The following is a 144179-nucleotide window of genomic DNA, read 5'->3' as shown; positions in this document are numbered from 1 at the left end:
GCTAAGGCGATAATATGCAGTTAGGTTACATGTCAACCAGGATCTCACTGAATTGCGCATAAGGCTTGAGGGGCGAAATAGTATACTTTTGTTCTTCAGTTCCTCATTGTTACAGAATGATCCTGCATTGTATCGGGAATCGAACCAAGGTCTCCAGCGTAACAAGTAAGAATTCGACCCCTGCACAACCAATGCGCGCGTTTGTAACAGCAGCATGTGTCCATTTGGAATCCGATCTGAATGAACATGCCGTTTACAGCTGCGGTGGCCGAGTGTTTAAAGCGTTGGACTCAAAATTCAATTGAGGTTTTCCTGCCCAGGTTTGAATTCTGCTCGCAGAGCTACTGTTTAAAGATCCCTTCAGTGCTGAAATAGATTAATTGGAGTTAATTGACCGCGTTTCTCTCTCTCCCAGAATGAGAGATTCTCCAGCGAGGCCGGTGCTTTTAACTTGTGTCCAATCTTCTCTTGCAAGATTTCAAGACCCAAGAAGGAATCTCTCCCAATCTGTAACATAAATTCTGCTAGTTTGCAAAACCTGACATTTATACTCTTTATTTTCTTTGCCTGCATCTCTCTATCTCTCCATGTCTCCGTCTCTTGTCTCTCTGTATTGTCCACAATGGACTTCTCAGGATTCCTTGAACGGCGATGGCTGATCTAACCGGCAACAATAGCAGAGAAGGGTAAAGAATAAAAAGACTGAGGAAGTAGGAAAAGGAAAGGTGCAACCCAGCTGATAAATTCGTAGCTAATGTTTCCACATTCGTGGCTCTTCGTTCTCATGGTGAATGAAAGCAGCAATTTGAGTAAAGTGTACTTATGGTGGAGTGTAAACTATGACGATGCCGAGACAGACGACAATGTCGTTTCAGAGTAATTCATTCTGTAAAGTGTTACTTGATAATACAAGTCGTACATTCAAAACAAATTTGATAAAGAGAGAGTAATATTGTTGATCTGAAATAATTAGTTTAGAACCTGATATTGCTCTACATCGTATATCGTACAAGAAAGCGAGTTTGGATGGCCATGGTATTCTGAAAGAATGGCGGATCGGCTGCGTAGCAGCGAAATTTTACAGTGGCTGCACGGCTCTGTTGCCAGTTGGACTTTGGATCTGATTCTCGCTCAGGGAGTTTCACTGGTTCAAATCAATCCCAGTATGAGCCCCCTTGCGTCCCCATTTTTCGTCAAAAACCACCAATTGGCTTCTCACATCTTTGAAGCAAGTGCAGGAGGCAGGTTTGACTTATCTCCAGCCGAGCATGTTTGAACACCAGAGGACAGAATGCAGAGGGTATGTCCACGAAAGACACGTCGGCGAAATGAAGATCATCTTTCAAGAAGTTGTACAGATTGAAGCCGGCTCATGAATTTATCCCAATTCAGGCGATCTCATGGGTGCAGATACAAAACGTCAAGGAAGCTGCATTGGCCTGGAACCAAACCCCTGGTTTCGCCGTCGGCAGGCGAGAGTTCGACCCTGAACCACCAATCCACACACGGCTGCAGGCTGCACGTGTAGCGTTGGATCCAAGTCTGGAACATGCAGTCTGGCAGAGTTCCTGTGATTATCCTGCGCAGTCTCCAACCGCGTGCTATCTGTGGGTGACCAAACGAGTGGGTCAAGCATGGTCTTGAAATTCACTGAGATTCGAAATCACTTCAAACCGCCACTGTAAAATGGTCAAATAAATAAGAGCTGTCGTTACCAGGCAGTGTTTACTTTTTTCAGAAATAATGTAAGAATCCAGCCCTATGTACACGTCTAAGATTTCACGGCATGCGACGAATTTCCTTTAAGCTGCCACCTAAATTCTGCTCAATGACAGAATTGGAGATTTATACTATTTTTCTTTGCATGTATCTATCTATCTCTGTCTGCGTTTCTTCACTTTCGCTGTTGATCCCGAATGGACTTATCAGGCTGCCTTCAACAGCCAGGTCTGGAAACCCGGGATGGGAAAAGGCTGTCGGTTCTTCGTCCAATTGTTGGATTTCGACGGGTTGAGTTTTGCTATTTTCCGTCTCCGTTTTCGGAAAATATAAACCGAGATGGGATTTCCCCTGCTCGGGTCCCGTCACCTGCGGATAATGGGAATGAACCCGATCTATCATCCGGTCCTAATATCTGTATTCTCATTGTTTAACAATAAAATTACGGGGTTACAGTTATTTTCAGGATACATTTTAGAAATTCAGACTTATTCGAAAACTAGAAGCACGTGGGATTAAAGGGCCGGTGGTAACGTGGGCAAGTAATAGGCTGGGGGATAGGAGGCAGAGAGTAGTGGTGAACGGATGTTTTTCTGACTGGGGAGAAATATGCAGTGGAATCCCCCAGGGGTCGGTATTAGGACTATTGCTTTTCTTGTTATATATAAATGTCTTGGATGTGGGAATAGGGAATACAATTTCGAAGTTTGCGGATGATACAGAACTTGGCAACGTTGTAAATAGTGAGCATGATGATAGCAGACTTCAGGAGGACATGGAGAGACTGGTGAAATGGGAGGTCACGTGACAGATTTAACGCCGATCAGTGTGAAGTGATGCACTTTTAGAAGAAGAACATGGAGAGGCAGTATAATCTAAATGGAACAATTTATGGGGGGTTCCAAGAGCAGAGGAACCTGGGGGGTTCATATTCAGAAAACAGGGCAAGTTGATAAGGCGGTTAAGAAAGCATATGGGATACTTCGCTTTGTAAATAGGGGCATTGAATACAAAAAATGGAAATCATACTAATCCTTACAAATCAGTGTTCAGGTCTCATCTGGAGTATATTGTACAGATCTGGGCACCACACTTTAGGATGAAAAGGGATTGAAGAGGATTCAGAGCAGGTTGACCTGGATGATACCAGGGATGAGGCACTTCAGTTATTTGGAGAGATTGGAGAAGCTGGGATTATTCTCCTTGCAGCAGAGATGGTTAACGGGAGACCTAATAGAGGTATTCAAAATAATGAGAGGTTTTGAAAGAGCAAGTAGGGAGAAACTGTTTCCTCTGGCATGTGGGTTGGTAACCAAAGATCATAGATTTAAAATAATTGGGAAAAGAACTAGAGGGGAATTGAGGAGAATTTTTTTCACACAGAGGGTTGTTAAGATCAGGAACACACTTCCTGAAAGGGTGGTGGAAGCCGATTCCATGGGATCATTCAAAAGGCAATTGGACATAATTGAAGAGGATTAATTTGCAGTGTTATGGGGAAAAATCTGGGGTGTGGGTCTAATTTGGACAGGTCTTCGAAAAGGCCGACACTGGCACGACGGCCGAATGGCCTCCTTCTGTGCTGTAAGATTCTATGATTCTACGATTACCTTCTGAATCATTACAATTGAAGCTATTCAGTGTTGAGCAACCAAGAAAATTATAACCGTGATATTCTGCTTCTCCATTCCCTTATGAATATCGCAGATTATACTGTCCAGGCGGGGGTGGGTCTGAATGGGGGATAGAGTGCGGAGCTTGGAATGGAAGCCCAGCAGAATGAACTTGGTCTCATCAGTTTTTGTTATTTTTCCGACCAGTTGCCCGAAGCAGGCGGTGAACCTTTTTCTCGAGAGAGGATCGTCATTTCAGTTCAGAAGGAAAAAGGTATCAAGAAAATCGCGTAAAACGCACACAGAATGATCCGGGACTTACAGCACATCCCTTTTAAACAGACACAGACACGGAATGATCCGGACATAAATCATAATTATGGGACATAAGTTTCTCTTACGTTGACCATAAGATTTACTCATTTTACAATGACACCAATGTGCACTCTGATATTTCACGATCTCACAATCTCACAATCTCAACACCTTCCTGGAAGGAACTGTTGCTGATTTCAGCAAACAATGCAAAACCCTCCGTCTGCCGTTTCGAGAAGGATGGGACTTTGACCAGACCTTCTGGGTGGACTGAATGGGAGAAACAAAACTTAAACGCAATAACGACGAAGATGGGATTCGAACCTACGCGTGCAGAGCACAATGGATTAGCAGTCCATCGCCTTAACCTCTCGGCCACCTCGTCGCATACGGAAACATGCGAAACCCCCTTTATTCAAAATTAAAATTCTGGCGATGTTGCCAATCTGAAATAAAAACTGTCAATGTGTATATCCTCAGCAGGTCAGGCAGAATCTTTCGACACAGAAACAGAGTTAACGTTTCAGGTCCATGACCATCACATGAGTATTCCAACTCACTCAACTTGCGCCTTGTAAATGGGTGAACGGCTTTAGGGAGTTAGAAGGTGAGTCTCTTGGCGCAGAATATCCAGCCTCTGACCTGCTCTTGTCGCCACAATATTTATGTAGCTGGTCCAGTTATGTTTCTGGTTAATGGTGACCACCAGTATGTTGATAGTGGGGGATTCGGCGATGTTACTAACGAATCCCCACAGAAGAGATTTACTGTAATGATTCCAGGGATGAGGGGTATAAGTTTCATGAATAGATTGGAGAAGCTGGGGTTGTTCTGCTTGGAACAGAGACGGTTACGAGGAGATTTGATGGAGGTATTCAAAATCATGAAGGATCTAGACAGAGGAGATAGAGAGAAACTGTTCCAATTGGCGGAAGGTTCAAGGACCAGAGAACATAGATTTAAGGTGTTTGGCAAAAGAACCAAAGGTGACATGAGGAAAAACTTTTCGACACAGCGAGTGTTTCGGGTCTGGAATACACCGCCCGAGGGGGTGGTGGAGGCAGATTCAATCATGGTGTTCAATAAAGAACTGGATAAGTATTTGAAACGAAAGAGAATACAGGTCTACAGGGATAGGGTGGGGGAGTGGGTCTGTCTGGATTGCACTTGCAGAGAGCCGGCACGGACTCGATGTGCCGAATGGCCTCTTTTCGTGCTGTGACCTTTCTATGATTCTATTCTATTTGTGGGAGGCGATGCGAAGCGACCGGAGCGTGACGTAAATCGACCTGCTCATGTCCATTCCCTGATAATAAATCCTTGTGTGATGCAAAGAAGAAATTCATAATTATGGTGCATATCTTTTATATTATACTGACTATAAGAGGTACTCGGTTCACCAGGGCGCCATTGTGCACATTGATTGATGCTTCACCTCGATCACCACTTGAAGTCCCAACACCTCCGTCCAAGAAACAGTTGGGTGGCAATCCAGACTTTGCTGAATTTTGCAAACAGGTTTAAACCAGCAATGCGGAAAAGCACTTCTTATCAAAGAAGGGTTTTTGGTGAGGCGGCGAAAATGGAAGGGTGCACACATTCTGGCAGAAGTGAGATTCGAACCCTCATAATTCAGAGATGGAAACCAACATCTCAGACAGCGCAGTTATTCACGCAATTGGTAAGCCATTTAGATCGGATGACAAAGCTCATACAGCTGAAACGTTTCCTCTGGTTCTTTCACCACAGGTGCTGCCTGACCTGCTCAGCGTTTTCAGCATTTTCTGTTTTCATTTTTGTGATTTCACAATGGCTGTTTGCCTGAAAACACCCAATTTGACCCAAGGACGCAGCTCGCACTTTACTTTCCTCACGCGCTTAAAGTCTGCCGTTTCCGAACTAAATCTCCTCCACGCCGAGCTTTCAAAGGACCTTTCGCTCACGGCCAACCTCCTGTAATCGACACCTTTTCACCATTGCCGCTCTTTTCATTTCTCCTCATTCCTTTTCAATCGGACATTTCCACAGACCTATTAAGATCAAGCGGAACATTTCCGACTTTCCTGCACCGCCCAGATTGCCAAAAATGCACATTTCAGCCGTCTTTCGCAGCAATGTCGCGCCGCCCGTCTCTCCCGCACATCAACTGTTCGGGGAAAAGCGCCAACGACCATGAAAACAAAACCCAGTTCTTCAGTGAACATCCCCCGTGTCACAAGATACCCCATGGAAATTTCACGGAAAAGTATGCGCTGTCCTTCCGAATGCCAGCCCTGCTTTCTTAGAGCTTGTCTCTGGAGCAGATCGAAATGTATCGACTGGTTTCAAGGCACAAATGAACATTGATGCGAACGGGACATGTGCCCCCGAGAAACAGCGGTCGATGGAGAGCAAACTTAAAGCCGGAAGAATGTGAAAGTGAATGTTAGATTCGGCAAGGCCGCAGGAAAGTCTCAATGAAATAGACCATGATCGTCGAAGGAAGGAAAAGCTGGAAGAAGCGGCAGGTCTGAATTGTGGATCATCCAGCAGAGACACATGGAGAACAAAAACAGGATAAAGACAAAGGTGCTGGGGCAGAAAGAAAAAGCACGAAATAAGAGGAATGAAAAGAGAGTGAAAGAAAGAATGGGAGAGAGGGAGGTGAAAGAAAGAAAGAGAGAAAGAAAGATAGAAGGGAGAGAGAAAATCAAGCGTGCAATACTCACCCCGCAAACGGGCGCTGCTCCCAATCGGCTACACTTGGCCCCACAGACCCTCATCCCATTCACACCATCCTTCAATACACTGTCAATGTTGTGCAGTGAAACAGAGAGTTTAAAGGTATAAAGACACACACACCATCCTAAAATACACTTTCAATACCTGTGCAGAGAGACAGAGAGTTTAAAGATGCAGAGATACTTACATACTATCCTACGGTACACATTAAACATCCGTGCAGTGAGTCAGAGAGTTTACAGGTACAGAGACACACAGCGTCCCACAATACACTTCAAATCACGTGCAGTGAGTCAGAGCGTTTCAGGATCTCGAGAAATTCACTTTCTTTTTTCAAAAGTGGTACATCCCAGAAGCAAGAGAGAGCGTGGGTCAGTCTCCCTCTCCTGATAGAGCTGAGGCTTGTCAGTCAAGAGTCCTCTCCTCCGTGTATTGGCCGTGGAGGAAGTGCAGAGTAGATTTAATAGAATACCTTCAGCCTGACCGAGGTTAGGCTGACTGGCCTGTAATTACTTGATCTATCCTTTTCTCCCTGTTTATACAACAGTACAACTTTAGCAGTCCTCCAATCCTTCGGCATATCACCTGTAACCAGGGAGGATTGGAAAATGATGACCAGAGCCTCCGTTATTTCCTTCCTTGCTTCTGTTAACAGCCTGGGATATATTTCATCGGGGTCGGGAGATTCAGGTGGAGTGATCTGCGGACTTCATTTTCCTCTTTGCAAAGATTTTCACCGCAGGTCAAGATCACAAGTCTCGGTCCAAATTAGGACTACTTCCGGGTTTGAACCTCAAATCGTGAATTATACCCTGACCTCAACGAGCCCAAAAACGAGAACGTGTCTTTAAGTTAACCCGTTGCTGACACATTCTATGAGAGGTCTGACTGTACACTGAAAGGGCGTTTTCGAAGAGTCAATCCAATATCAGTTTCCTCCTCAAACCTGAACAAATACCAAATCCAAAGTGCCATTTTGTCGCTTAATTCCACAAATTATGTAAAAATAATTAGTTATGCAAGGCACTGCTGGGAGTTGAACCTAGGATCTCCTGTTTACAAGACAGATGCTTTAACCAACTAAGCCACAGCGCCCATTCATGATCGCTCAGCCCCACCTCCTCTCACTAATATCTATCAGCGATACGTCACTGTCTGTTTGGGGTTCAGACCGTTTCATCTTTGTCTGTTTGGTTTGTCCGTTCACCTGTGCATCCCGATGCTGCCTGCATATTTCGTTTTGTTTATCTTTGTGTCTCCATCAATGCTTTGATATACGGATGAGTATGTGTACTTATTTATGTTACATTAAATAAATTACCGGTTTAGACAATTCTCGCTCTGAAAGTGAAGAACTATTGAGACGCACTTTACAGCAAAGTATTGTTTATTTTGGTGCTGAAAATAAAAAACCGTAAGAGGTCCAAACAGGGAAAAGGAGATAAACCTGTTAGGGAAAAAGAGGACAACAGTCAAGATTTTTACCAGCATATTAAGTGAAAGAAGGGAGGCTTAGAGTAATGTGGGCCGCTTAAAGACAGATGGAGGTGATATTGTAATTGAAAATCATGAAATGTAGAGTTGCTAATTATTTACTTTGCTTCGTTCGTCACAGAAATAAATGAGGCTATCATATCAGAGATATGAGGAAAACTGTAAATAAATCAAGGGGTTTCAGTATAAGTAAAATAATGGCAATGGAGAAAATAATTAGATTAAAGATAGACAAATCTCCAGGACCTGATGGTTGCCATCCCAGGGGACTGAGAGGACGAGGTGAGGAAATTGTACATGCTTTAGTCATGATCGTTCAAAATCTCTTGATTCAGGAATTGTTCCTTTGATGGAAACAATTTCAATGTCACTCCATTATTTGGGATGGGTAGCAGAGATGATGTTGGAAATTATAGACCCATTAGTCTGACATCCGTTGTGGGGAAGTTGCCAGTATCCGTTATTAGGGAAAGAAAGATTGAGCACTTGGATAAACAGGGTAAGTCAAGTCTAACAAAACTAGTTGAACTTTATGAAGATGTAACTAACGTGGTATTTCATGGAGTATCCATGGTTGTTAAATGATATTGACTTCCAGAGGTATTCGATAAGGTACCATATAAGAGACTGTTAACGACAATGACAGTGCGGAGAATTTGAGGCAACCTAATGAAATTGGTAGGGAGTTGGTTTTCAGGTGGGAGACAGAGTCCCGGTATATAAATGACATAGACGAAGGAATAGAGTGCCGTGTATCCACGTGTGTCGCTGACACCAAGATAGGTGTTGCAGTGAGTCGTGTCGATGGAAGCATAAAGTTACAAAGGGAAATTGATAAATTAAGAGAGTTGGCAAAACTGTGGCAGATGGAGCAACATAGAATTACATAGAATGTACATCACGGAAACAGGCAATTCGGCCCAACTAGACAATGCCGGTGTTTATTCTACAAACAAGCCTCCGCCAACCCCATTTAATCAAACCCTATGAGCAAACCCTTAGATTCCTTTCTCCTCCATTTGTTTTTCTAGCTTCGCTGTAAACGAATCCATGCTATTCGCCTAAACGACTCCTTGTGGGAGCGAATTGAACATTCTAACCACTCTCTGGGTGAATGTGTTCCTCTTGAATGCCATATTGAATTAAATAGTGACTACCTTATATTCATTGCCTCAATGATTTGGAGTCCCCACCTCCACAAATGCAAACACCTTATCGACGTCTAACCTATCAAACCCTTGCATAATCTTGAAGTCCTATATCAGGTCACCCCTCAGCCTTCTCTTTTCTATACAGAAGAGTTCCAGTCTGTTCAAACTTTCAATATGGAGAAGTGTGAGTTCATCTACTTTGGACTGAAGCAAGATAGATCAGAGTATTTTCTGAAAGGTGAGAAGCTAGTAACTGTGGAGGAGCAGAGAGATTTAGGAGTCCAAGTACAGAAATCGCTAAAAGCCAGTGGAATGGTCGAAAAATTTATTTAAATGTCTCATGGGATGTTGGCCTTTATCTCAAAGAAGCTGGTATTCAAAGGGGGAGAATGTTACAGATAGAAATATCTGCTGAGACCCCATTTAAAGTACTGCATTCAGCTCTGGGCACCACACATCAGGAAGGAAATATTGGCCTTGGAGGGGCTGCAGCGCAGATTCACCAGAATGATACCGGGGCTAAAATGGTTAAATTATGAAGACAGGTTATGCGGAGGTCGGTCCTCATTTTTCTCTTATGGATCCGGCCCCATCCGTTTACTGTGGACGGGAGCGCGTCTGATACTAAGACAGTCAGAATCGGATGCAAATCACATCACGGGCACAGCGGGTCTGGGACTGGCGACTGGTTTTACATTGAGTCTTTTTTATGGGATAGGCTGTACATTGTTTGTATAATAAAAATAAGTTTGATACAATGAAGGTTTTTTCAGTTATTTCCCATTTCCACCCACACCAGTTTTACATAGCAAAAGGTAACAATATTTAAGGGATGTGATGTACAGTGTTGGTGGAATCAATGTAATTTAACTTGATATATTGTAGAATCTCTTGTCTATCCCAGGCTCTTACCTCAGGCTTAGATCCTCACCTAGTTTAAAATCAGTCACTCACTGATATAAATAAACCAGTAACAACCCCGAAACCTCAGCGGGTATATTTGTTCCGATACTAAGTGACGGTCCCAATTTCCACTGAAATTCTCGATCAGCAAATACCAGAGGCTGTTTTGGGTTTGACAAACTGTGAAACAGATTGTTTTAAAAGCCGGAAAGAGGGAAAAACTGGTGGTTGATATTAAGTGTTTTACATTAACGCTTTCTGTTTCAGATTTACAATTTATCTTTGTGTGTGACTGACAGGAGCGGCTATAACGGAGCCCAGTGACTGGGTAACGAGCTGCACTGAATCATTGTCCTGTGTTACAGACCGGCTCGTTAGACCTGTTCATTTCGTCTCATCTCATTGTCAGCAAACAGGAAATTACTAAAGTTAAGGCTGGTGAATAACAGCTCGAAATATCAATCCTCTCCACCACTGGGGACTGAGTCTTCCGAAAAACAGGGATTTTCACTCGTGCAAATTTCATCCACATTTTCTGCTCTTCATTTCCCTGATCTGTTTGATGCGGCTTTCCCTTCAATTCACGACCTACAGGAAAAACCCGATTTTATCGTCGATTTTCCGGTCAAGAGGTATGGTGAGATATCAAATAATTGAAATCGACCCTTATTAACGCCAATATCGTCACCGACACGTTTGACAAATGCAAAGCGGCTTCACTCACGGTTTTGCTGCACAACTCGTTCAAAGAAACTGTCGGTAATTGGAGGGTCTTTGAAGTCATGACAAGATCATAACAGTTCGCGCTGCCGTTTTTTTCAAGACGCTTCAGATTCATGTGGAATGATTTCGGTCTGGCGGTTAAATCCGTTCCCTCTTCACAAATCCGCCTTTGAACCTGTATCGTTTAGTATTTTTGATAACCGATACCACATCGGTTTGCCCTGTACTGTACATTACGTTTTTAAATATTACAGATAAGCAGAGCACTTGAGCTGTCACAGCTGTGACTTTGACTTTTCTCCCTCTCCTCTAGATCTCCCCGGTAACTGCCACTAACCACAATCGTCTGTCACACTTCTCCATCAGAAAGTTCCGAGCCTCGGTTTTCAAATGAAATAACGCCCATCTCTTCAATCAACGACAGCCCAGAGAGAGTTTCTCAGTTTCATTTCACACTTTATCCAAATCCTCCTTAAAGCACCATCAAAAGTTGTCCTTTAGTTAATAATAAGATCAATAAAAGTTCTTATCTTCTGGGGTTTTGTTTCAGATTCCAGGGTTTTTAAAGTTCACTGCGGATATTTATCGAAGCGCATCTTGATTGGAGGCTTCTTGGAGAAATCGGAAAAAGATCACAAAGCGATAATTCAGAGACGATAAATGAAGCTGTTTGACGGGAGCACTGATAGAACCGAATGTGCGCTGCTCTTGTGGCGCAAGCGCTCAGCGTGCGGTATTTTTATGAACTCCAGAAATGCCCAGGTTGTGAGTTTGAGCCTCATCTGGAACAATCGAACATTTTGAGTTCAAGGTCCAACTGGTATGTTCCATAACGCATCTACTTCTTAGTGTTCCCATGTGAGCACTTGGGTTCCTCTGGCCTACCGTCTTAAGAACATAAGAAATTGGAGCAGGAGTAGGCCAATCGGCCCCTCGAGCCTGCTCCGCCATTCAATAAGATCATGGCTGATCTGATCCCAACCACAAATCTAAAGAACACAAGAAGTCGGAGCAGGACCCGGCCACATAGCCCCTGGGCCCTCTCCGCCACCCACAGGGCATTGACCGATCCGAACTCAGCTTCATGTCCAATTTCCTGCCCGCTCCCCATAACCCCTAATTCCCTTTACTTCTAGGAAACTGTCTATTTCTGTTTTAAATTTATCTAATGATGTAGCTTCCACAGCTTCCTGGGGCAGCAAATTCCACAGGCCGACCACCCTCTGAGTGAAGAAGTTTCTCCTCATCTCAGTTTTGAAAGAGCAGCCCCTTATTCTAAGATTATGCCCCCTAGTTCTAGTTTCACCCATCTTTGGGAACATCCTTACTGCATCCACCCGATCAAGACCCTTCACAATCTTATATGTTTCAATAAGATCGCCTCTCATTCTTCTGAACTCCAATGAGTAGAGTCCCAATCTACTCAACCTCTCCTCATATGTCCGCCCCCTCATCCCCGGGATTAACCGAGTGAACCTTCTTTGTACTGCCTCGAGAGCAAGTATGTCTTTTCTTAAGTATGGAGACCAAAACTGTATGCAGTATTCCAGGTGCGGTCTCACCAATACCTTATATAACTGCAGCAATACCTCCTTGTTTTTATATTCTATCCCCCTAGCAATAAAAGCCAACATTCCGTTGGCTTTCTTGATCACCTGCTGCACCTGCATACCAACTTTTTGATTTTCTTGCACGAGGTCCCCCAGATCCCTTTGTACTGCAGTACTTTCCAGTCTCTCGTCATTAAGAAAATAACTTGCTCTCTGATTTTTCCTGCCAAAGTGCATAACCTCACATTTTCCAATATTATATTGCATCTGCCAAATCTCCGCCCACTCACCCAGCCTGTCTATATCCCCTTGCAGGTTTTTTATGTCCTCCTCAATCTCTACTTTCCCTCCCATCTTTGTATCATCTGCAAATTTTGATATGTTGCACTCGGTCCCCTCCTCCAAATCGTTAATATAGATTGTAAAGAGTTGGGGACCCAGCACCGACCCCTGTGGAACACCACTGGTTACGGGTTGCCAGTCCGAAAATGAACCATTTATCCCAACTCTCTGCTTCCTGTTTGATAACCAATCCTCCACCCATGCCAGAATATTACCCCCAATCCTCTTGCAATAGTAGGTGTGAATTTATTTGTTTATAGGGGGAGAGGGAGCTATTAGCGGCAGCTGATATGGCAAAGGGGCCAGTATGAGAACTTTCAATCTAAAGAACTTAACATACAATTCTTCTTTTCGTTTAGCGGATATTCATCAGTTGGAAGTTTCGTGTGGGGAAAATCTGGATGGGAAATATTCTCCCTGGTGTCACTGTGTCACGGGTGAAATTATTCAGCTTACAGATGTTCATACGCTGAAAGGTCGAGAGGCCTTTTCCAGCTGCCGTGTGGGACAAGTTCAGCTTTTGAGCCACTGGGTGAAGTGTTATTTTAATTGCTGCTAACGAATGACAAGATATTGTTAAATAATAGCTGCATCTTGAAATAAATTTAAAACAGAAATAGATAGTTTCCTAGAATTAAAGGGAATTCGGGGTTACGGGGAGCGGGCAGGAAATTGGACATGAATTTAGATTTGAGGTTAGGATCAGATCAGCCATGATCTTATTGAATGGAGGAGCAGGATCGAGGGGCCGATTGGCCTACTCCTGCTCCTATTTCTTATGTTCTTATGTTTTTATTTGGCACAAACACGAGAATTGTAAACTCACGAGTTCACTGTCCATGTTTCTTACATCATGTTCAACAGAAACAAGGATTGTCCTCAACACGTTGCTGATATTTTATAACAGGGACCCTCACCCAATTTCGACATCTACGATGGATAATTCAGAGTCCTACAATGAATAAGTACGATAGGAACTTAACAAATTGCGAGCCTGCGTCGCTCCGGAGATAGAGTAACAGACTTTTAAAACGGATAGTGATCTGAGGATCCAGTTTTCTGGTTGTAAATTTTGAAACAGCTGGCAAGTTCTGTCTTCGCAGCGGAGCAACAACTACGGGACAGACGATGCCTGCGATGTGTTGTCAAAGCTTCGGTGTTATCTTGTTTCCCAGGGATGGGCAGTAATGCGCTGCCTGAAGCGGCAATTGCAGCTTCCCGCCAGCAACGTGTGATCGGACAGGCGGCCTGAATGTTGTTGCTCTCGTGGCCTCACTCAATGCGGGAGCTGGGGAACATCGAACATCGAAAATCTGATCTGTTTGTTGCCGCGGCTGCAATGCTGTTTATAACTGTATTTATAAACCGAGGCAGCGCTGCAGGATCCTTCAATGACCTCTCACAAATCAACTGAAAACAATCGCAATGTGCAGCTTTGAGAGGGGCTTCCTGCTCAGTCGGGGCATGAAACGTGAATGAGGGCGAGACACATGTGTAGTGTTTGAATGTGTATTGAACTATACAGAGAATGGAAAACATATCGGTTCTGTGAGGTGTGGTATTTTATTCACATTTAACCACAGAATGAATTCTTGCTTTTTTTCAGACGTATTGATTTTTAGTGGGGAACTTTTTCAAAATGATTCTGCCCGGTTTCGAACCGGGGACTTTTCGCGTGTTAGGCGAACGTGATAACCACTACACTACAGAAACTCGGCTGGATATATTGTTATAGGAAACCCTCAGAAGATAGCTGCCGTCTGCAAATGCTCTCAGTGTGGGAGACGGGTCCCTTTCCTGTTCAGGGAATGAACGACGACAAAATAGTTTGCTGTATTAATTTCGCAATACTCATCAAACTCTGAAAAAAGACGAATAGTTGTTCAAATCGCCAATAATCAACTCATAACTTTCTGTTTCAGGCTGACGGAAATCCTAACTTTTTTTTTATTCATTCACCAGGCAGAATATCGAAAGTTCAGAGGGGAACTGATAGGGGAAATAAGAGGGGCAAAGAGAGGGTATGAGAATAGACTGGCGGCCAACATAAAAGGCAATCCAAAAGTCTTCCACAGGCATGCAAACATTAAACGGGTCGTAAGAACCCGACTGTGATTGGGGAGCATGAAGGAGATTTGACTCATGGAGGCAGCCCAAAATTTTTTTTGCCTGGTTTTGAACCGGGGACTTTTCGCGTGTGCAGTGGACGTGATAACCACTACACTACAGAAACTCTGCTGCGCACGTTATTTAAGGAAACCCTCAGAAGACAGCTGCCGTCTGCCAATGCTCTCAGTGTGGGAGGCGGGTCCCTTTCCCGTTCAGGGAATGAACTAAGGCAAAATAGTTTACTGTATTAATTTTGCAATACTCATTAAACTCTGAAAAAAGACGAATATTTGTTCAAATCGCCATTAATCAACTAATAACTTTCTGTTTCAGGCTGACGGAAATCCTAACTTTTTTTTCATTCATTCACCAGGCAGAATATCGAATGTTCAGAGGGGAACTGAAAAGGGAAATACGGGGGGCAAAGAGAGGGTATGAGAATTGACTGGCGGCCAAAAGACTTCCACAGGCATGTAAACATAAAACGGGTCGTGAGAACCCGACTATGATTCGGGACCATGAAGGAGATCGACTCATGGAGGCAGAGGGGGTGGCCCAAAAATGTTTTTGTACGGTTTTGAACGTGCTGCACACGTTGTTTTAGGAAACCCTCAGAAGATAGCTGCCGTCTGCAAATGCTCTCAGTGTGGGAGACGGGTCCCTTTCTCGTTCAGGGAATTAACTTCTACAAAATAGTTTACTGTATTAATTTCGCAATACTCATTGAACTCTGAAAAAAGACGAATAGTTGTTCAAATCGCGAATAATCAACTAATAACTTCCTGTTTCAGGCTGGCGGAAATCCTAACTTTTTTAAAATTCAATCACCAGGCAGTATATGGAAAGTTCAGAGGGGAAATGAAAGGGGAAATAAGAGGGGCAAAGAGAGGGTATGAGAATAGACCGGTGGCCAACATAAAAGGCAAACCAAAAGTCTTCCACAGGCATGTAAACATTAAACGGGTAGTGAGAACCCGACACTAATTTGGGAGCATCAAGGAGATCGACTCATGGAGGTAGAGGGTTTGGCCCAAAAGACTGTGGGCCAAACTCTGGAAAGTGGGTTGAGGCTCGATACCTCTTTTTCGGACGGCTCGGACACGAAGGGCCGAATAGCCTCCTTCTGTGGGGTAACTTTCTATGATTGTATGATTCCATAATATTATTGCCGTCTGTCTCGGAATGGTGTTAATATACAATCTACTATAGGTATACTTTAATCAAATTGGTGCCTCTGTTTCACTGCGAGAGAGAAGAGGCATTAATGTGTGGACATTGGCTGCAGCAGCTGGGTTGCCCCTTTACTTTTCCTCCTGTCCCAATCTTTCTTTAACCTCCTCTGCTGGTGTTGCAGGTTAGATCAGCCATCGCCGTTCAAGGAAGCCTGAGAAGTCCATCAGGGGATAACACAAGAGACAGAGACAGGGAGAGATAGAGAAATGCATGCAATGAAAATAAACTGTATAAATAGAATTATACAGTCATTATTTTTTGAGTTCGTTCATGGGATGTGGGCGTCGCTGGCGAGGCCAGCATTTATTGCCCATCCCTCATTGCCCTTGAGGTATGGTTACAGTACAGAAGGAAGTTATTCAGCCAATCAAGCCCGTGCAGGCTCATTGTAAGAGCAATCCAGTCAGTCCCATTCCCCCGCTCCTTTCCGGTAGCACTGCATTTTTTCCCTTCAAGTACTTATCAAATTCCTTTTTGAAAGCCACGATTGGATCTGCTTCCACCATCCTTTCAGGCTGCGCGTTCCAGTTTACAACTACTCGTTGGTAAAGAAGTGTTTCCCCATGTCGCCTTTGGGTCTTTTGCCAATCACCTTCAATCTGTGTCCTCTGCTTTTCGACCCTTCCGCCAATGGGAACAGTTTCTATTTATTTACTTTATCTAAACCCTCCATTATTTTGAACACTTCTATCAAATCTCCTCGAAATGTTCTCTGCTCCAAGGAGAACAACCCCAGCACGGGGTAAATGCGGTCAATTAGCTTCAATTCATTTATTTGAGCATTAAACAGCTCTTTAAACATTACTGTGACATTATGGTAGCGTGCCCTCGCGGTCTCAGGTGTTCCATCAAATTTCGACGGAGGCGTGGGTTTGAATCCCACTGCTGTTAGAATTTCTGCCAATGTTCATTTTGGCTTGTTCGCAGAAAACCCGATTGTCGTGCGATGGAGCAGAGGATGTGAAAGAAGCTGAAAGTGAAAGTGCAGATATTATTTTCATCACAATGACTGGACACGTTTCCACAGGTAAGTGCCTCTCACCTTAAGGTTCTTTCCAGCAGAGTGGGACAGGTGATCAAAGTGACTGGGCTCCAGCGGCGCAACCAGTCAGTGCGCGGTCCTTATATGACAGTCCAGGGCCGGGAAATGGCGAGGTTGTTAGTCGAGGCCCACCGAAACCAACCAATCCTTTTCCTTGTGAAAATGTCGGCCGGAGTTGAAGGTACAATTGGTGTGTTCCAAAATGCATCTAGTTATTTGCATAGCCGTGTGGTTCCTCTGGCGTATGCTGTTGCAATAGCAGATGAGAACATTTCGGACTGAGATGAGGAGAAATTTCTTCACTCAGAGGGTGGTGAACCTATGGAATTCTCTACCACTGAAGACTGTGGAGGCCAAGTCAATGAATATATGTAAGAAGGAGCTGGATAGATTTCTAGACACAAAAGGCATCAAGTGGTATGGGGAGAGAGCGGGAATATGGTATTGAGGTCCAGGATCAGCCATGATCGTATTGAATGGCGGAGCAGGCTCGAACGGCCGAATGTCCGACTCCTGCTCCAATTTTCTAAGTTTCTATTTACAATTGGTGTGTTTCGTAATGCATCCAGTTATTTGTTCAGCCATGTGGTTCCTCCAGCCTACTCTGTCGCAATCGCAGATGAGATGGTTAGTCTTCTTAGTTTACAGAGGGAGGCTTCGGAATTGGAGCCACAAACTATGATTTTGATCCATCTCCAAATTATGGGATTTAGATTGAGCTTTAAACCAGCGCGTTCGACCGCTCAGCCACGATACTTTCCATCTTGCGATCTTCACGTGCTACTTTTACAGGAATAGAATTACTCGAAGCAAGAATTCTACCGCTCAAGCACCAATGCTCGCAGGCAGCAGGATGAATGTGTCCAGTTAGAAACCTGTCTGAAGGAACATCCCGTCTGACAGAGCTGGAAGTCCAGCATATTGTCTTCCGCGGTAAGCAGATGATGAGCCTCCTTCTTGAGAGTGTTTCGCCAATCCAGCTCAGAGTGGATTAAGCATTATAAATTCGGGTGGGACTGGAGCCACTAGTATAAGAGAAAGTGGATGGGGGCTGTTTCCCTTCCTTGACAGATATTAATGATCCTGTTCCGGTTTTGCTGCAAAATTTCACTTCCCAGCTCCGAAATCAACGAACTAAAATTTAACGGTGGTGCGATGCGAACACACAATTTCTGAGCGAAAACTCCGATGTGTTACCCATTGCGCGACTAAACCGGTTATGAATTATATGATTTCACATTACCCATATGCTGCTTATGATCTTTTGATGCGGTAGAGCAAGTGGTTCGAAAGCTCAGTGGGGTTTCAAATGAACTCCTGAGAAAGTTTGTCCAATGCATAGTGCTCTCTCTCCCTCTTTCTTTTGCTCTCTCCCGCTTTCTCTCTTGAGCTCTCACTCTCCCCGTTTATCTATAGAGGGTTCGAATACAAAGAGGTGGAAGTTATGTTACAGCTGCACAGAGCTCTGGTGAGACGCCATCTGGAGGACTGCATTCAGTTCTGAGCACCCCACCTCAAGAAGTATGTATTAACCTGGAGCCTGGAGGGGCTGAATGGCCTATTCCTGTTCCTATTTTGCAATGAATGAAACAATAATTCAAGAATCGAGACGCTAATGTATCAGGATGAGTGAGTGAAGAATGTTTTCTGTTTGAAGTACTGATTTCATTAATTGAATATCCTCAGTGACTCAGCTCAGTGCAGTCCAGTCCAAACACCTGCTCGCACAAAGTGGCATTTTCTCTGAGAACACGAAAGACGTGTTCTGGCCATGACAGTACCGAATGGGGATAGTCCTGTGCATGAAATGGAAAAGTGAGGTGAAATACTCCCACAAGCAGCGGATGTCTCTGTTTCCATTTCCAAAATGCACGCACGCACGGGCCGAATCGATGCAGCTCCTGGGAAAGCTGCGAGGCGAGGCAGGGCTGCAGTGGATCATTTGAAGCAACTGAAACACACAAGATTCCGCCCGTTTCACGTTGCAACTCCTGTTTCTGACTTTTCTTCCCCTCCCGCTTCCTCTACTCCTCCAGCTGCCAGGTGAATTAGATGCTTGATGAAAACACAGGGCAATTCATGAATCACATCCTGACCTGGACAGCATGGAGAGAGAGGGAAAGAACGGTGCTGGCCATTGAGAAGGAATTTTGCACATGCCGGGAAAAATAAACACAAAGATCTCATCTCCCTGCTTCTTTGGTATGTGGGATATCTTAATGCTCAGGTGATGATATCACTGCCCCCGCCGCCCCCCCCCCCCCCAACCCCACCCCGGCCCATGATATCCACTCACACTCTCCTTCCAATCTCGCACACCTTTGCTTAGGTTTGAAATCGTGTAAGTTTTCACACTGGGATTCAATTTGAAGAAAGCGATGCTGTGATAACCTGGGGCTATTGAGGAGTTGCAGTGCAAGAAGGCTAATGATAACAGTGACAGTTCTGACACTGTGAGCGACAGTTAAAGGTGAACAACATTTAAAGTCTCATGCAGCAGTCTGGGTCCAAATCTTTCACGTGGCATGTCCTTCTGCTGCTGTCACTCATTTACCTCCACGGAGAGTTCATTTGGAATTCCTGTGCTGCTGCCTTGCGCATTTTCCAGTTCTGCTTCGAACAATCGGGACTTTAAAGGCACCTCTGTGACCTGCACTTTCTTTAAATGTGTTTAGTTCGCTTTGCATTCGACTGTGAAATCGCTTTCGGATTTCATCTCAATGAACCAGACTGTGACCGCATTGTATCTGTCAGCGAGTAAGTGGCGAGGTTGGGGTCAGCACGGGTCGTTATCAACTTTTGAAACCTCACCAATTACAAGAAAAAGAGACATTGAATCAGTGATGAATTGAATGAATATCGCTCCAAGCAGATCTGGACAATGCGCAGTGCAGCCGCACAGGAGTTCTAAATCCACCCTCTCACCACTCGGCAATCGCATTAACTGAACGTTACTCTGACCCAGTGTCACCGCGCTGAAATCGAATGTTTGTCGGCCACATTTTTTCTTAACATCATAGTTACTGGTTTAATGGTGAAAACTGCCGTCCGCTGCACTGTAAGTACAAGAGACAACTTTGTAGACACCGTGTCGTGCCACAGACCTGCTCGTTGGACCTGCTCGTTTCATCTCCTCTCATTTTCACCACACCTGAATATTACTGGAACAGAGAATGGAGAATCACAGCTCGAAAAATCAATCCTCTCTGCCACGATGCGACTAAGACTTCCAACAGACAGATGTTTAATGGCAAGGTGAGTTTAATGTTTAGAAAAAATAGAGCACAGATTTTCACTCATGCAAGCTTCACACCCTTTATTTTGGAAAAGTAAACTGATGGTGGAGAGATGTTATATTGATCGCGGCAACCTGAATTTTTAGCTCGTTGAATCAATGGCTCAAAAACAAACGTGTCGTGTCTCTGTGGCGCCATCGGTTAGCGCGTTCGGCAATGAACTGAAAGGTTGGTGGTTCGAACCCACCCTGGGACGGGAGGGAAAATTTTACCTTAAGTTTCATGGTCTCGTATTTCCTGCTTTCAAATATATGTTTTGTCTGCAAAAAAATGCACGGTTTCGATGGCCAGCTGAGCACGGCCGATCTTCCACCATTTAACCTGAGATTGCCTTCACGGAAATCAGAATTCTTCTTGACAGACAAGGTCGAAAGATTTCAGGAGAGCCGCTTCACGCTGACATGGATGTTTCTGCAGTGAGCGACACCAGACTGTTGCCACAATAAATGTCAGTCCTTTTGTTTTGGAAACGCAAAATTGTTTTCGCATTCCGGAGGGTTTCAGTTCATTTGTGAACTCCACCACTGACACTGCTGAAGGTTGTAGGCTCAGGGAGTGGGACCTCCAGGAGTGGACTGTAAGAAAGCTGGGTTTCGGCATCCTGACAAATATATGCCGAGGAACCAGAGGAAACCTTACGAAGGAACCGTCTGGGGTTTTACCTGTTAGTTTAGGTCTCAGGGTGAATGATTCCTGACTCCCCGAACTGTCTTACATTAAACTCAGGTCAGATCAGGATGAATTCAGTTTACAGGAGGACAGTGTCAAATATCACCCACAATCGAGGGGGACAAAAGCAGCCATTAGAGAAGCTACGAGATCATTGGAAAAGAAGATGGTGCACAATTGTGGGAATAAAAGCAAACGCCTTTTCAACTGCGTCGGGAGTCAGAAGACCATTAAAGATAGTTTAGGTCCACTGAAAGGCAGTTCAGGACAGATTCCCAGGCTAAGGCAGAGCTGTTAAATGACTATTTCTCATCAGCCTACACTCCTGTGATTGATGCTGAGATTCCAGCTATGGGATGCGCTGTCGACAATAACATCATAAATATTAAAATAGAAAGTGATGTCATCTTGGATAAAATACGAAATCTCAAAATAGATTGTGCTCCAGGTCCAGATGATATTCACCCACGGGTGTTTTAAGAGATGGGACGGGTGGTCTGTGAGCCCCTTGCCTGTATCTTCAACAGCTCAATAGAGTCAGGGATTGTCCCCTGAGATTGGAAGGTAGCTCACGTAGTTCCCATTTTCATTAAAGGGGACAAATCAGAGACAGGGGATGACGGGTCCATCAGTGTGACCTCGATCAGAGGGAAGATGCTTGAATGGATCCTAAGCGATGCTGTTTTGACCACGGGGAAAAAGAAGGAGCCATTAGAGATACTCAACGCGGCTTCCGAAAAACAAGGTCGTGTCTTACAAACTTGCTTGAGTTTTTTGAAGAAGTTGCTCGGTTAGTGGATGAGGGTAATCCGGGTTCACATTGTCCATCTCAGCGGTGTCAAACTCATTTTCGATGGTGAGCCTGATCTGATATCATGGCACTTGGCCTGGGCCACATTCCGCAAAAGTTATTAAACTGGAAATAGATGAAGCTTAACTATATTGGTACTTACTTACGTTTAGATTTTATTTATTGCTGCTGCTGCTCCCGATACCTGGCACCTCTTAGCTTGAACCATTGCATCAACATTTGGAGTAAATGACTGGGCTGTGTGATGTCTTGGATAAAAACATGAGGAGAACTTGTCATTAAAGAACTTTGGAAGTGATTTCCATAATTTCACAACACCCTGTGTAATGAGATTTCTCTTGATCACTGCACTAAAGCAGAAAGTAGGGGTTAAGGGTCGCTACTCAGACTGGTAAAAGGTGGAAAGTGGTGTTCCAAAATGATCGGTGCTGGGACGACTGTTCACAATTTATATAAACGATTTGGACTCGGGAATCGGATGGACAATTTCAAAATTTACGGATGACACCAGTTTGGGGCGGGGTAAAGCTGATACTGATCAAGACTACAAAAATATACAAGAAGACATTAATAAACTTGCAGAATGGGAGTGTAATTGGCAAATTAATTTTAATAAAGATGAGGATGAAGTGGAGCATCTTGGTAGCAAGAACAAGGAGGCCTCATAATGCTTGGATAATAAGAGTCTATATGGGGTAGAGGAGTAGAGAGATCTGGGGACACAGATCCACAAATCACTAAAATTAGTGATGCAGGTTAAAATGGCCATTTAAAAGCAAACCAAACACTAGGGTTCTATTCTGGAGGGATAGAATTGGAAAGCTATGTTAAACTTGTATAGAACCTTGATTAGACTACACTTGGAGTACTGTGAACCGTTCTGGTCTCCATATTATATGAAGGATATAGAGATACTGGAGAAGGTGCAAAAAGGATGTCACCATTTTAGTGGTCGCTGGATTTGGTGTCTCTGTGTAACTGATCCCTGTATTTGGTGTCCAAATGTAAATGATCCCTGGACTTGGCGTCTCACTGCAAGTGGTCCCTGGATTTGGTGTCTCTGTGTAAGTGGTCTCGAGATTTCGTATCCCTGTGTACGTGTCCTTGGATTTGGTGTCTCAGTGTTCGTGTTTCCTGGATTTGGTGTCCCAGTGTAAGTGGTCCCTGGATTTGGTGTCCCAGTGTAAGTGGTCCCTGGATTTGGTGTCCCAGTGCAAGTGGTCCCTGGATTTGGTGTCTCTGTGTAAGTGGTCTCGAGATTTCGTATCCCTGTGTCCGTGTCCTTGGATTTGGTGTCTCAGTGTTCGTGTTTCCTGGATTTGGTGTCCCAGTGTAATTGGTCCCTGGATTTGGTGTCTCGGTGTAAGTTGTTCCCGGATTTGGTGTCCCGTGTAAGTTGCCCTCGATTTGGTGTCACAGTGCACGTGGTCCCTTGTGTGTTGAGGCATCGCTCGTGGAATTTTTCACCTCCTTCCACTTTTGCAAAAGTTGTTGACAGCTTATTAAAGCCACTAACTGGCTCTCGGGTCGGGCACAGAAAAAATGAGACATCGTCAGTTTCCCTGAGAATGACAGGTCTGAATTCGAGTGAGAGAACATTTAGCAATTAAACCAGACTGGGCGGGTCGGGCCTGAGTTTTTTTTTATTCGTTCACGGGATGTGGGCGTCGCTGGCAAGGCCGGCATTTATTGCCCATCCCTAATTGCCCTCGAGAAGGTGGTGGTGAGCCGCCTTCTTGAACCGCTGCAGTCCGTGTGGTGACGGTTCTCCCACAGTGCTGTTAGGAAGGGAGTTCCAGGATTTTGACCCAGCGACAATGAAGGAACGGCGATATATTTCCAAGTCGGGATGGTGTGTGACTTGGAGGGGAACGTGCAGGTGGTGTTGTTCCCATGCGCCTGCTGCCCTTGTACTTCTAGGTGGTTGAGGTCGCGGGTTTGGGAGGTGCTGTCGAAGAAGCCTTGGCGAGTTGCTGCAGTGCATCCTGTGGATGGTGCACACTGCAGCCACAGTGCGCCGGTGGTGAAGGGAGTGAATGTTTAGGGTGGTGGATGGGGTGCCAATCAAGTGGGCTGCTTTATCTTGGATGGTGTCGAGCTTCTTGAGTGTTGTTGGAGCTGCACTCATCTAGGCAAGTGGAGAGTATTCCATCACACTCCTGACTTGTGCCTTGTAGATGGTGGAAAGGCTTTGGGGAGTCAGGAGGTGAGTCACTCGCCACAGAATACCCAGCCTCTGACCTGCTCTCGTAGCCACAGTATTTATATGGCTGGTCCAGTTAAGTTTCTGGTCAATGGTGACCCCCAGGATGTTGATGGTGGGGGATTCGGCGATGGTAATGCCGTTGAATTTCAAGGGGAGGTGGTTAGACTCTCTCTTGTTGGAGATGGTCATTGCCTGGCACTTATCTGGCGCGAATGTTACTTGCCACTTATCAGCCCAAGCCTGGATGTTGTCCAGGTCTTGCTGCATGCAGGCTCGGACTGCTTCATTATCTGAGGGGTTGCGAATGGAACTGAACACTGTGCAGTCATCAGCGAACATCCCCATTTCTGACCTTATGATGGAGGGAAGGTCATTGATGAAGTAGCTGAAGATGGTTGGGCCTCGGACACTGCCCTGAGGAACTCCTGCAGCAGAGTTGCGACTTACTAACGGAAAAGCAGCGGCCAGTTTACTTCGCACCATGGGGAAGGTCTGAGCACTCGGGTTTCTGTATAATTTATTTATTTATTATGTTTGTTGCTTCCCTGGCACCAACCTCGATGGGATGACAATAATTAATTTTCTGTTCACCAATTCCGGCTTTCAATGGCGGGGCATTTCCCCACAGTCCCCCGCGCTTCAGAATGTGCCCTATCAATGAATACAGGAGTCCAGTGCGCGGTGCCAGGACCGGGCTGTGCTCTGAGCATGCGCAGTGCGAGTGGCGGCGAAGGACTGAGGAGGAACAGGCGTGTCGGAGGCCGGGAGAAGACGGGGGAGTAATTGGACCTATGGTTGGGCGGAGAAGCATCACAAGCACCTGATGGCGTCTTGAGGCCACAAATCCGAGTCCACAGGCCCAGTGTTTGCACCTCGGTGACAGGCCCGACCAGCAGCCGTCCGAAAATCAGTGTGACTGGCCGCCATCTTGCGAGCGGAAGTCATGGTAGAATCTTGGCGCATGCGCGGCCATCTTGGCGCTGGAACAGCGAGTGGGCGGGGTTTCAGGGTCCCAGTGAGAGGGAACAAAGAGTGGGCGGGGCTTCTGGGTCCCAGTGACCAGGAACAAAGAGTGGGCGGGGCTTCTGGGTCCCAGTGACCAGGAACAAAGAGTGGGCGGGGCTTCTGGGTCCCAGTGACCAGGAACAAAGAGTGGGCGGGGCTTCTGGGTCCCAGTGACCAGGAGAGAAAACCATTGCCTCATTTATTTTATCCTCACTCTGCCCACAGCGGGTGTGGAACTGAACCCAATCAGTGGAGAGGGAGGGAGAAAACTGGGAGTGGAGGTAAGAAATATTGGAGATGGTGGGATGGGTTTGGATTTCAGCACAGGGAGGAGGGAGAGTGTGTGGGACGGGGATTTACGGCTTTGGCGGAAAAGAGAGGATAGAAAGTTCCATAGAAACTAGAATTGTCTGTTCCAAATTTCGATCCTGTATTTAGAGTGATGACTTTTAAAAACTTTTACAGGGTATTAGAAGGGGAGGATTTGCAGACGGGAAATTCAAACCAAAGATCACGTCAAGATCTGACAGAGTCACTCGATTCATCAGGACTTGAATATCATCGACCTATGAATGTGGAAGGAGAAATGTTTGTCTTTTCTGTCTGTGGAAGAAGATTTCAAACATCAGTGTGACTGGAAAAGCACCGAGACACACACACCCGAGTGAGAGTGTTCCAGTGCACTGACTGTGGAAAGAGCTTTCACCGGTTACACAGCCTGAAAAAACACTGCACCATTCACAGCGGGGAGAAACCGTCCACGTGTCCTGTGTGTGGACGAGGCTTCAACTGATCATCCAACCTGGAGAGACACAAGGACACCCGCACCACGGAGATACCGTGGAAATGTGGGGACTGTGGGAAGGGATTCAATTACCCATCAGAGCTGGAAACTCATCGACGTAGTCACACTGGGCAGAGGCAGTTCACCTGCTCCACACAAAACAGGAAAACCACAGTTTCCGGTCTGGGGTGCGTTTCCTGATCTCACCCGGAGTGGTACTGAGCCCCACAGAGCAGGAAACGCCCAGGCACAGTCCCAGGCCTGTGCCAGACAGTCGAACTTGGGATGGAGCCGATACAGCTCAGTTGAGAATGCAAAAATTTGAAAGTCCCGAGTTCAATTCCGAATTTCAGCAAAATTTGGTTGTTTGGATCTCATTCTTTGAGTCGAATCTCGCATTAATTTACACTGAAATATTAACCGGCGCTGGAGGCTTGGGGAAGGAGCAGAGAAGCATCAAGGATGAGAAATATTGATAGCATCTTTATTTAGCTTTATTTATTTCTGCATTTTTCTCTTTTTTTTGCCTCTCTCAGCGCCGGCGAACATTTGATTTGAAGCATTTGATTCCTAAACTGATGCCTTTTCCTCATCTCCGCTCTGTCTGTTTCTAACTGCTTGTGACCGTTGAAGGGAACAGGCCCCGAGTTAAACGTTTTTCAGCAAACCGACAGAGAGATATCACAGCGGGAATAAAACTCGTTGCTTCACATTGTTAGATACTCAGTGACTCAGTTTGTAATGTGTGTCAGTAAACATACCCTGATACTGAGTGACACAGATTGTAATGTGTGTCAGTAAACATACCCGGATACTGCGTGACACGGATTGTAATGTGTGTCAGTAAACACACCCTGATACTGAGTGTCACAGATTGCAATGTGTGTCAGTAAACATACCCGGACACTGAGTGACACAGGTTGTAATGTTTGTCAGTAAGCATACCTGGAAGAATGGTCCCGGAAATGGAAAGAAATGGAGAGATAGGAAAAGAGACAGTCAGAAAGAGATGGAGACACGGAAAGGTGAGTGAGAAATGAAGGATAAATGAAAAATGAGCGGAAAGATTTTTTTTCTCCGCCCCAGGGGCAAAGGTATATCAAACATTGTAATGAATGCTCTTCCAAAAACGATTCCTTCTGAATTTTGCATGAACTTCCTTGTTCGTGAAGTCTGGATTTTCAAAGTCACTCAAATAATGTCATAAATTACTGATGGCCCGGAAGGGGATCGAACCCGCGACCTTGGCGTTATTAGCACCACGCTCTACCCAACTGAGCTAACCGGCCATTTTTTTTTTCTTACGGCAATCGGTTTGGGGCACTCATTGGGTGGTCTGTGTTTTACTTCTTGCACTGCGTTGTTCGGTTATTGCACGAACATTGAACACACCACATCCCTTAAACATTGTTACTTGTTTCTGCATAAAACTGGCAAGGGTGTAAATCGAAATTAACAGATAAGGAGCACTTTAATGCGACAAATTTAATTCTGGTAAAAATTATGTTCTGAACATTGAAAGCCCACCCCTGAAACACTGCCCCGCTGTGAAAACAGTGGGCAGGACACTGAGGGACTGCGAAAATTGTGTGCTGAGTTTTCCGCAGTGCAATGCTTGTCATGTTCGCCTTTTACGTGAAAAAGCTCTATTTCAGTTCCCGCATAAAAACATAGTTTTGAGGAACTTGCTTCGGGTAAACCTCCAGTCGTCAACTTGTGCTTCGAGAAGGGACAATTATTGTTCCTTCATGTTAACTTTAACAACGGCTGTACCAAATTCCAAGTGTCATAAACTATCAATATTTGAAACCAGACCCTGAAATGCAGTCTGGAAAGTGGAAAACGGTGAAAGTGCATCACATACAAAACACAAAAACTTATTTAAGGTTTCACTATCCATGTTAGTATTTCCGTGATTCTGCAGCACAAAGTTATCGGTTCCAACAATTATTCATCTTTCACAGAATTTCATTAGTTTCATCAATTAATTTAATAACGTTCTTTGGTTACTGCAACCACAAGCTTTAGCTCGGTGAAAAATTAATGTTGTTCATCATGCGATGTGATGTTTTTCTCTGGCACAATCATTTAGCGCGTTCGGCTCTTAACCCAAAATTTGATGGTCCAATGACTCCCAAGGGACGATACAATATCCTGGATTTCAATGCGTGTTTTCACTGTAAGAAAATGCACCATAAATGAATTTGATGAAAAGTGACTAATATTGTTGACTTGAAATAGTTAGTGTCCAACTTGACATTGCACCACATCGGAATCGAAATTCAGATTCGGGGCCAGAAAAGCAGATGATGCACGGAGGCAGAGGGCAAGGCTGAAGTATTAAATGAGTACTTTGCATCTGTCTTCACCAAGGAAGAAGAAGCTGCCAGAGTCAGTAAAAGAGGAGGTCGTGGAGATACTGGATGGGATAAAAATTGATAAAGAAAAGGTACGAGAAAGGCTGGCTGTACTGAAAGTGGGTAAGTCACACGGTCCGGATCGGATGCATCCTTGGTTTCTGAGGGAAGTAAGGGTGAAAATTTCAGAGTTGCTGGCCATAATCTCCAATCGTCCTGAGATATGGGGGTGGTGCCAGACGACTGGAAAATCTCAAATGTTACTCCCTTTTTAAAAACGTGTGCAAGGATAAACCCAGCAACTACAGGACAGTCAGTTAAAACTCGGTGGCAGGGAAGCTTCTGGAAACGATAAATACGGGATAACAATAACAGCCAGTTCGACAAGTGTAGATTAATAAAGGAAAGCCATCACGAATTTGTTAAAGGCAAATCATGTTGAACTAACTTCATTGAGTTTTTCGATGAAGTAAAGTGCCACATAATATGCTTCTCAGCAAAATCGAAGCACATGGAATAAAAGCATGGATACTAAATTGGATAAATGACAGGAAACAAACAGTCGTGGTGAAGGTATTTTTTTTCGGACTGGTGGAAGGTAGTCAGTGTTGTTTCACAGGGGTCGGGACTAGGACCACAGCTTTTTGATATATATTAATAAATTGGACTTGTCCGGACAGGAACAATTTCAAAATTCGCGGATAACACAAAACTAGTAATTGTAGTAAACAGTGAAGAGGATAATAATAGTCTTCAAGAGTACACAGACGGGCTGGTGGAATGGGCGGACACATGGCAGATAACATTTAATGCAGAGAAATGCGAAGTGATATATTTTGGCAGGAAGAATGGGGAGAGGCAATATAAACTAAATGATACAATTCTCAATGAAATGCTGGAATATAGAGTCCTGGGGGCATATGTGCACACATCTTTGAAGGTGGCAGGACAGGCTGAGAAAGTGGTTCTGGGCTTTATCAATAGAGGCATGGAGTACAAAATCAAGAAAGTTATGTTGAACCTTTATAAAACACTGGTTCGGCTACAACCAGAGTATTGTGTCCAATTCTGGGCACCGCATTTTAGGAAGGATGTGAAGGCCTCCGGGAGCATGCAGAAAAGATTTACTGGAATGGTTCCAGGGATGAGGGACTTCAGTTAGGTGGACAGACTGGAGAAGTTAGGATTGTTCTTAGAGCAGAGTCGGTTGAGAGGAGATTTGATAGAAGTGATCAAAATCATGAAGGGTGTTGAAAAAGTAAATAAAGAGAAGCTGTTCCCATTGGCAGAAAGGTCGAGAACCAGACGACACAGATTTAAGGTGATTGGCAAAAGAAACCAAAGGCGAAATGAGTAAAACTTTTTTACGCAGAGACTTGTTATGATCTGGAACGTGCTGCCTGAAACGGTGGAAGCAGAATCAATCGTGGCTATCAAAAAGGAATGGGATAAATACTTGAAGGGAAAAAATTGCAGGGCCACGTGGAAAGAGCGGGGGAATGAGACGAACTGGATTGCTCTGACAAAGAGATAGCACGGTCTGGATGGGCCGAATTGACTTCCTTCTGTGCTGTAATCATTCTATGATTCGATGATTGGATGGACAGAGCGGTCTAATAGGATAGGCGATCGGTTGTGGGGAGCAGGGAAACTTTCGACTGGTTGCACGGCTGTGTTACTGACGGCTCGTTGGTCTCGGATTATGGTTTTCACTTTGGGCGTTTCACTAATTGATATGTGAGAGGTCCGGGGTTCAAATTCCTGGACGAGCACTCCTGTTTCACTATTTTCAGTGGAAATTCATTCATTTATTTTTCACATCTTTTCAGCCTTGCAGAATACAGGATTGACTTAATTCTAGAGCATGTTTGACGTTTCGTGGCTGGAATGCAGAGGGTTTGTCGACGCAACACCACATAGGGAAAGGAAAATGTCTCAACGTGGTGTGCAGATTGAAGCTGAATGTGAATCTATCTCTTTTCAGGGGTGCAGAAAGAAAATGCTCCTTCATCGGCCGGGAACCAATCCCCGTCTCCTCGGGTGGCAGGTGAGAATTCTACCAGTGAAACAGCAACGTCCAGACGGTCGCGGCTGCATGTGTCCAGTTGGAAACCTGTCTGAAAGAACATATTGTCTCACAAATCTCCTGTGAGTACCCTGTTCATTCTGATTTACAGCCGTGCATCAAAGGCGCTCGCAGCTGCGGTAGTCGCGTGGTTCAGACGTTAGATCTGAAACCCAATGGGGTATTCCGGCAGAAGTTGGAATCGTGCTATCGGCGCTATTTTGTAAAGTTTTGTTCAATGCTCAAATAAATATGAACTGGAGATAACGGGCTGCAATTCCTTCCCTCAGAGAGATACTCCACCGCGGCAGATCATTTTAACTGGGAGCCCAGTGGTCACTTGCAAAATATCAAGATACGTGAAGGGAACTTCACAATGTTCCACAACTGTCCAAAACTGGGCACCGCACTTTATAAAGGATGTGAAGGCGTCAGAGAGGGTGCAGAAACATTGACTGGAATGGTTCCAGGGATGAGGTCATCAGTTACGTGGGTAGACTGGAGAAGCTGGAGTTGTTCCCTTCGAGCAGAGAAAGTTGAGTGGAGATTTGATAGAAGTGTTCAAATCATGACGGCTTTAGATAAAGTAAATAAAAAAAAACTGCTCCCGTTGGCGGAAGGGTCGAGAACCAGAGGACGCAGATTTCCGGTGGTTGACAAAAGAACCAAAGGCGATAAAAGGAAAAACTTCTTAAACTAGCGAGTGGATATAATCTGGAATGCATCGCCTGAAAGGGTGGTGGAAGCAGATTTAATCATTGTTTCTAAGAGGAATTGGATAAGTATTTGAAGGGAAAATATTTGCAGGTATACGGGGAAAGAACGGGGGAATGGGACGATCTGGATTGCACTTAAAGAGAGCTGGCACAGGCTCGATGGGCCGAATGGCCTCCTTCTGTGCAGTGACGATTCTATGATTCTATATCTCCCAATCTCCATCGTAAATGCTGCTAACTTGACGTTAGGTTTTTTCGATACTTTTATCTCTCTGTCTCTCTCTGTCTCTCTGTGTTTCCCCCTGATGGACTTCTCAGGCAGCCTTGAACGGCCAAAGCTGATCGAAACTGCGACACCAGCAGAGAAGGGTAAAGATAGAAAGACTGAGACGGGAGGAAAACTAAAAATCCAACCCAGATGATGAACTCGCAGATAATATCTACAAATTAATGTCTCTTCGTCCTCATAGTGAAAACATCAGTAATTTTATTCCAGTATAAAAAGAAAGAAAGTCTTGTCTTAAAAAGCGCTTTTCACGACCTCAAGAGCTCCCAAAGCGCTTTTCAGCCAATGAGGTATTTTTGAAGTGTCGTCACTGTGAAACTTGTGGTTGAGTGGATAATCTGCGGATCCCGAGGGAGACAACAATGTAACTTTCGAGAAATTAATTCTGAAAAGTCTCACTTGGCATGACAAGTCGCACATTCAAAACGAATGTGGTAAAGAGAGGCTAATATTGTTGATATGAAATAGTTAGTGTACAACTTCACATTGCTGTACATCGGAATAGAAAAAGTGATTGGATGGATCGCAGGATGGCCGATCGGCGATGGGTTGCACCGAATTCTGCACTGGTTGCACCCTTTTGGTAGCAGTAGCTGCTCTGTTTTTGCATAGCTGCGATGGCCGAGTGGTTAAGGCGTTGGACTCGAAATCTAATGGGGTTTTCCTGCGCAGGTTCGAATCCTGCTCGTAGCGCTATTTCTTATAGATTTGTTCAATGATCAAACAAATAAGGACTGGAGTTGACTGACCGTGTTCCCTCCCTCAGAGAGATGATCCAGCGTGGCAAATACTTTTAATTCGGAGCCAATGGTCTCTTCAAGAGTTGCACGGCACGTGAAAGAATCTCTACCAAGCTCCATCTTAAATTCTGCTCGTTCGCAAAGCTTGATATTTATCCGATTTGTTTCTATACTTTAATCTCTCCCTGTCCCTGTCTCTTGACTCTCTGAATTTTCCCCTGATGGACTTCTCAGGTTTTCTTGAACGGCCAAGGATGATCGAACCTGCAACACCAGCAGAGAAGGGGAAAGATGGAAAGACTGAGACGGGGGGAGAAGCAAAGGTGCAACCCAGTTGATGTATTCGGATCTATTGTCCACACATTTATGTCTCTTCGACCTCACAGTGAAAAAAATCAGCAATTTGAATACAGTGCACTTATGGTAGAGTGTTTAAATGCGAGTGTTGAGACATACAACAATCGAACCGTTGCCATGGTGATGATCGAATCTAAACACTAGACCACAAAGAAACGCTGAAAATTCTTTGGTGCGAACAAGCAGCCCAACGCGGCCTTTCCCACTTGCCTCTTTGTAATTCAGGTCATTATCGTGCGAGACAAGCTGCTCGCAAAAAAATGGCATTTTCTGTTCAAACTACTATCGCGACAGAAGGTGATGTTCAGACAATGACAGCACCAAGTGCAACTAGGCATGTACATGAAATGGAAAGTGAGGTAAAATACTCCCACAAGCTGCTGATGGACATGTTTCCATTTCCAAAATTCACGAACCTGAATGCAGCTCCTGGGAAAACTGCAAGGCCACGCAGGTCCATCATAAATCATTTCAAGCAACTGGCAGTTTAAAGTGGCATCTCCTCCTGCTTCTGTCGGGGGTGAAGGAGAGACACCGTCGTTCTAAACGTACAGTTTGATTTTGTACAGAACTGTACAGAGAAGGAGCACATATACTGGGGCTGTGAGATATTCTATATTATTCATATTTAACCACAAGAATATCCGCAGTCAGAAGCTGAAAAGAAGGGAGAGATAAGAGGCCGGAAAATAAACACAGAGCTGAATGAATCACGCAAGAGTGAAAGAAAAGTAAATCTTACCAGTTCTGCTGTGTTCCGTGCGCAATCTTGGGCGCTCCCCGATGGACTGATGGTGAGAATTTAATGCTCCCACCAACGCATGAGTTCGATTCCAAGTCAGCGAATTAACTTTAGCAAAAGTTATTAAATTAATTACATGAAACTAATTAAACCCTGTTGGTAGATGAATGACTGTTTTATTCACCATTAATCAAACGATAACTTTCGATTTCATACTGAAGGAGATGTTGACGTGGTTACCGAGAGACAGTCAAAACTTTAATCAGATTTTTATGCTTTGCAGGTGATCAAATTTCATCATTTTATAGACTGTATCTTAAGGGTATGATTAAAAGCTCAGTGCAGCTGTTGTTAAATTTAAAATGAATAGGAAATTGTCGCCTTTTATTACAAGAACGCCCGAACCGGTTCTACGATCAAGATGAAAGTAACGCAACGAGCAACATGTGAAACAAAAATCCCCACCGTTTTGCTTTTCCAACATAAAGGGTGTGACATTTATTTTCTGAACATAGAAACAGTCTGGTCTCGCTCACGACAGAAATCTCCATGTCACAGCGAAACAGCTCTCCTGCAGCTAGTGCGGCCTCCCTTCGGGCCTTTCCGGGGCTTGTCTGCCAAGGAGAATTGTAATTTTCTTGCTTCCAAAACATACATTGAAACCCTGGAACTTTGAGGCGAAGAATCCTGAGAAAAATCAAATAAGAGCTCGAACCATCAAACTTCCGTGCAAACCGACAGCACCAACGAGACAGGCGAAGAGGTCACCTGCTAAACCAATAATTAATTGGGCTAAACTTTGAGTTTGCAGCGACCAATATAACAACTGTCTACAGTCAGTCCAAAATGAATGATTGAAGCTTGTCGGAGTGAAAATCCAAACAGCCGGTCTTCACTCTTAAACCAGCAACTCTGAAGAAAAACATGCCGGACAAATACTCGCTTTCAGTGCGGTGACACTGGGCCAGAGTAAAGCTCAGTTAATATGATTGGTGAGTGGCTGGAGGGTGGATTTCGAACTCCTGACCGATTGCACTGTGCATTTTCCAGATCTGCTTGGAGCACCAATCCCTTCAATTCATCACATACAGGGACAATTCGATTCTCGGTTTCATTTCGCTGACGCTTGGTGAAATTTTACAAATTGGAAGCGATCAGTGTCAAAGCTAACCACGTCACCGACATGCTCGCAGATATAAAGCGGCCACACTCTGCTTCAGCTGGATGAAAGCCGAGAGCGATTTCACGGTCAAATATAATGGCGAACAAAACTTATTCAAAGAAAGTGCAGGTCGTTGAGTTGCCTTTAAATTCCTGATTGTTTGCATTGAACTTCTTCCCATTGCGTTTGAGAGCCACGTGGGGCGATTTGGGGACTTCATTTCATTTTATGCAGAAGTTTCAAATGCAGTTCAAGGTCAAAAGTCCTGGGACCATTGTTGTTCACAATTTATCGGTGCTGGGACCATTGTTGTTCACAATTTATCGGTGCTGGGACCATTGTTGTTCGCAATTTATCGGTTCTGGGATCACTGCTGTTCACAATTTATCGGTGCTGGGACCATTGTTGTTCACAATTTATCGGTGCTGGGACCATTGTTGTTCACAATTTATCGGTTCTGGGATCACTGCTGTTCACAATTTATCGGTGCTGGGACCACTGTTGTTCACAATTTATCGGTGCTGCGACCATTGTTGTTCACAATTTATCGGTGCTGGGATTACTGTTGTTCACAATTTATCGGTGCTGGGTTCACGGTTGTTCACAATTTATCGGTGCTGGCGCCACTGTTGTTCACAGTTTATCGGTGCTGGCGCCATTGTTGTTCACAATTTTGTCAGTGCTGCGACCACTGTTGTTCACAATATATCGGTGCTGGGACCACTGTGTTCAAAGTTTATCGGTGCTGGGGCCACTGTTGTTCACAATTTATCGGTGCTGGGACCACTGTTGTTCACAATTTATCAGTGCTGGGACCACTGTTGTTCACAATTTATCAGTGCAGGGACAACTGTTGTTCACAATTTATCGGTGATGGGACCACTGTTGTTCACAATTTACATTAATGATTTAGTCACAGGAATCGGAAATACAATTTCAAAATTGACAGACAGCACATAATTGGGAGCTGTAGTTAATGCAAAGGAAAAATGCGAAAAATACAGGAAGACGTCAGTAAACTTGCAAAACGGGCGTGTAAATGGCAAATTAGTTTCAATATTTATTGTGTATTCCCTTGCCTTGTTTGCCCTCCCTAAATGCATTACCTCATTCTCCAGATTGAATTGCATTTGCTACTATTCTATCCACCTGTCCATTCCACTGATATCTTCCTGCAGTCCACAGCTTCCCTCCTCACCATCAACCACACGACCAATTTTTGCATCTTCTGCAAAATTGTTAATAATACCCCGTACATTTAAATCCAAATCAATGATCTGTGCTACGAAAAGCAGCGACCTAGTACGGATCCCTGCGGAACCCCACTCGAGACAGCCTTGCAGTCACAAAAACACCCGTCGACCATTGCTTCCTACCACTCAGTCAATTTTGGATCAACTTGCCAATTTTCCTTGGATCCAATGGACTTTTACACTTTTGACCAATCTGCCATGTAGGAATTTGTCAAAAGCCTCGCGAAAATCTATGTAGACTACAAAAAACGCACTACCCTCATCCACCTTCCTTGATACCTCCAAAAAAATTCAATTCAAACGACCTTCCCTTAACAAATCCATGCTGACTGCCCTTCATTAATCCGTCCCTTTCTAAATGAAGATTAATACCGAGGTTAGGCTGACTGGGCTGCAATAATTCGATCTATTCCTTTCTCCCTTTTTAAACAACGGTGCAACTTCAGCAGTCCTCCAATCCTCCGGCATCACACCTGCAGCCAGGGAGGATTGGAAAATGATGGTCAGAGCCTCCGATATTTCCTTCCTTGCTTCTGTTAACAGCCTGGGATGTATTTCATCCGGGCCTGGCGATTCAGGTGGAGTGATTTGGGGACTTCCTTTCCCTCTTTGCAAACGTTTGCACCGCAGGTCAAGATCACAAGTCTTGAACCAAATTAGGACTACTTCCGGGTTTGAACCTCAAATCGCGAAATATACCACGACCCCAACGAGCCCAGAAACAAGAACGTGTCTTGAAATTAACGTGTTGCAGACACATTCTGTGAGAGGTCTGTCTGTGCAATGAAAGGGCGTTTTTGAACAGTCATTCGGTTCTCCGTTTCCTCCTGAACAAACACCACAGTGTTATTTTGTCGCTCAATTCCACAAATTAGGTAAAATAACCAGCTGCACAAGGCACTGCTGGGAGTTGCACCCAGGATCTGCTGTTTACTGGACAGACGCTTTAACCAACTAAGCCACAGCACCAATTGATGACACTTTGTCTCCACCTCCTCTCATTAATATCTATCAGCGACACTTCACTGTTGGGGGTTCAGGCCGTTTTATCTTTGTCTGTTTCGCTTGTCCGTTCACCTGTGCATTCCGACACTGACTGGATTTCTCGCTGTGTTTATCTTTGTGTATCCATCAGTGCGTTGATACACGGATGATTATGTGTGATTGTATTTGTTACATTAAATAAATTCGGGGATCAGACAATTCTCGCTCTGACATTGGAGAACTATTGAGCCGAACTTTACAGCGAAGTGTTGTTTATTGTGGTGCTGAAACTAAAAAAAAGCGTAAGAGGAGCAAGAAGGGAAAAGGAGAAAAACTTGTGAGGGAAAATGAGGACAACTCTCAAGGTTTTTCCAAATATATTAAGAGAACGAAGGGAGGCTTGGAGTAATGTGGGCCGCTTGAAGACAGATGGAGGTGATATTGTAATTGAAAATCAGGAAATGGCAGAGTTGCTAAATTTTTACTTTGCATCGGTCGTCACAGAAATGGATGAGGCTAACATAGCAGAGACACGAGGAAAACTGTTAATAAATCAAGGGGTTTCGTTTTAGTAAAATAATGGCAATGGAGAAAATAATTAGGCGAAAGATAGACAAATCTCCACGACCTGATGTTTGCCATCCCAGGGGATTGAAAGGAACAAGTGAGGAAATTGTACATACTTTAGTCATGATCGATCAAAACTCTCTTGATTTAAGAATTGTTATTTAATGAAGCGCATCTTGATTGGAGGCTTCTGTTTGAGAAAGATCTCGAAGTGATAATTGAGAGACCGAAAATGAAACTGTTTGTCAGGAGCGCTGATGTTGTCGGTTGTTCGCTGCTCTCGTGTTGCACAATTATTGAGCGTGCGTTACTTATTTATAGCAGTATGGACTCCAGAAATGACCAGATTGTGAGTTCGAGCGTCTTCTAAAACAATCAAACCTTTTACTCCGAACATTTTGACTGGAGTTCAAGGTACAACTGGTATGTTCAATAACGCATCTACTTCTTAGTGTTCCCATGGGAGCTCTTGGGTTCCTCCGGCCTGCCGTCTTGCAATAGCAGGTGCCAGTTTACTTGTTCACAGGGGGAGAGGGGACTTTTAGCGGCAGCTCATATGGCAAAGGGGCCGGTACGAGATCTTTAAATCTAAAGAACCAAACAAACAATTCTTCTTTTCGTTAAGCCGATATTCATCCGTTGGAAGTTTCGTGTTGGCAAAATTTGGAAGGGAAATATTCTGCCTGGTGTCACTGTGTGACGGGAGAAATTATTCAGCTTACAGATGTTAATACGCTGAAAGGTCGAGAGGCCTTTTCCAGCTCCCGTGTGGGACAAGTTCAGCTTTTGTGCCGCTGGGTAAAGTGTTATTTTAATTGGTGCTAACGAATGACAAGACATTTGGCACAAACAAGAAGAATTGTAAACTCACGAGTTCACTGTCCATGTTTCTTACATCATGTTCAACAGGAACAAGGATTCTCCTCAACACGTTGCTGAGAATTTTATAAAACGGACCTCACCCTTGCTCGCCGGCTTCAGGGATGATTCAGAGGCCTCCCATGAATATGCACGATGGGAGCTTATGTTGTATCGAGCCTGGGTAGCTCAGTCGGTAGAGTATCAGACTTTTAAAGTGGGCAGTGAGCTGAAGGTCCAGCGTTTAACTCCCTGTCCAGGCTCCAAATTTCGGAATAGCTGGCAAGCTGTCACTTTGCAGCGGGACCTGCTATGTGTTGTCAAAGTTTCGGAAGTATCCTTTTTCCCAGTGTGGGCAGTAATGTGTTATCTGAAGCGGTTCCCCATCAGGAATTCTAGTTCACTATATTAATTTCGCAACACTCATTAAACTCTGTAAAAAAGACGAATGCTTGTTCAAATCGCCATTAATCAACCAGTAACTTTCTGTTTCCGGCTGAATGAAATGCTAACTTTTTTATGCTCTCATTCACCAGGCCGAAATTAGGGAGTTCAGAGGGGAAGAGAAAAAGGAAATGAGAGGCAAAGAGAAATATGACTATGGACTGACGGCCAACATAAAAGGGAATCCAAAAGTCTTCTGCAGGCATGTAAACAGTAAACGGGTCGTAAGCGTAGGCGAGAGGCGGATTCGGCCCGATCAAGGAGATCTACTCATGGAGGCAGAGGGGATGGCCGAGGTACCAAATGAGTACTTTGCATCTGTCTTTACCAAGGAAGAAGATGCTGCCAGAGTCTCAGCAAAGGAACTTATAGTTGAGATACTGGATGGTCTAAAAATTGATAAAGAAGAGGCACTTGAACGGCTGGCTGTACTTAAAGTAGGTAAATCACCTGTTCCGGATGGGATACATGCTAGGTTGCTGAGGGAAGTAAGGGTGGAAATTGCAGAGGTACTGGCCATAATCTATCAACATCCTTAGATATGTGGGTGGTGCCAGAGGACTGGAGAATTTCAAAGGTTGCACCCTTGTTCAGAAATGGGTACACGGATAAACCCAGCAAATATAGGCCAGTCAGTTTAAGCTCAGTGGTGGGGAAACTTTTAGAAACGATAATGCGGGACAGAATTAACAGTCACTTGGTCGAGGGTGAATTGATTCGGGAAAGCAAGCACGGATTTGTTAAAAACAAATCGTGCTTAACTAACCTGTAAGAGTTTTTGATGAGGTAACAGAGAGGATAGATGAAGGCAATTCAGTTGATGCGGTGTATATAGACTTTCCAAAGGTGTTGAATAAGTGCTGCATGGTAGGCTTATCATCAAGAAAGGGACAGGAAACAGAGATTACTGGGGAACGGTTCTTTTTCGAACTGGAGAGAGTTGTACTGTGGTGTTCCCCAGGGATCAGTGCTCGGACCACTGCTTTTCTTGATATATATCAATGACTTGGACTTTAGTGCACAGGGCACAATTTCAAAATTTGCAGATGAAACAAACCTTGGAAGGGTAGTAAACAGTGTTAAGGACAGTGATAGACTTCAAATGACATAGACAGGCTGGTGGCATTGGCGGAGACGTGGCAGATGAAATTTAACGCTGAAAAATGCGAAGTGATACATTTCGGTTGGAAGAACGAGGAGAGGCAATATAAACTCCAGGGCACAAATGTGAAAGCGGTACAGGAACAAAGAGAGGTTCATGTGTTCAAATAGTTGAATGTGGCAGGGCAGGTTGAGAAAGCGGTTAAAAAGCATTCGGGGTCCTGGGCTTTATAAATAGATGTATAGAGTGCAAAAGTATAGAAGTCAGGATGAAACATTATAACACACTGGTTCGAACACAACTGAAGTATTGTGTCCGGTTCGGGACACCGCACTTCAGGAAAGATGTGAAGGCCTTGGAGGGGGAGCAGAAAAAAATTACCAGCATAATTGCAGGGATGAGGGACTTTAGTTACGTGGATAGACTGGAGAATCTGAGGTTGTTCTCCTCGGAAAAGAAACGGTTTTGTGGAGATTTGATAGAGGTATTCAAAATCATGAAGGATCTCGACATAGAAGATGGAGAGAAACTGTTCCCATTGGCGGAAGGGTCAAGAACCAGAGGACATCGGTTTCAGGTGATTGGCAAAATAACCAAAGGTGACATGAGGAAAAACTTTTTCACACAACAAGAGGTTCGGATCTGGAATGCACTGCCCGAGCGTGTGATGGAGGCAGATTCAATCATGGCCTTCAAAAGGGAACTGGGTAAGTACTTGAAAGGAAAAAAAAATGCAGGGCTTCGGGGAAAGGCGGGGGAGTGTTTCTAGCTGGATTGCTCTTGCAGAGAGCGAGCACGGACTCGATGGGCCGAATGGCCACTTTCCGTGCTGTAGCCTTTCCATGATTCAACTCATTGTGCATGAGGCGATGCAAAGGGAACAGAGCGTGCCGCAAATCGACACACCTCTCAGTATCCTCCCAAGCAATGTAGTTTAAGAGCAAATAATTCTGAAACGTCTCACTTGACAACTCAAGTCGTACACTCGAAACCAATTTGGTAAAGGGAGACTAATATTGGTGATTGGAAATATTTGGTGTGCAACTTGATATTGCTGGACACCGGAGCAGAAAACGAGATTGGATGCACAGACCTGGTCTGAAAGGATGGCCGATCGGCTGTGGGAGGCAACGAACTTTTACACTGGCTGCAAAGCTGAAGTAACAGCGGCTCGTTGGTCTAGGGGTATGATTCTCGCTTAGGGCGTTTCATTGAGTGATATGCGAGAGGTCCCGGGTTCAAATCCCGGACGAGCCCGCCTTTTAGTGAAAAGTCACCAATTGGCTTCTGACATGTTTTCAGTGTTGCTGTTGGTGGAACTGAATTCGATCCAGAGGATGTTTGAGCTCCAGTGGACTCAATGCCGGAGTATCGTCGGCGCAACACACGTGAAAGAAATAAAATGTCTCAAGATGATGAGGAGTTTGAAGCTAAATTTGGATTTTTTCCAATTCTGGCGGATATTAGATGACGGGATAGAAAGCCACATATCCAAGTTTGCCGATGACACCAAGATGGGCAGCATTTTCAGCAGTGCAGATGGAAACATAAAATTACAGAGAGGTATTAATATAATAAATGAATGGGTAAAATTGTGGCAAATCGATATGAATTTCGTCAAGTGTGAGGTCATCCACTTTGGACCAAAAAGGATAGATCAGAATACTTAGTAAATGGTGAAAAGCTCGAAACAGTGGAGGTCCAAAAAGACTGATGTGTCCATCTACATACATCATTAAAATGTCATTGACAGGTACAAAAAATAATCAAAAATGTTAATGGAATGTTGGTCTTTATATCTAGAGGACGAGAATACAAGGGGATAGGCATTATGCGACAGCTATACAAAGCCCTGCTTGGACCACACCTGAAGAACTGTATTCAGTTCTGGGCAACGCACCTTAGGAAGGATATATCGGCTGTGGAGCGAGTGCAGCTTCGGTTTACTGGAATGTTACCTGGACCCCAAGGGTTAAATTACGCGGAGAGATTACATAAACTCGGGTTTACCTCGAATTTAGTCGATTAAGAGCTGATTTGATCGAACTTTTCGAAATATTAAGGGGAACTGATGGAGTAGATAGAGAAAAACAATTTCCGCCGGTTGGGATGTCTAGGACTCGGGAACATCACCTAAACATTCGGGTCAGGACTTTCAGGAGTGAAGTTGGGAAACACCTCTGCAAGCAAAGGGAGTTAGAAGTTTGGAACTCTCTTCCGCAAACGGCAGTTGATGCGAGCTGAATTGTTAATTTTATACCTGAGATTGATCGATTTTTGTTAACTGAAGTTATTAAGCGATACGGAGCGAAGGCGATTATCTGGAGTTTGGTCACATATCAGCCATGATCTGTTTGAATTGCGGAACAGGCTCGAGGGGTGAAATGGCATACTTATATTCCTCAGCTCCTCATTGGTGAGAATGATTCTGCATTGGCCGGAAATCGAACCAAAGTCTCCCGCATAAGAGGTGAGAATTCGACCCCTGCACAACCAATGCGCGCGTTCTTAATAGCGGCAAGTGTCCATTTGGAATCCGATCTGAACGAACATGCCGTTTACAGCTGCGGTGGCCGAGTGTTTGAAGCGTTGGACTCAAAATTCAATTGAGGTTTTCCTGCCCAGGTTTGAATTCTGCTCGCAGAGCAACTGTTTAAAGATCACTTCAGTGCTGAAATAGATTAATTGGAGTTAATTGATCGCATTTATCTCTCTCCCAGAATGAGAGATTCGACAGCGTGGCCGGTGCTTTTAATTAGTGTCAGATCTTCTCTTGCAAGATTTCAAGACCCGAGAAGGAATCTCTCCCAATCAGGAACTTAAATTCTGCTCGTTTGCAAAACCTGACATTTCCACTCTTCATTTTCTTTGCCTGCATCTCTCTATCTCTCCCTGTCTCTGTCTTTTGTCTCTCTGTGTTGTCCCCGATGGACTTCTCAGGCTTCGTTGAACGGCGAGAGCTGATCTAACCGGCAATAATATCAGAGAATGTGAAAGAAAAAAAAGACGGAGACAGTAGGAAAAGTAAAGGTGCAACCCAGCTGATAAATTCGTAGCTAATGTTTCCACATTCATGGATCTTCGCTCTCATAGTGAATGAAAGCAGCAATTTGAGTAAAGTGTACTTATGGTGGAGTGTAAACTATGACGATGCCGAGACAGACGACAATGTAGTTTCAGAGTAATTCATTCTGTAAAGTGTTACTTGATAATACAAGTCGTACATTCAAAACAAATTTGATATTGTTGAAATGATATAATTAGTGCAGAACCTGACATTGTTCTACATCGTATATCGTACAAGAAAGCGGAATTGTATGGACAGAGAGCTCTGAAAGGATGGCGGATCGGCTGCGTCGCAGCGAAATTTTACAGTGACTGCACGGCTCTGTTGCGAGTTGATCTTTGGGTCTGATTTTCTCTCAGGGAGTTTCATTGGTTCAAATCCCGGATGAGCCCAGTTGTGTCCCCATTTTTAGTCAAAGATCACCAATTGGCTTCTCATTTCCTTTCAGCGGTGCAGAAGGCAGATTTGACTTATCTCCAGCAGAGCATGTTTGAGCACCAGAGGACAGAATGCAGAGGGTTTGTCCACGAAAGACACGTGGATGAAATGAAGATAATCTTTCAAGAAGTTGTACAGATTGAAGCCGGCACATGAATTTATCCCAATTCAGGCGATTTCATGGGTACAGATACAAAAGGTAAAGGAAGCTGCATTGGACTGCAACCAAACCCCTGGTTTCCCACCGGCAGGCGAGGGTTCTACACTGAACCACCAATGCACGCATGGCTGCAGTTTGCACGTGTAGCGTTGGATAAAAGTCTGGAACATGCAGTCTGCTCGAGTTCCTGTGATAAGCCTGCGCAGTCTGCTCTGCAGCCGCGTGCAATCCGTGGGTGACCAAACGAGTGGATCAAGCATGGTCTTGAAATTGACTGAGATTCGAAATCACTTCACACCGCCACTGTAAAATGGTCAAATAAATAACAGCTGTAGTTTCCAAGCAATGTTTACTTCTCTCAGAAATAAAGTTAGAATCCAGCCCTATGTGCATCTCACGACATGAGACGAATTTCCTTTAAGCTGCAGCTTAAATTCTGCTCAATCACAGAATTGGAAATTTAGACTATTTTTCTTTGCATGTATCTCTCTATCTCTGTCTGCGTTTCTTCACTTTCGGTGTTGCTCCCTAATGGACTTATCAGGCTTCCTTCAACGGCCAGGTCTGGAAACCAGGGATGGGAAAAGGCTGTCGGTTCTTCGTCCAATTGTTGGATTTCGATGGGATGAGTTTTGCTATTTTCAGTCTCCGTTTTCGCGAAATATAAACCCAGATGGGTTTTCACCTCCTCGGGTCCCGACACCTTCGGGTAATGGGAATGAACCCGATCTATCGTTCGGTCGTAATATCTGTATTCTCATTGTTTAACAACAAAATTACGGGGTTACAGTTATTTTCAGGACACATTTTAGAAATTAACACATAACAGACTTATTCGAAAACTAGAAGCACGTGGGATTAAAGGGCCGGTGGTCACGTGGGCAAGTGATTTGCTGAGGGATCGGAGGCAGAGATTCGTGGTGAACGGATGTTTTTCTGACTGGTGAGAAATATGCAGTGGGATCCCCCAGGGGTCGGTATTCGGGCTATTGCTTTTCTTGTTATATATAAATGACTGGGATGTGGGAATAGGGAGTACAATTTCGAAGTTTGCGGATGATACATAACTTGGCAACGTTGTAAATCGTGAGCAAGATAATAGCAGACTTCAGGATGAGATGGACAGACTGGTGAAATTGGCGGTCACGTGACAGATTTAACGCCGATCAGTGTGAAGTGATGCACATTTGGAAGAAGAACATGGAGAGGCAGTATAATCTAAATGGAACAAATTATGGGGGGTTCCAAGAGCAGAGGGACCTGGGGGTTCATATTCATAAAACAAGGCAAGTTGATAAGGTGGTGAAGAAAGCATATGGGATACTTGGCTTTGTAAACAGGGGCATTGAATACAAAAAAAAAGTAAATTATACTAATCCTTACAATCAGTGGTTAGGCCTCAGCTGGAGTATATTGTATAGATCTGGGTACCACACTTTAGGATAAAAAGGCATTGAAGAGGATTCAGAGCAGGTTGACCTGGATGTTACCATGAATGAGGGACTTCAGTTACATGGAGAGATTGGAGAATCTGGGATTATTCTCCTTACAACAGAGATGGTTAACGGGAGACCTAACAGAGATATTCAAAATAATGAGGGGTTTTGAAAGAGCAAGTTGGGAGAAACTGTTTCCTCTGGCAAGTGGGTCGGTAAACAAAGGTCACAGATTTAAAATAATTGGCAAAAGAACTAGAGGGGAATTGAGGAGAATTATTTTCACACAGAGGGTTTGTTAAGATCAGAAACGCACTTCCTGAAAGGGCGGTGGAAGCCGATTCCATAGGGTCATTCAAAAGGCAATTGGACATAATTGAAGAGGACGAATTTGCAGGGTTATTGGGAAAAATGTGGGGTGTGAGTTTAATTTGGACAGGTCTTCGAAAAAGCCGGCACTGGCACGACGGCCGAATGGCCTCCTTCTGTGCTGTAAGATTCTATGATTCTATGATTACCTTCTGAATCATTGCAATTGAAGCTATTCAGTGTTGAGCAACGAAGAAAATTATAACCGTGATATTCTGCTTCTCCATTCCCTTATGAATATCGCAGATTATAATATCCAGGCGGGGGTGGGACTGAATGGGGGATAGAGTGCGCAGCTTGGAATGGAAGCCCAGCAGAATGAACTTGGTCTCATCAGTTTTTGTTATTTTTCCGACCAGTTGCCCGAAGCAGGTGGTGAACCGTTTTCTCGAGAGAGGATCGTCATTTCAGTTCAGAAGGAAAAAGGTATCAAGAAAATCGGGTAAAACGCACAGAGAATGATCCGGGACTTACAGCACATCCATTTTTAACAGACACAGACACGCAATGATCCGGACATAAATCATAATTATGGTACATACGTTTCTCTTACGATGACCATAAGATTTACTCTTTTTACAATTACACCAATCTTCAATCTGATACTTCGCGACCATACAATCTCAACACCTTCCTGGAAGGAACTGTAGCTGATTTCAGCAAACAATGCACAACACTCCGTCTGCCGTTTCGAGAAGGATGGGACTTTCACCAGACATTCTTTCACGAATGAGAGGAACAGAACTTAAACACAATAACGACGAAGATGGGACTTGAACCCACGCTTGCAGAGCACAACAGATTAACAGGTCATCGCCTTAACCTCTCTACCACCTCGTCGCATGGAGAAATGCGTGAAAGCCCCTTTATTCAAAATGAAAATACTGACTCTGTTGCCAACCTGAAACAGAAACTGGAAATGTGCGTATCCTCAGCAGGTCAGGCAGAATCTTTAGACATAGAAACCGAATTAACGTTTCAGGTCGATGACCATCACATGAGTATTCGAACTCACTCAACTTGCGCCTTGTAGATGGTTGAACGGCTTTAGCGAATTCGAAGGTGAGTCACTTGGCGCAGAATATCCAGCCTCTGTGGCTGGTCCAGATATGTTTCTGGTTAATGGTGACCACCAGTATGTTGATGGTGGGGGATTCGGCGATGTTAATACCGAATCCCCACAGAAGAGATTTACTGTAAAGATTCCAGGGATGAGGGGCATAAGTTTCATGGATAGATTGGAGAAGCTGGGGTTGTTCTGCTTGGAACAGAGACGGTTACGAGGAGATTTAATAGAGGTATTCAAAATCATGAAGGATCGAGACAGAGTAGATAGAGAGAAACTGTTCCTATCAAAAACCAAAGAACATAGATTTAAGGTGTTTGGCAAAAGAACCAAAGGTGACATGAGGAAAATCTTTTCTGCACAGCGAGTGTTTCGGATCTGGAATACACCGCCCGAGGGGGTGGTGGAGGCAGATTCAATCATGGTCTTCAATAAGGAACTGGATAAGTATTTGAAACGAAAGAAAATACAGGGCTACACGGATAGGGTGGGGGAGTGGGTCTATCTGGATTGCACTGGCAGATTGTCGGCACGGACTCGATGTGCCGAATGGCCTCTTTTCGTGCTGTGACCTTTCTATGATTCTATTCTATGTGTCGGGGGCGATGCAAAGCGACCGGAGCGTGACGTAAATCGACCTGCTCATGTCCATTCCCTGATAATAAATCCTAGTGTGATGTAAAGAAGAAATTCATAATTATGTTACATATCTTTGATATTATACTGACGATAAGAGGTACTCGTTTCACCAGGGCGCCATTGTGCACATTGATTGATACTTCACCGAGATCACACCTCACAGTCCCAACACCTCCGTCTAAGAAACAGTTGGGTGGCAATCCAGACTTTGCTGAATTTTACAAACAGGTGTAAACCAGCAATGCGGAAAAACACTTCTTATTAAAGAAGGGTTTTTGGTGTGGCGGCCAAAATGAAAAACTCTACAAATTCTGGCAGCAGTAAGATTCGAACCCAAATAATTCATAGTTGGAAGCTCGCATCTTCGACAGTCAAGTTGCTCAAACACATGACAAACCTTTTAGTTCTGATTGCAAAGGTCATGCAGCTGGAACGTTCCCTCTGGTTCTTTCTCCACAGGTGCTGCCTGACCTGCTCAGCGTTTTCAGCATTTTCTGTTTTCATTTTCGTGATTTCACAATGGCTGTTTGCCTGAAAACACCCAATTTGACCCAAGAACGCAGCTCGCACTTCACTTTCCTCACGCGCTTAAAGTCTGCCGTTTCCGAACAAAATTCCCCTCTTCGCCGAGCTTTCAAAGGACCTTTCGCTCACGGCCAATCTCCTGTAATCGATACCTTTTCACCATTGCCGCTCTTTTCATTTCTCCTCCTTCCTTTTGAATCAGATATTTCCACAGACCTATTAAGATCAAGCGGAACATTTCCAACTTTACTGCACCGCCCAGATTGCCAAAAGTGCACCTTTCAGCCGTCATTCGTAGCAATGCAGTGCCGCCCGTCTCTCCCGCACATCAACTGCTCGGGGAAAAGCTCCAACGACCATGAAAACAAATCCCAGTTCTTCAGTTAACATCCCCCGTGTCACAAGATACCCCATGGAAATTCCACGGAAAACTATGCCGCTGTCCTTCGGAATGCCAGACCTGCTTTCTTTGTGCTTGTCTCTGGAACAGTCACGCAGGTGGAAATGTTTCAAGGCACAAATGAACGGGCCATGTGCCCCCGAGGAACAGCGGTCGATAGAGAGCAAACATAAAGGCGTAAGAATGTGAAGGTGAATGTTAGAGTAGCAAGGCCGCAGTAAAGTCTCAATGAAATGGACCATTATTGTGGAAGGAAGAAAAAGCTGGAATAAGCGGCGGGTCTGAATTTTGGATCATCCAGCAGAGACACATGAGGGAACAAAAACAGGATACAGATAAAGGTGCTGGAGGCAGAAAGAAAAAGAACGAAATAAGAGGAATGAAAAGAGAGTGACTTAATTGAGAGCGAAGAGACATTAATGTGTAGACATTGGCTGCAGCAGCTGGGTTGCCCCTTTACTTTTCCTCCTGTCTCAATCTTTCTTTAACCTTCTCTGCTGGTGTTGCAGGATCGATCAGCCAACGCCGTTCAAGGAAGCCTGAGAAGTCCATCAGGGAACAACACAAGAGACAGAGACAGGGAGAGATAGAGAAATACATGCAAAGAAAATAAGGATTATCAATAGAATCATACAATCATAAAATGGTTACAGCATAGGAGGCTATTCGGTCCATCGAGCCCGCGCTGGCTCATTGTAAGACCGATCCAGTTAGTCCCATTCCCCCGCCACTTCCCGGTAGCCCTGCATTTATTTCCCTTCAATATTTATCCAATTCCTTTTTGAAAGTCAAGATTGAATCTGCTTCCACCAACCTTTCAGGCAGCGCATTCCAGATTATAAATACTCACTGGGTAAAAAAAGTGTTTCCTCATGTCGCCTTTGGTTCTTTTGCCAATCACCTTAAATCTGTGTCCTCTGGTTCTCGATCCTTCAGCCAATCGGAACAGTTTCTCTTTATTTACTTTATCTAAACCCTTCATGATTTTGAACACTTCTATCAAATCTCCTCTTAACGTTCTCTGCTCGAAGGAGAACAGCCCCAGCACGGGGTAAATGCCGTCAATTAGCTTCAATTCATATATTTGTGCATTAAACAGCTCTTTAAACATTACTGTGACATTATGGTAGCGCGGCCACGCGGTCTAAGGTGTTACATTTAATTTCTATGGAGGCGTGGGTTTGAATCCCAATGCTCTTAGAATTTCTGCCAATGTTTATTTTGACCTGTTCACAGAAAACCCGAATGCAGTGCGATGGAGCAGAGGATGTGAAAGGAGCTGAAAGTGAAAGTGCAGATATTATTTTCATCACGGGGACAGGACACGTTCCCACAGGTGAGGGCCGCTCACCTTAATATTCCTTCCAGCAGAGAGGGACGGGTGATCAAAGTGACCGGGCTCTTGCGGCGCGATCAGTCAGTGGGCGGTCCTTATATGACAGTCCAGGGTCGGGAAATGGCGAGGTTGTTAGTTGACTCTCATCGAGATCAACCAATCCTTTTCTTTGTGAACATTTCGAACGGAGTAGAATGTGCAATTGGTGTGTTACAAAATGCATCTAGTTATTTGTTCAGCCATGTGGTTCCTCCGGCCTACGCTGTTGTAAAAACAGATGAGATGTTTAGTTTTATTAGTTTACAGGAAGGAGGCTGCGGAATTGGAGCCACAAACCATGATTTTGATCCATCTACAAATTATGGGGTTTAACTGGAGCTTTAAACCAGCGTGTTAGACCGCTCAGTCACGATACTTGAATTCTTGCGATTTTCAGGTTGTTTCCCTTCTTTGATGAACATTCGTGATCCTGTTGTGGTTTTGCTGCAAAGTTCTAATTCCCACCACCAAAATTGAGCCCTCAACTTCAACGGTAGTCAAATTGGAATCCACAACTTTGGAGCTGGTGATTTGAAGTCCAACGTGCGACCCATTGCGCCACAAATCGGCTGTCGATTATGTGATTTCACATTACCCATTTGCTGCTTATGACTTTTTGCTGCGGTGGAGCAAGTGGTTCGAAAGCTCAGTGGGGATTCACAGCAGCTCCTGAGAAATCTACACAGCGACGGTTTCTCCAATGCCTCGTGATCTGTCTGTCTGTCTCTCTCTCTCTATTCGTCTTGCTCTCTCTCGCTTTCATTCTTGAGCTCTTACTCTCCCCGTTTATTTCAAGAAGGCTGGAATAAAAAGGGGTGGAAGCTATGTTACAGCTGCACAGAGCTCTGGTGAGACCTCATCTGGAGGACATCATTCAGTTCTGGGCACTCCACCTCAAGAAGGATGTGTTAACCTGGAGGCTCGAGGGGCTGAATGGCCGATTCCTGTTCCTATGCTCCAATAAATGAAAACATAATTCAAGTATAGAGACCATAATGTATAAGGGTATCCGTTCACCACTACTCTCTGCCTCCCATTCCTGAGCCAATTAGGTGCCCACGTTACCACAGGTCCTTTAATTCCACGTGCTTCTAGTTTTCGCATAAGTCTGTTACGTGTTAATTTCTAAAATGCGTCCTGAATATAGCTGTAACCCCGTAATTTTATACTTAAGCAATAAGAATACGGATGTTCCGACCGAGCGATAGATTGGGTTCATGCCCATTACCCGGAGGTGACGGGACTGAGGAGGTGAAATCCCATCTGGGTTTATATTTTCCGAAAACGGAGACGGAAAATAGCAAAGCTCATCCCGTCGAAATCCAACAATTGGACTGAAGATCCGACAGTCGTTTCCATCCCCGGTTTCCAGACCTGGCCGTTCAAGGAAGCCTGATAAGAGAGAGAAGAAACGTAGACAGCGATAGAGAGATGCATGCAAAGAAATAAAATAGTATAAATCTCCAAATTCTGTGATTGAGCAGAATTTAAGGTACAGTTTTTTTGAAATTCTGTCTCAAGTCGTGAAATCTTAAAGGTGAACATTGGGCTGGATTATCCCTTAACCTCTGAGAGAAGTAAACACTGCCTGGTAATTACAGCTCTTATTTATTTGACTGTTTCACAATCGTCGTGTAAGCTGGTTTCGAACCCCCAGTGAATTTCACGACCATGCTTAATCTATAAGTTAACACAAAGGCATCGCGCGGCTGTGGAGTCGATTGCGCAGGGTAATCACAGGAACTCTGCCAGAGTGCAAGTTCTAGACATGTATCCAAAGCTACACGTGCTGCCTGCAGCCGTGTGTCCATTGGTGGTTCAGTGGTGGAACCCTCGCCTGCTGGTGGGAAACCTGGGGTTTGTTTCCAGGCCAATGCAGCATCCTTTACCTTTTTTGTTCTGTACCCATGAGATTGTCTGAATTGGGATAAATTCATGTGCCGGCTTCAATCTACAACTTCTTGAAAGATGATCTTCATTTCGTCTACTTGTGTTGCATGGACAAACCCTTTGCTTTCTTTCCTCTGGTGCTCAAACATGCTCTGCTGGAGATAAGTCAAAACTGCCTTCCACACCGCTGAAAAGATGTAAGAAGCCAATTGGTGATTTTTGACTAAAAATGGGGACATAACAGGGCTCATTCGGAATTTTGAACGATTCGAACTTCCTGAGCGACATTCAGACCCAAAGACCAACAAGCAACAGAGCCGTGCAGCCGCTGTAAAATTTCGCTGCCATGCAGCCGTTCCGCCATCCTTTCAGAAGGCTCTGTCCATACAATCCCGCTTTCTTCTACGATGCACGATGTGGAGCAATATCAGGTTCCACACTGATCATTTCATATCAACAATATTTCTCGCTCATTATCAAATTTGCTTTGAATGTAAGACTTGCATTTTCAAGAAACACTATGCAAAATGAATTGCTCTGAAACAACATAATCGTCTGTCTCGACATCGTCATAGTTTACATTCTACCATAAGTATAGTTTACTCAAATTGCTGCTTTCAATCACTATGAGAGTAACATAAATGTACATATGCAGTGCGTGTACGTACGAGTATTGGTGGCTCTGGGATAAATTTCTGGCCTCTGACACGGATTCGATTCGCGGACAATGCATGAACGTTTCATGTTTTGCACCAATTAGGAAGATGAGTTTAGCCACTCGAGCCGGTTCCGCAAATCTATCAGTCTCAGGTTTAAAATCAACAATTAAGCTGACACTGTCGCTTGCAGAAGTGAGATCCAAACTTCTACCCCCCTTTGCTTGTCGAAGTGTTAACTAATTTCACTCCTGAAATTCCTGACTCCAATTTTTAGGCCAGGTTCCCGAGTCCTAGACATCCGAACGAGCGGGAAGAGTTTCTCTCCATCAACACCAACAGTTCCCCGTAATATCTTGAAAACTTCAATCAAATCAGCCCTTATTCTACTAAATTCCAGGGAATACAACCCTAGTTTGTGTAATCTCCCCTCGTAATTTAACCCTTGGATTCCAGGTATCAATCTAGCAAAATTACACTGCACTACCTCCACGGCCAAAATATCCTTCCTAAGGTGCGGTGCCCAGAATTGAACACAGTACTCCAGGTGTGGTCTAACCAGAGCTTTGTATAGCTGCAGCATAATGTCTATCACCTTGTATTCTGGTCCTTTAGATATAAAAGCTCGTTTTCCATTAGCCTTTTTGATTATTTTCTGTACCTGTCCATGACATTTTAATGATCTATGTATATGGACCGCTAAGTCCCTTTGGAACTCCACGGTTTCGAGCATTTCACCAGTTAGAACGTATTCTGATCAATGCTCTATAGGTCCAAGTTGGATGACCTCACACTTACCTAAATTGAAATCCATTTGCCACAGTTTTGCCCATTCATTTATTATATGAAATACTCTCTGTAATGTTCTGCTTCCATCTACTTTGCTTACAGTGCTGCCCATCTTGGCGTCATCTGCACATGTCGCTCTCTATCCCGTCATCTTATATCAATGAGACCGACTGCACTGGGGTAAATTCACATTCAGCTTCAATCTCCTCATCATATTGAGACATTTATTTTTTCACCTGTGTTGTGCCTTGGAAATTTCCGCACTCTGTCCTCTGGAGCTCAAATATTCTCTGGATATAATTCAATTCCACCAACAGCAACATTGAAAAGATATCGGAAGCTAATTGGTGACTTTTCACAAAAAGCACAGAAAGAGGAGGGGTCATGCGGGATTTGAAACTGAGATCGCGCGCGTATCACATAACACAACCCTCCAAGCGAAAATCACACCCCTCGACCAACAAACCGCTGATGCTGCAGCCGTGGAGTCAGTTGAAAGGTGCGCTGCCTCCCACAGCCGATCGGCCATCCTTTCAGACCTCTTCTGTCCATCCAATCTCGTTTTCTGTTCCGGTGCACAGCAATATCAAGTTGTACATTAACTATTTCCAGTCACCAATATTAGTCTCCGTTTAACAAATTGGTTTCGACTGTACGACTTGAATTATGAAGTAAGACGTTTCAGAATTAGTTGCTCTGAAACTACATTGCTTGGGAGGAGACTGAGAGATGTAGATAAACAGCAATACCTTGGAGTGTATGTCCACAGATCCCAGAAGGTAGCAGAACAGCTAGATAAGGTGGTTAAGAAGCCATAAAGAATATTCTCCTTTATTAGCCGAGGCATAGAATATAAGAGCAGGGGAGGTTCTGGTAGAAATTTATAAAACAATAGTTAGGCCACAGCAAGAATACTGCATACAGTTGTGGTCACCACATTACAGGAAAGATGTGATTGCACGAGAGATGGTACAGAGAAGATTTAAGATAATGTTGCCAGAACTTGAGAATTTTAGCTATGAGATTAGATTGGATAAGCTGGGGTTGTTTGCTTTGGAACTGAGGAGGCTGTTGGGAGATTTAATTGAGGTGTATAACATTATGACGGGCCTCGATCGAGTGTATATTAAGGACCTATTTCCCTTCGTAGGGAGGTCAATAATCAGGATACATCAATCTTAGGTAATCGGTAGAATGATTAGAGGGGAGTGAATTTTTTTTTCCATCCAGAGGGTGGTGGGTGTGGGGGTCGGAAAATCACTGCCAGAAAGGGTGGGAGAGGCGGAAACCCTCATCGCATTGAAAAATAAAAACTTCAATATGCACGTGAAGATCCATAACCGACAAGATTAGGGACTAAACGCTGGAAAGTGAGATGAGGCTCGGTACCGATTTTTCGGCCGGCACAGGCACGATGTGCAGAATGGCTTCCTTCTTTGGCATAACTTTCTCGGATTCTATGATATAATTGCCGTCTGTCTCGGCATCGCGATAATATACACTCGACCAGAAGTATACTTTAATCAAATTGATGCTTTGTTTCACTGTGAGATTGAAGAGACATAAGTGTGTAGACATTAGCTGCAGCAGCTGGGTTGCACCTTTACTTTTCCAACCGTCTCAGTGCCATTTTTTTACCTTTCTCTGCTTGTGTTGCAGGTGAGATCAGCCTTCGCCGTTCAAGGAAGCCTGAGAAGCCCGTCGGGCACAACAGAGAGAGAAGAGACAGAGACAGGGAAAGATAGAGAGATGCATGCAAAGAAAATAAAGAGTATAAATGTCAGGTTTTGCAAACGATCAGAATTTCAGTTTCAGATTGGGAGAGATTCCTTCTCGGGTCTTGAAATCTTGCAAGAGAAGATTGGACGCTCAATTAAAAGTATCTCTGATGCTGGGAGAGAGGTAAATGCGGTCAATTAACTCCAATTAATCTATTTGAGCATTGAAGAGATCTTGAAACAGTTGGGGGTTGCGAGCAGAATTCAAACCTCGGCAGGAAAACCCAAATGGGGTTTTGAGACCAACGCTTGAACCACTCGGCCATCGCAGCTGCAAACGGCATGTTCGTTTAGACAGCATTCCATATAGGAGCATGTAACTTCTATAAAAGCAAGCATTGGTGGTTCAGGGGTAGAATTCTCGCCTGCCACGCGGGAGACCCGGGTTCGATTCCCGGCCAATGCAAGATCGTTTTGCATTCTGCACCAATGAGGAACTTCGGAACAGGATTGTGGTATTTGGTCCGTCGAGCCTGTTCCGCAACTCAATACGATCATGGCTGAGTTGTGACCGAAATCCCTGTATCCGCCTTCGTCCCATATCTCTAAATATCTTTGGTTAACAAAAATCGATAAATCACGGGTTTGAAATAAACAATTGAGCTCGCATCAACTGCTGTTTATGGAAGAGAGTTCCAAACTTCTCCAACACTTTGCTTGCAGAAGTGTTTCCTAACTTCACTCCTGAAAGTCTGACTCTAATGTTTAGCCTATGTCCCCAAGTCCTAGACACCCCAACGAGCGGAAATAGTTTCTATCCATCTACCACATCAGTTCCTCTTAATATCTTGAACATTTCGATCACATCAACCCTTAATCTACTAAATTGAAGGGAATACAACTATAGTTTGTGTAATCTCTCCTCGTAATTTATCGCTTAGAGTCCAGTTATCTTTCTAGTAAATCACACTGCACTCCCTCCAAGGCCAATATATCCTTCCTAAGGTGCGGTGCCCAAAACTGAACACAGTACTCCAGGTGTGGTCCAACCAGAGCTTTGTGCAGCTGTAGCATAATGTCTATTCTCATTCTCTAAACATATAGGCCACCATTCCATTCGCCTTTTGGATTATATTCTGTTCGTGTCCATGACCTGTTATTGATCTATGTACATGGACACCGAAGTTCCTTTGGAACTCCACAGTTTCGAATTTTTCACCTTTTATAAAGTATTCTGATCTATCCTTTTGAGGTCCAAAGTGGATGACCTCACACTTGCCTAAATTGAAATCCATTTGCCACAGTTTTGCCCATTCATTAATTATATTAATGTCTCTCTGGAATTTACCAGAATGATACCCGGACTTCAAGGGTTAAGTTACGAAGAGAGATTACGCAAATTGGGGTTGCATTCTCCAGAGTTTCGAAGGTTAAGGGGTGATCGGATCGAAGTTTATAAGATATTAAGGGGAACAGATAGGGTGGATAGAGAGAAACTATTTCCGCTGGTTGGGGGTTTTGGAAGTAGGGGGCACTGTCTAAAAATTAGAGCCAGACCTTTCAGGAGCGAGATTAGAAAACATTTCTACACACAAAAGGTTGTACAAGTTTGGAACTCTCTTCCGCAAATGGCAATTGATACTAGCTCAATTTATAAATTTAAATCTGAGATAGATAGTTTTTTGGCAACCAAAGGTATTAAGGGATACGGGCCAAAGGCAGGTATATGGAGTTAGATCACAGATCAGCCATGATCTTATCAAATGGCGGAGCAGGCACGAGGGGCTGAATGGTCTACTCCTGTTCCTGTGTTCCTCTTCCTATATAATCTGCACTGCTTATAACGCTGCCCATTTTGGTGTCATCGGCAAACTTCCATATGTCGTTCCATGTCCCGTCGTCCAATAACAATGAGACCACCTGAATAGGGGGAGATTCACATTCAGCATCAATCTCTGCATCATCTTGAGACATTTTATTTACTTCACATGTGTTGCACTTTGGAAACTTCAGCACTCTGTCCTCTGGAGCTCAAACATGCACTTTAATCCTACCAACAGGAACACTGAAAAGATGTCAGAAGACAATTGGTGAATTTTACACTCAACGTAGCTGAACAGCAAGAGCTTATTGGGGATTTTACCCCGGGACTCTCAGATATGAATCAACCAAAGCCCCCGAAACAAGAATCATACATCTAGACCAACCAGACGCTGTTACTTACATCATGCAGCCAGTTTAAAGTTTCGCTGTCTCCCATAGCCGATCGGCTACCCTTTCAGACCTCTTCTGTCCATCCAATCTCGTTTTCTATTCCGGTACACAGCAATATCAAGTTGTACACTAACTATTTCCAGTCACCAATATTAGTTTCCCTTTACTAAATTGGTTTCGTCTCTACGACTTATATTATCAAGCAAGACGTTTCAGAATTAGTTGCTCGGAAACTACATTGCTTTGGAGGATACTGAGAGGTGTCGTTAAAAAGAGAGACCTTGGAGTGCATGTCCACAGATCCCTGAAGGGAAGAGGAGAGGTGGTTAAGGTGGTTAAAAAGGTATAAAGGATACTTTGCTTTATTAGCCGAGGCATAGAATGTAAGAGCAGGGAGGTTATTCTGGAACTGAATAAAACACTAGTTCGGCTGCAGCTGGAGTATTGCGTACAGTTTTGGTCACCACATTACAGGAAAGATGGGACTGCACTCGAAATGGTACAGAGATTTACGACGATGTTGCGAAGAGTGGAGAATTTTGGCTATGAGGATAGATTGGATAGGCTGAGGTTGTTTTCTCTGGAACCGACGAGGCTGAGGCGAGATTTAATTGAGGTGTATAAAATTATCACGGGCCTCGATAGAGTGGATAGGAAGGACCTGATTCACGTAGCAGAGAGTTCAATAAAAAGGGTCATAGATTTAAGGTAATTGGTAGAAGGATTAGAGTGGAGCAGAGGGGAATTTTGTTCCACCCAGCGGGTGGTGAGGGTCTGGAACTCACTGCCTGAGAGGGTGGGAGAAGCAGAAACCCTCATCGGGTTTAAAAAGCACTTCGATATGCAATTGAAGAGCCGTAACCTACAAGACTACAGACTCAACGCTGGTCAGTCGGTTGATGCTGGATATCTCTTTTCCGGCCGGTACAAACATGATGGGCCGAATGGCCTCCGCTAACGTAAATTTTAATGATTCTATGATTCTTTGATATAATTGCCGTCTGTCTCGGCATGGTGATAATATACACTATACCATTAGAACACTTTAATCAAATTGGTGCGTAGTTCCACTGTGAGAGCGAAGAGCTCTTAATGTTCAGACATTGACTGCAGCAGCTGGGTTGCACCTTTACTTTTCCTACCGTCTCAATCTTTCTTTAACCTTCTCTGCTGGTGTTGCAGGATCGATCAGCCGTCGCCGTTCACGGAAGCCTGAGAAGTCCATCAGAGGACAACACAAGAGACAGAGACAGGGAGAGATAGAGAAATGCATGCAAAGAAAATAAAGAGAATACATAGAATCATAGAATCATAAAATGGTTACAGCAGAGAAGGAGGCCATTCGGCCCATCGAGCTCGTGCCGGCTCGTTGTTAAAGCAATCAAGATAGTCCCATTCCCCCGCTCCTTCCCGTTAGCCCTGAATGTATTTCCCTTCAACTATTTATCCAATTCCTTTTTCAAAGCCAGCTTTCAGTCAGCGCATTCCAGATTATAACTACTCGCTGGGTAAAGAAGTGTTTCCTTCTGTCGCCTTTGGTTCTTTTGCCAATCACCTTAAACCTGTGTCCTCTGGTCCTTGACCCATCCGCCAATGGGAACAGTTTCTCTTTATTTACTTTATCCAAACCCTTCATGATTTTGAACACTTCGATCAAATCACCTCTTAACGTTCTCTGTTCTAAGGAGAACAGCCCCAGCACCGGGCAAATGCGGTAAATTAGCTTCAATTCATTTATTTGAGCCTTAAACAGCTCTTTAAACTTACTGTGACATTATGGTAGTGTGGCCTCGCTGTCTCAGGTGTTAAATTTAATTTCTATAGAGGCGTGGGTTTGAATCCCACTGCTGTTCGAATTTCTGCCAATGTTTACTTTGATCTGTTCACAGAAAACCCGATTGTAGTGCGATGGAGCAGAGGATGTGAAAGAAGTTGAAAGTGAAAGTGCAGATATTATTTTCATCAGGGGGGCAGGACACGTTTCCACAGGTAAGGGCCTCTCACCTTAAGATTCTTTGCAGCAGAGTAGGAGAGGTGATCAAAGTGACCGGGCTCGAGCAGCGCAATCAGTCAGAGCGCGGTCCTTATATGAACGTACAAGGTCGGCAAATGGCGAGGTTGTTAGTCGAGTCTCACCGAGAGCAACGAATCCTTTTCCTTGTGAACATTTCGTACGGAGCTGAACGTATAATTGAGTGTTCCAAAATGAATCAATTATTTGTATCGCCACGTGGTTCCTCTTGTTGCAATATCAGATGAGATATTTAGTGTTATTAGTTTACAGGAGGGAGGCTGCGGTATTGGAGCCGCAAACTATGATTTTGATCCATCGACAAATTATGGGATTTAGCTTGAGGTTTAAAAAAGCGCGTTAAACCGCTCAGCCACGATACTTTCCATCTTGCGATCTTCAGGAGCTACTTTTACAGGAATAGAATTACTGCAAGCAAGAATTCTACTCCTCAAACACCAATGCTCGCAGGCAGCAGGATGAATGTGTCCAGTTGGAAACCTGTCTGAAGGAACATGCAGTCTGACAGAGCCGGAAGTCCAGCAGATTGACTTTTGTGGTGAGCAGATGATGTGCCTCCTTCTTGAGAGTGTTTCGCCAATCCAGCTCAGAGTGGATTAAACATTATAAATTCGGGTGGGACTGGAGCCACTTGTATAAGAGGAAGTGGAGGGGGTTATTTCCCTTCCTTGACGAGCATTAATGATCCTGTTGCGGTTTTGCTGCAAAATTTCACTTCCCAGCGCCGAAATCACCGAACCCTGAACTAAAATTCAACGATGGTGAGATTCGAACACACAACCTTTGCAGTGATTAGAAGAAGCCCCACGTGCTACCCATGGCACCACAAATCGGCTGTCGATTAGGTTATTTCACGTTACCCATATGCTGCTTTGGAACTTTTTCTGCGGTGCAGCAAGTGGTTCAAAAGCTCAGTGGGGATTCACAGCGCTCCTGAGAAATCGACACAGGGACGGTTTGTGCAATGCATTGTCCTCTCTCTCTCTCCCATTTGCTCACTCTCGCTTTCTCTCTTGAGCTCTGACTCTCCCCGTTTATCTCAAGAGGGCTGGAAAACAAGGGGTGGATGTTATGTTACAGCTGCACAGAGCTCTGGTGAGACCCCATCTGGAGGATTGCATTCAGTTCCGGGCACCCACCACAGGAAGGATGCTCCAGGGGCTGAATGGCCTACTCATGTTCCCAAGTTCCAATGAATGGAACAATAATTCAAGTATAGAGACCCTAATGTCTCAGGATGAGTGAGTGAAGAATGTTTTCTGTTTGAAGTACTGATTTCATTAATTGAATACTCCCAGTGTCCTACCTCATTGCAGCCCAGGCCGGACAAACTGCTCGCACAAAGTGGCATTTTCTGTGAGAACACGAAAGACTTGTTCAGGCCATGACAGTACCGAGTGCGGGTAGGTCTGCGCGTGAAATGGAAAAGTGAGGTGAAACACTCCAACAAGCAGCGGATGTCTCTGTTTCCATTTCCAAAATGCACGCCCGCACGGGCCCATGATCCCCACTCACACTCTCCTTCCAATCTCACACACCTCGCTTTGGTTTGAAATCGTGTATGTTTTCACAATGGGATTTAATTTGAAGAAAGCAGTGCTGTAACAACCCGGGGATATTGAAGAGATGCAGTACAAGAAGATACATAAAAGGCAAATGATAACAATGACTGTTCTCACACTGTGAGCTGCAGTTAAAGGCTGACAACATTTAAAGTCTCATGCAGCAGGTCCGGGTCCAAATCTTTCACGTGGCATCTCCTTCTGTTTCTGTCACTCCTTTTCCTCCACGTAGAGTGGATTTGGAATTCCTGTGCGGCTGCATTGCGCATTTTCCAGATCTGCTTCGAGCGCAATTCACTCCAGTTCATCAATTGCACACATTAGTTTGATCAAGGGGAGAGGACACCTTTTCACAGACAACGGCTGTTCATCCTCTTGTTTTTCTAGCAGAGTAGGGCAGATCATCAAAGTAACCGGATTGGGTGAACTGTCCGTACAGGTGCCTGGTGGGCTCGTGGTTATGATTCGGCGTTCACACCTATATAATTAATTACATGAAACCAAATAAACTCGACGAAAAGAGGAATATTTCTGTAAACACCATTAACCAACCTATAACATTATGTTGCAGACTGAAAGAGACGCCAACGTGGTTACCGAGTGACAGTCACAAGTTTAATAATGATTTGTTTTGTATGTGAAACGCTTTTCAGACTGCATTTTAGGAGACTGGTTGTACAGGTGCTGGAGTAAAACATGCCACAATGTCGTGATCGCGGGTTTGATTCCTGTATGGGTTGATAAGGGGCTTTGTTTTGGGTATTCGTAATTTTAAAATCCAAGCTTTACAATCAGATCCACAGACAAATTCACGGGACAATTTTATTGAATAACATCCATTGTAACTTTACCCCTGGGCCGGAGAAACAAGTCTTCCTTTTTCTTTTTCTTTCTCCGGTTTGCAGAGAAACGTTTAACTCGCGGCCTGTTCCCATTAATGATCATCAGCAACAACAGAAAGACAGAGCGGGTCTGACCGCCCCGAGATGTGGAAAAAGGATCAGTTTAGAACAAATGCATCAAATCAAATGGTCACCCGGCACCGAGAGAGGAAAAACCAAGAGGAAAAGGCAGAAGGTAACAGAGAAATAAAAACCAAATACAGACGATATAAATATTTCCCATCGTTGATGTCTCTCTGTTCCATCCCCAATCCTTCAGTGGCGGGGATAAAATTTCACTGCAAATAAATGCGAGAATCGACCCAAAGAAGAAGAAACTAAACAACCAAAAACAGCCAAACACTGGATGACACCAAAGACCTTTAAGTTTTCAGTCGAATGCAACCGCGACTGAGCTATTGGGACACCAAAGCAAATGCAACTTTTCGCCATTGTCTTGCAAGAAAATATCACCCCAGCGACGCCTCACTGTTCATTGCTGCACTTCAGAATAAACATCACACTCATATATACCCAACCACAGTCCATTGATAAACACCACACTCATAGATACACATCCACAGTTCAAGATATAAACACCGCACTCACAGACACACAACAACATTTCATATATAAACATCACACTCATAAAAACACACCCACAGTTCATGTATAAACATCGCACTCATATATGCACATCCACAGTTCATATGTCAATACTGCACTCATATATACACACCCACAGTTCATATATAAACATCGCACTCATATAGACACACCCACAGTTCATATATAAACATCGCACTCATATATACACACCCACAGTTCATATACAAACATCGCACTCATATAGACACACCCACAGTTCATATATAAACATCGCACTCATATATACACACCCACAGTTCATATACAAACATCGCACTCATATAGACACACCCACAGTTCATATACAAACATCGCACTCATATAGACACACCCACAGTTCATATATAAACATCACACTCATATATACACACCCACAGTTCATATATAAACATCGCACTCATATATACATACCAACAGTTCATATATAAATATCGTACTCATATATGCACACCCACAGTTCATATGTCAATACTGCACTCATATTTACACATCCACTGTTCGGATATAAACATCTCACTCAAATACACTCACCCACAGTTCATATTTAAACATCGCACACCTATATATACAACGACAGTTCATATATAAACATCGCACCCACATATACAAATCCACAGTCCATATATCAACATCGCACTCATATATACATACCCACATTTCATATATAAACATCGCACGCATATATAAACACCCACAGTTCATATCTAAACATTGCATTCATATACACTCACCCACAGCTCATATATAAATAGCGCATTCATTGATAGTCACCTACAGCTTATATATTAAAATCGCATTTTTTTTATTCGTCCATGCGATGTGGGCGTCGCTGGCGAGGCCAGCATTTATTGCCCATCCCTAATTGGCCTTCCAGAACTGCTGCAGTCCGTGCGGAGAAGCTTCTCCCACAGTGCTGTTAGGAAGGGAGTTCCAGGATTTTGAACCAGCGACGATGAAGGAACGGCGATATATTTCCAAGTCGGGATGGTGTGTGACTTGGCGGGGAACGTGCAGGTGGTCTTGTTCCCATGTGCCTGCTGCCCTTGTCCTTCTAGGTTGTAGAGGTCGCGGGTTTGGGAGGTGCTGTCGAAGAAGCCTTGGCGAGTTGCTGCACTGCATCCTGTGGATGGTAAACACTGCAGCCACTGTGCGCCGGTGGTGAAGGGAGTGAATGTTTAGGGTGGTGGATGGGGTGCCAATCAAGCGGGCTGCTTTGTCCTGGATGGTGTCGAGCTTCTTATGTGTTGTTGAGCTGCACTCATCCAGGCGAGTGGAGAGTATTCCATCACACTCCTGACTTGTGACTTGCAGATGGTAGAAAGGCTTTGGGGGTCAGGAGGTGAGTCACTCGCCGCAGAATATCTAGCCTCTGACCTGCTCTTGCAGCCACAGTATTTATATGGATGGTCCAGTTAAGTTTCTGGTCAATGGTGAGCCCCAGGATGTTGATGGTGGGTGATTCGGCGATGGTAATGCCGTTGAATGTCAAGGGCAGGTGGTTGGACATTCGCTTGTAGGAGATGGTCATTGCCTGGCCCTTGTCTGGCGCCAATGTTACTTGCCACTGATGAGCCCAAGCCTGGGTGTTGTCCAGGTCTTGCTGCATGCCGGCTCGGACTGCTTCGTTATTTGAGGGGTTACGAATGGAACTGAACACTTTGCAATCATCAGCGAACATCCCCATTTCTGAACTTATGATGGAGGGGAGGTCATTGATGAAGCAGCTGAAGATGGTTGGGCCGAGGACACTGCCCTGAGGAACTCCTGCAGCAATGTCCTGGGGCTGAGATGTTTGGCCTCCAACAACCACTACAATCTTCCTTTTTGCTAAGTATGACTCCAGCCACTGGAGAGTTTACCCCCTGATTCCCATTGATTTCAATTTTACTGGAGCTCCTTGGTGCCACACTCGGTCAAATGCTGCCTTGAAATGAAGGGCAGTCACTCTCACCTCACCTCTGGAATTCAGCTCTTTTGTCCATGTTTGGACCAAGGCTGTAATGAGGTCTGCAGCCGAGTGGTGCTGGCGGACCCCAAACAGAGCATCGATGAGCAAGTTATTGGTGAGTAAGTGCCGCTTGATAGCACTGTCGAGGACACCTTCCATCACTTTGCTGATGATTGATAGTAGACTGATGGGGCGGTAATTGGCCGGATTGGATTTGTCCTGCTATTTGTGGACAGGACATACCTGGGCAATTTTCCTCGTTGTCGGGTAGATGCCAGTGTTGTAGCTGTACTGGAACAGTTTGGCTAGAGGCGCAGCTCGTTCTGGAGCACAAGTCTTCAGCAAAACAGTTGGGATGTTGTTGGGGCCCATAGCCTTTGCTGTATCCAGTGCACTCAGCCGTTTCTTGATATCACGTGGAGTGATTCGAATTGGCTGAAGACTGGCTTCTGTGATGGTGGAGATATCGGGAGGAAGCTGAGATGGATCGTCCACTCGGCACTTCTTCCTGAAGATGGTTGCAAACGCTTCAGCCTTGTCTTTTGCACTTAGGTGCTGGATTCTGCCATCATTGAGGATGGGGATGTTTACACAGCCTCCTCCTCCCGTTAGTTGTTTAATTGTCCACCACCATTCACGACTGGATGTGGCAGGACTGCAGAGCTTTAATGTGATCCGTTGGTTGTGGATTCGCTGAGCTCTGTCTATGGCATGTTGCTTCCGCTGTTTAGCATGCATGTAGTCCTGAATTGTAGCTTCACTAGGTTGGAACCTAATTTTTAGGTACGCCTGGTGCTGTTCCTGGCATGCTCTTATGCACTCCACATTGAACCAGGGTTGATCCCCTGGCTTGTTTATTAATGGTAGAGTGAGGAATATGCCGGGCCAAGATATTACAGATTATGCTGGAATACGATTCTGCAGCTGTTGATGGCCCGCAACACCTCATGGATGCCCAGTTTTGAGCTGCTAGACCTGTTCTGAATCTATCCCATTTAGCACGGTGGTAGTGCCACACAACACGTTGGATGGTATCCTCAGTGCGAAGACGGGACTTCATCTCCACGAGGACTGTGCGGTGGTCACTCCTACCAATACTGTCATGGACAGATGCATTTGCGACAGGTAGATTGGTGACGACGAGGTCAAGTAACTTTTTCCCTCGTGTTGGTTCTCTCACCATCTGCCGCAGTTCCAGTCTGGCAGTTATGTCCTTCAGGCCTCGGCCAGCTCAGTCAGCAGTGATACGACCGAGCCACTCTTGGTGATGGACATTGAAGTCCTCCATCTGGAGTACATCCTGTGCCCTTGCTACCCTCAGTGCTTCCCCCAAGTGGTGTTCAACATGGAGGAGGATTGATACATCAGCTGAGGGAGGGCGGTTGGTGGTAATCTGCAGGAGCTTTTCTTGCACTTGTTTGACCTGATGCCATGAGATTTCCTGGGGTCCAGAGTCAATGTTGAGGACTCCCAGGGCCACTCCCTCCTGACTGTATATCACTGCACCGCCACCTCTGGTCGGTCTGTCCTGCCGGTGGGACAGGACATGCACAGGGATGGTGATGGAAGAATCTTGGACGTAGATCAAAATTAACAAACAAAGAGCACTTTAATGTAACAAATTAAATTCCGATCAATATTATTTTACAAACAATGAACAGCCCATCCATAAAACACTGCCCCGCTATAAAACCTGTGGGCAGGACCCTGAGCTACTGTGAAAATGATATCACCGCAACGTGATTCGATCACGCTGCGTTTTGACGTTGAGTCAGATGTCTGTCTGTCTATCTGTCTGTCTGTTTATCCGTCTGATTGGGTCTCGGCCTTTTTCTCAGGCCAGGCTTTTTGTTTGCTGGCTGCAGGCCTCGCTCCCCGACTGACTGAACAACTACCGGGCCGTGTGTCCGAATCAAAGACTGTGACTGACTGTCTGCCCATTTATGGCCACATTTCTGAGTTCCTGCGTTCGCTCTGTGTCGCAGGCCTGTCTCTGTCCCTTAGGATCACAACACACCCACAAGCTTCACGACTGAACGCAGGTTTGGACAGTCTGTCCTCGCAGGTCCTTCGGAAGCTAATGATTTTGAACTGAATTATTTTTCCTGAGTGACTTGTGAAGTTTGGTTCAGTGATATGTTTGCAAAAGAGAACGGAGGAAATAGTTAGTGTGCAACTCGACATTTCTCTACATCGGAATAGAAAACGTGATTAGATGGATAGAAGAGGTCTGATAGGATGGCCGATCGGCTGTGGGTGGCACCGAATTCTGCATTGGCTGCAGTGGTTCATTACCGGTAATGAAAATGAGGTAATGTACTACCACAAGCTGCCGGTGAAAATCATTCAATTTCCCAAACTTGACCCACCGAATCAAATGAAGCTCCTGGGAAAGCTACAAGACAACGTCGGTCTATCGGGCATCGTTTGAAGCAACTGGCAGTTTAAAGTAACATCGACAGCCATGCAAGTACTGCCATGTGCCGCTGCGATCGCCGAGTGGTTGAAGCGTTAAATTCAATATCAAATGGAGTTTTCCTTCGCAGGTTTGATTTCTGCTCGCTGAATTATTGTTTAAAGATCCGTTCAATGCTCAAATGAATGAACTGGATCTAATTCACTTCATTTATCTCTCTCAGAGCATGAGAGATCCTCGAGCGTGGCCGGCGCTTTTAATTGGGTGCCCAATGTACTCTTGCAAAATTCAAATACACAAGAAAGAATCTTGCCCAATCTGCAACTAAAATTCTGCTACTTTGCAGAACCACCCATTTATAAGCGACTTTATTTACATGAATCTCTCTATCTCTCCTTGTCTCTATGTTGTCCCCTGACGGACTTCTCAGGCTTCCTGGAACGGTGAAGGCTGATCTCACCTGCAACACCAGCAGGGAAAGGTAAAGGAAAAAAAGACTGAGACGGTCGGAAAAGTAAAGGTGCAACCCAGCTGATAAATTCGTAGCTAATATCTGCACATTTTTGCCTCTTCGCCCTCACAGTGAAAGAAAACAGCAATGTGAGTAAAATATACTTATGGTAGCTTGTATACTCTGACGATGCCGAGACAGATGCCAATGCAGCTTCAGAATAACTAATTCTCAAAAGTATTATTTGAAAAAACAAGTCGTACATTGTAAACGAATTTAGTAAAGAGAGGCTAATATTGGTGACTGGAAATAGGTAGTGTACAACTTGATATTGCTGTATACAGGAATAGAAAACGAGATTGGGTGGACAGAAGCGGTTGGAAAGGATAGCCGATCGGCTGAAGTCTATGGTGAAATTTTAGACCGGCTGCATGGCTTTCTAGTAAGCGGCTCGTTGGTCTAGGGGTATGATTCTCGCTTTGGGCGTTTTTCTAATGGAATATGCGAGAGGTCCCGGGTTCAAATCCCGGACGAGCCCTGTTATTTCACTGCTTTTTTGTGAAAAGTCACCAATTGGATTCTGACATCTTTGCAGTTGTTCGAATTGAATTATATTTGAGCTCCAGAGGACAAAGTGCAGAAGTTTCCAAGGCGCAACACACACGGAGCAAGTAAAATGTCTCAAGATGATGTGGAGATTGAATCTGAATGTGAATTTACCCCAATTTAGGCGGTCTCATTGATATTAGATGACGGGATCGAGAACCACATATCCAAGTTTGCCGATGACACAAAGATAGACAGAATTTTAGCAGTGTGGATGGAAGATTGAGATTACAGAGAGATATTACTAGATTAAGTGAATGGGCAAAACTGCGGCAAATGGATTTCAACGTAAGCAAGTTTGAGGCCGTCCACTTTGGACCTCAAAAAGATAGATCAGAAAACAAAATAATGGATGTTACTCCAAAAAATTTACCTCATGACATTTTGTGTGGATTCACTTGTTTCTTCAGTCTGCCAAACTTTTAAAAGTTACCAAAATATGGCAATAGGAACCTTATGGCCCGTACGGGGATCGAACCCGCGACCTTTGCGTTTTTAGCACCACGCTCTAACCAACTGAGCTAACCGGCTATGTATGCATCTTAGCTTTATGGGCTTAACAGGTGTTGGCTAATTTGTGTTTATTTTTACACCAGCTGACAGGGTTTTACAACGAATATTGAATAAACCACATCCCTTTAACATTCTTACTTGTTTCTGTATATACTGTCGAGGATGTAGATCAAAATTAACAAACAAAGAGCACTTTAATGTAACAAATTAAATTCCGATCAATATTATTTTACTAACAATGAACAGCCCATCCATAAAACACTGCCCCGCTGTAAAACCTGTGGGCAGGACCCTGAGCTGCTGTGAAAATGATATCACCGCAACGTGATTCGATCACGCTGCGTTTTGACGTTGAGTCAGATGTCTGTCTGTCTACCTGTTTGTCTGTTTATCCGTCTGATTGGGTCTCTGCCTTATTCTCAGGCCAGTCTTTTTGTTTGCTGGCTGCAGGCCTCGCTCCCCGACTGACTGAACAACTACCGGGCCGTGTGTCAGAATTCATGACTGTGACTGACTGTCTGCCCATTTATGGCCACATTTCTGAGTTCCTGCCTTCGCTCTGTGTCGCAGGCCTGTCTCTGTCCCTTAGGATCACAACACATCCACAAGCTTCACGACTGAACGCAGGTTTGGTCAGTCTGTCCTCGCACGTCCTTCGGAAGCTAATGATTTTGAACTGAATTATTTTTCCTGAGTGACTTGTGAAGTTTGGTTCAGTGATATGTTTGCGAAAGAGAACGGAGGAAATAGTTAGTGTGCAACTCGACATTTCTCTACATCGGAATAGAAAACGTGATTGGATGGATAGAAGAGGTCTGAAAGGATGGCCGATCGGCTGTGGGTGGCACCGAATTCTGCAGTGGCTGCAGTGGTTCATTACCGGTAATGAAATTGAGGTAATATACTACCACAAGCTGCCAGTGAAAATCATTCAATTTCCCAAACTTGACCCACCGAATCAAATGAAGCTCCTGGGAAAGCTACAAGACAACGCCGGTCTATCGGGCATCGTTTGAAGCAACTGGCAGTTTAAAGTGGCATCTACAGCCATGCAAGTACTGCCATGTGCCGCTGCGACCGCCGAGTGGTTGAAGCGTTAAATTCAAGATCAAATGGAGTTTTCCTTCGCAGGTTTGATTTCTGCTCGCTGAATTATTGTTTAAAGATCCGTTCAATGCTCAAATGAATGAACTGGATCTAACTCACTTCATTTATCTCTCTCAGAGCATGAGAGATACTCGAGCGTGGCCGGCGCTTTTAATTGGGTGCCCAATGTACTCTTGCAAAATTCAAATACACAAGAAAGAATCTTGCGCAATCTGCAACTAAAATTCTGTTACTTTGCAGAACCACCCATTTATAAGCGACTTTATTTACATGAATCTCTCTATCGCTCCTTGTCTCTTGTCTCTATGTTGTCCCCTGATGGACTTCTCAGGCTTCCTGGAACGGTAAAGGCTGATCCAACCTGCAACACCAGCAGGGAAAGGGAAAGGAAAAAAAGACTGAGACGGTCGGAAAAGTAAAGGTGCAACCCAGCTGATAAATTCGTAGCTAATGTCTCCACATTTTTGTCTCTTCGCCCTCACAGTGAAAGGAAACAGCAATGTGAGTAAAATATACTTATGGTAGCTTGTATACTCTGACGATGCCGAGACAGATGCCAATGCAGCTTCAGATTAACTCATTCTGAAAAGTCTTATTTGATAAAACAAGTCGTTCATTGGAAACGAATTTGGTAAAGAGAGACTAATATTGGTGACTGGAAACAGTTAGTGTACAACTTGATGTTGCTGCACATCGGAATAGAAAACGAGATTGGATGGACAGAAGAGGTTTGAAAGGATGGCCAATCGGCTGAAGACGGTGGAATGATTCTCGTGAGGGTGTTTCAACTCCGTGAATATGCGAGAGGTCCCGGGTTCAACTCCCGGACGAGCCCTTTTAGATCACTTTTTCTGTGTGAGAAGTCACCAATTGGATTTTGATATCTTTGCAGTTATTAGAATTGAATTATATTTGAGCTCCAGAGGACAGACTGTGGAAGTTTCCAAAGCGCAACACACACGGAGTAAATAAAATGTCTCAAGACGATGTGGAGATTGAAGCTGAATGTGAATTTACCCTGGTTTGACCGGTCTGATTGATGTGAGATGATGGGATCGAGAATCACATGTCCAAGTTTGCCGATGACAGAATTGTAAGCAGTGTAGGTGGAAGAATGAGATTACAGAGAGATATTACTAGATTAAGTGAATGGGCAAAACTGTGGCAAATGGATTTCAATGTCGGCACGTGTGAGGCCGTCCACTTTGGACCGAAAAATGTTACATCAGAATACTTTCTAAATGGTGAATTGCTCGAAATTCTTGAGGTCCAAAGGGACTTAGGGGTCTATGTACATACATCATTAAACTGTCATGGACAGGCACAGGAAATAATCAAATAGTCAAATAGAATGTTGGCCTTTATATCTGGAGGGTTAGAATACAAGGGGTTAGAAGTCATGCTTCAGTTGTACAAAGTTCCTGGTTGGACCAAACCTGGAGTACTGTGATCAGTTCTGAGCACCGCACCTTAGGAGTGATATATTGGCCTTGGAGGGAGTGAAGCATAGATTTACCAGAATGGTATCTGGATTCCCAGCGCTAAATTATGAGGAGAAATTACACAAACTAGGGTTGTTGTGGGGAAAATGCTGGAGTCGAAAATTAAGGATAGGGTGACTGAACACCTCGAGAATTTACAGTTAATCAGAGAGAGCCAGCATGGATTTGTGAAAGGTAGGTCGTGCTTGACAAACCTGATTGAATTTTTTGAAGAGGTGACTAAAGTAGTGGACAAGGGAATGTCAATAGATGTTATTCATATGGACTTCCAGAAGGCATTTGATAAGGTCCCAAATCAGAGATTGTTAGCGAAGATAGAAGCCCATGGAATCGAAGAAAAAGTACGGACTTGGTTAGAAAGTTGGCTGAGCGAAAGGCGACAGAGAGTAGGGATGGGTAGGTACTCACATTGGCAGGATGTGACCAGTGGAGTCCCGCAGGGATCTGTCTTAGGGCCTCAATTATTTACAATATTCATTAACGACTTAGATGAAGGCATCGAAAGTCTCATATCTAAGTTTGCCGATGACATAAAGATTGGTGACATTGTAAGCAATGTAGATGAAAACATAAAATTACAAAGCGATATTGATAGATTCGGTGAATGGGCAAAACTGTGGCAAATGGAATTCAATGTAGACAAATGTGAGGTCATCCAATTTGGATCAAAAAAGGATAGAACAGGGTCCTTTCTAAATGGTAAAAAGTTAAAAACAGTGAATGTCCAAAGGGACTTAAGGGTTCAGGTACATAGATCATTGAAGTGTCATGATCAGGTGCAGAAAATAATCAAGAAGGCTAATGGAATGCTGGCCTTTATAACTAGAGGACTAGAGTACAAGGAGGCAGAAGTTATGCCAGAGCCATACAAAACTCTGGTTAGACCACACCTGGAGTACTGTGTGCAGTTTTGGGCACCGCACCTTCGGAAGGACATATTGACCTTGGAGGCAGTGCAGCGTAGGTTTACTAGAATGATACCCGGACTTCAAGGTTTAAGTTACGAGGAGAGATTACACAAATTGGGGTTGCATTCTCTACAGTTTAGAAGGTTAAGGGGTGATCTGATCGAAGTTATTAGGGGAACAGATAGGGTGGATAGAGAGAAACTATTTCCACTGATTGGGGATTCTAGGAGTAGATGGCACAGTCTAAAAATTAGAGCCAGACCTTTCAGGAGTGAGATTAGAAAACATTTCTACACACAAAGGGTTGTAGAAGTTTGGAACTCTCTTTCGCGAACGGCAATTAATACTAGCTCAATTGCTAAATTTAAATCTGAGATAGACAGTTTCTTTATGGCAACCAAAGGTATTAAGGGATATGGGCCATAGGCAGGTATATGGAGTTAGATCACAGATCAGCCATGATCTTATCAAATGGCAGAGCAGGAACGAGGGGCTGAATGGCCTATTCCTGTTCCTATGTTGCATTCCCTAGAATTCAGAAGATTAAGGGGTGATTTGATCGAAGTTTCAAGATATTAAGGGGAACTGAAGGGGTAGATAGAGAGAAACTATTTCCGCTGGTTGGGGAGTCTAGGATTAGGGAACATAGCGTAAAAATTAGAGCCAGGACTTTCAGGAATAAAGTTAGGAAATACTTCTACACGCAAAGGTTGGTAGAAGTTTGGAACACGGTTCAGCAAACGGCAGTTGAAGCGAACTCAATTGTAAATTTTAAATCTTAGATTGACAGGTTTTTGTTAACCGAAGTTACGAAGAGATATGGGGCTGAGGCGGTTATAGGGAGTTAGGTCACAGGTCAGACATTTTTAAAATATTCATGGAATGTGGGCGTCGCTGGCAAGGCCAGCATTTATTGTCCATCCCTTACTGCCCTTGAGAAGGTGGTCGTGAGCCGTCTTCTTCAACTGCTGAAGTCCGTGTGGTGAAGGTTCTCCCACAGTGCTGTTAGGTTGGGAGTTCCAGGATTTTTACCCAGTGACGACGAGGGAACGGCGATATATTTCCAAGTCGGGACGGGGTGTGAATTGCAGAGGAACGTGCAGGCGGTTTTGTTCCCATGTACCTGCTGCTCTTTTCCTTCTAGGTGGTAGAGGTCGCGGGTTTGGGAGGTGCTGTTGAAGAAGCCTTGGCGAGTTGCTGCAGTCCACCCTGTGGAAGGTACACACTGCAGCCACTGTGCACCGGTGGTGAAGGGAGTGAATGTTTAGTGTGGAGGATGGGGTGCCAATCAAGCGGGCTGCTTTGTCCTGGATGGTGTCGAGCTTCTTGAGTGTTGTTGGAGCTGTACCCATCCAGGCAAGTGGAGATTATTCCATCACCTTCCTGATTTATGCCTTGTCGATGGTGGAAAGGCTTTGGAGAATGAGGAGGTGATTCACTCGCCACAGAATACCCAGCCGCTGACCTGCTCTTGTCGCCAGAGTATTTATGTGGTTGGTCCAGTTAAGTTTCTGATCCGTTGTCACCCCAGGATGTTGATTTGAGTGATTCTGCGATGGTAATCTCGTTGAAAGTCAAGGCGAGGTGGTTAGAAAGTCTCTTGACTGGCACTTGTCTGGCGCGAATGTTACTTGCCACTTATGAGCCCAAGCCTGGATGTTGTCCAGGTCTTGCTGCATGCGGGCTCGGACGGCTTCATTATCTGAGGGGTTGCGAATGGAAATGAACACTGTGCAGTCATCAGCGAACATCCCCATTTCTGACGTTATGATGGAGGGAAGGTCATTGATGAAGCAGCTGAAGATGGTTGGGCCTAGGACACTGCCCTGAGGAACTCCTGCAGCCATGTCCTGGGGCTGAGATGATTGGCCTCCAACAAACTCTACCATCTTCCTTTGTGCTCGGTATGACTCCAACCACTGGAGAGTTTTCTCCCTGATTCCCATTGACTTCAAATTTACTCGGGCTTCTTGATGTCACACTTGGTCAAATGCTGCCTTGCTGTCAAGGCAGTCACTTTCACCTCACCTCTGGAATTCAGCTCTTTTGTCCATGGTTGGACCAAGGCTGTCATGAGATCTGGAGCCTATTTGTCCTGGTGGAACCCAAACTGAGCATCGGTGAGCAGGTTATTGGTGAGTTCGTGCCGCTTGATAGCGCTGTCGACGACACCTTCCATCACTTTGCTGATGATTGAGAGCAGACTGATGGTGCGGCAATTGGCCGGATTCGATTTGTTCTGCTTTTTGTGGACTGAATTGCGGAACAGACTCGATGGGCGAGATGGCCGACTCCTGATCCCGTGTTCCTCATTGGTGCAGAATGTAAAACGATCCTGCATTGGCCAGGTATCAAAACCGGGTCGCATGATAAGCAGGCGAGAATTCAACGCCAATACCACCAATCCTCGTATGGCCATTTGCTGCATGTGTCCATTTGGAATCCTGTTTGAAAGCACATGTAGTCTGACGGAGGCCCTATGATAACCCCCCGCAGTCTGACCTGCAGCTGTGCAAGAACTGCTTTGTGCAGCTCCAATAGCCCAGTGTTTGAAGCGTTAGACTCACACCCCACTCGGGTTTTCTTGCCCCGGTTTGAATTCTACTCGGTGAGTTACTGTTTAACGATCTGTTCAATGTCCAAATGAATAAACTAGAGCTAATTGACCGCGTTTACATTTTTCAAAGCTGGAGAGCCATTCCGCCGTGGCGGGCGACCAATGCTTTCTTTCAAGATTTCAAGACACGAGAAGGAATATCTCCCAATCAGCAATTTAAATTCTTCTAGATTGCAGAACCTGGCATTTATACTCTTTGTTTATTTCCTTGCATTTCTGTATCTGTCACTGATTCTGTCTCTTGTCGATAAGTGTTTAATTTTTTACATAAATTATTCATGTGTATAATTTATTATATAATAATTCATGTGTTTAATTTATTATCTAAACAATTCAATTGTTTAACTTATATAAATAATTCAATAGTTTAACTTAATATATCAATAATTGAATTGTTTAATGTATTATATAATGACATTGTTTAATTGATTGCATAAAAACTTCGTGTTTAATTTATCATATAAATAATTCATTTAAAAAATTTGTTATATCATCAAGTGTTTAATTTATTATATAAAGAACACAAGTCTTTCATTTGTTAATAAAAAATTCAATTGTTTAATTTCTTTTATAATAATTTGTGTTTAATTTATTACATAAATAATTCAATAGCTTAATTGGTTATCTAAATAATTCAATTGATTAATTTATTATATGAATAGTTCAATCCTTTAATTTTATATATAAATAATTCAATAGTTTATTTTATCATATCAATAATTCAATTGTTTAATTTATTATATAAAGACAAGTGTTTAATTTATTACATAAATAATTCAATTGTTTAATTTATAGTATAAACAATTTAATTGTTTCATTTATTATATGATTTATTCAAGTGTTTATTTTTTATACAAACACTTCAAATGTTTAATTATCAAAATAATTAAAATGTTTAATTTATTATAAAAATAACTCAATAGTTTGTTATAAAAATAATTCAATAGTTTAATTTATTAAATAAACAATTAATTAGTTTAATTTATTATCGAAATAATTCAATTGATTTATTTATTATATAAATAATTCAAGTGTATAATTTATTATATAAATAATTCACGTGTTTAATTGTTATGAATAAATTAAAAAAATTAATTGTATAATAAATTAAAGGGTTCAATTTATTATACAAATAATTCAATCGTTTAATTTATTATCCAAATAATTCAATTGATAGAATTCTCAGGCTTCCTTGAATGGTGAAAACTGATCTCACCAGCAACACCAGCTGGCTGAGACGGTAGGAAAAGTAAAGTTAAAACCCAGCTGATGAGTTCGTAGCCAATGTCTCCACATTTATGTAGCTTCAGAGCACTTCATTCTGCAAACAGATCACGATAAAGCAAGTCGTACATTCAAAACGAATTTGGTGAAGAGAGGTTAATATTGTTGACTTGAAATAATAAGTGTTGAATCTGATATCGCTGCACATCATATATTGTAGAAGAAAGCGAGCATGGACGGATACTGTGTTCTGGAAGGATGGCTGATCGGCTGCGTGACAGCGAAATTTTACATTGGCTGCACGGCTCTGTTGCCAGTTGATCTTTGGATCTGATTCCCGCTAAGGCAGTTTCACTGGTTCAAATCCTGGAGCTCTTACTCACTTTCACTGGATTTCCCACTAAAGCCCAAATAAAGTTTCACTCTCTTCGATCCTCCATAAATCCTGTTGTCGCAGCCTCTCTCACTCCGGCAGCTGGGGAACAGCGGAAAACTGATGGGTTTGTTGTCGCATCTGGAATGCGGTTTTGAACTGTTGTTATTCGCCGAGACAGCGCTGCTGGAGCCTTTAATGATCTCGTTCAGTGAAGAGAGACTGGCAGGCGGCTCCCAGACAGGGCTCAGGCCGGGACCGGGCAGCGACTGGATGAGAAAGCGGAACTGTTGCTGTTGCTGCTTCCGCCTCTGGAAGTCCCTGCGGCGGTCGGTACTGATCTACCTCTTATGGATACGGCTCCACTTATTGGATGTGGACCGCGTGGCGCAACGGTAGCGCGTCTGACTCTAGATTAGAAGGATGCGTGTTCAAATCACGTCGAGGTCATTGCGTTTTCACAGCGATTAAGTGTCTCTCTGCTTTATAGCGGGACCGTCTTTTTGGGATGGGCTGTTCACTGTTTGTAAAATAATAATTATTGTGGAATCATTGAATGGACACAGTACAGAAGGAGGCCATTCGACCTATCGAACCCATGCCGGCATTATGTAAGAGCAATCCAGTCAGGCCCTTTCCCGGTAGCCCTGCATTTTTTCCCCTTCAAGTATTTATCAAATTCCTTTTTAAAAGCCACGATTGAATCTGCTTCCAACACCCTTTCAGGCAGCGCATTCAAGATTATAATTATTCGTTGCGTAAAAATGTTTTTCCTCATGTCGCCTTTGCTTCTGTTGCCAATCACCTTAAATCTGTGTCCTCTGGTTTCCGACTCTTCCGCCAATGGGAACAGCTTCTCTTTATTTACTTTATCTGAACCCTTCATGACTTTGAAAACTTCTATCAAATCTCCTCTGAACCTTCTCTGCTCGAAGGGAACAATCCCAGCACGCGGCAAATGCGGTCAATTTGCTCTAATTCATTTATTTGAGCATTAAACAGACCTTTAACCAGTGGTGCTGTTTTATGGAAGCGTGAGCTGGTGGTCAAAGGTGCGTGGATCCAATGTCTGGGGTGTTTCTGGGTTCAAATTTCACCACTGATAGAATTTTTGGCAATGTTCATTTTGACCTGTTCACAGAAAACCCGATTGGAATGCGAAGGAGCAGAGGATGTGAAAGAAGCTGAAAGTGAAAGTGCAGATATTATTTTCATCACGGGGACAGGACACGTTTCCACAGGTAAGGACATTTTATGTTCAGATTCTTTCCAGCAGAGTGGGACAGGTGATCAGAGTGACCGGGCTCTAGTGGTGCAATCGGTCAGTGCACGGTCTTTTTATGCCGTAGATTCCAGGGAAATGCCGGGGTTTTTAATTCGAGTCTCATCTCGATCAAACAATCCTTTTCCTTATGAACATTTCGACCGGAGTTGAAGGTACAATTGGTGTGTTCCAAAATGCATCTACTTATTTGAATTGCCATGTGGTTCCTCCGGCCTACGCTGTGACAATAGCAGATGAGATGTTTAGTATTACTTGTTTACAGGAGGGAGGCTGTGGTTTTGGAGACGAAAACTATGATTTTCATCCATTTACAAATCGTGGGATTTAACTGGAGCTTCAAACCAGCGCCAGAGGCCGCTCAGCCAGGATACTTTCCATCCTACACTTCAGGAACTAGTTTTACAGGAATAGAATTACTGCAAGCAAGAATTCTACCCCTCAAGCACCAATGCTCGCAAGTAAATTTCTCCGCATCGTGATAACATACACTCTACCATAGGTATACTTTAATCAAATTAGTGTTTTGTTTCACTCTGAGTGCGAAGAGACATTAATGTGTCGACATTGGTTGCATCAGCTGGATTGCCCCTTTACTTTTCCTACCGTCTCATTCTTTTATTTCTTCACCCTTCTCTGCTAGTGTTGCAGGTTAGATCAGCCTTCCCCGTTCAAGGAAGCCTGAGAAGTCCATTGGGGACAGCACAGAGAGAGAAAAGCTAAAGACAGGGAGAGATAGAGCGGGCCCAGGGGCTGAGTGGCTGGGTCCTGCTCCTAGTTCTTGTGTTCTTTAGATTTGCAGTTCGGATCAGATCAGCCATGATCTTATTGAATTGCGGAGCAGGCTCGAGGGGCCGATTGGCCTACTCCTGCTCTTATTTCTTATGTTCTTATGTGATGAATGCAAAGAAAATAAAGTTTATAAATGTCAGGTGTAGCAAACTAGCAGAATTTAAGTTACAGATTCCTTCTCGGGTCTTGAAATCTTGCAAGAGAAGTTTTAACATCCAATTGAAAGCACCGGCCACGCTGTTGTATCTCTCCTGCTGAAAGAGAGGTAAATATGGTTAATTAACTGTTTGAGCATTGACGAGATTTTTAAATAGTCGCGCTACCAGCAGAATTCAAACCTCGGCAGGAAAACCCCATTGGAATTTTGAGCCCAACTCTTTCACCACTCAGCCATCGCAGCTGAAAACGGCATGTTCGTTCAGACAGAATTCCAAATGGACACATGCAGGAATGATTGGTACAAGCATTGGTGGTTCAGGGGTAGAATTCTCGCCTGCCACGCGGGAGACCCGGGTTCAATTCCCGGCCAATGCATCGGCATTTTGCACCAAAAAGTACCACCGGAACAGGGTCAATTGGCCACTGTTCAAAGGTCTGTTTAATGCCAAAATTAATGAAGTAGAACTAAGTGACCACATTTTCCCGGTACTGGGGTTGTTCTCCTTGGAGCAGTGAAAGTTCAGAGGAGATTTGAGAGAAGTTTTCAAAGCCATGAAGGGTTCAGATGAAATCAATCAAGAGAAGCTGTTCTAATTGGCGGAAGGGTCGGGAACCAGAGGATGCAGATTTGAGGTGTTTGGCAAAAGAACCAAAGGCGACATGAGGAAAAACTTTTCTATTCAGCGAAAATTATGATCTGGAATGCGCTGCCTGAAAGGGTGTTGGAAGCAGATTCAATCGTAGCTTTCAAAAAGGAGTTTGACAAATACTTGAAGGGGAAAATGCAGGGCCATGGGGAATGGGACGAACCGGATTGGTCTTACAAAAGGCAGGTACGGGATTAATGGGTCGGATGGTCCAGATGTCCAGATGGTCCATTCTATGATTCTATGATAACTATTAATCTTAGAGTAAATGATCCTCTGACGAAGAATGATCATAATATGATAGAATTTCATATTGAGTTGAGAGTGCTGTCGTTAGTTCCGAAACTAGGCTCTTAAATTTAAACAAAGCCAATTAAGTAGTTATCAGTGGCAAGTTCGCTAAGGTAGTTTGGGAAATTAAATTAAAAATATGTTTGGAGATAAGCAATGGCGAACATTTAAAGAAATAATTCATAATTCTCAACGAAAATACATTCCCTTGAGGATTAAAAACTTCACCAGAAAAGTGGTACAACCTTGGTTAACTGGAGAAATTAAGGGTAGTATTACGTTAAAAGAAGAGGCTTTCAATGTTGCCATAAAGAGTAGTAGACTGAGGATTTGAAGAGTTTTAGAAATGAGCAAAGGATGACCAAGAAACTGATAAAAAGGGAGAAAATAGGATGAGGGTAAACCAGAAAGAAATATAAAAATGGATTGTAAGAATTTCTACAAGTGTATATAAAGGTAGAGATTAGCGAAAGTAAACATTGGTCCCTTGGAGGCAGAGACAGGAGAAATTATATTCGGGAATAAGGAAATGGCAGAGACGTTAAACAAATACTTTTATCTTTCTTCACAGTAGAATACACAAAAAACATACCAGAAATAGTGGGGAATCAAGGGGCTGATGAGAATGAGGAACTTAAAGTAATTAAGGTTAGTAAAGAAAAAGTACTGGTGAAATTAATGGGACTAAAAGCCAACAAATCCCCTGGACCTGATGACCTACATCCTAGGGTTTTAAAAGAGGTGGCTGTAGATAGAGTGGATGCATTGGTTTCGATGTTCCAGAATTCCCAAGATTCTAGAACTGTCCCCGTGGATTGGAAGGTCGCAAATATAACCCCAAAGGAGGAAGGGAGAAAACAGGGAACTGCAGGCCATTTAGCCTGACAATAGTAGAAGGTAAAATGCTAGGATGTATTACTAGGGGCGTGGTTACAGGACACTTAGAAAATCATAATATGATTGGTCACATGCAATACGGATTTATGAAAGGCAATTAGTGTTTAACAAATCTATTAGAGCTTTTGAGGCTGTAACTAGCAGGGTAGATAAAGAAGAACCAGTGGATGTAGTATATTTGGATTTTCAAAAGGTATTCGATACGGTTCCACATAAGAGGTAGGTACACAAGATTAGTTCTCATGGGATCATGGGTGATACATTAACAGGTATTGAGGATTGGTCGACGGACAGAAAACAGAAAGTCGGAATAAACAGGTCATTTTCGGGTTGGCAGGCTGCAACTCATGTGGTGCCGTGAGCATCAGTGCTTGGGCCTGAGCTATTTACAATCGAAATTAATGACTTAGATGAGGCGACCGAGCGTAATATATCCAAGTTTGCTGACGATACAATGTTGGTGGGTAAGTAAGCTGTGAGGAGGACGCAAAGAGAATGCAAAGTGATATGGAAAGGTTGGGTGTATGGGCGAGAAGGTGGCAAATTAAGTATAAAGTTGGGAAATCTGAGGTTATTTACTTTGCGAGGAATATAAAAGCAGAATAACTTTTAAAAGGTGAGAGACTGAGCAATGTTGGTATTCAGGGTGATTTGGCTGTCCTTGTACACGGACCACAGAAAGTTAATATGCAGGTGCAGCAAGCAATTAGGAAAGCAAATGATATGTTGGCCTTTATTGCAAGGGCTTTGGAGTACAAGGATAAGAAAGTCTTGCTGCAATTATATAGGGTTTTGGTGAGACCACACCTGGAGTACTGTGTACAGTTTTGATCTCCTTACCTGTGGAATGATATACTTGCCTGAGAGTGAGGGCAACAAAGGTTCACTAGATTGATTCCTGGGATGAGATGTTTGCCCTCTGAGGAGAGGTTGAGTAGAATGGCCCTATATTCACTGGAGTTTAGAATAATTAGATGATCTCATTGATATGTATAAAATTCTTAGAGGGTGTGACAGCTGGATGCTGGGAGGCTGCTTCCCCTAGCTGGAGAGTCTACAAGTGACGGTCATAATCTGAAGATGAGGGGGCAGCTATTTAGCACAGAGATGGAAAATAAATTCTTCACTGAGAGGGTTGTGAATCATTGGAATTCTCTACCCCAGAAGACTGTGGATGCTGAATCGTTGAGTATGTTCAAAACTGAGATTGATAGATTTTTGGACACGAAAGGAATCAAGGGATATGGGGATAGGTCGGGAAAGTGGAGGTGAGTTCGAAGATCATCCATGATCTTATAAAATGGCGGAGGAGGTTCGAGGGACGCTGTCGCCTGCTCCTGCTTCTTTTGATCCGCTGGAAAGGCAGAACTTGCCAGCTGCTTTCAAAGATTTCGCCTGAACAGGGATTTGAACCCTGGACCCTCAGATCACTACCTGTTTTAAAAGTCTGATGCTCTACCGACTGAGCTATCCAGGCCCGTTGTTTGACTTGCTTCCATCATACCGGTTCATGGTAGGACTGTGAATTATCCCTTGTCGCTGTTGAATGAGGGTGAGGGTCCGTTTTCTGAAATTCTCAGCAACGCGTTGAGGAGAATCCTTGTTTCTGTTGAACATGATGTAAGAAACATGGACAGCGAACTCGTGAGATTACAATTCTTCTTGTTTGTATCAAATATCTTGCATTCCTTAGCAGCAATTAAAAAAAACACTTTACCCAATGGCTCAAAAGCTAAACTTGTTCCACATGGGAGCTGGAAAAGGCCTCTCGACATTTCAGCCGATCAACAATTGAAAGCTGAATAATTTCACCCGTTACACCTTGACACCAGGCAACAGATTTGCCTCCCGAATTTTCCCGACACGACACTTCAAACCGATGAAAACCTGCCTCACGGAAAGAAGAATTGTGTGTTTGGTTCTTTAGATTTAAAGATCTCGTGCCGGCCCCTTCACCATTTCAGCTGTCGCCAATCGCCCCCTCTCTCTCCCATATACAAGTAAAATGGCACCTGCTATTGCAACACGATAGGCCAGAGGACCCTTAGTGCCCACATGGGGACACGAATAAATCGATGCGTTATGGAAGATACCGGTTGTGCCTTGAACTCCGGTCAAAATGTTCAGAAGCAAAAGACTCAATTACTTCAGGTGAGGCTGAAACTCACAACCTCGGCATTTCTCGAGCGTATAATTGTTGTAGAAATAACGCGCGCTGGCCGATTGCACCATTAGAGCCGCGCACGGTCTGTGTCACCAGTGCTCCCATCAAACAGCTTCGTGATCTTTCCCACACAGAAGCCTCCAAGCAATGACCTTGAAAAGGCGTGGAATCTGAAACAAAACCCCAGAAGGTAAGAACTTTTAATTATATTATTATTGTTAAATGAAGGACAATTATTTTCATGATACTTTGAGGATTTGTCTAAAGTGGGAGCTGAAACTAAGAAACTCTCTCTGGGCTACCGTTGTTGGAGAGATGGGCGTTATTTCATTTGAAAACCGAGGTTCGGAACTTTCTCATGTGGAAGTGTGACAGAAGATTGTGGTTAGTGACAGTTGCCGTGGACATCTAGAGGAGAGGGAGAAAAGTCAAAGTCACAGCTGTGACAGCTCAAGTGTTCTGCTGATCTGTAATATTTAAAAAAGTATTGTACAGTACAGGGCAAACCGATTTGCTATCGGTTGCGAAAAATACAACAGTCTGAACCCCCAAAAGAATGTGATGTGTCGCTGATAGATATTAATGAGAGGAGGTGGGCAACAGCACCATAACTTGGCTCCGTGGCTTACTTGGTTAAAACACCTGTTTAATAAATAAACGACCCTGGGTTCAATTTGCATTGGTGCTTTTGTATAATTTATGATGTTTGGTGAATTTGAGTAGAAAAATATGTCGTGCGGTGTTTGTATTTTGTTTAGGAGCCAACACGGAACTGATCAGAATGTCTCTTCAAAAAAGTCCTTTCATTATGCAGACAGACCTCTCATTGAATGTGACCGTGACACGTTAATTTAAGGACACGTTCTTGTTTCTGGGCTCGTTGAGGTCGGGGTATAATTCTCGATTCGAGGTTCATACCCCGGAGAAGCTCTAACTTAGGCCTAGACTTTTGATCTTGAGATGCGGTTCAAATTTTTGCAAAGACCCAACAGAAGTCCCCAAGTCAATCCACCTGAATCTAAGGGGTTTCGGAAGAAGTTCAGTTCCAGCAATCAGGACTTTAAAGGCAGCTCAATGACCGACAATTTCATTGAAGGAGCTTTCTTTGGAATTGCCTTCGACCTTGAAACCGCTCTGGGCCTTCATCTCACTGAAGCAGAGTTTGGCCGCTTTGTATCTGTGAGCAAGTCGGTGACGAGGTTAACTTTTTAAGATCTCGCCAATCACAGGGAAAAGAAACCGAGTATCGAATTGTCCCTGTAAGTGATGAATTGAAGGGATTGGTGCTCGAAGCAGATCTGGAAAATGCGCAGTGCTGTCGCTCAGGAGTTCCAAATCCACACTCCAGCCACTCCAGCCACTCTGGCCCAGTTTCACCACCCTGAAATCGAGCTTTTTTCCAGCACATTTCTCTTAACTTCATAGTTGCTGGTTTAAGAGTGAAGGCCGGTTCGTTGGATTTTCAATCCTGCAAGATTCAACCATTCATTTTGGAAAAGTAAACTGACAGCACATTACTGTAGTCACAAGATTTAGCTCCGTGAGTTACTGGTTTAGCAGGTAATGTATTTACCTGTTTCAACGGTGCTATCGGTTAGCGCGATGTTTCGATCCCTTGTTTGATTATGACCTTTATTTTTATTTTTCCTATGGATTCATCGCCTCAAATTTCCAAGGTTTCATTGTGTGTTTTATCTGCAAGAAAATGTACCGTGATCATTGCCAGCTGAGCAGGACTGATATTCTACCATTTACCCTGCGATCGGAGAGCAGGCACGTGAATCATTTTAAGGAATGGAACATGGGCTTCACGGAAATCACAATTCATCTTGACAGACAAGGTCCCGAAAGGCGAATTCGCTGTGACATGGAGATTTCTGTAGTCAGCGAGACCAGACTGTTTCTATGTTTAGAGAATAAATGTCACACCATTTATTTTGGAAATGCAAAACGGTGGGGATTTTTATCATCGCCCGATGCCTTTCGTGTTGTATCAGATGTTTCGCGTTGCGTCACTTTCATCTTAATCACATAACCGGTTATGGCCTTTCCTGTGATAAATGGCGACAATTGCCTGTTAATGATAAATTTAACAACGGCTGCACCAGATTCCTGCTGTCAGAAGCTCTGAACTTTTATTCCCACTCTTAAGATACAGTCCGTAAAATGATTAAATTTCATCACCTGAGAAGCACAAAAATCTTATTAAAGTTTTGACTGTCTCTAGGCAATCAGGTCAGTATCACCTTCAGTCTGAAATAGAAAGTTATCGTTTAATTAATGGTGATTAAAAGTGATTCAGGGTTTAATTATCTTCACATAATAAATTTAACAAGGTCATGACTCTTGTTAAAGTCAATTCCTTGACCGGGAATCGAATCACGCGGTGGTGAGAGCGCCGAATCCGACCCAATATTCTGCCGGGAGCTCCCAAAATTCCGCACCAAGCACTGTGGAACTGATAACATTTATTTTTTCTTTCACTGTTTCGTGATTCATTCAGCTCTGTGTTTATTCTCAGGCCTCTTATCTCTCCTTTCTTTTCAGCTTCTGACTGCGGATATTCCTCTGGTCAAATATAAATAATATATAATATCTGCTGGATTGGACCTTTACTTTTCCGACCGTCTCAGTCTTTTTTATCTTTACACTTTTCTGCTGGAGTTGTAGGTTCGAACAGCTTTTGCCGTTCAAGGCTTCCTGAGAAGTTCATGAGGGGAAAATCACAGTCAAGAGACAGATACAGGGAAGTAGAGATAGAGAGATGAAAGGATAGAAACATTCAATAAATACCAAGTTCTGCGAACGAGCAGAACTTAAGGTGGATCTTGAGAAAGAGTCCTTCACGTGACTTGAAATCTTGCAACAGACCATTGGGCACCCGATTAAAAGCACTTGCTGCGCTGGACTATCTCTCTGCGAGATGGAAATGCGGTCAGTTAGCTCCAGTTCATATTTATTTGAGCTTTAAACAGTAGCGCTGCGAGCAAGATTCAAAACTGCGTAGGAAAACACGGTTATATTATAAAACTAACGCCTTAACCACTCGACCATCGCAGCTGCAAGTGGATGTTTCTGCACGGCTGTAGATCAGAATGCGTAGGGTTATCGCAGGAGATATTGACACTGTATGATCTTTCAGACTGGTTTGCAACTGGACCCATGCAGCCAGTTACAGTGCGGATATTGCTGGTCCAGTGGTGGAATTCTCGTCTGGCGCTTGAGCTGTCCGGTTTTGGGTCTGGGCCAATGAAGCAGCATTTCCATTCTGTTCCGATGAAATCGCGTGAATTGGGTTAAATTGATATTCAGCTTCAATCTACGCACCGTCTTGAGACATTTATTTTCTTTTCTCTCTGCGCATTGCATCAACAAATCCTCTGCATTCTGTCCTCTGGTGCTCAAACATGCTTCGGAATTAAGTCAATCCTGCTTTCTACACCGCTGAAAAGATGTGAGAAGGCAATTCGTGAAATTTCACTAAAATGGATTAAACAACAGGGCTCTTCGAGGATTTGAACCCGGGACCTCCCACGCAGCAATCAGTGAAACGCCCAAAACAAGAATCAGACCCTTGGACCAGGCATTGCAGCAATGCCGTGCAGGCAGTGTAAAATGTCGCTGCCACCCACAGCCGACCAGCTACCCTGTCAGACCGCTTCTGTCCATCCAATCTCACTTTCTATTCCGATGTACAGCAATGTCAAGTTGTACACTCACTATTTCAAGTCAACAATATCAGCCTCCCTTTACCATATTCGTTTGAATGTACGAATTGTATTTTCAAATAAGACTTTGCAGAAATTGTTGCTCTAAAGCTGCATTGTTTTCTGCCTCGGCATCCGTAGATTATACACTCGACCACAAGTATACTGCACTCAGATGCTGATGTTTTCCCTGTGAGGGCGAAGAGTCAGAAATGCGTAGACATTAGTTACAAATTCATCAGCTGGGCTGCACCGTTGCTTTTCCTACCGTCTCAGCCTTTCTTTCTTTACCCTTCTCTGCCGGTGTTGCAGATTCGATCAACTTTGGCTGTTGAAGGAAGCCTGAGAAGTCCATCGGAGGAAAAGACAGAGTGTCAAGAGACAGGGAGAGCTTCAAAGAGTTTCTAAAATTGAAGAGAGTAGCAAAAGTTAATGTGAGTCCAACAGAGGCTGAGACAGGAGAAATTATAATGGGGAATATGGAAATGACGGATGCGTTAGACAAATATTTTCTACCTGTCTTCACAGTAGAAGACACCAAAAGCATACCAGAAATATTGGGGAACTAAGGGACTAACGAGAATGAGGAACTTAAAGTCATTAATATCAGTCGAGAAAAACTACTTGAGAAAGTAATGGGAGTGAAAGCTGATACACCCCCTGGACCTGATGGCCTACATCCGACGGCTCTAAAATAAGTGGCTGAAGAGATAATGGATGCATTGGTTATGATCTTCCAAAATTCCCTAGATTCGAGATTGGTCCCAGCGGATTGGAAGGTAGTAAATGTAATCCCGATATTCACGAAAGGAGGGAGAATGAAAACAGGGAACTACAGGCCAGTTAGTCTGACATTCAATAGTAGGGAAAATGCTGGAAACCATTATTAAGGAAGCAGTAACAGGGCACTTAGAACATCATAATATGGTTAGGCAGAGCCAATGTAGTGTTATGAAAGGGAAATCGTGTTTGACGAATTTATTCGCGTTTTTTTGAGGATGTAACTAGCAGAGTAGATAAAGAGGAATCAGTGGATGCAGTATATTTGGATTAAAAGGCATTCAATAAGGTGCCACATGATAGGTCGTTATGTAAGATAAGTGCTCATGGGGTTGGGGTTAACATATTAGCATAGATGGAGGATTGGTTAACGGACAGAAAACAGAGAGTAGGGATGAATGTGTCATTTTCAGGTTGGAAGGCTGGAACTCGTGGGGTACTGCAAGGGTCGGTGCTTGGGCCTCAGCTATTTACAATCTATATTAATCATTCGATGAAGTGACCAGTGTAATGTATCCAAATTTGATGATGATAAAGATCTAGATGGGAAAGTAAGCTGTGAGGAGGTCACAAAGAGTTTGTAAAGGCATATAGATAGGTTAAGTGATTGGGCAGGAATGTGGAAGGTGAGGTATAATGCGAGGTCATTCACTTTGCTAGCAAGGATAAAAAACATAATATTTTTTAAATGGTGAGATACTATTAAATGTTGGTGTACAGAAAGACTTTGGTGACCTCGTACAAGAAACACAAAAAGTTGCAGGTTCAACAAGCAGTTTGAAAGCAAATGGTATTGTGGCATTTATTGCAAGGGGATTGGAGTACAAGACTAAGGCAGTCTTACTACAATTGCACAGGTCTTTTGTGAGACCATACCTTGAGTTCTGAGTACAGTTTTGGTCTCCTTATCTAAGGAAGAATTTACATGCCTTAGAGGCGGTGCAACGAAGGTTCACTGGATTAATTCGTGGGATGAGAGGGCTGTGCTATGAGGAGAGGTTGAGTGGAATGGGCCGATTCTTTCTGGAGTTGAGAAGGATGAGTGGTGATCTCAATGAAACGGATAAGATTCTGAGGGGACTTGACATGGTAGATGCTGTGATATTGTTTCCCCTGACTGGAGAGTCTAGAACTAAGGGTCATCGACGCAGGATAAGGGGTCGGCCATTTAAGACTGAGATGAGAAGGAATTTCTTCACTCAGAAAGGTGTAAATCTTTAAAATTCTCTACGCCACAGGGCTGTGGATGCTGAGCCGTTGAGTATATCCAATTGTAAACAATTTTACAACACCAAGTTATAGTCCAGCAATTTTATTTTAAATTCACAAGCTTTCGGAGGCTTCCTCCTTCGTCAAGTGAACGATGTGAAAATGAAAACCTCGAAATGAAATCGCATTTATAATTCACAGAACAATGCTTGGTGAGTACAGACAGTTTTTTCAACTGCCCGTTGCCAAGGCAATCAGTGTGCAGACAGACAGGTGTTACCTGCCAGGTCTCACAGAATATACAAATCACCAAAAAAAAGAAAAACAACAAACAAAAAAAACAGAGATAGAGAGGTAGAAACATAGAAAAGACAGCAACTGACCCGTTATATTAAAAACAGATAACATTTGTTCGCTGGTGGGGTAACGTGTAGCGTGACATAAACCCAAGAACCCGGTTGAGGCCGTCCTCATGGGTGCGGAACTTGGCTATCAATTTCTGCTCGACGATTTTGCGTTGTCGTGTGTCTCGAAGGCCGCCTTGGAGTACGCTTACCCGAAGGTCGATGGCTGAATGTCCATGACTGCTGAAGTGTTCCCCGACTGGGAGGGAACCCTCCTGTTTGGCGATTGTTGCACGGTGTCCGTTCATCCGTTGTCGCAGCGTCTGCATGGTCTCGCCAATGTACCATGCTCTGGGGCATCCTTTCCTGCAACGTATGAGGTAGACAACGTTGGCCGAGTCACAGGTTGTATGAACCATGCACCTGGTGGGTGGTGTCCTCTCGTGTGATGGTGGTGTCTGTGTCGATGATCTGGCATGTCTTGCAGAGGTTACCGTGGCAGGGTTGTGTGGTGTCGTGGACGCTGTTCTCCTGAAAGCTGGGTAATTTGCTGCGAACGATGGTCTGTTTGAGGTTGGGTGGCTGTTTAAAGGCGAGTAGTGGAGGTGTGGGGATGGCCATAGCGAGGTGTTCGTCGTCATTGATGACATATTGAAGGCTGCGGAGAACATGGCGTAGTTTCTCCGCTCCGGGGAAGTACTGGACGACGAAGGGTACTCTGTTGGTTGCGTCCCGTGTTAGTCTCCTGAGGAGGTCTATGCGATTTTTTGCTGTGGCCCGTCGGAACTGTCGATCGATGAGTCGAGCGTCATATCCCGTTCTTACCAGGGCGTCTTTCAGCGTCTGTAGGTGTCCATCGCGTTCCTCCTCGTCTGAGCAGACACTGTGTATTCGCAGGGCCTGTCCATAGGGGATGGCCTCTTTGAAGTGGTTAGGGTGGAAGCTGGAAAAGTGGAGCATCGTGAGGTTGTCCGTGGGCTTGCGGTAGAGTGAGGTGCTGAGGTGCCCGTCTTTGATGGAGATTCGTGTGTCCAAGAAAGAAACTGATTCTGAGGAGTAGTCCATGGTGAGCTTGATGGTGGGATGGAACTTGTTGATGTTATCGTGTAGTCTCTTCAGTGATTCTTCGCCGTGGGTCCATAGAAAGAAAATGTCGTCGATGTATCTGGTGTATAGCGTTGGTTGGAGGTCCTGTGCAGTGAATAAATCGTGCTCGAACTTGCGCATGAAAATGTTGGCGTATTGGGGTGCGAATTTGGTCCCCATGGCTGTTCCGTTTGTTTGGGTAAAGAACTGGTTATCGAAGGTGAAGACATTGCGATCCAGGATGAAGTGGATGAGTTGTGGGATGGCGTCCGGAGATTGGCTGTTGTTGGTGTTGAGTATTGATGCTGTCGCAGCGATGCCGTCATCGTGGGGGATACTGGTGTATAGTGCCGAGACGTCCATCGTGGTGAGAAGTGTTCCTGGTTCAACTGGTCCGTGGGTACTGAGTTTTTGTAGGAAGTCTGCAGTGTTGCGACAGAAGCTGGGGGTTCCCTGTACGATGGGTTTCAGGATGCCCTCGATGTATCCAGACAGGTTCTCACACAGGGTTCCGACGGGCCACAGCAAAAAATTGCATAGACCTCCTCAGGAGACTAACACGGGACGCAACCAACAGAGTACCCTTTGTCGTCCAGTACTTCCCCGGAGCGGAGAAACTACGCCATGTTCTCCGCAGCCTGCAACATGTCATCAATGAGGACAAACACCTCGCTATGGCCATCCCCACACCTCCACTACTCGCCTTTAAACAGCCACCCAACCTCAAACAGACCATCGTTCGCAGCAAATTACCCAGCTTTCAGGAGAACAGCGTCCACGACACCACACAGCCCTGTCACGGTAACCTCTGCAAGACATGTCAGATGATCGACACAGATACCACCATCACACGAGAGGACACCACCCACCAGGTACATGGTTCATACTCCTGTGACTCGGCCAACGTTATCTACCTCATACGTTGCAGGAAAGGATGCCCCAGAGCATGGTACATTGGCGAGACCATGCAGACGCTGCGACAACGGATGAACGGACACCGCACAACAATCGCCAAACAGGAGGGTTCCCTCCCAGTCGGGGAACACTTCAGCAGTCATGGACATTCATCCACCGACCTTCGGGTAAGCGTACTCCAAGGCGGCCTTCGAGACACACGACAACGCAAAATCGTCGAGCAGAAATTGATAGCCAAGTTCCGCACCCATGAGGACGGCCTCAACCGGGATCTTGGGTTCATGTCACGCTACACGTTACCCCACCAGCGAACAAATGTTATCTGTTTTTAATATAACGGGTCAGTTGCTGTCTTTTCTATGTTTCTACCTCTCTATCTCTGTTTTTTTTGTTTGTTGCTTTTCTTTTTTTTGGTGATTTGTATATTCTGAGACCTGGCAGGTAACACCTGTCTGTCTGCACACTGATTGCCTTGGCAACGGGCAGTTGAAAAAACTGTCTGTACTCACCCTGCATTGTTCTGTGAATTATAAATGCGATTTCATTTCGAGGTTTTCATTTTCACATCGTTCACCTGACGAAGGAGGAAGCCTCCGAAAGCTTGTGAATTTAAAATAAAATTGCTGGACTATAACTTGGTGTTGTAAAATTGTTTACAATTGTCAACCCCAGTCCATCACCGGCATCTCCACATCAGCATATCCAAGGCTGAGATAGACAGATTTTTGGACTCGACGGGATCAAGAAATGTGGGGATCTGGCAGGGCAGATTAGTTGAGCTCGAAGATCAGCCATGATCTTATTCAATCGTGGAGCAGGCTTGAGGGGCCGTATGGCCGACTCCTGCTCCTATTTCTTGTGTTCTTATGTCAACCCTCGGATGTGGGCCAACAGGTCCAGGGGATTTACCGCCTTTTAATCCCTAAAGTTTCTCAAGTACTTTTTATCTGCTGATATTAATTACTTTAAATTCCGCACTCTCATTAGCCCCTTGGTTCCCCGTTATTTCTGGTATTTTTTGTGCCTTCTGCTGTCAAGGCAGAAAACAAAATATTTGTTTAACATCTCTGCTCATTTCCGAATTTCGCATGATAATTTAACCTGCCTCAGCCTCGAAAGAACCAACGTTTACCTTTCATAATTCAAGATCAAATGGAGTTTTCCTTCGCAGGTTTTTGAACGAATATTGAATAAACCACAACCCTTAAACATTGTTACTTGTTACATCCTCGACAGTGTATACAGAAACAAGAAACAATGTTGAAGGGATGTGGTCGATTCAATAATCGTTTAAAAACCCTGTCAGCCGGTGTAAAAATAAACACAAACTACCCAACACGTGGGTAAGCCCATAAAGCGAAGCTGCATATCTCGTCGGTGAGCTCAATTGGTGAAAGCGTGGTGCTAATAACGCCAAGGTTGCAGGTTCGATCACCGTAAGGTTCGTACTGCAAAGTTTTGGGAACTTTTAAAAGTTTGGCAGACTTCAGGAACAAGCGAATCCACATAAAATGTCATAAGGTTAATTTTTTGGAGTAACATCCGTTAATATGTTTTCTGATCTATCTTTTTGAGGTCCAAAGTGGACGGCCTCACACTTGCTTACCTTGAAATCCATTTGCCGCACTTTTGCCCATTCACTTAATCTAGTAATATCTCTCTGTAATCTCATTCTTCCATCCACACTGCTTATAATTCTGTCTATCTTTGTGTCATCGGCAAACTTGGATATGTGGTTCTCGATCCCGTCATCTAATATCAACGAGACCGCCTAAATTGGGGTAAATTCACATTCGGCTTCAATCTCCACATCATCTTGAGACATTTTATTTTCTCCGTGTGTGTTGCGCCTTGGAAACTTCTGCACTTTGTCCTCTGGAGCTCAAATATAATTCAATTCGAACAACTGCAAAGATGTCAGAATCCAATTGGTGACTTTTCAATAAAAAGCAGTGAGATAACAGGGCTCGTCCGGGATTTGAACCAGGGACCTCTCGAATATTCCATGAGAAAAACGCCCAAAGCAAGAATCATACCCCTAGACCAACGATCCGCTAGCGAGAAAGCCCTGCAGCCGGTCTAAAATTTCACTATAGTCTTCAGCCGATCGGCTATCCTTTCCAACCGCTTCTGTCCACCCAATCTCGTTTTCTATTCCTATAAACAGCAATATCAAGTTGTACACTACCTATTTCCAGTCACCAATATAAGCCTCTCTTTACTAAATTCGTTTACAATGTACGACTTGTTTTTTCAAATTATACTTTTCAGAATTAGTTAATCTGAAGCGACATTGGCATCTGTCTCGGCATCGTCAGAGTATACAAGCTACCATAAGTATATTTTACTCACATTGCTGTTTTCTTTCACTGTGAGGGCGAAGAGACAAAAATGTGGAGACATCAGCTACGAATTTATCAGCTGGGTTGCAACTTTACTTTTCCGAGCATCTTAGTCTTTTTTTCCTTTACCTTTCCCTGCTGGTGTTGCAGGTTAGAGCAGCCTTCACCGTTCCAGGAAGCCTGAGAAGTCCATCAGGGGACAACATAGAGACAAGAGACAGGGAGAGATAGAGAGATTCATGTAAATAAAGTCGAGTATAAATGGGTGGTTCTGCAAAGTAGCAGAATTTTAGTTGCAGATTGGGCAAGATTCTTTCTTGTGTATTTGAATTTTGCAAGAGTACATTGGGCACCCAATTAAAAGCGCCGGCCACGCTCGAGTATCTCTCATGCTCTGAGAGAGATAAATGAAGTGAGTTAGATCCAGTTCATTCATTTGAGCATTGAACGGATCTTTAAACAATAATTCAGCGAGCAGAAATCAAACCTGCGAAGGAAAACTCCATTTCATCTTGAATTTAACGCTTCACCACTCGGCGATCGCAACGATGCCCGATAGACCGGCGTTGTCTTGTAGCTTTCCCAGGAGCTTCATTTGATTCGGTGGGTCAAGTTTGGGAAATTGAATGATTTTCAGCGGCAGCTTGTGGTAGTATATTACCTCATTTTCATTACCGGTAATGAACCACTGCAGCCACTGCAGAATTCGGTGCCACCCACAGCCGATCGGCCATCCTTTCAGACCTCTTCTATCCATCCAATCACGTTTTCTATTCCCATGTAGAGAAATGTCGAGTTGCACACTAACTATTTCCTCCGTTCTCTTTCGCAAACATATCACTGAACAAAACTTCACAAGTCACTCAGGAAAAATAATTCAGTTCAAAATCATTAGCTTCCGAAGGACCTGCGAGGACAGACTGACCAAACCTGCGTTCAGTCGTGAAGCTTGTGGGTGTGTTGTGATCCTTAGGGACAGAGACAGGCCTGCGACACAGAGCGATTTGGAACTCAGAAATGTGGCAATAAATGGGCAGACAGTCTGTCACAGTCATTGATTCTGACACACGGCCCGGCAGTTGTTCAGTCAGTCGGGGAGCGAGGCCTGCAGCCAGCAAACAAAAAGCCTGGCCTGAGAATAAGGCAGAGACCCAATCAGACGGATAGACAGACAGACATCTGACTCAACGTCAAAACGCAGCGTGATCGAATCACGTTGCGGTGATATCATTTTCAAAGCAGCTCAGGGTCCTGCCCACAGGTTTTATAGCGGGGCAGTGTTTTATGGATGGGCTGTTCATTGTTAGTAAAATAATATTGATCGGAATTTAATTTGTTACATTAAAGTGCTCTTTGTTTGTTAATTTTGATCTACATCCTCGACAGTATATACAGAAACAAGTAACAATGTTTAAGGGATGTGATTTATTCAATATTCGTTGTAAAACCCTGTCAGATGGTGTAAAAATAAACACAAACTACCCAACACGCGGGTAAGCCCATAAAGCTAAGATGCACACATGGCCGGTTAGCTCAGTTGGTTAGAGCGTGGTGCTAATAACGCCAAGGTCGCGGGTTCGATCCCCGTACGGGCCATAAGGTTCCTATTGCAATATTTTGGTAACTTTTAAAAGTTTGGCAGACTTGAGAAACAAGCGAATCCACACAAAATGTCATGTGGTCAATTTTTTGGAGTAACATCCATTAATATGTTTTCTGATCTATCATTTTGAGGTCCAAAGTGGACGGCCTCAAACTTGCTTACGTTGAAATCCATTTGCCGCAGTTTTGCCCATGCACTTAATCTAGTAATATCTCTCTGTAATCTCATTCTTCCATCCAAACTGCTAAGAATTCTGTCTATCTTTGTGTCATCGGCAAACTTGGATATGTGGTTCTCGATCCCGTCATCTAATATCAATGAGACCGCCTAAATTGGGGTAAATTCACATTCAGCTTCAATCTCCACATCATCTTGAGACATTTTATTTACTCCGTGTGTGTTGCGCCTTGGAAACTTCTGCACTTTGTCCTCTGGAGCTCAAATATAATTCAATTCGAACAACTGCAAAGATGTCAGAATCCAATTGGTGACTTTTCACTAAAAAGCAGTGAGCCAACAGGGCTCGTCCGGGATTTGAACCCGGGCCCTCTCGCAGATTCCATTAGAAAAACGCCCAAAGCGAGAATCATACCCCGAGACCAACGAGCCGCTTGCTAGAAAGCCCTGCAGCCGGTCTAAAATTTCACCATAGTCTTCAGCCGATCGGCTATCCTTTCCAACCGCTTCTGTCCACCCAATCTCGTTTTCTATTCCTATTTGCAGCAATATCAAGTTGTACACTACCTATTTCCAGTCACCAATATTAGCCTCTCTTTACTAAATTCGTTTACAATGTACGACTTGTTTCTTCAAATAATACTTTTCAGAATTAGTTAATCTGAAGCTACATTGGCATCTGTCTCGGCATCGTCAGAGTATACAAGCTACCAGAAGTATATTTTACTCACATTGCTGTTTCCTTTCACTGTGAGGGCGAAGAGACAAAAATGTGGAGACATTAGCTACGAATTTATCAGCTGGGTTGCACCTTTACTTTTCCGACCGTCTCAATCTTTTTTTCCTTGACCTTTCCCTGCTGGTGTTGCAGGTTCGATCAGCCTTTCCCGTTCCAGGAAGCCTGAGAAGTCCATCAGGGGACAACATCGAGACAAGAGACAAGGAGAGATACTGAGATTCATCTAAATAAAGTCGCTTATAAATGGGTGGTTCTGCAAAGTAGCAGAATTTTAGTTTCAGATTGGGCAAGATTCTTTCTTGTGTATTTGAATTTTGCAAGAGTACATTGGGCACCCAATTAAAAGCGCCGGCCACGCTCGAGTATCTCTCATGCACTGAGAGAGATAAATGAAGTGAGTTAGATCCAGTTCATTCATTTGAGCATTGAACGGATCTTTAAACAATAATTCAGCGAGCAGAAATCAAACCTGCGAAGGAAAACTCCATTTGATCTTGAATTTAACGCTTCAACCACTCGGCGATCGCAGCGGCACCTGGCAGTACTTACATGGCTGCAGATGCCACTTTAAACTGCCAGTTGCTTCAAACGATGCCCGATAGACCGGCGTTGTCTTGTAGCTTTCCCAGGAGCTTCATTTGATTCGGTGGGTCAAGTTTGGGAAATTGAATGATTTTCAGCGGCAGCTTGTGGTAGTATATTACCTCATTTTCATTACCGGTAATGAACCACTGCAGCCACTGCAGAATTCGGTGCCACCCACAGCCGATCGGCCATCCTTTCAGACCTCTTCTATCCATCCAATCACGTTTTCTATTCCCATGTCGAGAAATGTCGAGTTGCACACTAACTATTTCCTCCGTTCTCTTTCGCAAACATATCACTGAACAAAACTTCACAAGTCACTCAGGAAAAATAATTCAGTTCAAAATCATTAGCTTCCGAAGGACCTGCGAGGACAGACTGACCAAACCTGCGTTCAGTCGTGAAGCTTGTGGGTGTGTTGTGATCCTTAGGGACAGAGACAGGCCTGCGACACAGAGCGATTTGGAACTCAGAAATGTGGCAATAAATGGGCAGAGTGTCTGTCACAGTCATTGATTCTGACACACGGCCCGGCAGTTGTTCAGTCAGTCGGGGAGCGAGGCCTGCAGCCAGCAAACAAAAAGCCTGGCCTGAGAATAAGGCAGAGACCCAATCAGACGGATAGACAGACAGACATCTGACTCAACGTCAAAACGCAGCGTGATCGAATCACGTTGCGGTGATATCATTTTCAAAGCAGCTCAGGGTCCTGCCCACAGGTTTTATAGCGGGGCAGTGTTTTATGGATGGGCTGTTCATTGTTGGTAAAATAATATTGATCGGAATTTAATTTGTTACATTAATGTGCTCTTTGTTTGTTAATTTTGATCTACATCCTCGACAGTATATACAGAAACAAGTAACAATGTTTCAGGGATGTGATTTACTCAATTTTCGTTGTAAAACCCTGTCAGATGGTGCAAAAATAAACACAAACTACCCAACACGCGGGTAAGCCCATAAAGCTAAGATGTATACATGGCCGGTTAGCTCAGTTGGTTAGAGCGTGGTGCTAATAACGCCAAGGTCGCGGGTTCGATCCCCGTACGGGCCATAAGGTTACGATTGCAATATTTTGGTAACTTTTAAAAGTTTGGCAGACTTGAGAAACAAGCGAATCCACACAAAATGTCATGTGGTCAATTTTTTGGAGTAACATCCATTAATATGTTTTCTGATCTATCTTTTTGAGGTCCAAAGTGGACGGCCTCAAACTTGCTTACGTTGAAATCCATTTGCCGCAGTTTTGCCCATTCACTTAATCTAGTAATATCTCTCTGTAATCTCATTCTTCCATCCACACTGCTTATAATTCTGTCTATCTTTGTGTCATCGGCAAACTTGGATATGTGGTTCTCGATCCCGTCATCTCATATCAATGAGACCGCCTAAATTGGGGAAATTCACATTCAGCTTCAATCTCCACATCATCTTGAGACACTTTATTTACTCCGTGTCTGTTGCGCCTTGGAAACTTCTGCACTTTGTCCTCTGGAGCTCAAACATAATTCAATTCGAACAACTGCAAAGATGTCAGAATCCAATTGGTGACTTTTCACTAAAAAGCAGTGAGCCAACAGGGCTCGTCCGGGATTTGAACCCGGGACCTCTCGCAGATTCCATTAGAAAAACGCCCAAAGCGAGAATCATACCCCGAGACCAACGAGCCGCTTGCTAGAAAGCCCTGCAGCCGGTCTAAAATTTCACCATAGTCTTCAGCCGATCGGCTATCCTTTCCAACCGCTTCTGTCCACCCAATCTCGTTTTCTATTCCTATTTGCAGCAATATCAAGTTGTACACTACCTATTTCCAGTCACCAATATTAGCCTCTCTTTACTAAATTCGTTTACAATGTACGACTTGTTTCTTCAAATAATACTTTTCAGAATTAGTTAATCTGAAGCTACATTGGCATCTGTCTCGGCATCGTCAGAGTATACAAGCTACCAGAAGTATATTTTACTCACATTGCTGTTTCCTTTCACTGTGAGGGCGAAGAGACAAAAATGTGGAGACATTAGCTACGAATTTATCAGCTGGGTTGCACCTTTACTTTTCCGACCGTCTCAATCTTTTTTTCCTTGACCTTTCCCTGCTGGTGTTGCAGGTTCGATCAGCCTTTCCCGTTCCAGGAAGCCTGAGAAGTCCATCAGGGGACAACATCGAGACAAGAGACAAGGAGAGATACTGAGATTCATCTAAATAAAGTCGCTTATAAATGGGTGGTTCTGCAAAGTAGCAGAATTTTAGTTTCAGATTGGGCAAGATTCTTTCTTGTGTATTTGAATTTTGCAAGAGTACATTGGGCACCCAATTAAAAGCGCCGGCCACGCTCGAGTATCTCTCATGCACTGAGAGAGATAAATGAAGTGAGTTAGATCCAGTTCATTCATTTGAGCATTGAACGGATCTTTAAACAATAATTCAGCGAGCAGAAATCAAACCTGCGAAGGAAAACTCCATTTGATCTTGAATTTAACGCTTCAACCACTCGGCGATCGCAGCGGCACCTGGCAGTACTTACATGGCTGCAGATGCCACTTTAAACTGCCAGTTGCTTCAAACGATGCCCGATAGACCGGCGTTGTCTTGTAGCTTTCCCAGGAGCTTCATTTGATTCGGTGGGTCAAGTTTGGGAAATTGAATGATTTTCAGCGGCAGCTTGTGGTAGTATATTACCTCATTTTCATTACCGGTAATGAACCACTGCAGCCACTGCAGAATTCGGTGCCACCCACAGCCGATCGGCCATCCTTTCAGACCTCTTCTATCCATCCAATCACGTTTTCTATTCCCATGTCGAGAAATGTCGAGTTGCACACTAACTATTTCCTCCGTTCTCTTTCGCAAACATATCACTGAACAAAACTTCACAAGTCACTCAGGAAAAATAATTCAGTTCAAAATCATTAGCTTCCGAAGGACCTGCGAGGACAGACTGACCAAACCTGCGTTCAGTCGTGAAGCTTGTGGGTGTGTTGTGATCCTTAGGGACAGAGACAGGCCTGCGACACAGAGCGATTTGGAACTCAGAAATGTGGCAATAAATGGGCAGAGTGTCTGTCACAGTCATTGATTCTGACACACGGCCCGGCAGTTGTTCAGTCAGTCGGGGAGCGAGGCCTGCAGCCAGCAAACAAAAAGCCTGGCCTGAGAATAAGGCAGAGACCCAATCAGACGGATAGACAGACAGACATCTGACTCAACGTCAAAACGCAGCGTGATCGAATCACGTTGCGGTGATATCATTTTCAAAGCAGCTCAGGGTCCTGCCCACAGGTTTTATAGCGGGGCAGTGTTTTATGGATGGGCTGTTCATTGTTGGTAAAATAATATTGATCGGAATTTAATTTGTTACATTAATGTGCTCTTTGTTTGTTAATTTTGATCTACATCCTCGACAGTATATACAGAAACAAGTAACAATGTTTCAGGGATGTGATTTACTCAATTTTCGTTGTAAAACCCTGTCAGATGGTGCAAAAATAAACACAAACTACCCAACACGCGGGTAAGCCCATAAAGCTAAGATGTATACATGGCCGGTTAGCTCAGTTGGTTAGAGCGTGGTGCTAATAACGCCAAGGTCGCGGGTTCGATCCCCGTACGGGCCATAAGGTTACGATTGAAATATTTTGGTAACTTTTAAAAGTTTGGCAGACTTGAGAAACAAGCGAATCCACACAAAATGTCATGTGGTCAATTTTTTGGAGTAACATCCATTAATATGTTTTCTGATCTATCTTTTTGAGGTCCAAAGTGGACGGCCTCAAACTTGCTTACGTTGAAATCCATTTGCCGCAGTTTTGCCCATTCACTTAATCTAGTAATATCTCTCTGTAATCTCATTCTTCCATCCACACTGCTTATAATTCTGTCTATCTTTGTGTCATCGGCAAACTTGGATATGTGGTTCTCGATCCCGTCATCTCATATCAATGAGACCGCCTAAATTGGGGAAATTCACATTCAGCTTCAATCTCCACATCATCTTGAGACACTTTATTTACTCCGTGTGTGTTGCGCCTTGGAAACTTCTGCACTTTGTCCTCTGGAGCTCAAATATAATTCAATTCGAACAACTGCAAAGCTGTCAGAATCCAATTGGTGACTTTTCACTAAAAAGCAGTGAGATAACAGGGCTCGTCTGGGATTTGAACCCGGGACCTCTCGCATATTCCATTAGAAAAACGCCCAAAGCGAGAATCATACCCATAGACCAACGAGCCGCTTGCTAGAAAGCCCTGCAGCCGGTCTAAAATTTCACCATAGTCTTCAGCCGATCGGCTATCCTTTCCAACCGCTTCTGTCCACCCAATCTCGTTTTCTATTCCTATTTGCAGCAATATCAAGTTGTACACTACCTATTTCCAGTCACCAATATTAGCCTCTCTTTACTAAATTCGTTTACAATGTACGACTTGTTTCTTCAAATAATACTTTTCAGAATTAGTTAATCTGAAGCTACATTGGCATCTGTCACGGCATCGTCAGAGTATACAAGCTACCATAAGTATATTTTACTCACATTGCTGTTTCCTTTCACTGTGAGGGCGAAGAGACAAAAATGTGGAGACATTAGCTACGAATTTATCAGCTGGGTTGCACCTTTACTTTTCCGACCGTCTCAATCTTTTTTTCCTTGACCTTCCCCTGCTGGTGTTGCAGGTTCGATCAGCCTTTCCCGTTCCAGGAAGCCTGAGAAGTCCATCAGGGGACAACATAGAGACAAGAGACAGGGAGAGATAGAGAGATTCATGTAAATAAAGTCGAGTATAAATGGGTGGTTCTGCAAAGTAGCAGAATTTTAGTTGCAGATTGGGCAAGATTCTTTCTTGTGTATTTGAATTTTGCAAGAGTACATTGGGCACCCAATTAAAAGCGCCGGCCACGCTCGAGTATCTCTCATGCACTGAGAGAGATAAATGAAGTGAGTTAGATCCAGTTCATTCATTTGAGCATTGAACGGATCTTTAAACAATAATTCAGCGAGCAGAAATCAAACCTGCGAAGGAAAACTCCATTTGATCTTGAATTTAACGCTTCAACCACTCGGCGATCGCAGCGGCACATGGCAGTACTTGCATGGATTTAGATGCCACTTTAAACTGCCAGTTGCTTCAAACGATGCCCGATAGACCGGCGTTGTCTTGTAGCTTTCCCAGGAGCTTCATTTGATTCGGTGGGTCAAGTTTGGGAAATTGAATGATTTTCACCGGCAGCTTGTGGTAGTATATTACCTCATTTTCATTACCGGTAATGAACCACTGCAGCCACTGCAGAATTCGGTGCCACCCACAGCCGATCGGCCATCCTTTCAGACCTCTTCTATCCATCCAATCACGTTTTCTATTCCGATGTGGAGAAATGTCGAGTTGTACACTAACTATTTCCTCCGTTCTCTTTCGCAAACATATCACTGAACAAAGCTTCACAAGTCACTCAGGAAAAATAATTCAGTTCAAAATCATTAGCTTCCGAAGGACCTGCGAGGACAGACTGACCAAACCTGCGTTCAGTCGTGAAGCTTGTGGGTGTGTTGTGATCCGAAGGGACAGAGACAGGCCTGCGACACAGAGCGATGGCAGGAACTCTGAAATGTGGCCATAAATGGGCAGACAGTCAGTCACAGTCATTGATTCTGACACACGGCCCGGCAGTTGTTCAGTCAGTCGGGGAGCGAGGCCTGCAGCCAGCAAACAAAAAGCCTGGCCTGAGAATAAGGCAGATACCCAATCAGACGGATAGACAGACAGACATCTGACACAACGTCAAAACGCAGCGTGATCGAATCACGTAGCTGTGATATCATTTTCACAGTAGCTCAGGGTCCTGCCCACAGGTTTTATAGCGGGGCAGTGTTTTATGGATGGGCTGTTCATTGTTGGGAAAATAATATTGATCGGAATTTAATTTGTCACATTAAAGTGCTCTTTGTTTGTTAATTTTGATCTACATCCTCGACAGTATATACAGAAACAAGTAACAATGTTTCAGGGATGTGATTTACTCAATATTCGTTGTAAAACCCTGTCAGATGGTGCAAAAATAAACACAAACTACCCAACACGCGGGTAAGCCAATAAAGGTAAGATGTTTGCATGGCCGGTTAGCTCAGTTGGTTAGAGCGTGGTGCTAATAACGCCAAGGTCGCGGGCTCGATCCCCGTACGAGCCATAAGGTTCCTATTGCAATATTTTGGTAACTTTTAAAAGTTTGGCAGACTTGAGAAACAAGCGAATCCACACAAAATGTCATGTGGTCAATTTTTTGGAGTAACATCCATTAATATGTTTTCTGATCTATCTTTTTGAGGTCCAAAGTGGACGGCCTCAAACTTGCTTACGTTGAAATCTAATTGCCGCAGTTTTGCCCATTCACTTAATCTAGTAATATCTCTCTGTAATCTCATTCTTCCATCCAAACTGCTTATAATTCTGTCTATCTTTGTGTCATCGGCAAACTTGGATATGTGGTTCTCGATCCCGTCATCTAATATCAATGAGACCGCCTAAATTGGGGTAAATTCACATTCAGCTTCAATCTCCACATCATCTTGAGACATTTTATTTTCTCCGTGTGTGTTGCGCCTTGGAAACTTCTGCACTTTGTCCTCTGGAGCTCAAATATAATTCAATTCGAACAACTGCAAAGATGTCAGAATCCAATTGGTGACTTTTCACTAAAAAGCAGTGAGATAACAGGGCTCGTCCGGGATTTGAACCCGGGACCTCTCGCATATTCCATTAGAAAAACGCCCAAAGCGAGAATCATACCCCTAGACCAACGAGCCGCTTGCTAGAAAGCCCTGCAGCCGGTCTAAAATTTCACCATAGTCTTCAGCCGATCGGCAATCCTTTCCAACCGCTTCTGTCCACCCAATCTCCTTTTCAATTCCAATTTGCAGCAATATCAAGTTGTACACTACCTATTTCCAGTCACCAATATTAGCCTCTCTTTACTAAATTCGTTTACAATGCACGACTTGTTTCTTCAAATAATACTTTTCAGAATTAGTTAATCTGAAGCTACATTGGCATCTGTCTCGGCATCGTCAGAGTATACAAGCTACCATAAGTATATTTTACTCACATTGCTGTTTCCTTTCACTGTGAGGGCGAAGAGACAAAAATGTGGAGACATTAGCTACGAATTTATCAGCTGGGTTGCACCTTTACTTTTCCGACCGTCTCAATCTTTTTTCTCCTTGCCCTTTCCCTGCTGGTGTTGCAGGTGAGATCAGCCTTTACCGTTCCAGGAAGCCTGAGAAGTCCATCAGGGGACAACATCGAGACAAGAGACAAGGAGAGATAGTGAGATTCATCCAAATAAAGTCGCTTATAAATGGGTGGTTCTGCAAAGTAGCAGAATTTTAGTTGCAGATTGGGCAAGATTCTTTCTTGTGTATTTGAATTTTGCAAGAGTACATTGGGCACCCAATTAAAAGCGCCGGACACGCTCGAGTATCTCTCATGCACTGAAAGAGATAAATGAAGTGAGTTAGATACAGTTCATTCATTTGAGCATTGAACGGACCTTTAAACAATAATTCAGCGAGCAGAAATCAAACCTGCGAAGGAAAACTCCATTTGATCTTGAATTTAACGCTTCAACCACTCGGCGATCGCAGCGGCACATGGCAGTACTTGCATGGCTGTCGATGCCACTTTAAACTGCCAGTTGCTTCAAACGATGCCCGATAGACCGGCGTTGTCTTGTAGCTTTCCCAGGAGCTTCATTTGATTCGGTGGGTCAAGTTTGGGAAATTGAATGATTTTCAGCGGCAACTTGTGGTGGTATATTACCTCATTTTCATTACCGGTAATGAACCACTGCAGCCACTGCAGAATTCGGTGCCACCCACAGCCGATCGGCCATCCATTCAGACCTCTTCTCTCCATCCAGTCACGTTTTCTATTCCGATGTCGAGAAATGTCGAGTTGCACACTAACTATTTCCTCCGTTCTCTTTCGCAAACATGTCACTGAACAAAACTTCACAAAGTCACTCAGGAAAAATAATTCAGTTCAAAATCATTAGCTTCCGAAGGACCTGCGCGGACAGACTGACCAAACCTGCGTTCAGTCGTGAAGCTTGTGGGTGTGTTGTGATCCTTCGGGACAGAGACAGGCCTGCGACACAGAGCGATGGCAGGAACTCAGAAATATGGCCATAAATGGGCAGACAGTCAGTCACAGTCATTGATTCTGACACACGGCCCGGTAGTTGTTCAGTCAGTCGGGGAGCGAGGCCTGCAGCCAGCAAACAAAAAGCCTGGCCTGAGAATAAGGCAGATACCCAATCAGACGGATAGACAGACAGACATCTGACACAACGTCAAAACGCAGCGTGATCGAATCACGTTGCTGTGATATCTTTTTCACAGTAGCTCAGGGTCCTGCCCACAGGTTTTATAGCGGGGCAGTGTTTTATGGATGGGCTGTTCATTGTTGGTAAAATAATATTGATCGGAATTTAATTTGTTACATTAAAGTGCTCTTTGTTTGTTAATTTTGATCTACATCCTCGACAGTATATACAGAAACAAGTAACAATGTTTAAGGGATGTGATTTATTCAATATTCGTTGTAAAACCCTGTCAGATGGTGTAAAAATAAACACAAACTACCCAACACGCGGGTAAGCCCATAAAGCTAAGATGTTTGCATGGCCGGTTAGCTCAGTTGGTTAGAGCGTGGTGCTAATAACGCCAAGGCCGCGGGTTCGAACCCCTTACGGGCCATAAGGTTCCTATTGCAATATTTTGGTAACTTTTAAAAGTTTGGCAGACTTGAGAAACAAGCGAATCCACACAAAATGTCATGTGGTCAATTTTTTGGAGTAACATCCATTAATATGTTTTCTGATCTATCTTTTTGAGATCCAAAGTGGACGGCCTCAAACTTGCTTACGTTGAAATCCATTTGCCGCAGTTTTGCCCATTCACTTAATCTAGTGATATAAGAACATAAGAACATAAGAAATTGGAGCAGGAGCAGGCCAATCGTCCCCTCGAGCCTGCTCCGCCATTCAATAAGATCATGGCTGATCTGATCCCAACCACAAATCTAAAGAACACAAGAAGTCGGAGCAGGACCTGGCCACATAGCCCCTGGGCCCTCTCCGCCACCCACAGGGCATTGACCGATCCGAACTCAGCTTCATGTCCAATTTCCTGCCCGCTCCCCATAACCCCTAATTCCCTTTACTTCTAGGAAACTGTCTATTTCTGTTTTAAATTTATCTAATGATGTAGCTTCCACAGATTCCTGGGGCAGCAAATTCCACAGACCTGCCACCCTCTGAGTGAAGAAGTTTCTCCTCATCTCAGTTTTGAAAGAGCAGCCCCTTATTCTAAGATTATGCCCCCTAGTTCTAGTTTCACCCATCTTTGGGAACATCCTTACTGCATCCACCCGATCAAGACCCTTCACAATCTTATATGTTTCAATAAGATCGCCTCTCATTCTTCTGAACTCCAATGAGTAGAGTCCCAATCTACTCAACCTCTCCTCATATGTCCGCCCCCTCATCCCCGGGATTAACCGAGTGAACCTTCTTTGTACTGCCTCGAGAGCAAGTATGTCTTTTCTTAAGTATGGAGACCAAAACTGTATGCAGTATTCCAGGTGCGGTCTCACCAATACCTTATATAACTGCAGCAATACCTCCTTGTTTTTATATTCTATCCCCCTAGCAATAAAAGCCAACATTCCGTTGGCTTTCTTGATCACCTGCTGCACCTGCATACCAACTTTTTGATTTTCTTGCACTCGGACCCCCAGATCCCTTTGTACTGCAGTACTTTCCAGTCTCTCGCCATTAAGAAAATAACTTGCTCTCTGATTTTTCCTGCCAAAGTGCATAACCTCACATTTTCCAATACTATATTGCATCTGCCAAATCTCCGCCCACTCACCCAGCCTGTCTATATCCCCTTGCAGGTTTTTTATGTCCTCCTCACTCTCTACTTTCCCTCCCATCTTTGTATCATCTGCAAATTTTGATATGTTGCACTCGGTCCCCTCCTCCAAATCGTTAATATAGATTGTAAAGAGTTGGGGACCCAGCACCGACCCCTGTGGAACACCACTGGTTACTGGTTGCCAGTCCGAAAATGAACCATTTATCCCAACTCTCTGCTTCCTGTTCGATAACCAATCCTCCACCCATGCCAGAATATTACCCCCAATCCCGTGATTTTTTATCTTAAGTAATAATCTTTTATGTGGCACCTTGTCGAATGCCTTCTGGAAGTCTAAATACACTACGTCCACTGGTTCCCCTTTATCCACCCTATACGTTATATCCTCGAAGAACTCAAGCAAATTTGTCAGACATGACTTCCCCTTCATAAAGCCATGCTGACTTTGTCCTATTAAATTATGCTTATCTAAATGTTCCGTTACTGTCTCCTTAATAATAGACTCCAAAATTTTACCCACCACAGATGTTAAGCTAACTGGCCTATAATTTCTAGCCTTCTGCCTACTACCCTTTTTAAATAACGGTGTTGCATTAGCAGTTTTCCAATCTGCCGGGACCTCTCCTGAGTCCAGGGAATTTTGGAAAACTATCACCAAAGCATCCACAATCCCTACTGCCACTTCCCTCAAGACCCTAGGATGGAAGCCATCAGGTCCAGGGGATTTATCCGCCTTGAGTCCCATTATTTTACTGAGTACCATCTCCTGAGTGATTTTAATCGTATTTAGCTCCTCCCCCCCGAGAGTCCCCTGTTTGTCCAGTGTTGGGATATTCTTAGTGTCCTCTACTGTAAAGACTGAAGCAAAATATTTGTTCAGCATTTTTGCCATCTCCATGTTTCCCACCATTAATTTCCCGGTCTCATCCTCTAAGGGACCTATGTTTGCCTTAGCCACCCTTTTTCTTTTTATATAACTATAGAAACTCTTGCTATCTGTTTTTATATTTTTTGCTAATTTCTTTTCATAATCTAACTTCCCTTTCTTAATCAATCCTTTAGTTACTTTTTGCTGTCTTTTGAAGAATTCCCAATCTTCTATCCTCCCACTAAGTTTGGCTACCTTATATGTCCTTGTTCTTAGTCGGATACTATCCTTGATTTCTTTACTTAGCCACGGATGGCTGTCATTTCTTTTACACCCTTTTTTCCTCAGTGGAATATATTTATTTTGAAAGTTGTAAAATAACTCCCTAAATGAACACCACTGCTCATGTACCGTCTTACCCTTTAATCTATTTTCCCAGTCCACTTTAATCAATTCCGCTCTCATACCATCATAGTCTCCTTTATTCAAGCTCAGTACGCTTGTTTGAGAATCAACCTTCTCACCCTCTAATTGGATATGGAATTCAACCATGTTGTGGTCGCTCGTTCCAAGGGGATCCTTAACTAGGACATTATTAATTAATCCTGACTCATTACACAGGACCAGGTCCAAGGTTGCCTGCCCCCTTGTAGGATCAGTTACATACTGCTCAAGAAATCCATCCCTGATGCACTCAATGAACTCGTCCTCAAGGCTGCTCTGCCCAATTTGATTTGTCCAGTTAATATGATAATTAAAATCCCCCATAATTATGGCTGTTCCCTTATTACATGCCCCGACTATCTCCTGATTAATACTTCTTCCAGCAGAGTTGCAACTATTAGGAGGCCTATATACTACGCCCACGAATGTTTTTTTTTTCCCTTATTATTCCTTATCTCCACCCAAACTGTTTCATTATCTTGATGCTTTGTCCCAATATCATTTCTCTGTATTACAGTGATTCCTTCCTTTATTAACATAGCCACCCCACCTCCCCTTCCTTCCTGCCTGTCCTTCCTGATTGTTAAATACCCTGGCATATTTAATTCCCAGTCGTTGTCACCCTGCAGCCATGTTTCTGTAATGGCCACAAGATCATACCCATACGTAGTTATTTGTGCCGTTAACTCGTCCATTTTATTACGAATGCTACGTGCATTCAGATAAAGAACTTTCAAATCTGTTTTGTGATGCTTAGTTCCTGCTTTTTCCTTTTTTAACACTTTACCTATTACTCCATACCTTCTGTCCCTTCCTGTTACGCTTTCCTCTCTCTCCCTGCTCAGGTTCCCAACCCCCTCTGTAATCTCATTCTTCCATCCAAACTGCTTATAATTCTGTCTATCTTTGTGTCATCGGCAAACTTGGATATGTGGTTCTCGATCCCGTCATCTAATATCAATGAGACCGCCTAAATTGGGGTAAATTCACATTCAGCTTCAATCTCCGCATCATCTTGAGACATTTTATTTACTCCGTGTGTGTTGCGCCTTGGAAACTTCTGCACTTTGTCCTCTGGAGCTCAAATATAATTCAATTCGAACAACTGCAAAGATGTCAGAATCCAATTGGTGACTTTTCACTAAAAAGCAGTGAGATAACAGGGCTCGTCCGGGATTTGAACCCGGGACCTCTCGCATATTCCATTAGAAAAACGCCCAAAGCGAGAATCATACCCCTAGACCAACGAGCCGCTTGCTAGAAAGCCCTGCAGCCGGTCTAAAATTTCACCATAGTCTTCAGCCGATCGGCTATCCTTTCCAACCGCTTCTGTCCACCCAATCTCGTTTTCTATTCCTATTTGCAGCAATATCAAGTTGTACACTACCTATTTCCAGTCACCAATATTAGCCTCTCTTTACTAAATTCGTTTACAATGTACGACTTGTTTCTTCAAATAATACTTTTCAGAATTAGTTGATCTGAAGCTACATTGGCATCTGTCTCGGCATCGTCAGAGTATACAAGCTACCATAAGTATATTTTACTCACATTGCTGTTTCCTTTCACTGTGAGGGCGAAGAGACAAAAATGTGGAGACATTAGCTACGAATTTATCAGCTGGGTTGCACCTTTACTTTTCCGACCGTCTCAATCTTTTTTTTCCTTGCCCTTTCCCTGCTGGTGTTGCAGGTTCGATCAGCCTTTACCGTTCCAGGAAGCCTGAGAAGTCCATCAGGGGACAACATCGAGACAAGAGACAAGGAGAGATAGTGAGATTCATCCAAATAAAGTCGCTTATAAATGGGTGGTTCTGCAAAGTAGCAGAATTTTAGTTTCAGATTGGGCAAGATTCTTTCTTGTGTATTTGAATTTTGCAAGAGTACATTGGGCACCCAATTAAAAGCGCCGGCCACGCTCGAGTATCTCTCATGCACTGAGAGAGATACATGAAGTGAGTTAGATCCAGTTCATTCATTTGAGCATTAAACGGATCTTTAAACAATAATTCAGCGAGCAGAAATCAAATCTGCGAAGGAAAACTCCATTTGATCTTGAATTTAACGCTTCAACCAGTCGGCGATCTCAGCGGCACATGGCAGTACTTGCATGGCTGTAGATGCTACTTTAAACTGCCAGTTGCTTCAAACGATGCCCGATAGACCGGCGTTGTCTTGTAGCTTTCCCAGGAGCTTCATTTGATTCGGGGGGTCAAGTTCTGGCATCCTTTCCTTGTTGGCTCCGGAACTAATACAAACACCGCCCTGTGTTACTTTGTTGTTTAATTCACAAATTGGGTAAATATCACATCGGAGGCTTCAGACAATAAAGGACCTGACCAAACGGGCACTTTGAGCAGCAAAGCCACGAAGCCAAATCAAGCTGCAAATTCACCACCTCCTCTCACTGAAACCTGTCAGATACTCACCACTGTCTGTTGGAGTTTGAGGCCGTTTGGTACATTTCTATATGTCTTGTCTGTTTCGCTGTGTTCAGCGATACTGTTTGTATCTCTCGCTGTGTTGACCTCTCTGTGTCAATCTATGGGTTGGTTCTGAATGTAAAATGAAATAAAACACATCACATATCACCTGGGCCAGTGGCGCAATGGATAACGTGTCTGACTACGAATCAGAAGACTGTAGGTTCGACTCCTACCTGGCTCGGATTTATGCAATTTTCCCTCTGACAGTGGGGAACTAAAAATCAAACTTCATTGTAAGATATTATTTATTGTGAAGTCGCAAAGAAAACATTCCATCTTCAATGATTTAGGATCAGTTCTGTGCAGACAGAAACTGTGACCACAACGTGTTTCGAACATGCCGCCTTTTCAGTTGATGTCAGGCACGCTCATCTTGCAGAACGAGGTGTGGACATCCGCGCTGATGACCTTCAGGTGTCTACGGGCCTTTCAGACACTTCATGTGAAACAAGAGCTTTCCAATCCCCGCCAACTCCAGGACACCGAGACGTCCGTTCGAAGCAGCATTCACCACGAGGACCGATATCGCGTTCCCTTTGCCGATCTGCAGGAAATCCGATGCTGAAAATGCAAAGCAGGACGAACAGTATCTGGAAAACAGTTAAGATTTCAGTGTTCAGTCTTTGGTGAGAACTATCAACAGGAGTTTGGGTAGATATTAACTAGGTGTGTCGTCGGAGCGCGATGTTCATATATGAACTGTGGGAGTGTAGATATCAGTGCGATTTTTATACATGAATTGTGGGTGTGTGTATCTGAATGCGATGTTTATATTTAAACTGTGGGGTGTATATATGAGTGCGATGTTTATGTATAAACTGTGTGTGTGTGTGTATATATGAGTGCAATGTTTATATATAAACTGTGTGTGTGTATGTCTGAGTGCAATGTTTATTTCTGAACTGAGGATGTGTTTATTTGAGTGCGATGTTTATATCTGAATTGCGGAATGACCTGAAGGTGCAATTCTTCCTGGGCTTATATGTTCTTCAAACTAATGACACAAAGTTCAATTAACAGTTGGGCGGAAATCGCTCAGTTGGGAGGGCGTTAGACTAAAGATCTCGGGTTTCGGCAGTTCGTGTTATTTCGTTTCTGCTTCTTTGAATCCTAGAAACATAGAATGGTTATAAGAAGGAAGGAGGCCATTCGGCACGTCGAGTCCGTGCTGGCACTCTGCAAAACCAATCCAGCTTGTCCCACTCCCCCGCAGTTTACCCATAGCCGTTCTCGTTTTTCCCTTCAAGTATTTATCCAATTCCCCTTTGATTGAATCTGCCTCCAACATTCACTCAGGCAGTGAATTCCAAATCTTAGCCACTCGCTGTGTAAAAGCATTTTTCCTCATGTCGCCATTGATTCTTTTGTAATCACCATAAATCTTTGTCCTCTGGTTCTTGCCCCTTCTGCCAATGGGAGCAGCTACTCTGTCTAGACCCTTCAAGATTTTATCTACCTTCCCCTTAAATGGATCTATGTTATTTGCCTCAGCTACTCCTTGTGGTAGCGCACTCCACATTCCGAACACTATTTGGGGAAAGAAGTTGATCCTGAATTCCCAATTGGATTTAATAGTGACTATCTTATACTTGTGACCTCTAGTTTTGGACTCCCCATAAGGTCAGGTTAAACCATTTCCTCTATGTCTACCCGATCAAACCCATTCATTATCTTCAAGACTTCTATCAGGTCATCCATCGGCCTTCTTTTTTCTGGAGAAAAGAACCCGAGCCTGTTCATCCTTTCCTGATAAGTGTATCCTCTCAGTTCTGGTATCACCCTTGTGAGTCTTTTCCACCTTCCCCAATGTCCCTATATTCTTCTTATAACATGGAGACCAGAACTGTGCCCAGTGCTCCAAGTGTTCTCTAACCAAGGTTCACTACGAATATAACTTATTTGCTTTTCAATTCTATCCCTCTGGAAATGAACCCCAGTGTTTAGTTTGTTTTCACGTGGCCTTATTAACTAATGTCACTACTTTTCGTGATTTGTGTATCTGTGCCCCAAGATCCCTCTGCTCCTCTATCCCATTTAGACTCTTATTCTCCAAGCAGGATTTGGCCCAATTATTCTTCCTACCGAAATGCACCACCTCACACTTGTATATATGGAAATTAATTTGTCATTTACACGCACGTTCTGTAAGTTTACGAATGACTGCCTGTATTTTTCGCATTTTTCCTTTGTATTAACTGGAGCTCCCAATTAGGTTTCGTCCTCAACTTTTCAAAATGTACTTCCGATTTCCGTGTCCAAATCAATAATGTAAATGTTTAACAACAACGGCCCCAGCACCGTTAAATTGTGAACAACAGTGATCCCAGCACCGATAAATTGTGAACAATAGTAGTCCCAGCATCGATAAATTGTGAACAACAGTGATCACAGCAATGATGAGTTGTGAACAACAGTGGTCCCAGCACCAATAAATTTTGAACACCAGTGGTCCCAGGACTTTTGATCTTGAACTGCAGTTGAAACTTCTGCAGAAAAGGAAAAGAAGCCCCCGAATCGCTCCACGTGAATCTCAAACACTTTTGGGAAGAAGTTCAGTGCAAACAATCAGGAATTTAAAGGCACTTCAATGGCCTGCACTTTCTTTGAGTAAGTTTTGTTCGACATTTCATTCGAACGTGAAATCGGTCTGGGCTTTCATCTCACCGAAGCACAGTGTCGCCGCTTTGTATCTGTTTGCCTGTAAGTGATGAGGTTGGACTAGGCACGGGTTTTATCCAATTCTTGAAATCTCACCAAGCGCCAGGGAAAGGAAACTTAGAGTCGAACTGTCCCTGTAAGCGATGAGTTGAAGGGAATGTCGCTCCAAGCAGATCGGGTCAAAGCGCAGTACAGCCACACAGGAGCTCCAAATCCACCCTCTCGCCACTCGGCAATCACAAATGTTAACTGAACTATCCATTGGCCCAAAGTCACCCGCTGAAATCGAGTCTTTCTCGGACACATTTTTTTCATAACATTGGTTTAGAATTGAAAACTACGGTCCACTTCAATGCAAGTGCAAGAGATAACTGTGTAGACGCTGCCCGCGTGCAGTAAGACCTGGACAACATTCAGGCTTGGGCTTTTTTTTTTAATCGTTCACGGGATGTGGGCGTCGCTGGCGAGGCCATCATTTATTGCCCATCCCTAATTTCCCTCGAGAAGGTGGTGGTGAGCCACCTTCTTGAACCGTTGCAGTCCGTGTGGTGACGGTTCTCCCACTGTGCTGTTAGGAAGGGAGTTCCAGGATTTTGATCCAGCGACGATGAAGAAACGGCGATAAATTTCCAAGTCGAGATGGTGTGTGACTTGGAGGGGAACGTGCAGGTCGTGTCGTTCCCATGTACCTGCTGCTCTTGTCCTTCTCGGTGGCAGAAGTCGCGGGTTTGGGAGGTGCTGTCGAAGAAGCCTTGGCGAGTTGCTGCAGTACATCATGTGGATGGTACACACTGCAGACACAGTGCGCCGGTGGTGAAGGGAGTGAATGTTTAGTGTGGTGGATGGGGTGCCAATCAAGCTGGCTGCTTTATCTTGGATGGTGTCGAGCTTCTTGAGTGTTGTTGGAGCTGCACTCATCCAAGCAAGTGGAGAGTATTCCATCGCACTCCTGACTTGTGCCTTGTGGATGGTGGAAAGGCTTTGGGGAGTCAGGAGGTGAGTCACTCGCCGCAGAATACCCAGCTTCTCACCTGCTCTCGTAGCCACAGTATTTATATGGATGGTCCAGTTAAGTTTCTGGTCAATGGTGACCCCCAGGATGTTGATGGTGGGGGATTCGGTGATGGTAATGCCGTTGAATGTCAGGGGGAGGTGGTTAGACTCTCTCTTGTTGGAGATGGTCATTGCCTGGCACTTATCTGGCGCGAATGTTACTTGCCACTTATGAGCCCAAGCCTGGATGTTGTCCAGGTCTTGCTGCATGCGGGCTCGGACTGCTTCATTATTTGAGCGGTTGCGAATGGAACTGAACACTGTGCAGTCATCAGCGAACATCCCCATTTCTGACCTTATGATGGAGGGAAGGTCATTGATGAAGCAGCTGAAGATGGTTGGGCCTAGGACACTGCCCTGAGGAACTCCGGCAGCAATGTCCTGGGGCTGAGATGATTGGCCTCCAACAACCACTACCATCTTCCTTTGTGCTAGGTATGACTCCAGCCACTGGAGAGTTTTCCCCTTGATTCCCATTGACTTCAATTTTACGAGGGCTCCTTGGTGCCATACTCGGTCAAATGCTGCCTTGATGTCAAGGGCAGTCACTCTCACCTCACCTCTGGAATTCAGCTCTTTTGTCCATGTTTGGACCAACGCTGTAATGAGGTCTGGAGCCGAGTGGTCCTGGCGGAACCCAAACTGAGCATCGGTGAGCAGGTTATTGGTGAGTAAGTGCCGCTTGATAGCACTGTGGATGACACCTTCCATCACTTTGCTGATGATTGAGAGTAGACTGATGGGGCGGCAATTGGCCGGATTAGATTTGTCCTGCTTTTTGTGGACAGGACATACCTGGGCAATTTTCCACATTGTCGCTAGATGCCAGTGTTGTAGTTGTATTGGAACAGCTTGGCTAGAGGCGCAGCTAGTTCTGGAGCACAAGTCTTCAGCACTACAGCTGGGATGTTGTCGGAGCCCAAAGCCTTTGCTGTATCCAGTGCACTCAGCCGTTTCTTGATGTCACGTGGAGTGAATCGAATTGGCCGAAGACTGGCTTCTGTGATGGTGGGGATTTCGGGAGGAGGCCGAGATGGATCATCCACTCGGCACTTCTGGCTGAAGATGGTTGCAAACGCTTCAGCCTTGTCTTTTGCACTCACGTGCTGGACTCCGCCATCATTGAGGATGGGGATGTTTGCAGAGCCTCCTCCTCCCGTTAGTTGTTTAATTGTCCACCACCATTCACGACTGGATGTGACAGGACTGCAGAGCTTTGATCTGATCCGTTGGTTGTGGAATCGCTTAGCTCTGTCCATAGCATGTTGCTTCCGCTGTTTAGCATGCATGTAGTCCTGAGTTGTAGCTTCACCAGGTTGGCACCTCATTTTTAGGTATGCCTGGTGCTGCTCCTGGCATGCTCTTCTACACTCCTCATTGAACCAGGGTTGATCCCCTGGCTTGTTGGTAATGGTAGAGTGAGGAATATGCCGGGCCATGAGGTTACAGATTCTGGTGGAATACAATTCTGCTGCTGCTGATGGCCCACAGCGCCTCATAGATGCCCAGTTTTGAGCTGCTAGATCTGTTCTGAATCTATCCTATTTAGCACGGTGGTAGTGCCACACAACACGTTGGATGGTGTCCTCAGTGCGAAGACGGGACTTGATCTCCATGAGGACTGCGCGGTGGTCATTTCTACCAATACTGTCATGGACAGATGCATTTGCGACAGGTAGATTGGTGAGGACGAGGTCAAGTAAGTTTTTCCCTCGTGTTGGTTCGCTCACCACCTGCCGCAGGCCCAGTCTAGCAGCTATGTCCTTCAGGACTCGGCCAGCTCGGTCAGTAGTGGTGCTACCGAGCCACTCTTCGTGATGGACATTGAAGTCCCCCACCCAGAGTACATTTTGTGCCCTTGCTACCCTCAGTGCTTCCTTCAAGTGGTGCTCAACATGGAGGAGGACTGTTTCATCAGCTGAGGGAGGGCGGTAAGTGGCAAGTAGCATTCGCGAAAGAGAAGTGACAGCCAATGACCATCTGCAACCAGAGAGAGGCTAACCACCTCCCCTTGACAATCAAGGGCATTACCATCACCGAATCCCCCACCATGAACATCCTAGGGGTTACCGTGGACCAGAAACTTAACTGGACCAGCCACATAAATACTGTGGCTACAAGAGCAGGTCAGAGGCTGGATATTCTTCGACGAGTGACTCATCTCCTGGCTACCCAAAGCCTTTATACCATCCACAAGGCACAAGTCAGGAGTGTGATGGAATACCCTTCACTTGCCTGGATGAGTGCAGCTGCAGCATCAGTCAACAATCTGGACACAATCCAGAACAAAGCATCCCGCTTGATTGGCAGCCCTTAAACCAACCTTAAAAATTCACTCCCTTCACCACCAGCGCACCGTGGCTGTAGTGTGTACCATCCACAGGATGTACGGCAGCAACTCGCCAAGGCTTCTTCGACAACACCTCCCAAACCCGCGATCTCTACCACCTAGAAGGACATGGGCAGCAGGCGCAAGGGAACACCACCACCTGCACGTTCCCCTCCAAGGCACACACCATTCCGACTTGGAAATATATCGCCGTTCCTTCATCGTCGCCGGGTCAAAATCTTGGAACTCTCTTCCTAACAGCACTGTGGGAAAACATTCATCACACGGGCTGCAGCGGTTAAAGGCGGCGGCTCACCACTAACTTCTTAAGGGCCATTAGGGATGGACAATCAATGCTGGCCTTGCCAGCGACGCCCACATCCCATGAAAACAAAGAAATTGTAGAAAGGTTACAGCATGGGAGGAGGCCATTCGGCTCTATTCAAGAGCAATCCAGGTAATCCCACTCCATCGCCCTTTCTCAGTAGTCTTGCATTTTTTTTCCTTTCATGTACTTAACCAGTTTCCTTTTGAAGGCCGTGATTGATTCTGCCTCCACCACACCCTCGGGCGATGCATTACTGATCCTAACAATTAGCTGTGTAAAAAAGTTTTTCCTCATGTCACATGCGGTTCTTTTGCCAATCACTTTAAATCTGTGTCCTCTGCTTCTTGAACATTCCGCCAATGAGAACAGTTTCTCACTATCTCCTTCGTCCAGACCCTTCATGATTTTGAATACCTCAATTCAATCTCCTCGCAACCGTCTCTGTTCCAAAGAGAACAACCCCAGCTTCTCCAGTCTATCCACGTAACGAAAGTCTCTCATCCCTGGATTCATTCTAATAAATCTCTTCTGCACCCTCTCTAAGGCCTTCATGTCTTTCCTAAAGTGCGATCCCCAAAACTGGACACAATACTCCAGTTGTGGCTGAACCAGTGTTTTATTGAAGTTCATCATGACTTCCATACTTCTGTACTCTATGCCTCCTTTTATAAAGCCCAGGATCCCGTATGCTTTTTAATGGTTTTCTCAACGTGCTCTGCCACCTTCAACGATTTGTCCACATAAACCCCCAGATCTCTGTGTTCCTGTGCCCCTTTTAGAGTTGTGCCCTCTAGTTTATATTGCCTCTCCTCGTTATTCCCAGCAAAATGTATCACTTAGCATTTTTTAGCGTTAAATGTCATCTGCCACTTGTCCGCCCATGCCACCAGCCTGTCGATAACCTCTTCAAGTCGATGACCATCCTCCTCACTGTTTACTACCCTTCCACGTTTTGTATCATATGCAAATTTTGAAATTGTGCTCTGTGCACCCAAGTCCAAGTCATCACTTTATATCAAGAAAAGCAATGGTCCCAGCACTGACCGCTGGCAACACCACTGTGCACCTCCCTCCAGTCCAATAAACAACCGTTCACCACGACTCTCTGTTTCCTGTCCCTTAGCCAATTCTGCATCTGTTGCTACTGTCCCCTTTATTCCATGGGCCGCAATCTTAATGATAAGCCTACCGTGTGGCACTTTATCAAACGCCTTTTGAAAGTCCATACACACCACATCAACTGCATTACCCTCAACTACCCACTCTGTTGCCTCATGAAAAAACTCTATCAGGTTAGTTAAACACGATTTGCCTTTAACAAATCCGTGCCGGCTTTCCCTAGTCAATTCGCACTCCTACAAGTGGCTGTTAATACTTTCCCAGGTTATCGTTTCTAAAAATTTCCTCACTGCTGAGTTTAAACTGAACGGCCCATTGTTGTTGGGTTAATCCTTCCACCCTTTTTTGAAGAACGGTGTAACATTGCAATTCTCCAGTTCTCGGGCACCACCCCCGTATCTATGGATGTTTGGAAAATTATGGCAAGTAGCTCCGCCACTTCCACCGTTACTTCCCTCAGCTAATTGGGATGCATCTCACACGGACCGAGTGATTATCTAATTTAAGTACAGCCAGCCTTTCATGTACCTTTTCTTTATCAATTTTTAGCCCATCAGTATTTCAAGTATATCTTCCTTTAGTGAGACTCTGGCAGCATCTTCTTCCTTGGTAAACACAAACACAAAGTACTCATTTCGGATTTCGGCCATCTCCTCTGCCTCCATGAGCAGATTTCCTTTATGGTCCCTAATCGGCTCCACCCCTCCTCTTACGACCCGTTTAATGTTTACATGCATGTAGAAGACTTTTGAATTCCCTTATATGTTGGACGCCAGTCTATTCTCATACTCTCTCTTTCCCCTCTTATTTCCTTTTTCACTTCCCCTCTGAACTTTCCATATTCGGCGTGGTGAATGAATGAATAAAAAAAATGTTAGGATTTCCTTCAGTCTAAAACAGAAGTTACTGGTTGATTAATGGCGATTTGAACAAACATTCGTCTTTTTAACAGAGCTAATGAGTTTTGCGTAATTGCTACAGTGGAACATTTTGTAAAAGTTAATTCCCTGAACGGGAACCGGAGCCGTCTCCCGCACTGAGAGAGTTTGCAGAAGGCAGCTATCTTCTGAGTTTTTCCTGTAATAGTTCCAACAGTAGAGTTTCCGTAGTGTAGTGGTTATCACGTTCAACTAACCCGGGAAAAGTCCTCTGTTCAAAACCAAACTAAAATATTTTTAAAAATTAGTCCACTCAAAATCAATAAATGTAAAAAAGGAAGAATTCACTCTATGTTTAGATATGAACAACGCCTCACAGAACCGGTAGAGTTTCATTACTCTGCCCAGTTCTACACACACTCAAGCGCTGCACATATACCGACAGTGTCTCTCCCTCACTCCCGTTTCCTGCCCTGACGGTGCAGAAAGCCTCTCTCAAAGCTGCACATTGCGACTGGTTTCAGTTGATTTGTGAGAGATCATTAAATGATCCTGCAGCGCTGCCTCGGTTAATAACTACAGTTATAAACAGCATTGCAGCTGCGGCAACAAACACATCGGTTTTTCGATGTTCGATGTTCCCGAGCTCCCGGATTGAGTGAGGCCACGACAGCAACAACATTCAGGTCGCCTGTCCGGCCTCACTCTCTCCACTCATAAGTTAGACCAAGAGAGATAGGAGCAGGAGTAAGCTATTCGGCCTCTCGAGCCTGCTCCGCCATTTAATGAGATCATGGCTGAACTGATTATTACCTCAACTCCACTTTCCAGCCCTTTCCCAATATCCTTTGACTCCCTTGCTGATCATTTTTTTGAACTCATCCTCGAACGTATTCAATGAGTTGGCCTCCACAGCATTTTGGGGTAAAGAATTCCAAAGATTCACGACCGTCTGGGAGAAGAAATTCCTCCTCATTTCCGTCTTAAACGGGCGACCCCTTATTTTGAGACTATGCCCCTTAGTTTTAGATTCCCCCATGAGGGGTCACATCCTCTCAGCATCGACCCCATCGAGTCCCCTCAGAATCTTGTATGTTTCATAAGATCTCCTCTCATTCTTCTAAACTCCAATGAGTATAAACCCAACCTGTTCAATCTTTCCTCATAAGACAAAACTTCCATACCCGGAATCAACCTCGTGAACCTTCTCTGAACTGCCTCCAATGCAAATATGTTCTTCCTTCGTTGCTGGCGGAAATCAGAAAATTCCGCTTCAGACAAAGTATTACTGCCCATCCCTGGGAAACAAGATGCCACGGAAGCTTTGACAACACATCGCAGGCATTGTCTGTCCCGCAGTTCTTGCTCCGATGCAAAGCAAAACTTTGCAAAGCCAGCTGTTTCAAAGTTTAAAGCCTTAACAGGGACTTGAACCCTGGACCCTCAGATCACTACCCACCATAAAAGTCTGATGCTCTACCGGCTGAGCTACCCAGGCGCCATTTTCGGACAGTTTCCATTATACAGATTCATGGCAGGACTCTGACTTATCCCTCGGAGACGTCGAACCATGGTGATTATCCGATTTTCAAATTCTCAGCAACGTGTTGAACAGGATGTAAGAAACATGGACACCGAACTCGTGAATTTAGAATATTTTTTTGCCAAATATCTTGTTATTATTTTGCATCAATTAAAAAAAACACTTTACCCAGCGGCTCAAAAGCTAAATTGTCCCACACGGGGAGCTGGAAAAGGCCTCTCAACCTTTCAGCGTATTAACATCTGTAAGCTGAATAATTTCTCCCGTTACACAGTGACACCAGGCAGCAAATTTCCCTTCCAAATTTTCCTTACACGAAATTTCCAACCGATGAATATCCGCTTAACGAAAAGAAGAATTTTGTCTTTGGTTCTTTAGATTTAAAGATCTCGTACCGGCCCCTTTGTCATATGAACTGCTGCTTTTTGCCCCCCTCTCCCCCAATAAACAAGCAAACTCGCACCTGCTATTGCAAGACGGTAGGCCAGAAGAACCCAACTGGGAACACTAAGAAGTAGATGCGAGATGGAACATATCAGTTGTATCTTGAACTCCGGTCAAAATGTTTGAAGCGAAAGATTCGACTGTTATCGGTGAGGTTCGCACTCACAACCTGAGCATTTCTGGCGCACCAGAAAAGTTTCGCGGACTGATCGATTGCGCTACAAGATCACAAAAGCGTTTATCTTTCGGTCTCTCGACTATCGTTTCGTGACAAACAGAAGCCTCCGATCAAGATGCGCTTCGTTCAATATCCGCAGTAAACTTTAAAAGCCGTGCAATCTGAAACAAAACCCCAGAAGATAAGAACTTTTCATTTTATTATTATTAATTTAAGGAAAATTTTTGATGGTACTTTAAGAAGGATTTGGGGAAAATGTGAGATGAAACTAACAAACTCTCTCTGGGCTGTCGTTGATTGAAGAGATGGGCGTTATTTGACTTGAAAACTGAGGTTCTGAACTTTCTGATGGAGAAGTGTGACAGAAGATTGTGGTTAGTGACAGTTGCCGGGGAGATCCGGAGGAGAGGGAGAAAAGTCAAAGTCACAGCTGTGACAGCTCAAGTGTTCTGCTTATCTGTAATGTTTAAAAAGTAATGTACAGTACGGGACAAACCGATTTGGTATCAGTTATCAAAAATATTAAAAGACATAGGTTCAAAAACGGATTTGTGAAGAGGGAACGGATTTAACCGCCAGGCCGAAATCATTCCACATGAATCTGAAGCGTCTTGGGGAAAACGGCAGCGCCAACTGTTATGTTCGTGTCATGACTTGAAAGACCCTCCAATTACCGACAGTATCTTTGAACCGGTTGTGCAGCAAAACCGCGATTGAAGCCACTTTGTATTTGTCAAACGTGCAGGTGATGATATTGGGGTTGATAAGGGTCGAGTTCAATTTTATGAAATCTAACCATATGACCCGAAAATTGACTGTAAAATCGAGTTTTTCCTTTAAGTCGTGAATTGAAGTGAAAGGCGCATCAAACAGATCAGGGAAATTAAGAGCAGAATACGTGGATGGAACTTGCACGAGTGAAAATCCCTCTTTGTCGGAAGACTCAGTCCCCAGTTGCGGAGAGGATTGACATTTCGAGCTTTTATTCACCAGCCTCAACTTCAGCAATTTCCCGTTTGCTGACAATGACATGAGTCGAAATGAGCAGGTCCAACGAGCCGGTCTGTAACACAGGCCAGTGACTCAGTTCAACTCGTTAACCAGTCACTGGGCTCCGTTATAGTCGCTCCAGTCAGTAACACACAAAGATGAATCAGAAACAGAAAGAGATAATTTTTAACACTTTATATCAACCACCGGCGTTTCCCTCTTTCCGGCTTTTAGAACAATCTGTTTCACAGTTTGTCAAACCCGAAACAGCCTCTGGGATTTGCTGATTGAGAATTTCAGTAGAAATTGGGACCGTCACTAAGTATTGGAACAAACATTCACGCTGAGGTTTCGGGGATGTTACTGGTTTATTTATATCAGTGAGTGACCGATTTTAAACTAGGTGAGGGTCTAAACCTAAGATACGAGTCTGGGATAGACAAGAGATTCTTCAATGTATCAAGTTAAATTACACTGATTCTACCAACACTGTACATCACATCCCTTAAACATTGTTACCTGTTACTGTATAAAACTGGTGAGGGTGGAAATGGAAAATAACTGAAGAAACCTTCATTGTATCAAACTTAATTCTGATTATTATTATTATACAAACATTGCACAGCTTATTCCTTAAAAAAGACCCAATAAAAAAACAGTCGCCAGTCCCCGAGCCGCTGTGCTTGTGGTATGATTTGCACCCGCTTCTGACTGACTTGAGATCAGACGCACTCCCGTCAAAAGTAAACAGATGGAGCCGGATTCATAACAGAAAAATGAGGACCGATCTCCGCGGTTCTCCAAGAGTGCGGGAGGCGGAATAACAGCAGCACACAGAGTGATCTCTCTAAACCAGCCGCTGCCGCCGGAGAGAAGCGAGTCCTGTTCCGAGCCGTGTCTGCTGGGCGCCTGCCGACCCTCTCTTCACTGAAGGGGACCGATTCAGCACCAACTCACACACCATTGGATCATTTAATCACCTTCAACACCTGAATTACATCACCACTTAATCTTCAATACACAAAGAAATTCAAGCCTTGTCCACGCAACCTGTCCTCACAGTGTAACCATTTTAGCCCCGGTAGCATTCTGGTCTTTCTGCGCTGCACCTCCTGCAAGGCCAATATATCCTTCCTGAGGTATGGTGCTCAGAACTAAAAGCCGTACTCTAAATTTGGTCTCAGCAGAGTTTATATAATTGTAAAATAACTTCCACCCGTTTGAATTTCTGCTCCCTTGAGATAAAGGCCGACATTCCATTAGCCCTTTTAATTATTTTTGCACCTGTCTGCCAACTCTTCTTGATTTCCCAAAATATCTCTGCTCACCAACAGTTCCTAGCTTCTCACCATTTCGGAAATACTCTGATTTATCTTGCTTAGGGACAAAGTGGATGGCCTCACATTTCCCCATATTGAAACTTTGAACAGTCTGGGGCTCCTTTTTATAGAAAATAGAAGGCTGAGGGTGACCTGATATAGGACTTTAAGATTATGCAAGGGTTTGATAGGTCAGATGTAGATTAGGCGTTTCTCCTTTTGGGATTGGGGACGTCAAAACTTAGGGCCATGAATATAATAGTCATCAATATATCAAATATCGCATTCAAGAGAAACATATTTATCCGGAGAGTCGTTAGAATGTGCAACTCGCTACCACAGGGAGTAGTTAAGACAAATAGCATGGATACATTTACGGGGAAGCTCGATAAGCACATGGAGGAGAAAGGAATATTCCGGTTTGCTCATCGGGTTAGATGAAGAGAGGTTGGAGGAGGCTCGTCTGCAGCATTAACACCAGCATAGTTTGGTTGGGCCGAATTGCCTGTTTCTGTGATGTACATTCCATGTAATTCTATGTAAGCTCCATCTGCCACACTTTTATCAACTCACCTAATCTGTTAATTTCCCTTTACAACTTTATGCTCCCATCGACACTACTCACTGAGTCACCTAACTTGGTGTCGTCGACAAACGTGGATATACCGCTCTCTATTCCTTTATCTCCCTCATTTATACAAAAAATAAAAAGATGATTCGCTGGTACAGATCCCTGGGGGACACCATTAATCAAATCCTGTCAATTTGTGTACATACCCATTAACCCGACTCTCTGTCTCCTACCTCCGAACTAACTCGCTCCCCATGGCAATAGGTTGCTTTGAATTCCACATGTTCTCATTTCTGTTAACAGTCTCTGATGCTAAACCTTATCGAATGGCTCTGGAAGTCAATATGCATATAACACCCATAGACACTCCATTATTTACTACGTTAGTTACATCTTCAAAAAGTTCAACTAGTTTCGTTAGACTTGACTTACACTTTACAAATCCATGCTGGCTCTCTCTGATCAATTCATGTTTATCCAAGTGCTCAGTTATTCTTTCCCTAATGACAGATAGTGGTAACTCCCCCACAAGAGACGTCAGACTAATAGGTCTATAATTTCCTGCGTTATCTCTCCTACCCTTCGTATATAATGGAATGACATTTGAAATTTTTCAATCCGTGGAACAATTCCTGAATCAAGAGAGTTTTGAAAGATCATGACGAAAGCATGTACAATGTCCTCACCGATTCCTTTTAATCCCCTAGGGTGGTGAACATTATGTCCTGGAGATTTGTTTATCTTTAGTCTAATTATTTTCTCCATTACCATTATTTTACTTACACTGAATCTCCTTGATTTATTTTCAGTTTTCCTCTGTCTGTGGTATATTGTCCTCATGCCTTTCTGTGAGTATCAGCAAGTCTGCCATTTCCTGATTTTCAATTACAATATAACCTCCATCTGTCTTTAAAGGGCCCACATTACTCTTAGTCACCCTTCTGTCTCTTAATATACGTGTAAAAACCTTGAAAGTTGTCCTTAATTTCAATCACAAGTTTTTCTCGTTTTCCCTCTTTGCACCTTTTGCGATTTTTTTTAGTTTCAGCACCACAATAAACAACACTTCGCTGTAAAATTTGCTTAATTAGTTCTTCAGTGTCAGAGCGAGAATTGTCCATCACTAATTTTTATTTAAAGTAACAAACAAACACAAGCACACATATTCATTCGTGTATCAAAGCACTGATGGACACAGAAAGGCAAACACAGCTTGAAATGCAGGCAGTATCGGGATTCACAGGTGAACTGGCAAGCGAAATCGACAAAGATAAAACAGTCTGAACCCACAACAGAATGTGACGTGTAGCTGATAGATATTAATGAGGAGGTGGGAAACAACCCCGTGAATTGGCACCGTGGCTTAGTTGGTTAAAGCGCTTGTCTAGTAAACAGGAGATCCTGGGTTCAACTCCCAGCGGTGCCTTTTTTTGTAATTCATGGTGTTTCGTGAATTTGAGAAGCATGCAGTGCTGTGTTTTGTTCAGGAGCAAACACGGAACTGATCAGCAAGTCTCTTCAGAAATGCCGTTTCATCGTACGGACAGCCCTCTCAGAGAATGTGTTCGTGACACGTTCTTGTTTCTGCGCTCCTTAAGGTCGTGGTACAATTATTGATTCGATGGTTCATACCCCGGAGAAACCCTAATTTAGCCCGAGATTTTGGATCTTGAGCTGCGGTTCAAACTTTTGCAAAGAGGGAAAAGGAGTCCCCAAATCACTCCACCTGAATCTCAAACGCTTTCGGAAGAAGTTCAGTTCAAACAATCAGGACTTTAAAGGCACCTCAATGACCTGCACTTTCATTGAACGAGCTTTGCTTACAATTGCATTCGACCCTGAAACCGCTCTGGGCTTTCATCTCACTGAAGCAGAGTGTGGCCACTTTGTATCTGTGAGCATGTCGGTGACGAGGTTAGCTTTGATATCGGTCGCTTTCAATTTTTAAGATCTCTCCAAGCTCTGGGAAAAGAAACCGAGAATCGAAATGTCCCTGTAAGTGATGAAGTGAAGGGATTGGTGCTCCAAGCGGATCTGGAAATTGCGCAGTGCAGTCGCTCAGGAGTTCGAAATCCACCAGCCAGCCACTCGGCGATCATATTAACTGAGCTTTACTCTGGCCCAGTGTCACCGCGCTGAAATCGAGTATTTCTCCGGCACGTTTCTCTTAACTTCATAGTTGCTGGTTTAAGAGTGAAGAGCGGCTCGTTGGATTTTCACTCCTGCAAGCTTCAACTATTGATTTTTCAAAAGTGAACTGACATTGACAGCTGTTATATTGGCTGTTGCCGCCTTAAGGTTTAGCTCAGTGAATTACGCATTTAGCAGAGGGCTTTTCCGTCTGTTTCAGTGGTGCGAAAGTTTGATGTTCGAGTCCTTATTTTATTTTTCCTCAGGATTCATCGCCTCACAATTCCAGGGTTTCAATGTGTGTTTTGTCTGCAAGAAAATGTACCGTGATCATTGCCAGCTAAGCAGGGCTGATAGTCCACCATTTACCCTGCGGTCGGAAATCAGGCACTTGAATCATATAAAGGAATGGAACATTGGCTTCACGGAAATCACAATTCATCTTGAGAGACAAGCCCCCGAAAGGCCCGAAGGGAGGCCGCACTCGCTGCAGGAGAGACGGTTCGTTGTGACATAGAGATTTCTGTGATGAGCGAGACCAGACTCTTTCTATGTTCAGAGAAGAAATGTCACACCCTTCATTTTGGAAAAGCAAAACGGTGGCGATTTTTGTCATAGCCCGATGCCTCTCCTGTTGTATCAGATGTTCCTCGTTGCGTTACTTCCATCTTGATTGTAGAACCGGTTCGGGTGTTCCTGTGAAAAACAGCGACAATTGCCTGTTAATTTGAAATTTAACAACGGCTGCACTGAGCTTATAATCGCACTCTTAAGATGCAGTCTATAAAATGAAGAAATTTCATCGCATGCAAAGCACAAAAATCTTATTAAAGTTTTGACTGTTTCTCGGTAATCAGGTCAGTATCTCCTTCAGCCTGAAATAGAAAGTTATCGGTTGATTAATGATGAATAAAACAGTCATTCAACTCCGAACAGAGTTTAATTAGCTTCATGTGTTTAATAAGTTCATAACTCTTGTTGAAGTTAATTCCCTGATTGGGAATAGAACCACGCGGCGGTGGGAGCACTGAATTTTAACCATCAGTCCATCGGGGAGCTCCCAGGATTGCGCACGAGATAAAGTGGAACTGATGACATTTATTTTTCTTTCACTCTTCCGTGATTCATTCAGCTCTGTGTTTATTCTCAGGCCGCTTATCTCTCCCTTCTTTTCAGCTTCTGATTGCGGATATTCCTGTCGTTAAATATGAATAATATAGAATATCTCACAGCCCCGGTAGATTTGCTCCTTCTCTGTAGAGTTCAGTACAAAATCAAACTGTACGCAGGTACCGACAGCGTCTCTCCCTCACCCCCGACAGGAGCAGCAGGAAATGCCACTTTAAACTGCCAGTTGCTTCAAATGATGCACGATGGACCTGCATTGCCTTGCAGTTTTTCCATTGATTCGGTGCGTGAATTTTGAAAATGGAAACATGTCCATCAGCAGCTTGTGGGAGTATTTTACCTCACTTTCCATTTCATGTACATGCCTACTTGCACTTGGTGCTGTCATTGCCTGAACATCACCTTCTGTCGCGATAGAAGATCGAACAGAAAATGCCATTTTTTGCGAGCAGCTTGTCTGGCACAAAAATGACCTGAATTACAAAGGGGCAAGTGGGAAAGGCCGCGTTGCTCTGCTTGTTCGCAGCAAAGAATTTTCATGCGTTTCCTTGCAGTCCAGTGTTTAGGATTCGGCGCTTTCATCAAAACGGCAACGGTTCGATTGGTGTCTGTCTCAACATCCGCATATTATACACTCTACCATAAGTGTACTGTACTCAAATTGCTGATTTTTTCACTGTGAGGGCGAAGAGACATAAATGTGTGGACATTAGTTACGAATTCATCCGCTGGGTTGCACCTTTGCTTCTCCCCCCATCTCAGTCTTTCCATCTTCACCCTTCTCTGCTGGTGTTCCAGGTTCAATCATCCTTGGCCGTTCAAGGAAGCCTGCCATGTCATGAGGGGAAAACACAGAGAGTCAGAGACAGGGACAATGTGAGATCAAAGTATAGGAAGAAATCGTATAAATGTCAATTTCTGCGAACGGGCTGAATTTGAGATGGAGCTTGGGAGAGATTCCTTCACGTGTCTTGCAATTTTGCAAGAGACCATTGGGGTCCCAATTAAAAGCATGTGCCGTGCTGAAGCATCTCTCTGAGAGAGGGAATGTTTTTCGTCAACTCCAGTTCATATTTATTTGTGCAGTGAACATAACTTTAAGAAATAGCGCTACGAGCAGGATTCGAACCTGCGCAGGAAAATCCCATTGGATTTCGAGTCCAACGCCTTAACCACTCGGCCATCGCAGCCACACACGTTTGGGGTCCACGGCTGTAAATCAGAATGCGTGGGTTTATCACAAGCGATCTGTGATGCGATGCTCTCTCCGACAGGTTTCCAACTTGATTGTTGGAGCTTGTCAACGCCGGGCATTGCTGTTTTTGTGATGGAAATCCTCCTCTGTCACGTGGTGAGGTTGGGCTTCGATTTCCGCTCAATTCAGGATTATTTTCATTCTCCATTCATAAGATCGCGTGAATTGGGATCTATTTGCACGCAGCTTCAATCTGCTCACCATTCTGAAATATTTTCCTTCCTCCACGTGTGTTGCGTCGAAGCTGGGGAGGAAAATCACATTGCGAGTTCCAACGCCTTAATCTTTGGGTCATCGCAGCTGCAAACGACGAAGCCGACACGGCTTCAGATCAGAATGAGGAAAGTTATCACAGGAGATCTATGAGACTGTATGTTCTTGAGGCAGGTTTCCAGCTGGACACATGCAGCCGACTCCCGTGCGGGCATTGCTGTTTCTGGGGTAAAATTCTCGGCTGTCATGCGGGATATCCGCGTTCCATTACCGGCCAATGGTGGACCATTTCCATTTTCCATTCATGATGTCAAGTTAATTGGGATACATTCACATTCAGTTTCAATCTGAACACCATCGTGAGACATTTTCCTTTCTCTATGTGTGTTGTCGTCGACAGAACCTTTGCATTCTGTCCTCCTCCATGCACTGGAATTAAGTCAATCCTGCCGACTACACCGCTGACAAGACATGAGAAGCCAATTAGTGATTTTGCACTAAAAATGGGAACACCGCAGGGCTCGTCCGGGTTCTCTCACTTGTCAATCAGCAAATCCCCAAAGTGAGAATCAGAGCCCAAGATCAACGAGCCGCTGATAACAGAGGGGTGCAAACAATGCAGAATTCGCTGACACCCACATCCGACCGGTCCATCCAATCACGTTTTCCAATCCGATGGACAGCAATGTCAAGTTGTAGCAACATAGGAACGTCGGAACAGTCGTAGGCCATTAAGCCCATCGTGCCTGCTCCGCCATTTGATCAGATCATGGTTGATCTGTGATCTAACTCCATATACATGCCTTTGGCCCATATCCCTTAATGCCTTTGGTTGCCAAAAAGCTATCTATCTCACATTTAAATTTAGCAATTGAGCTCGTATCAATTACCGTTTGCGGAAGAGAGTTCCAAACGTCTACCACCCTTTGTGTGTAGAAATGTTTTCTAATCTCACTCCGGAAAGGTCTGGCTCTAATTTTTAGACTGTGCCCCCACTCCAAGAATCGTCAACCAACCGAAATAGTTTCTCTCTATCCACCCTATCTGTTCCCCTTAACATCTTAAAAACTTCGTTTAGATCACCCCTTAACCTTCTAAACTCTAGAGAATACAACCCCAATTTGTGTAATCTCTCCTCGTAACTTAACCCTTCAAGTCTGGGGATCATTCTATTGCAACTCAAGATAAACTGTTTTATGTTCATTCAATGCAGTCGAGACAGTTTTCTCGATCAATATGTCGAAGAACCAACAAGGGAACAGGCTATTTTAGATCTAGTATTGTGTAATGACACAGGGTTAATTAGTAATCTTGTAGTCAATGATCCTCTGGGGAAGAATGATCATAATATGATAGAATTTCATATTGAGTTTGATAGTGATGTCGTTGAGTCCGAAACTAGGGTCTTAAATTTAAACAAAACCTATAAGGTAGTTATGAGGGGTGAGTTGGCTGAGGTAGTTTGGGAAATTAGATTAAAAATATGATGGTAGATAAGCAATGGCGAACATTTAAAGAAATAATTCATAATTCTTCAACAAAATAACATTCGCTTGAGGATTAAAAACTCAACCGGAAAAGTGGTCCAACCTTGGTTAACTGGAGAAATTAATGATAGAATTAGGTTAAAAGAGGCTTACAATGTTACCAAAAAGATTACTAAGCCTGAGGATTAGGAGGGTTTTTAGAAATCAGCAAAGGATGACCGAGGAATTGCAAAAATGCGAGAAAATAGAATGAGGGTAAACCAGCAAGAAATATAAAAATGGATTGTAAGAGCTTCTGCAAGTACGCAAAAAGGAAGAGATTAGCGAAAGTAAACATGGGCCCCTTGGAGTCAGAGACAGGAGAATTAAAAATGGAGAATAAGGAAACGGCAGAGACGTTAAACAAGTATTTTGTGTCTGTCTTCACAGGAGAAGACACAAAAATCATACCAGAATTATTGGGGAACCAAGGTTCTAATAAGAGTGAGCAACCTAAAGCAATTAAATTAGTCAAGAAAAAGTACTGTAGAAATTAATGGGACAAAAAGCTGACAAATTCATTGGACCTGATAGCCTACATCATAGGGTTTTAAAAGAGGTGGCTGCAGAGAAAGTGGATGCATTGGTTTTATCTTCCAGAGTTCCCATGATTCTAGAAACATCCCCATGGATTGGAAGATACCAAATGTAACTCCACTATTCAAGAAAGGAGGGAGAGAGAAAACAGGGAACTACAGCCCATTTAGCCTGACAATAGTAGCAGGGAAATTGCGAGAATCTATTACTAGGGACTTGTTAACAGGGCACTTAGAAAATCATAATCTGGTTCGGCACATGCGACACGGTTTTATGAAAGGGAAATCGTACTTGACAACTCTATTCAAAGTTTCGAGGGTGTCGATAGCAGGGTAGATAAGGGAGAACCAGTGGATGTAGAACATTTGGATTTTCAAAAGGCATTCGACAAGATGCCACACAAAGGTTGTTAAACAAGATGAGGGCTCATGGGATTGTGGGTAATCTATTAGGATGGATTGGGGATTTGTTGACGTCCAGAAAACGGAAAGTAGGAATAAACAGGTAATTTTCGGGTTGGCAGGTTGTAACTAGTGGGGTGTCGTGAAGATCAGTGCTCGGACCTCAGCGATTTACAATCTATATTACTGACTTAGATGAGCTGACCGAGTATAATGTATCCAAGTTTGCTAACGATACAAAACTAGGTGGGAAGGTAAGCCGTGAGGAGGACGCAAAGAGGATGCAAAGTGATACAGACAGGTTAAGTGAGTGGGCTAGAAGTTGGCAAATAAAGTATAAAGTGGGGAAATGTGAGATTATTCACTTTGGTTGGAAGAATAGAAAAGCAGAATATCTTTTAAAAGATGAGAGACAACGAAATGTTGGTATTCAGAGGGATTTGTGTGTCCTTGTACACGGATCACAGAAAGTTAACGTGCAGGTGCAGCAAGCAATTCGGAAAGCAAATGGTTTGTTGGCCTTTATTGGGAGGTGGTTGGATTCCAAAGATAAGGAAGTTTTGCTGCAATTATATAGGGCTTTGGTGAGACCGCATCTGGTGCACTGTGTACAGGTTTGATCTGTGGAACAATACACTTGCCTTAGAGTGGGTGCAACAAAGGTTCACTAGATTGATTCCTGGGATGGGAGGGTTGTCCTGTGAGGGGAGATTGAGTGGAGTGGGCCGACATTCTCTGCAGTTTACAATAATGAGGTGATCACATTGAAACATGTAAAATTCTTGGAGGGCTTGACAGGGTAGATGCTGGGACGCTGTTTCCCCTGACTGGAGAGTCGAGAACATAAGGGGCCGGCCATTTGGAACAGAGATTTCATCACTGAGAGGGTTGTGAGCCATTGGAATTCTCTCCCCCAGAGGGCTGTGGATGCTGAGCCATTAAATAGATTCAAAACTGAGTTACGTCGATTTTTGGACACGAAGGCACATGGGGATCGGTCGGGAAAGTGGAGCTGAGGTCGAAGATTAGCGATGACTTTTATCAAATGGCGGAGCAGTCTCGTTGGACTGGATCGCTGACTCTGAGCTCCTTTCGCTGATGTTGGTCCGCTGGAAAAGCAGAACTTGCCAGCTGTTTTAAATGTTTTAACCTGAACAGGGACTTGAACCCTGGACCCTCAGATCACTACCTGTTTTAAAAATCTGATGCTCTACCGACTGAGCTATCCAGGCTCGCTGTTGGATGGGTTTCCATCACACAGATACATGGTGGGTCTCTGAATTATCCCTGTCGATGCCGAATTTTGGGGAGGATCCCTTTGAAAAACTTTATGCTCCCATCTACATTACTCACCGTGTCACCTAAGTTGGTGTCGTCGACAAACTTGGATATATGGCTCTCTATTTCTTCATTTGCCTCATTTATGCATATAGTAAAAAGCTAATGCCCCGGTACAGATCCCTGGGGGACACCACTAATCACAGCCTGTCAATTTGAGCACAGATCCATTATCCCTACTCTCTGACGCCTACCTTCCAACCAACTCCCCAACCATGTCAATAGGTTGCTTTAATTTCCATGTGCTCTCATTGTTAACAGTCTCTTATGTGGTACCTCATCGAATGCCTCTGGAAGTCAATATACATATAACACTCATAGACACTGCATTATCTACCACGTTATTACATCTTCAAGATGTAATAACGTGGAGATGAAATCCCGTCTTCGCACTGAGGACAGCATCCAACGTGTTGTGTGGCACTACCACCGTGCGAAATGGGATAGATTCAGAACAGATCTAGCAGCTCAAAACTGGGCATCTATGTGGCGCTGTGGGCCATCAGCAGCCGCAGAATTGTATTCCAGCACAATCTGTAACCTCATGGCCCGGCATATTCCTCACTCTACCATTACCAACAAGCCAGGGGATCAACCCTGGTTCAATGAGGAGTGTAGAAGAGCATGCCAGGAACAGCACCAGGCGTACCTAAAAATGAGGTGCCAACCTGGTGAAGCTACAACTCAGGACTGCATGCATGCTAAACAGCGGAAGCAACATGCTATAGACAGAGCTAAGCGATTCCACAACCAACGGATCAGATCAAAGCTCTGCAGTCCTGCCACATCCAGTCGTGAATGGTGGTGGACAATTAAACAACTAACGGGAGGAGGAGGCTCTGCAAACATCCCCATTCTCAATGATGGCGGAGTCCAGCACGTGAGTGCAAAAGACAAGGCTGAAGCGTTTGCAACCATCTTCAGCCAGAAGTGCCGAGTGGATAATCCATCTCAGCCTCCTCCCGATATCCCCACCATCACGGAAGCCAGTATTCGGCCAATTCGATTCACTCCACGTGATATCAAGAAACGGCTGAGTGCACTGGATACATCAAAGGCGATGGGCCCCGACAACATCCCAGCTGTAGTGCTGAAGCCTTGTGCTCCAGAACTAGCTGCGCCTCTAGCCAAGCTGTTCCAGTACAGCCACAACACTGGCATCCACCCGACAATGTGGAAAATTGCCCAGCTATGTCCTGTCCACAAAAAGCAGGACAAATCCAATCCGGCCAATTACCGCACCATCAGTCTACTCTCAATCATCAGCAAAGTGATGGATGGTGTCGTCGACAGTGCTATCAAGCGGCACTTACTCACCAATAACCTGCTCACCGATGCTCAGTTTGGGTTCCGCCAGGACCACTCGGCTCCAGACCTCATTACAGCCTTGGTCCAAACATGGACAAAAGAGCTGAATTCCAGAGGTGAGGTGAGAGTGACTGCCATTGACATCAAGGCAGCATTTGACCGAGTGTGGCACCAAGGAGCCCGAGTAAAATTGAAGTCAATTGGAATCAGGGGGGAAACTCTCCAGTGGCTGGAGTCATACCTAGCACAAAGGAAAATGGTAGTGGTTGTTGGAGGCTAATCATCTCAGCCCCAGGGCATTGCTGCAGGAGTTCCTCAGGGCATTGTCCTCGGCCCAACCATCTTCAGCTGCTTCATCAATGACCTTCCCTCCATCATAAGGTCAGAAATGGCGATGTTCGCTGATGACTGCACAGTGTTCAGTTCCATTCGCAACCCCTCAGATAATGAAGCAGTCCGAGCCTGCATGCAGCAAGACCTGGACAACATCCAGGCTTGGGCTCATAAGTGGCAAGTAACATTCGCGCCAGACAAGTGCCAGGCAATGACCATCTCCAACAAGAGAGAGTCTAACCACCTCCCCTTGACATTCAACGGCATTACCATCGCCGAATCCCCCACCATCAACATCCTGGGGGTCACCATTGACCAGAAACTTAACTGGAACAGCCATATAAGTACTGTGGCTACGAGAGCAGGTCAGAGGCTGGGTATTCTGCGGCGAGTGACTCACCTCCTGACTCCCCAAAGCCTTTCCACCATCTACAAGGCACAAGTCAGGAGTGTGATGGAATACTCTCCACTTGCCTGGATGAGTGCAGCTCCAACAACACTCAAGAAGCTCGACACCATCCAAGATAAAGCAGCCCGCTTGATTGGCACCCCATCCACCACCCTAAACATTCACTGCCTTCACCACCGGCGCACTGTGGCTGCAGTGTGCACCATCCACAAGATGCAGTGCAGCAACTCGCCAAGGCTTCTTCGACAGCACCTCCCAAACCCGCGACCTCTACCACCTGGAAGAACAAGGGCAGCAGGCGCATTGGAACAACACCACCTGCACGTTCCCCTCCAAGTCACACACCATCCCGACTTGGAAATATATCGCCGTTCCTTCATTGTCGCTGGGTCAAAATCCTGGAACTCCCTTCCTAACAGCACTGTGGGAGAACCGTCACCACACGGACTGCAGCGGTTCAAGAAGGCGGCTCACCACCACCTTCTCGAGGGCAATTAGGGATGGACAATAAATGCCGGCCTTGCCAGCGACGCCCACATCCCGTGAACGAATGAAAAAAAAACTAGTTTTGTTAGACTTGACTTACCCTTTACAAATCCATGCTGGCTTCTCTGATCAATTCATATTTATCCAAGTGCTCAGTCACTCTTCCCTAATAACATATACTGGTAACTGCCTCACAACAGACGACAGACTAATAGGTCTATAATTTCCGACCTTATCTCTCCTCCCGTTCATAAATAATGGAATGACATTGGCAATTTTTCAATCCATGGAACAATTCCTGAAACAAGAGAGTTTGAACGATCATGAATGAAGCATGTACAATTTCCTCACCTACTCCATTTAATCCCCTGGGATGGTAAACTTCGGGTCCTGGAGATTTGTCTATCTTTAATCTAATTTTTTTCTCCAATACCATTATTTTACTTAGACTGAATCCCCTTGATTTATTTCTGCCGCGATGAGGTAGGGGTATAATTCTCGATTCGAGTTTCATACCCGGGAGAAGCCCAAATTTAGCCCTCGACTTTTGATCTTGACGTGTGGTTCAAACTTTTGGAAAGAGGGAAAAGAAGTCCCCAAATTACTCCACCTGAATCTCAAGCGCTTTCGGAAGAAGTTCAGTTCAAACAATCTGGACTTTAAAGGCACCTCAATGACCTGCACTTTCATTGAACGAGCTTTCTTTGCAATTGCCTTCCGCCTTGAAACCTCTCTGGGCTTTCATCTCACTGAAGCCGAGTTTGGTCGCTTTGTATCTGTGAGCATGTCGGTGAAGAGGTTAGCTTTGATATGGGTCTCTTTCAATTTTGAAGATCTCGTCAAGTTCAGGGAAAAGAAACCGAGAATCGAATTGTCCCTGTAAGTGATGAATTGAAGGGATTGGTGCTCCAAGCAGATCTGGAAAATGCGCAGTGCGGTCGATCAGGAGTTCCAAATCCACCCTCTCGCCACTCGGCGATCATATTAACTGAACTTTACTCTGGCCCAGTGTCACCGCGCTGAAATCGAGTATTTCTCCGGCACGTTTCTCTTAACTTCATAGTTGCTGGTTTAAGAGTGAAGACCGGCTCGTTGGATTTTAACTCCTGCAAGCTTCAACCATTCATTTTGAAAAGTAAACTGACAGGAGACAGTTGTTTTTTTGGTCGCTACAATCTCAAGGTTTAGTTGAGTGAATTACTGGTTTAGAAGGTGACCTCTTCAGCTTTCTCGTTGGTGCTATTGGTAAGATTGATTCGAGCCCTTATTTTATTTTTCCTGAGGATTCATCGCCTCAAAGTTCCACGGTTTCAATGTGTGTTTTGTCTGCAAGAAAATGAACCGTGATCATTGCCGGCTGAGCAGAGCTGTTAGTCCAACATTTACCCTGTGGACTAAAAAAAACCTTGCGATCGGAGAGCAGGCACATGAAACTTATAAAGGAATGGAACATTGGTTTCACGGAAATCACAATTCATCTTGAGAGACAAGGTCCCGAAAGGCTAATTCGCTGTGACGTGGAGATTTCTGTCGTGAACGATACCAGACTGTTTCTATGTTCAGAGAATAAATGTCACACCCTTTATGTTGGAAAAGAAAAACGGTGGGGATTTTTGTCAGAGCCCGATGCCTTTCGTGTTGCATCAGATGCTTCTCGTTGCGTTACTTTCAACTTGACCGCATATCCGGTTAGGGCGTTCTTGTGATAAACGGCGACAATTGCCTGCTTTGATAAATTTAACAACGGCTGCAGCAGATTCCTGGCGTCATAAACACTGAACTTTTAATCCCACTTTTAAGATACAGACTGTAAAATGATGAAATTTCATCACGTGCAAACGACAAAAAGCAAAGATTCCAACCACTCGCTGCGTAAAGACGTTTTTCCTCATGTCACCTTTGGTTCTTTTGTCAATCACCTTAAATCTATGCCTTTTGTTTCATGTCCCTTCCGCCAATGGGAACAGTTTCACTCTATCTACCCTGTCGAGACCCTTCATGATTTTGGATATTTCGATCAATTCTCCTCTCAGCCTTTTCAGTTCCAAGGTGAACAATCTCAGCTTCTTCAGTCTATCCATGTAATTTAAGTCCATCATCCCTGGAATCATTGCAGTAAATCTCCTCTGCACCCTCTCAAGGCTTTCACATCCGTCCAAACGTGCACTGCCCAGAACTGGACCCAATATTCCATTTGTGGCCGAAATTGTGTTTTATAAAGATTCATCATGACTTCCTTGTTTTTGTACTCTATGCCCCTCTTTATAAAGCCCAGGACCCCGTCTGCTTTTTAAACCGCTTTCTCTACCTGCCCTGCCACTTTCAACGATTTGCGCACATATACCCCCAGGTCCCTGTGTTCCTCTAACTCTTTCAGAATTGTGCCCTTTAGTTTATATTGCTTCTCCTCGTTTTTCCGACTGAAATGCATCACCTCGCATTGTTCCGCGTGAAACTTCATCTGCCACGTGTCCGTCCATGCCACCGGCGTGTCCATATCCTCTTCAAATGTATCCACCTCACTGTTCTCTACTCTTCCAAGTTTTGTGTAATCTGCAAATTTTGATATTGTACTCTTTACTCCAAAGTCCAAGTCATTCATATATATCAAGAAAAGCAGTGGTCCCAGCACCGACCCCTATGGGACACCATTGCCCACCTCCCTCCAGTCCAAAAAACAACAGTTCTGTGTTTCCTGTCATTTAGCTAGTGTTGCATCCATGTTGCTATTGCCCCCTGTGTTCCATGGGGTGTAATATTGATAGCAAGCCTACCACGTGGCACTTTATCAAACGCTTTTTGAAAGTCCATATATACCACGTCAACTACATTGACCTCATCTACACTCCCTGTTACCTCATCAAAGAACTCTATCAAGTTGGTTAAACACGATTTGCCTTTAACAAATCCGTGCTGGCATTCCCTAATCAATCCACACTCGTCCACGTGACTGTTAATTCTGTCCCGGATTATCATTTCCAAAACTTTCCCCATCACCGAGGTTAAACTGACTGGCCTATAGTTGCTGGGTTTATCTTTACTCCCTTTTTTTGAACAAGGTTGTAACCTTTGCAATTCTCCACTCCTCTGGCACCATCCCCGTGCCTAAGGATGTCTGGAAGATTATGGCCAGTACCTCTGCAATTTCCCCCTTTACTTCCCTCACCATCCTCGGGTGCATCCCATCCGGACTAGTTGAATTATCTATTTTAAGTACAGCAAGCCTTTCTAGCACCTCTTCTTTCTCATTTTTTAACCCATCCAGTATCTTAACTATATCTTCCTTTATCGAGAATCTGGCAGCATCTTCTTCCTTGCTAAAGACCAATGCGACGTACTCAGTTAGTACCTCTGCCATGCCCACTGCCTCCATGAGTAGATCTCCTTTATGGTCCCTAATCGTCCCCGCCCCTCCTCTTACTACCCGTTGACTGTTAACATGTCTGTAGAAGACTTTCTGATTCCCTTTTATGTTTTTCGCTATTCTTATGCTCTCTCTTTGCCCCTCTTATTTCCTTTTTCACTTCCCCTCTGATCTTTCTCTATTATCTCTGGTTGGTACTTGTGTTATCAATCTGACACCTGTCATGCGCCACTTTTTCCCGCTTCATCCTACTCTCTATCTCTCTTATGGTCCAGGGAGCTCTGGCTTTAGTTGCCCTACCTTTCTTCCTCGGTGGAATGTACCTTCTCTCTACCCGAATCATCTTTTTAAAAGCCGCCCACAGTCCAATTATAGTTTTGCCTGACAATCTTTAATTCCAATTTACCGGGGCCGGATCTGTTCTCATCCCACTGAAATTGACCCTCCTCCAATTGAGTATTTTTACTTTAGAGTGAACAGAGTTCATTTCCATAGCTATTCTAATCCTTATGAAACTGATCGCTGCTCCCTAAATGCTCCCCCACTGACACTTGCTCCACTTGGCCCGCCTCATTCCTTTGAACCAAGTCCAGCAATGCGTCCTTCCTCAGTGGGCCAGAAACGTACTGGTCGAGAATGTTATCCTGAACACATTTCAAAAATTCTTCCCCTTCTTTGTGCCTTTTATTATAGTTATCTCAGTCTGCCTGAGGATATTTGAAATCCCCGGTTATTAATCCTCTACGGCTTTTGTACCTCTCTGTAATTTCCCATTCAAATTTGCTCCTCTATATCCGTCCCACTAGCTAGTGGCCAATAGAATATATCCAGTAGTGTAATCGCACCTCTATTGTTTCTTAACTCGAACTCAGTACCCAGGACAAATTCCCTAGTTCCTGGGCACTTTGTATTAAGCAGTAGTTAGCAGCAATCAGTGTTCGTGGTGGGACTGAGAAATGCTTAAACAGCTGGCACCCTCAAAAACAGAGCTCCAAGTATCGGTTTAAATAAAGTCCTGAACTGACAGAGCGGCGGGCAGATGAGGATTGAATTAAATCCCAATTCACTGAATCTGAACAAGGTTTAAACAAGTGAATCTGTCAGGAGTGGGATTCCTGAGCTTGTGTGTGAGCTGAAACTGGATCGGTCCCGTTCTGTAAAGAAAGAATGACAGGCGGCTCCCAGACAGGGCTCAGGCCGGGACTGGCAGCTCTCCGCTGGGAACGGCTGGATTCGAGAGCGGGGCTCCTGCGCTGTTGCTGTTGCTGCTTCCGCCTCTTCGAGTCCCTGTGGCGGTCGGTACCGATCTCCCTCCTATGGATCCGGATCCAGCTGCCTGCTATAGACCTCGTGACGCAACGGTAGCGCGTCTGACTCCAGATCAGAAGGATGCGTGTTCAAATCACGTCGGGGTCATCGCATTTTCGCAACGTTTCAGTGTCACTCTGTTTTATCGCGGGGCAGTCTTTCAGGGATGGTCCATTCACTGTATGTAAAATAATATTGATCATAGAATGAACACACCACAGAAAGAGGCCATTCGACCCATCAATTCCTTACCTGCCTTTTGTAAGAACAATCCCATTGGTCCCATTCCCCGTCCCTTTCCCCGTGGCTCTGCATTTTCCCCTTCAAGTATTTATCAAATTCCTTTTGAAAGCCACGATTGAATCTGCTTCCACCACCCTTTCAGGCAGCGCATTCCAGATCATAACCATTCGCTGCGTAAAAAAGATTTTCCTCATGTCGCCTTTGGTTCTTTTGCCAATCACCTCAAATCTGTGTCCTCTTGTTCCCGACACTTCCGTCAATGGGAACAGCTACTCTTTATTAACTTTATCTAAACCCTTCATGACTTTGAACACTTCTATCAAATCTCCTCTGAACCTTCTCTGTTCTAAGCTGAACAACCCCAGCACGGTGTAAATGCGGTCAATTTGCTCCAATGTATTTATTTGGGCATTAAACAAAACGTGAAAGACTGGCAAGGCGATTTGCGAACAAAGCTCGTTGCTTTAAGACAATAAATCTAATCGCTGCGTGGGCGCTGGGTTCCAATCCGTTTACTGATAGAATTTCTGGCAATGTTCATTTTGACCTGTTCGCAGAAAACCCGCTTGTAGTGCGATGGAGCAGATGATGTGAAAGAAGTTGAAAGTGAAAGTGCAGATATTAGTTTGATCACAGTGACTGGACACGTTTCCACAGGTAAGGGCCTCTTACACTTAAGATTCTTTCCAGCAGAGTGGGACAGGTGATCAAAGTGACCGGACTCTCGCGGCGCAATCAGTCAGTGCGGGGTCCTTACATGACAGGACATGATCGGGAAATGGAGAGATTGTTAATTCGAGTCTTAGCTAAGTCAAACAATCCTTTTGCTTGTGAACATTTCGACCAGAGTTGAAGGTACAATTGGTGTGCTCCAAAATGCATCTACTTATTTGAATTGACATGTGGTTCCTCCGGACTACTCTGTTGCAAAGTTTAGTATTTTTTTATTCGTTCATGGGATGTGGGCGTCGCTGGCGAGGCCGGCATTTATTGCCAATTCCTAATTGCCCTTGAGAAGGCGGTGGTGAGCCGCCTTCTTGAACCGCTGCAGTCCGTGTGGTGACGGGTCTCCCACAGTGCTGTTAGGAAGGGAGTTCCAGGATTTTGACCCAGCGACGATGAAGGAACGGCGATATATTTCCAAGTCGGGATGGTGTGTGACTTGGAGGGGAACGTGCAGGTGGGGTTGTTCCCATGTGCCTGCTGCTGTCGTCCTTCTAGGTGGTAGAGGTCGCGGGTTTGGGAGGTGCTGTCGAAGAAGCCTTGGCGAGTTGCTGCAGTGCATCCTGTGGATGGTACACACTGCAGCCACAGTGCGCCAGTGGTGAAGGGAGTGAATGTTAAGTGTGGTGGATGGGGTGCCAATCAAGCGGGCTGCTTTATCTTGGATGGTGTCAAGCTTCTTGAGTGTTGTTGGAGCTGCACTCATCCAAGCAAGTGGAGAGTAGTCCATCACACTCCTGACTTGTGCCTTGTGGATGGTGGAAAGGCTTTGGGAATTCAGGAGGTGAGTCACTCGCCACCGAATACCCAGCCTCTGACCTGCTCTCGTAGCCACAGTATTTATATGGCTGGTCCAGTTAAGTTTCTGGTCAATGGTGACCCCCAGGATGTTGATGGTGGGGGATTCGGCGATGGTAATGCCGTTGAATGACAAGGGGAGGTGCTCAGACTCTCTCTTGTTGGAGATGGTCATTGCCTGGCATTTGTCTGGCGCGAATGTTACTTGCCAGTTTTGAGCCCAAGCCTGGATGTTGTCCAGGTCTTGCTGCATGCGGGCTCGGACTGCTTCATTATTTGAGGGGTTGCAAATGGAACTGAACACTGTGCAATCATCAGCGAACATCCCCATTTCTGACCTTATGATGGAGGGAAGGTCATTGATGTTGCAGCTGAAGATGGTTGGGCCAAGGACACTGCCTTGAGGAACTCCTGCAGCAATGTCCTGGGGCTGAGATGATTGGCCTCCAACAACCACTACCATCTTCCTTTGCGCTCGGTATGACTCCAGCCACTGGAGAGTTTTCCCCCTGATTCCCATTGACTTCAATTTTACTCGGGCTCCTTGGTGCCACACTCGGTCAAATGCTGCCTTGATGTCAAGGCCAGTCACTCTCACCTCACCTCTGGAATTCAGCTCTTTTGTCCATGTTTGGACCAAGGCTATAATGAGGTCTGGAGCCGAGTGGTCCTGGCGGAATCCAATCTGAGCATCGGTGAGCTGGTTATTGGTGAGTAAGTGTTGCTTGATAGCACTGTCGACGACACCTTCCATCACTTTGCTGATGATTGAGAGTAGACTGATGGGGCGGTAATTGACCGGATTGGATTTGTCCTGCTTTTTGTGGACAGGACATACCTGGGCAATTTTCAACAATGTCGGGTAGATGCCAGTGTTGTAGCTGTACTGGAACAGCTTGGCGAGAGGCGCAGCTAGATCTGGAGCACAAGTCTTCAGCACTACAGCTGGGATGTTGTCGGGGCCCGAGCCTTTGCTGTATCCAGTGCACTCAGCCGTTTCTTGATATCACGTGGAGTGAATCGAATTGGCTGAAGACTGGCTTCCGTGATGGTGGGGATATCGGGAGGAGTCTGAGATGGATCATCCACTTGACACTTCTGGCTGAAGATGGTTGCAAACGCTTCAGCCTTGTCTTTTGCACTCACGTGCTGGACTCCGCCATCATTGAGGATGGGGATGTTTGCAGAGCCTCCTCCTCCCGTTAGTTGTTTAATTGTCCACCACCATTCAAGACTGGATGTGGCAGGACTGCAGAGCTTTGATCTGATCCGCTGTTTGTGGAATCGCTTAGCTCTGTCTATAGCATGTTGCTTCCGCTGTTTAGCACGTATGTAGTCCTGAGTTGTAGCATCACCAGGTTGGCACCTCATTTTTAGGTACGCCTGGTGCTGCTCTGGGCATGCTCTTCTACACTCCTCATTGAACCAGGGTTGATCTCCTGGCTTGTTGGTAATGATAGAGTGAGGAATATGCCGGGCCATGAGGTTACAGATTGTGCTGGAATACAAATCTGCTGCTGCGGATGGCCCACAGCGCCTCATGGATGCCCAGTTTTGAGTTGCCAGATCTGTTCTGAATCTATCCCATTTAGTACGGTGGTAGTGCCACACAACACGTTGAATGGTCTCCTCAGTTCGAAGACGGAACTTGGTCTCCACGAGGACAGTGCGGTGATCACTCCTACCAATACTGTCATGGACAGATGCATTTGCGACAGGTAGATTGGTGAGGACGAGGTCAAGTAAGTTGTTTACAGGAGGGAGGTTGCGGTTTTGGAGACTCAAACTATGATTTTGATCCATCTATAAATCGTGGGATCGAACTGGAGCTTCAAACCAGCACCTTAGACCGCTCAGCCAGGATACTTTCCATCCTGCACTGCAGGAGGAGTTTTACAAGAATAGAATTACAGCAGACAAGAATTCTACCCCTCAAGCACCAATGCTCGCACGGCAGCAGGATGCATGTGTCCAGTTAGAAACCTGTCTGAAGGAACATGCAGTCTGATCGAGCCGGAAGTCCAGCAGATTGACTTTCGGTCTGAGCAGAGGATGAGTCTCCTCCTTGAGAGTGTTTCGCCAATCCAGCTCAGAGTGGTTTAGAATAATAAATTCGGGTGTGACTGGAGCCACTTGTGTGAGATGAAGTGTCGGGGGCTGTTTCCCATCCTTGACGGACATTAATGATCCTGTTGCGGTTTTGCTGCAAAATTTCACTTCCCAGCTCCCGAAACTAAAATTCAACTCTGGTGGGACTCGAACCCAAATCCTTTGAATATCTCCTCCAATTATTAAGTAGAAGTCCAACACGCTATCCATTGCGCCACAGAGTCAGTTATGCATTATGTGGGAGAGCGGGGATCCTGTGCTGTGGTTGAGGCGGTCATGCTGCTCCTCCTTCCGCCTCTCACATTCCGAGAGCCGCGGCGGCAGTCTGCACGGATCACCCTCCAATGGATCCGGCTCCAGCCGCTTGTTGTGGTCCTGGTGCAAGAACAGTCGCGTCTGCCTCCACATCAGAAGGATGCGTGTTTTGAACCAGGTTGAAATCACAGCATTTTCACTGTGGCTCAGGGTCCTGCTGATAGATTTTAGATCGGGACAGTGTTTTAGTGATGGGATGTTCAGTGTTTGTGCAACAACATCAAAATTAAGTTTGAGACATTAATGCGCTTTTTTTTCTGTTACTTTCTATTTACACCCTCTCCAGTTTTATGTAGAAACAGTTAACAATGTTTAAGTGATGTGGTGTGCAGCGTTTGTGGAATCAGTGTAATTAAATTTGATACTTTCATCTATTCTTTCTCTAACCCAGACTCTGATCATTAGATTTGTAGCTTCACCCTGTTTAAAATAGGTTACTCAGTGATATAAATAAAAAAGTTACAACCCCGAAACCTCAGTGGGTATATTTGTTCCAATGCTTTGTGATTGTCTCGATTTTCATTCAAATTTTCAATCAGCAAATCCCAACGGGTGCTTTGGAATTGACAAACTAATTTATTATTTGGCTGGTTCCTGGAAATTATCCAGTGGGGATTTCCTTACCTGTACAGATATAGATATAAATACATTCCATCATTCCACAAATGACAGTTGTGTAAATAAATATATCTCGATATCCAACATGGGAAAGCAGCTCTTCACGTTCTTAAACAAATTTCCTCATTTTATGTTATTAATCCACTTACGTTTCAATGTAGAACATATATTCAGAGTATCCCTCTAAACTTAAAGAATAGTAAAACAATTTCAGGTTTTACAAACACATAACACGCTGTCGTATAAGTAAGATTAAGTCCGACTTTGTGAAATTTGTATTCTAATTGTCTTTCTGATGGTGCGAAAAATATTTCTAGATGTCCGTCCCCAACTTAACAGAGAACCTAAGATGAAAACCAAAAGGATTTTTCAAAAACTATTTGGAGCGATTTGATAGGTTCCACTTCTCCTTTCTTTAATTGTTACCTTTTGCTAATTGTTCATCTTGATCCGTTTGCTTCATTTTTTTCAGTCATTTATGGTGAATTTCTATCCGTTAACGATCTTAAATATGTGATTTGTTTGTTCCCTCCATCTTGACTTGTGATTTGTTGACCTTCAGGTAAAAGTCTGAAACAGAAATGTGTTTATATTCAGGAGTGACTCTGAAGTGTGAGACCGAGAGGTGATGCCGGATGTGTGACCGAGAGAACAACTGCTGGAGGCAGAACTGTCCGTAACTTAACATACCCCGTGTGGCATTGCTCATGGTAAGTCGGATGACAATGTTTTATATTGACTGAACGGCTATGTATATAACACACCACGGATTTTACTGCTGGTTTAACTCCACAAAGTATAATCACCATAAATGACCAAAGTCTCAGATCAGTTAGAATTGAATTGCTGTTGGTGAGGGGAGTTTGTACATTGGAAGGAGTTTATACATTTACACCTCCAGGTAAACCTGCAAACCTCTCTCGCCTGTAGGTGACGTCACCATGAGGTGTCCACCTTTCTTTGCGCTTCTGGACTTCTGAAGTGTGATTGAACCTTCCCAAAAGTTTCCTATAATTAGTGAGGAAGGAAGGTATCAGTGTAAATGTGAGATATAAACGTCGATGTTTCACTGGGTACCATGGGAACCAGATACACTGCTCATTCCAGTTATTTGTCCAGCAGGAAACAGAAATCATTCTCTTCAACTGCACTCGCCCGAAGGAAAAGGAAACAAACAAAACTGCTCGGCTCTTTGTTTTCGCTTCTTCTGCTGGTTTACGTTCACTCACAGAGAAATTGACAGAGAGAGACTGAGAGATTGGATTGGCTTTTTCACTTTGTAATCGATTATACTTTGTACTTATTGTAAGAGACGGTTCCATCCCAATTGTCATGTGCCTGATATTCTCATTAATACTATGATGTGTTCAAAATGAGTTTCTACTAATTTTACAAAAGCTGAACAGCGAAACTGCTCTGAAACGAGTTTCGCTTCGCAACTTTTAATGGAGATGGGTTGCTGGTTGCAACTAAATCAGTTTGTAAAATCAGCCCTCTGGAACAGTATCCTCGAAACGTGTTTCGGACACATTGTATGAGAGGTCCGTCTGTGCAATGAAAGAGCACTTCCGCACTGCAGTTCTGGAATCCTTTCCTTGTTGACTCCGAAACTAATACAAATATTATTTTGTTAAAGATCATTTTGTTGCTGAACTCACAAATTGGGTAAATATCACATCGGAGGCTTAAGACAATAAAGGACCCGACGAAACAGGCATTTTGAGCAGCGAAGCCACGGAGCCAAATCAAGCTGCAAAATCACCATCTCCTCTCACTGATACCTGTCAGATACTCGCCACTGTCTGTTGGAGTTTGAGGCCGTTTGGTTCATTTCGATTTCTCTTGCACATTTCGCTGTTTTATTAACTGTCAACCTGTCGGTTGATTCTGAATGAAAAGTGAATTAAATTACACCAGCTACCATGACTTGGGCCAG

The 144179-nt window shown here is 44.2% G+C and overlaps 26 non-coding genes across 26 annotated transcripts in view; 15 read left to right on the top strand and 11 right to left on the bottom strand.

Moving 5' to 3' along the window:
* Window positions 1-3950: 3950 nt before the first annotated feature.
* Window positions 3951-4032, bottom strand: trnas-gcu (transfer RNA serine (anticodon GCU)). Its single transcript has one exon. It is a non-coding gene; the product is annotated as a tRNA-Ser (tRNA).
* A 3357-nt stretch (window positions 4033-7389) lies between these two features.
* trnat-ugu (transfer RNA threonine (anticodon UGU)) lies at window positions 7390-7463 on the bottom strand. Its single transcript has one exon. It is a non-coding gene; the product is annotated as a tRNA-Thr (tRNA).
* Window positions 7464-14171: 6708 nt separating this feature from the next.
* On the bottom strand, window positions 14172-14244 carry trnav-aac (transfer RNA valine (anticodon AAC)). The gene has a single exon. It is a non-coding gene; the product is annotated as a tRNA-Val (tRNA).
* A 6089-nt stretch (window positions 14245-20333) lies between these two features.
* trnah-aug (transfer RNA histidin (anticodon AUG)) lies at window positions 20334-20407 on the top strand. The gene has a single exon. It is a non-coding gene; the product is annotated as a tRNA-His (tRNA).
* Window positions 20408-26901: 6494 nt separating this feature from the next.
* On the bottom strand, window positions 26902-26975 carry trnai-aau (transfer RNA isoleucine (anticodon AAU)). The gene has a single exon. It is a non-coding gene; the product is annotated as a tRNA-Ile (tRNA).
* A 4746-nt stretch (window positions 26976-31721) lies between these two features.
* Window positions 31722-31803, top strand: trnas-cga (transfer RNA serine (anticodon CGA)). The gene has a single exon. It is a non-coding gene; the product is annotated as a tRNA-Ser (tRNA).
* Window positions 31804-40487: 8684 nt separating this feature from the next.
* On the top strand, window positions 40488-40576 carry trnap-agg (transfer RNA proline (anticodon AGG)). The gene is given in 2 exon segments: window positions 40488-40523; window positions 40541-40576. It is a non-coding gene; the product is annotated as a tRNA-Pro (tRNA).
* Window positions 40577-54242: 13666 nt separating this feature from the next.
* Window positions 54243-54313, top strand: trnag-gcc (transfer RNA glycine (anticodon GCC)). Its single transcript has one exon. It is a non-coding gene; the product is annotated as a tRNA-Gly (tRNA).
* A 12134-nt stretch (window positions 54314-66447) lies between these two features.
* Window positions 66448-66537, top strand: trnap-ugg (transfer RNA proline (anticodon UGG)). Its single transcript is given in 2 exon segments — window positions 66448-66483; window positions 66502-66537. It is a non-coding gene; the product is annotated as a tRNA-Pro (tRNA).
* Window positions 66538-67062: 525 nt separating this feature from the next.
* On the bottom strand, window positions 67063-67136 carry trnaf-aaa (transfer RNA phenylalanine (anticodon AAA)). Its single transcript has one exon. It is a non-coding gene; the product is annotated as a tRNA-Phe (tRNA).
* Window positions 67137-77386: 10250 nt separating this feature from the next.
* trnag-gcc (transfer RNA glycine (anticodon GCC)) lies at window positions 77387-77457 on the top strand. The gene has a single exon. It is a non-coding gene; the product is annotated as a tRNA-Gly (tRNA).
* Window positions 77458-80309: 2852 nt separating this feature from the next.
* On the bottom strand, window positions 80310-80394 carry trnak-uuu (transfer RNA lysine (anticodon UUU)). Its single transcript is given in 2 exon segments — window positions 80310-80345; window positions 80358-80394. It is a non-coding gene; the product is annotated as a tRNA-Lys (tRNA).
* Window positions 80395-92986: 12592 nt separating this feature from the next.
* On the top strand, window positions 92987-93060 carry trnai-aau (transfer RNA isoleucine (anticodon AAU)). Its single transcript has one exon. It is a non-coding gene; the product is annotated as a tRNA-Ile (tRNA).
* A 2488-nt stretch (window positions 93061-95548) lies between these two features.
* trnai-aau (transfer RNA isoleucine (anticodon AAU)) lies at window positions 95549-95622 on the top strand. The gene has a single exon. It is a non-coding gene; the product is annotated as a tRNA-Ile (tRNA).
* A 2487-nt stretch (window positions 95623-98109) lies between these two features.
* trnai-aau (transfer RNA isoleucine (anticodon AAU)) lies at window positions 98110-98183 on the top strand. The gene has a single exon. It is a non-coding gene; the product is annotated as a tRNA-Ile (tRNA).
* Window positions 98184-100672: 2489 nt separating this feature from the next.
* On the top strand, window positions 100673-100746 carry trnai-aau (transfer RNA isoleucine (anticodon AAU)). Its single transcript has one exon. It is a non-coding gene; the product is annotated as a tRNA-Ile (tRNA).
* Window positions 100747-101272: 526 nt separating this feature from the next.
* Window positions 101273-101362, bottom strand: trnap-ugg (transfer RNA proline (anticodon UGG)). The gene is given in 2 exon segments: window positions 101273-101308; window positions 101327-101362. It is a non-coding gene; the product is annotated as a tRNA-Pro (tRNA).
* Window positions 101363-103238: 1876 nt separating this feature from the next.
* trnai-aau (transfer RNA isoleucine (anticodon AAU)) lies at window positions 103239-103312 on the top strand. The gene has a single exon. It is a non-coding gene; the product is annotated as a tRNA-Ile (tRNA).
* Window positions 103313-106968: 3656 nt separating this feature from the next.
* trnap-ugg (transfer RNA proline (anticodon UGG)) lies at window positions 106969-107058 on the bottom strand. Its single transcript is given in 2 exon segments — window positions 106969-107004; window positions 107023-107058. It is a non-coding gene; the product is annotated as a tRNA-Pro (tRNA).
* A 1341-nt stretch (window positions 107059-108399) lies between these two features.
* trnar-acg (transfer RNA arginine (anticodon ACG)) lies at window positions 108400-108472 on the top strand. The gene has a single exon. It is a non-coding gene; the product is annotated as a tRNA-Arg (tRNA).
* A 9597-nt stretch (window positions 108473-118069) lies between these two features.
* Window positions 118070-118154, bottom strand: trnak-uuu (transfer RNA lysine (anticodon UUU)). Its single transcript is given in 2 exon segments — window positions 118070-118105; window positions 118118-118154. It is a non-coding gene; the product is annotated as a tRNA-Lys (tRNA).
* Window positions 118155-123053: 4899 nt separating this feature from the next.
* trnat-agu (transfer RNA threonine (anticodon AGU)) lies at window positions 123054-123127 on the top strand. Its single transcript has one exon. It is a non-coding gene; the product is annotated as a tRNA-Thr (tRNA).
* Window positions 123128-126067: 2940 nt separating this feature from the next.
* Window positions 126068-126149, bottom strand: trnas-cga (transfer RNA serine (anticodon CGA)). Its single transcript has one exon. It is a non-coding gene; the product is annotated as a tRNA-Ser (tRNA).
* A 3889-nt stretch (window positions 126150-130038) lies between these two features.
* trnak-uuu (transfer RNA lysine (anticodon UUU)) lies at window positions 130039-130123 on the bottom strand. The gene is given in 2 exon segments: window positions 130039-130074; window positions 130087-130123. It is a non-coding gene; the product is annotated as a tRNA-Lys (tRNA).
* A 7350-nt stretch (window positions 130124-137473) lies between these two features.
* On the top strand, window positions 137474-137545 carry trnaw-cca (transfer RNA tryptophan (anticodon CCA)). The gene has a single exon. It is a non-coding gene; the product is annotated as a tRNA-Trp (tRNA).
* Window positions 137546-144172: 6627 nt separating this feature from the next.
* trnar-acg (transfer RNA arginine (anticodon ACG)) overlaps window positions 144173-144179 on the top strand; it is a 73-nt gene continuing 66 nt past the window's right edge. Inside the window, exon 1 of the tRNA in view lies at window positions 144173-144179. This exon is cut by the window's right edge and continues 66 nt beyond it. This is a non-coding gene — a tRNA (tRNA-Arg).

This window comes from Heptranchias perlo, chromosome 20 (genome assembly GCF_035084215.1).
Source record: "Heptranchias perlo isolate sHepPer1 chromosome 20, sHepPer1.hap1, whole genome shotgun sequence".
In the NCBI taxonomy this organism is placed as follows: Eukaryota; Metazoa; Chordata; class Chondrichthyes; order Hexanchiformes; family Hexanchidae; genus Heptranchias; species Heptranchias perlo.
This window is presented reverse-complemented; position numbering and strand designations above follow the sequence as displayed.